Source organism: Mytilus galloprovincialis, chromosome 8 (assembly GCF_965363235.1).
Source record: "Mytilus galloprovincialis chromosome 8, xbMytGall1.hap1.1, whole genome shotgun sequence".
Taxonomy (NCBI): Eukaryota; Metazoa; Mollusca; class Bivalvia; order Mytilida; family Mytilidae; genus Mytilus; species Mytilus galloprovincialis.
The window spans coordinates 58010662-58126423 of NC_134845.1; the positions used below are offsets into that span (position 1 = coordinate 58010662).

The 115762-nt window shown below is 31.8% G+C and overlaps 4 protein-coding genes and 1 long non-coding RNA gene across 6 annotated transcripts; 3 read left to right on the top strand and 2 right to left on the bottom strand.

Annotated features, from left to right (window-relative positions):
* Positions 1-14399: 14399 nt before the first annotated feature.
* On the top strand, positions 14400-28638 carry LOC143042274 (ubiquitin carboxyl-terminal hydrolase 38-like). Of its 2 annotated transcripts, none has more exons than XM_076214536.1 (8): positions 14400-14539; positions 20504-21470; positions 21964-22065; positions 22981-23139; positions 24160-24353; positions 25196-25289; positions 25658-26863; positions 27443-28638. In XM_076214536.1, the coding sequence occupies exons 2-8, from the start codon at positions 20547-20549 to the stop codon at positions 27614-27616; spliced, it is 2853 nt and encodes a 950-aa protein (XP_076070651.1). In that variant the 5' UTR covers positions 14400-14539; positions 20504-20546; the 3' UTR covers positions 27617-28638. The 2 variants fall into 2 exon arrangements, with proteins under 2 accessions (XP_076070651.1, XP_076070650.1); XM_076214535.1 differs by lacking the exon at positions 14400-14539 and adding an exon at positions 17889-17938.
* Positions 28639-32425: 3787 nt separating this feature from the next.
* On the bottom strand, positions 32426-81943 carry LOC143042276 (mitochondrial disaggregase-like). The gene is made up of 16 exons (XM_076214537.1): positions 81647-81943; positions 79483-79534; positions 77078-77164; positions 76642-76745; positions 76140-76268; positions 74786-74883; positions 73802-73916; positions 64349-64426; positions 63390-63445; positions 62622-62666; positions 60424-60585; positions 41134-41290; positions 39534-39607; positions 37993-38112; positions 36979-37083; positions 32426-32998 (listed from the first exon to the last, which is right to left on the bottom strand). Exons 1-16 carry the CDS (start codon positions 81927-81929, stop codon positions 32756-32758), a joined length of 1908 nt encoding a protein of 635 aa, XP_076070652.1. The 5' UTR covers positions 81930-81943; the 3' UTR covers positions 32426-32755.
* On the top strand, positions 42234-45497 carry LOC143043414 (heavy metal-binding protein HIP-like). The gene is made up of 2 exons (XM_076215729.1): positions 42234-42666; positions 45043-45497. Exons 1-2 carry the CDS (start codon positions 42315-42317, stop codon positions 45444-45446), a joined length of 756 nt encoding a protein of 251 aa, XP_076071844.1. The 5' UTR covers positions 42234-42314; the 3' UTR covers positions 45447-45497.
* LOC143043415 (uncharacterized) lies at positions 53201-54534 on the bottom strand. The gene is made up of 2 exons (XR_012968373.1): positions 54219-54534; positions 53201-53367 (listed from the first exon to the last, which is right to left on the bottom strand). It is a non-coding gene; the product is annotated as an uncharacterized LOC143043415 (long non-coding RNA).
* A 3801-nt stretch (positions 81944-85744) lies between the features above and the next one.
* On the top strand, positions 85745-95830 carry LOC143042279 (glucosamine-6-phosphate deaminase 2-like). Its single transcript, XM_076214542.1, has 5 exons — positions 85745-85868; positions 87876-87977; positions 88786-88968; positions 89716-89900; positions 90853-95830. The coding sequence occupies exons 1-5, from the start codon at positions 85745-85747 to the stop codon at positions 91066-91068; spliced, it is 810 nt and encodes a 269-aa protein (XP_076070657.1). The 3' UTR covers positions 91069-95830.
* Positions 95831-115762: the final 19932 nt, after the last annotated feature.

A 115762-nucleotide genomic window follows, 5' to 3' on the forward strand; every position in this document is an offset into this window, starting at 1 on the left:
TTTTTATTTGTGTATATTCCGAAATATAATTACGTTTATCTTCAGGTTGTTGATATATTTCATTGCAGTCTTTGATTTATCGTTTGACATTGACATATCTATATATACTTTGTATGATTTGGAGATCCTGATGTAAACAGAACACTCCGTGATAGGAGGATATATATTTCCATAGTTACACTACGCAGTAGTATCTACTTTACATGGTTAATATCTTTATATTTTACAAAAATGACGTTAAACACAAAATCCACTTTTGTATTGAAATGCCATTCTGAAATGTGCTTTTCATTCCGTTACTAGTTCATTAACTGAACATGTGAATACACGTATATCACAAACTGCTTATTAAGGAGAGTCGCCTAAAAGAAGCATTGCGTTTGCGATCTGGACACATTTCAACTGATTGAATGAATGCTTGTCGGGAGGAATCTAGGTCGCCTAACATCTGCAAAGTTATACCAAGAATATTGTAGGCTTTAAAGATTGTCATTGAATCTTTAATAAAATGATTGTCTGCTATAGCCGATTGTAAAGTTTGGAGGCAATCTTGGCATTGTCTAACATTATTGAGATGATAATGGCAAAGAAAGTTGAGGAAATAAGCATACGCTAAAGACGGAAAATGGTGATACACTTTTTCTATCTCTAATTCGACTTGCAGTTCATCTGGTATCAACTCAGAGTTACTTTGAAATATAATATCATCTATAAGCAATATCTTCATAAGTTGAACAAAACTCTTCTCCTGGATTGATTTCAATTCTAAATATTGTTGATGAATATTCGACATTTTCATGAAGTAGTATAGTTTTTCAGGGGTATATTTCGATATAGAATACTTGATGATGTACAACGCTTTTTTATATTGTTTTGTCTTATAGAAAAACGAAGCTACCATCAGCCATCCTGACGCAGCGTTATGATTAATGCTCTGTAAAAGAGAACAAAGACAAGAACTATACTGTTTGAGTCGGTCTTTGTTACTACTTTGTTTACCGTTCAGTGATATAGACTGCGCATATGATGTACACTTCATAGACCTGAAATATACATAAAGGTATTTTATTGATGATTTTTTGCAGGACATTATCTCTTGTATTCCTTTGTGGTATGTGTATTTATCAGCTCTGCAACCATATGGGATATTATTTAACACATTCATTAACTCGGAGTTCAGTAGTATTTCAATTATATTCAAATCATGAAATGCATTCGGTGCAATGGGAAAATTACACATTGATATGTAAAATTTGGAAAGTTGATCTGAAAATAAGATGCACTGCCAACCGTAACTATGCAAGGCAGATAGTTTATTTCGAAGTATTTCACGAGCTCGCCCCTCTATTTTGTTCTCAAACATATTGTTCTCTGGAATAAAGTAATGCCAGCAAACTGAATACTCAACACAATAAACCAACCTGCAAAAGCATCGCATAAAACAATGTATAAGATTATCTGGTTTCCAAACAGATAGTGGTAATTCCTCTGATATCCACAAAATAATTGTTTTCAAGAAATAAGAACACAGTAAATCTTCACATTCGATGTTAATTGCTATAACATCTTTTAAAATAATTTTGAGGAGAGCATAACATAACAATTGCGTATGCGTAAATGAATTAATTAGAAGTTTTTCACCAACAGAAAAAGATATTCGCCATTCTACATTCTCCTTTGGTGACCCCTTTACTCCGATAGGTACAAAAAGTACTCCGTGTTTTATGATATTTTGTTTGACATACGCGCTTGGCCATGAGTTTCTTGATCTTGATATCCATCGACCAGCAGAAGATATCCATGTTTTACAATGTAAAGAAAAAGCAAAGTCGACGTTTCCTTCTTCATCAGTCGTACACGGCCCATGAATTTCACCATTTGCATCATTTGAAAGGTGTTGTTTACATAAAGCGCTTGAAAAGAACAGTTTTCCTTCCAGTTCTTCACACCATTTAACTACAAAATCACTATCACTTTGTTCTACTAGCAACTGAGTGAAACCAGGTTTTACATTGTCCGTTTCCATTTTACAATATGTCATATTCGGAGCTAATAGAGGTCTTGTGTCTGCATAAACCTTGATTGAATGTTCTACATGCATTACATCTAAATCACTTCCTCTCATCTCAAGCCCTTCACCGAAACTTCCACTTATTATAGCAGTGATATACTCATTGCTTTTAACAGTATCCCTGACCGTATTCATAAGTCTAATTCTTTTAACATAATTTTCTGTTCCAACAAGGTTCCGACACAAATACTGATACAGAGATAGTGATGCATGTGATGTGTCTTGTGAAACTGAATATTTTATAAAAAAAAAAAAAATTAATAAGCATTTACAAGGTACAAAAGATTCAAACTACAAGACAGTAATAAAAATTGAATGTAAATATTCAATATAAAAGATGTGTATTGTACAGAAAAATAAATAAGTTTGTGATTCAAAGGATATTATTACAACACTTAACGTGTACATATTTATTTTTATTTTTTTTAATTTGACAATGGACCACAAAAAAAACTAGATATAATCATTATTTTTATACATTTTCAATTTTTGAATCTTACAATGTGTTATGTACGTCCTTATCTTGATAAGAATATCACAACTTTCGTTTTGAACATGTTAAAGTAAACAAATATATGTATAAAAATTGACTTATGTTACTTTTTGTGTATGTGTGTGTGTGTTTTTACAAAAGATCGTAAATGTCCTCAAATTAAAGACCATTTTATAAAGATAGTGTCAAATTACTTTACCATATTTACCTGCCATCTTGTTTGGTCTGTCAAAACAGGAATTATCATTACATCGATACGCAATATTTAAAGTTATTTTAACCTACTAACGACTTTTATGTCAACATTGACATATAATTAAATTTAAACATGTTAAAGGACCCGTTGTAATATAAATCAATTTCTTATGCAGCAAAAAATACTGCAATCTAATTGGTTGACTACCCCGGTGTGAATAACACCCCACCCTTGTTCACCCAGGGATAAATAAAATTTTGCCAAAATTAAAAAGAAATAAAATTTTGCCAAAAAAAAAAAAAAAAAAAAAAAAAAAAGGAAAAACAATAAAAATTAAAAGAAGAAAATGCTTTAAAACATGATAAATAAATAAAATAAATTTTTTTAAAAATATTTTTTTGTTTGCTTTTATTTTGCAAACTCAAAACACACAAAAAATTCTGACTTTTGCCAAAAATAAGTAAAAAAGTATTTGACAGTGTGCAGCAACATGCATGGACATTGAAAAAATATTACGCTGGAAATTTTTCATTACCATTGTTACAATTTTAAATCCTGGTTTCAAAATGAGTGAAGGAACTGTTCACAAGAAATAAATTCGTTATCTTGGTGTAATCAGGGGTGTACGAAATTTAACACCGTTATTGAAAATTCTGTACACCCCTGATTACACCAAGATAACTAATAGTATATACTATTTTCTTTTTTTTAAATTTCCTGTATACAAAACTTTGAACTTTTTGAAAAACTAAGGATTTTCTTATCCCAGGCATAGATTACCTTAGCCGTATTTGGCACAACTTTTTGTAATTTTGGATCCTCAATGCTCTTCAACTTTGTACTTGTTTGGGTTTATAAATATTTTTGATTTGAGCGTCACTGATGAGTCTTATTAAGACGAAACGTGCGTATGGCGTACTAAATTATAATCCTGGTACCTTTGATAACTATTTACACCACTGGGTCGATACCACTGCTGGTGGACGTTTCGTCCCCGAGGGTATCACCAGCCCAGTAGTCAACACTTCGGTGTTGACATGAATATCAATAATGTGGTCCTTTTTTTTTTAAATTTCCTGTAAACAAAACTTTGAACTTTTTGAAAAACTAAGGATTTTCTTATCTCAGGCATAGATTACCTTAGCCGTATTTGGCACAACTTTTTGTAATTTTGGATCCTCAATGCTCTTCAACTTTGTACTTATTTGGGTTTATAAATATTTTTGATTTGAGCGTCACTGATGAGTCTTATGAAGACGAAACGTGCGTATGGCGTACTAAATTATAATCCTGGTACCTTTGGTAACTATTCACACATGGAAATAGGAACCGATCATCTGATTTTTACATAATTTAGAACAAAATACAAATCTTACATCTTAAACATTTAGACTTTAATTTGTTCTTGATAAAAAATATATAACTTACAAATATTTACAACAACACAAATATTTGTATATACCACATGAACAGAATTCCTAGTTGTGAGATTTGTACTTAACTAAATATTCACTTGTAGAAACCATGTAAAATGGATATAAAACAGGGTTCTTCCTTCCTCATTTCTCTCATACTTTAATCTTCTCCTTATTCCAGCTAGGTCCTATTATCGTATCTGCCATAACATAAAAACTAATATTTTTCATGAAAAAGTTATGAATAGGGTTGTATATGGTCATGATAAAAAACAACTTTTAAATGGTTACAACAATCAACATTTACGATAACCCCATTTAACATAATTCCTAGTTTTAAGATTTGTACTAAACAAAATATGCAGTTCTAGAAAACCCAAAATATCGATTGAATGGAAATACATATCTGTAAAATATGTTTTACAGTCTTTTACGAGTTGATCAACTGAATGCACATATATCACAACGGGCCCATAAGTGTAAGTCTCTTTACAGAAGTGGTACCTTTATTCCGGATCTATTTTAACTGACCGCATAAATGCATGTCGGGCGGATTCACTTTCTCCTAACAATTGTAAAGCTATTCCGAGAATATTGTAGTATTTAGATTGAAATATTTTATTATTTTCAATAAAATAGCTTTCATCTATAATAAGTTGTAAAGTGTTGAGTCCATTTTGACATTGTCTGACATTATTGAGGTGATAATGACATAAAATATTTAGAAAATATGCATAAACTATAGAGGAAATACGATATTCTTTATGTTCCACTTCCATTTCAAGTTCATTTGGTATTAGCCGAGAGTTTATTATAAATTTCAGATCATCTATAAGAATGATTTTCCACAATTGGACAATACTTTTTTTTCTGGATAATTGCATTTCGGTAAATCGAAAACGACTACCCGACATATCCATGAAGCGGCATACTTTTTCGGCGGTACATTTCGATACAGAATATGCGATGATTAGTAACGCATTACTATATTGTTTTAATTTATAGAAAAACGAAGCTAGCATCAGCCATCCAGAAACACTGTCATGATAAATATTTTGCAGGAGAGTACAAAGACAGGATTTGTATTGTTTGTATTGTTGTTTATTATTATTCCTAGAACTATTTAGTGGAACAAACTGCGCATATTGTCCACACGACACTGACAAGTAGTATGCATATAAGAATTTGAGTGAAGATCGGTGACAGGAAATTATCTGATGTATTCCTCTTTGGTATAAAATAGTGTTCTGTTCAATACCATTGGATTTAGTAGTATTATCAGCAAAATATAATAATGCTGAATTAATAGTTTTTGCTAACTCGATAGTATGCAATGTATGTGGTTCGATAGGACTCATCCACATTGATATCTGAAAGTTAGATAATTGATCTGAAAATAACAAGCATCGCCATCCGTAACTATGCAGCTTATAAAGTTTATCTAACAGTATTCTACGAGCGCGTCCCTCTATTTTGTTCTCAAACAAGTTGTTTTCTGGAATGAAATAATGTAAACAAATTGAATAGTCAACAGAATAAAGCAGTCTGCTTAAACATCGCATAAAACAAGGTATAAGAGTTTCTGGTTTCCATATTGATTGTGGTGATTCTTCTGATATCCAGAACATAATTGTTTTCAAGAAGTATGAACAGAGTAAACCTTCACATTCGGTGTAGGTTGATATTACATCTTTCAAAAGAATTTTCAGGAGGGCATAGCATAACAGTTGTGTATGTGTAAAAGTATTAATTAGAAATTTTTCACCGACAGAAAAAGAAATTCGCCATTGTATATTCTCTTTTGGTGATCCCTTTACTCCTACTGGTACAAAAAGTACTCCATGTTTTATAATACTTTGTTTGACGTTATATCTTGGCCATGAGTTATTTGATCTTGTTATCCAGTGTGATGCTTGTGATATCCATGTTTTACAATGTACGCATGCGGCTTTGTCAATCGTTCCTTTTTTGTCAGATATACATGGTCCATGAATTACGTTATCTGTATTACGCACGAGCTTTTGTTTAAATAATGCGCTCGAGAAATAATGTTTTCCATTATGTTCTTCAAAGTATTTACATAGACTTTGACTATAATTTTGTTTAATTTGCAACTGAGCAAAACTAGCTTTTACATCATCTGTTTTCATTGACAAATAAAAAACATTTGAATTTAAAGACGTTTGGACGTTTTCATAGACCTCCATATTTTTATTTACATACATTACATCTAAATCACTTCCTCTCATCTCAAGTCCTTCACCAAAACTTCCACTTGTTATATAGGTCATACACTTTGTTCTCGTCATATTATCCCTGACAGTATTCATCAATCTCAGATTCTTTACATGATTCTCTGATCCAACTATGTTCTGACACATATAACGATACAACGCTAATGATATTGTTTTTGTTTCTGAGTCTGAAATAAACATGTCATAAAAAAATTTAGTATATTATAAATACATTATCCCTGATACTGATGTTAACATATATCTACTAGTGATTGCAATACAATTGTTTGAACTATTTTCAAAGAGAGAAAGAAGATACCAATTTGAAAGTGATAGTCAAATATCCAAGTTGAAGATAAAAAAAAAAACATAAATGAAAACATCACAGTATTAGGAATCAAATGATTGCCGGATTTGTAATGATAGTTCGTGATACTGATCAAATGGTTAAACTGTATACAAGACGACTGGCTAATAAATCTCATTATAGGTTGCACTTTGTAAATACAGCTGTTTCTCAAACCACGCCTCTTTTGTGGAGATCTTGAATATTCATAGGAAATTAATGGTTACATACTGGTTCCCAGTTATGCTTTCTGTGTTCCATTTCACAGAGACATAACTTGGGAATGAATTACCAGTAAATAAACATATGCATATTGTTTACATTGAAATATGTGGTAACCTTTCATTCGAGGTAGGGGTAGTTAAGAAAATTAGTGTTAGTTTAAACTCTGAGAAGTTCAGGGCATATAAACGTTGAAAATATGCCGCACAGCCCTATATTTTGACCCTTGAAAAAAATTGAAGTGCATATGAACTTTCAATTCTAGGATAAGATATTTTTCAAAACTTCAAAGTATAAGTGGAAATGTTTCAGCCGTAAAAAGAGTTCCTAGGGGAAATTGCATTGTCCATAATTACAGAAATACAACCTATAAGGAGTAACATCTGTTCTCGTGTGATATATAATTCGAACATATTTTTTTAAGATAAAGGAAATAAATGAATTCACGAGAGAACGACTTCCGTTTCTCTTGAACATTAAAAAAACCTTGTAGATTTCGAAAAAGAGCAAGCTTGTGCCGCTATAAGGCAGCACTCGCACCAGTAAAGTGAAATGGATTAGTATTAGTTGTAATAACTTGTTTCCTAATTCACTATAAATAAATGTTTTTTTAAACTAACGGCTTTCTTCTGCTCGTGTCCAAGTAGTAGTATTCTATATAAATTGAGACTTCTTTTAAAATTACGTACCTGCCATTTTGTTTAAGAAATTCAGTTGAGTATTTCCATTTCGTTTTAAATCTACTTTCGTTTCTATTTTTAACCAACAATCAAATAAAAAATGTTTTCTTTTTTAATCAATAAGGCACGAAGAAAATATGAATATTTAAAAGGACAAACATATGCATATCCATTAACAGTACAGGTGTATATAAAAAGAATAAAATGTTAGAGGAGAGCCAGCTGGGTAAAAGGAAGACAGTTTCACTGTTACATGTGTTAATAGTGGAGATAATTTGTGTCATTTTGGTATTAAAATAGTTGCAATTTGATTGCTGATTGTTTGTGTTAAAGCTTATTTTCATTTGAGGACACATTCATTTTCTGCATTTTATCTTAATTTCAAAATATGAGTAATGAACGCTTTTCGTCATGTTTTTTGACAAAATTATTTTTAATTAATTCTTCTTTTTAACATTTTAGAATATTCATTTGAAAAATCGAAAAAAATCCACCTCCCTTAATTCTTACTTTAAAACTTGATATAAAAAGATGTGCCATGAGTGAGTACAGATGTCAGTTACACTGAGATATTTGCATCAGGTGTTTTAAAACTTTTGTCGTCATTTGACATGTTTGATTTAATCCCATTTCATAAAGATAACATATCATAAAGTGTTCATTTTGGCTGATTGGTAAATATGTGCTATCAAGTACTATAAGGCTGTTTTGATGACATTCTAACGAACTAGTTTTCGATCATATTTAAATTGTAGACAGAGTGTTTTACATCATAGAATATCTTCTTCAATTCAAGACAAAACACAGCAATATTAACTACAGACATAGGGGAGTATGGTTAGTATTCTCATCTATGTTGATTTCCTTCGTACCTTTAGCTCCTAATTTTTCAAAACCTCTACCCCTCCCCCCATAAAAATAACCCAACAACACAACATTATGATATTATTCTATAAAAAAAATTAAATCAAAATTTGTTCAGTCTTTTTTTCTTTTTTCTACAATTTTATAATGAATGATTTGGCTAATTATTTACAATACTTTTAGTTCTTTCACATTTAAAGTCTGTGTGTTTGTTTATAAACGCTGATGTTTGATCATTTTGCATTCTTCAATTAAGAAATAATTCATGGAAGCCATAGATTTGTTGTAAATTTACACATGGCCTGGGCCGTGATATTCGAATTTTATCCTGAGCGTTAGCGAGGGATAAAATTAACGAATATAACGGCCCAGGCCATGTGTAAATTTACAACAAATCTATGACTTCCATGAATTATTTCGATTATAATAGGACAAATAAGTTAATTTAAATACTGAAGCGAGGGTTGGTGTGTCGTGTGTGGAGCGAGCTGTTTTTTTTTTTTACTCCTTGTTAGATAAAGCTCAAATATTCTCATACATCTTTAACTTGCATTAATTATTTCGTTAATAACCGATAGAAAAAATATGTTTAATTCTCAAACCCAATATTTCCGATTTTTAATTTACATGTTTTCTCGTAAGCTACCGTCAAATCCAAAATTGACATTTCGTAAAAAAAGGAGCTGCCATGTTGACTCGCTGAAATCAAATGCAATGGAATAAAAAACCTCAGAATTCCATTTTTATACAATATTATACGAACTTCGTTGGTTTCAATTTTTTTTTAATTTTGTGATATTGACTAAAAATTGTTTTTATACTGCAACTTAAATTAGTATATTGATATTTTTTTAAATCGTAACATAAATATCAAGCTTATTTGCATCCCTTAATGAACCCCTGATTGTAGAGAAAGTGTTCCATGATGAAATTGACATTGCACAAAATATACAGTGTTACTATTTTTTAGAAATAAACAAAACTATTTGCAATACATTAATTCTTTTTATCATGCATCTGAATAAGAATAAAAGTTCTATAATGTCGTTTGTTTAATTAAAATTAGTAATACAATAAAATTGGCAAAGCGTTTGCAATGTAGGTTCAAATACATGTGGATTTACGTGGGAGGTATATTGTAACATCCATTATAATGTATATTTCTGAGTCTGCGCCAAGTATAGATATATCGAGAATTTTCACACGGTGTTGTTTACAAAGCGAAAGAAGCACGTCATATTAGAATTTTGTTTTACGTTGAAAAAAATATAGGTGCATGTTTCCTGAATTATCCCTTTATCGTCTTTTTCACTACAAAATGTTTATAGATACAATTGAATAATCAATTTAAATGGGTTCTTAAATTTCTTGTTTACACTTTTTAAATTTAAAGATTTGGTTATTATGGTGATAAAATAACAAGTATGGGGAAGTTTAAAACACAAGCAATGACACCAAAAAAAACAAGGGGGAAGAAAATGAAAGCAGTGTTAAGATGTCTGAATGTATTGGTTTTCGATCAAATTTGGATGTAGTTAAATGTAAACGGTTAATTGTCACAACATACCCAACTATTTGCTGGTAGGGACAGGTTATTCGGACTAACTGCTTCACATACGAATATGTTCGATTTTTATTTGTGAAGGTAATCCCGTCTTTCTTTTCCCAAATGTGACCTCCCAAATTAAACTTAGTTACATAAGTAAATGTATAACTATGTATAACTATGGTGGTCAAACGTAACCTACTGGAGCACCAAATACCAACTTAGTTCTTGAGGGGGTTCGTGTTGTTCATTCTAGTTTGGCTTTTGTGTGTTTTTGTTCGATGGCATTGTCATTTTTTTTTCGAAATTCGCCTCTCCTTTTCTGGAAGCAAAGATTTTCCCTCGTTAAAAGATTGTGTATCGATTAATAGACTATAAGTTTTAAAGGTATTTACTGGGAATGAACTGTTTACTAAAAGTAAAACAGCACCTACAATATAATCAAACATTTAATTACTGCCTATTAAAACATCGGCATACACTGTTTCCTCAAAACCTGAAATAAAGATATCAGCAGCTGGTTAAAGGGAGGTAACACAAAAATAAACCGAAATACAAAAAATCGTACATACATATCTCAGCTCCAGAGAGACCTTTATACTTATAAATAAAAAATAAACGGACAACATCATGGTTAGAAAAGAAAAGGTCACACAGACAACCAATGGTACACAAAACACAACATTCAAACTAAGAAACATATACCCCACCAAAAACTTGATATCAGGTGCTCCGTAAGCGTAAGCAGATCCTGCTCCACATGTAGCACCCGTCGTGTTGCTTATGTACCAACCCCGGTGAAAAGTTCGAAATACGGTAGGTCACATTCTTTAAAAGAGAATAGGGTTGTTGTTACGAACATACCCGCTATCATCTGTGAAACGGGTGGTATTTCATAACGGTCAGGCAACTCGTGATGGCGTCCGTAACAATTGCAAAGGAATGATTTCAACTTCACCGTTTTGAACTCTTGGTTTAATAGCTTCATTGTGAGCAGTAACCCTCTATCAATGACATCGATTATGATTGGAGATTTCAAACCCGGGAATATCACATCAAGTGAAAGATATCAACTCCGTATGCAGGAGCTGCTGGAATGCTGCTACATAGAAATGGAAAGTTCACAATTTGGAAGCTGAAATCATCTCTTTTGTCATTAGGTTTTATTTTCAACTTATCCTCATTGTCAATTTCTAGATGTTACTCAAGATATAATGCAGACTTCGCTCAATCTGTTGTATGCTTTATCTCATACTCAGCCAATTTTGAATTATTAAGTGAAAGAACATCACCTATTTAATGAAAAATAAAGTTGAAGGATCATGCTAACTTTTTTTCTTTCTTCTTAAAAAGTTTCTGTATGAAGTCAGCATCATAACATTAAAGGAACAAGTCGGAAAGAAGAGGGCACATATGGTTCCCATTAATGCCGATAGTTTGTTAAAAAAAAACGTCGTCTAAACGTTACAAACATGTTGACATCATCAAGCATCTTAAAACTACTCAAGTTATGTCATTTTCAGAGAATTTCATTGTTTAAATCAGAGTGATGTTTTACATAGTAGAATTTGTCTCCCCCTAAGACAAAATACGTATCCACATCTGATTCACGCAACCTCTAGAATATGCACTTTCACAATAAGTCTGATTGAATTGATTGCTGATAAAATTGATGGTAATAATTTAGAAAGAGACTTCGTGGAGCTCAGCACTTGGATAACCGAGCAATATACCATTGTTTGTAAGGACACTTATGAAGTTTAGGCTTCCAATTTAGTGATTGAAGATCCAGTTTTCATCTTTGGTTGAAATTCCAAAGGAACTTGGAGCATACATGTACCTATGAATATCCAGGATTTCTTCTTCAGTGAGTGTCACAGGGTACATGTTGAGTTTCCAAATGTTACTATATTAATCAACAGGGTCCTCAGTCATTAGTTGAGAAAGAGGACTATAATATATTTTTGAAATGTGGTCGAAACAGTAGTGTGGACAGATTACAAGATATATTATTTTTCGTTCCCTAATATTTAGATATCAAGCGAACATTAACTGATCTTTGATGACTTAAAGCATCTTTATACTGCACTGTTCTATTTAAGCAGTCAAATGCGTTGGTTGTATATGTCTTTGTCGTGTATACAGTCACTGATCGCATATCACTTGTTCTCGTGAATACCTATATAGTAGAGCCAGAACTATATTTGAATATGCATGACGACCTATTCAACCTGTCATTGCTTCTAATGTATACAACGAAGCTTGGACCGACACAAACTTAGTTCTTTTACAATTGTTGGAAAGCATATTTCACTTGTTAATACTTTTTGTTTAAAACCTATAAATAATTATGTGTTATGCTTATTATTGATATTTCAGTCCATTCTCTAACGTATTCGTTCGGCCCGAAACAGGAAATAAGCTCGACAGTACGGGGCGCCGAATGGGACTCTTGTGGTTTTGTACTCAAAATTCAATTTTGTACGGACAAAAGTGACTTTTGTTCAACAAAAATGAGTTCAGTTTAACAAAATTTGTATCATACTACAAATTTGAAATTTTGTCATACAAAATTATCTATCAGCGGACAAAAGTCACTTTTGTCATGACAAAATTCATTTTTGTTACACAGACTTGACTTTTGTTACCTAATTTGAAAATTGAGCGACAAAGGTCAATTTTGTATTTAAATTAGTTTAGTTTGGTTTCTGTGAACTAATTTGCATACAAAATCGACTTTTGTTACACAAAATTGACTTTTGTTACACAAAAATTACTTTTGTTACACAAAATTGACATTTGTTACACAAAATTGACTTTTGTTACACAAAATTGACTTTTGTTACACAAAATTGACTTTTGTGAGACAAAATTGACAAAATTGACTTTTGTCTCAACAAAATTGACAAAATTGAATTTTGTCTCAACAAAATTGACAAAATTGAATTTTGTCTCAACAAAATTAACAAAATTGAATTTTGTCTCAACAAAATTGATTTTTGTCTCACGAAAGTCAATTTTGTCTCACGAAAGTCAATTTTGTCTCATAAAAGTCAATTTTGTTGTAACTTTTTGTTATTTTTTTAATTTCCATATCAGGTAACAAAAGTCAATTTTGTATGCAAATATGTTTATATTTGCATACCTTTAAGACAAAATTGACTTTTGTCTCAACAAAATTGACAAAATTGAATTTTGTCTCAACAAAATTGACAAAATTGAATTTTGTCTCAACAAAATTAACAAAATTGAATTTTGTCTCAACAAAATTGATTTTTGTCTCACGAAAGTCAATTTTGTCTCACGAAAGTCAATTTTGTCTCATAAAAGTCAATTTTGTTGTAACTTTTTGTTATTTTTTTAATTTCCATATCAGGTAACAAAAGTCAATTTTGTATGCAAATATGTTTATATTTGCATACCTTTAAGACAAAATTGACTTTTGTCATGACAAATATGAATTTTGTCTACAAAAATGAATTTTGTCATGACAAAAATGAATTTTGTCTACACAAATGAATTTTGTCATCACAAAATTGAAGTTCTCACAAAACAAGTCTGTAGCACATAGTTTTGTAAGACAAAAATGATTTTGTTATGACAGAATTGAATTTTGTACAAAACCACAAGAGTCCCATTCGGCGCCCCGTAGACAGAGCCTCGAGATTTCCCGCTTCTATGCCTTATCCTTATATCGTTGATATGTCAAGTCAATGCACTATTATTGTCTATGTATGTCTTCAGAATGTTTACTTTTAGCTACATACATGACAAATAACTACTGGTATATCAATTCGCTGTGAAATGACCTCTAGTAAACCTCATTGTGTTTTAATTTGTGTTTTTTATTTAGTAAAACCTTTTTTTTATAGTGTGTTTTTCTATGTTGTGATGTTTCACTATTGTTTCAGAAAAGGGAGAAGATTTGGTACAATTAAAACGTTGAATCCTGATGCAAATGTTTGCACCTGTCCTCAGTCAGGAATCTGATGTACAGTGGTTGTAGTCAGTGTGTGAATTCCAAACGTGTTTCTCGTTTTCATATAGATTAGACCGTTGGTTTTCCCGTTTGAATGGTTTTACATTGGTAAAATATGTGCGCTGTTCCATTCGTTCGTCACGTTTCATGTTAAAGCTTATATATCTTCGGATTTCAAATGTTTGCATGTGGCTTTGAGCGTTTTGATGAAGCCGGATAATAAATCCAGAAAACACAAAAATGTTCATAATGGGACGAAATTCATTTGGACCGAGACGGTAATTATGTGGTATCACTGCTACGTTTAATAACACGGGAAATGCATGTGTACGGACAAGTATAAAATACATCGAAGAAGTGACGAACCAATTTTAGAATTTTTACAAACTGACAAATATATTTCCCCTGTATATATATATGCAAAGGTATCCTTCAGAAGAAAGGGAATACCATGGTGCTGTCATACAACAGCACAGTAAAGTAACATAACACTGTAAATCTGTACGTTTGTCTGATACTTTGACTGTTTATTTTTCTTTCTTTTTTTCAAATTTTTGCGATCTTTTTCAGTTTTATTTTTTTTACAATGAATTTTATAGTTCCGCAGCTAACATTAGCAAAGATGTAGGTCTTTCATTTTTGGATTCTCTAAACATGCTATAAAATATATGCAGTGCATGTTATTTTTCTACATGTAAATCTAGTGAAATGTTTCAGTCATGACAGGCTTTCATGTAGTCCAAATAAATAACGACGTCTTGAAAGGCTATTATATTTTTTCTCTCTGGCGCCTTACTTCAACCTTTGACGTCTTACGTAGAAGTCAGACGTCAAAGAAAAAAAATATAATAGCCTTTCAAGACGTCATAATTATTAGGACTAGCTTTTATGTAGTCCAAATAATTATGACGTCTTGAAAGGCTTTTCTTTTTTTTTTCTTTGACGCCTTACATCGAAGTAAGGCGTCAAAGAAAAAAATTATAATAGCCTTTCAAGACGTCATAATTATTTGGACTAGCTTTCATGTTGATCTGGCCCAAAGACGATCCAGACCATTTTGATCAGGCCCCATATACAGATATATATCATGTATATTCTAAAAGGCAATCCAGCCCAAATAAAAATATATTTAAGAAAACTTGTTACCATTGCATTTGTAAATCAAATTTTATATCAATGATATGCAAGATGAGATTGAACAAACAACAAAAAACAGTGAATAATTAACCCTTTCACCGATTGCTGCCCTGACAGAAGCTACTCTGAGACGATGGCTTCCCTGGCTACTATTACTCAAGTGGGAGATCTTCATAATAAATGTCAATAAAAACTTGTTTATTATTATTTGTGTATTTATTTCATTCACTAACACCATTTTCACAGTTTTGTTCATGTTTTGACATTTTTTTCTTCATATATTCAAATTTTCGTCATTTTCCAAGTGAAATTCTCAAAATTCAGCTTTTTCACCCCAAATCGTATTTTTTTTTAACCCATAACGGCAAAATTTTGAAAATTTTTATGAGGCTATATACATTTTTTTTTTACAAAGTTGGTTAATATACAATACATAAAAAAAAACATTTTTTATTCAAAGAAAATAATCAGAAAAAATGAATGGTGACTTTTTGTCCTGTGACTTTTTGTCCGTGACTTTTTGTCCTGTGACTTTCTGTCCTACATTCGTTTAATATTGTCTTTAAGACTTATGCTAAATAAAATTTAGGCAATTCATTATTTCTCTATTGAATAAAATATAAATATTAGAAATATTCATCACAGCAAAATTTGATAGTATTTTTATTGTCAAATGATATTTAAACATGATCCATGTTTTAGGGTTTAAGCATTTCTTTTACTTTTTTGTTCTTGGGTAAGAGCAAGGATTTGTATAGTCTTACTATACAAATCCTTGGGTAAGAGACAATATTATGAGAAGGTAAATGATTTTCAAATAGATTATAATATCTCAAAGTTGTTTTGTTAATTTACAATCAAGGAAGGAGTGGTCTTCATTCTCCAGCAAGCGGCACAGTTTACATATTCTATCCTTTCTAGGAATTTTATATTGTCCACTATTTTCTATTTCTAAATTATGACCAATAATTCTCTACCTATTGACACAATCAAGTTTACAGTTTTTAATCATAAGTTTTTATTCTTATATTTTTCTTTAAATTCATTTTTTTATCAAGGACTTTAAAAGTCTTAAATTAATGCATTCAAGTCCCTGCAATTATTAACTTTATCTAAAAGGCCTAGGTTGAGTGAAATATTCTTTGCAAATGTATACCAAGAATATGTATCATGCCAGTCCAGCACTTTTGACAATATAATACACCGAAAAAAAATATGATTTAATTAATAGACCATAAAAGTGTCACCATCTTTAGACGGCACTTTATTTTTTCTGGAGACAAATTTTGACAGAAATTAACCAAACTGAAGATAACATATTTAATAAGTTTCAAGACAATTTCTTTAAATAATTTCTTTTCATAAGATTCACTTTATTCAGATATAAGAACATTTTTCATTATGATTAGCATTTTTAATGAACATTTATCAAATTTTGATGATAACTATAGGTGGGCATTTGGAAAATAAAGCTTTTCAGTGATTGTTTGTGCACAACTCTTGTTCATGTTGTTTTGAGATTTGAAAAAAAATTAGATAAACAAAATTAGTTTTTTCCTAAACCATATAATGATACTTGTAGTTTTCCAGAATAATATTACATGTATTAGATGTTATCAAAATTTATTGTAAAAGGATTGATATTGATCATCTTATTTTGTTAAGAAACTGACTTCCTTTCTCAATTTTATTGTTTAATTACTTTCATTTTTTTTAAATGTCATTTTTGCATGATTATTATTTATTATTAATAGTAATAATTCATTTAATAATGAAAACAAACAATTGAATACAATGTACATCATGTACATTAACCTTTTACTTAAAAAACAATAATTAAAAGTCTGTTTATTTCAAATGCTTGTCAATAACTTTATTTTTGGCTTTTTGCCATTTCTACTAAAGATTCTTACCAAGAAGAAATTAAAATAATAAGAAACAAAAAAGTAATGAAAAAAAACCCATACAAAAATGAAAAAAAAAACAATTAAAAAATTAAATAAAATTAAAGACAAAGAAAAATAATAATAAATTGACAGAGTAAAACAATATTTTATTCTACAATTTCAAAAAAAGGTGAAATGTCAATTTTAAAAGATACCTTAGTTACCTGTACAGGTAAATTTTAATGAAACATACCACCTAAAAACTTCAACCCTGATTGATTTTAACAGGTAACATAATTAGATAACACATCTACCTATGTTTTATGACCCCCAATAAATGGCCAACATCTCAAGATTGAATACCCCAATAAATGTTCACCATTGGATGTTGACCATGCAAGAGGGTGGACATAACTAAGAGGATGTCACAGGTTGTACTGTAAATTCCTCACACTGATCGATGTCCATTCCACGTGTTTTGTACATAAAACAACATTTTATGTCAAAAAAGTTTACTAATTTGGCTTCAATCCTTCCATATTCTTTCAAAAAAAATGTTCCCTCATTTCAAATTCTCGTAAATTTCCTCTGATTTTGACACGATTTTCAACAAAAGGAAGCGCCATGTTTACACTCGTATCCGGGTTATTCATCAAAGAAAGATAACTCATGTTTGCACTGTTTAAGCGGGAAATATATAAGAGGTATTCCGATCCCAGTAAAACGGGACTCATCATCACCTGTCTTAAGCGTGAATCCCGGTAAACCGAGACTCGTCGGCGAAAGGGTTAAGAAATATCGAGATGATTTTTTTTTTCAGAAGTCAATAATTATGATAAAGGAAACAAGGGGTGGATCATAATTGAAATGTATGTACAATATATATATAAAAAAAGAAGATGTGGTATGATTGCCAATGAGACAACTCTCCACAATAGACCAAAATGACAAAGAAATTAACAACTATAGGTCACTGTACGGCCTTCAACAATGAGCAAAGCCCATACCTCATAGTCAGCTATAAAGGCCCTGAATTGACAATGTAAAACAAGAAAACTAACGGCCTTATTTATTTAAAAAAATGAACAAAAAATTATGTACTGTAGATACATTTATTTTCGTGGGTACCGATTTTCGTGGATGAAGGAAAAATTGCATGATCGTGGATTTTTAATTGCATTGTTTTGACAAAGTCTGCATACAAGCCTATAGAAAAATTGTTATTTGTTGAACTTTAATTTCGTTGTGCACCTGTACCCACGAAAGCCACGAAAATTGGTATCCACTGAATATTAATGAATCCACAGTATATAATTACAAAATGCAATATATTATCAATTTGATAACACCTGTCATGCCTGAAGTTCGACTTGAAATGAAATTAAAAAAAATTGTTGAATTTGATTTCTAACAACAAGAATAATGCTGTGTTGCATTTACCATGTTTATCTACAATTTGTACATGTGTCATCTTGTTTAACACAATGCACAGGAAGCATCCTTTGTCTTTTGTTATTGGTTATTCCCATGATCATAGACCAAATGTGACATTAACATGAAAAAAGTAGTTCCAAGAAAGCAGAAACTTATCCTTCAAGACTGTTATCATGGTTATCATTAAAAATATATGAAAATTGATCATGAGGTTTAATTAAATATACAAATGTAACTTCTATCCGCTATTTGTATGAAAGTTAGTATGATATTTTATTCTGTTTTTAATCATCATTGTCTTATATGCTATAAAATGCATTTTAAACATCTTAGACAGCTCATAACATAGTAAAAAAGTATGTGTCAAAGTATGGCCTTCAACACAGACCTTTGGGTTACACAGAATAGCAAGCTATAAAAGGCCCAAAAATGACTATGTGAAACAATTCAAACAGAAAAAAACAATGGTCTAATCTATATAAACAAATCCAACATGTCCAAAATCACTTTTGAACCACATAATTTTTTTGCACATCAACAAAAGGCAACCACTAAACAATGACGATGAATGACACTTTTCTCAACCTAAATAGTATGCTTTGAAAAAGATCTACATCATGTACATGTAAGCAGAATTTAACATTGTCTTTGCAAGTGTGCAATGTAATGTCATGAATGTGGTCAAGAAGAAAATATCAAAATTAAATTTAAAAATACTTAATTAGGCCAACTAAAATTAATTAGTAGATTTTCATCCAAAGTTTTGAAAAAAATGGGGCAGGTGGGAGGATTTTATTTTTTAAACTTTATTCAATTTGAAACCTTCTTGTAGCGTGAACTTCATATTTATGCAAGTGTTATAATTACAAAATTTAGCTTATACCATGTAAATGTTTAAACATGTATAAAGAATCGTACATAATTCTTGAATAAACATTTCTGATTTGCAACGCGGACTGTTCTACATGCAATTGCTACTTTAGAAACATATTTTCAGCAAACAGTAAAACCATGGAGAAATTTTCTATTCATTTGACTACCAACTCCAAATTTATTTTGCTCTCTAACTGATGGTTTGTAGTCCCCATCAACTTATGCAAATGCAATGGTATGCAGCACAAGTATTATGAATGAAATGAACACTCAAACAAGTGTTGCCAGGAATAGTAAAATTGGCGCTTTTAAGATTCTCAAGTTATGCAAGAAGTGAAGCATATATAATTACATTGTAAATGGTATTTTGTGTTTTTAAACAAAAACAATAGCCATAGGTAAATCTAAGGGTTTTCTAATACACAATGTGTATGTTTGCCGACTTTTTGAACTCTTTTTTTTCTACCAATTTGTTCCACGACTCTTGCACTTTGGAAATCATTCACAGCCCAAATTTGCTTACACAAAGTCAATGTATTATTAAATAAATCCACAATTTTCTGATGAAAGAAATTTCCAATTTGTGACATACCACGATTTCCGTTGGACACAGCGTATTTAATACTCGTAACCCGAATATTTCATGCCCTTATGATAATCTTTCCATATTCTCCGTAGATGATACTGTCATCATTGAGCAGCAGATTTTGTCAACATAATCGTTTTAAAGTACTCGAAACAAGAAATATGAAAACCGAAATTTTATAAACAGGAAGTTCGAATGAAACGAAATTATTGACGGTTACCGGTAACGGAAATGAACAAAATCCGGAAATCCTAAATTTTGCAAAATAAAAAAAATCGGGGCGGGACGATTTCAGAGGGGCGGGCGGGGATGAAAATCTATCAATTAATTTTAATTGGCCTTACATGAATCCAAGCAAAGTTCATATAAATTGGATGTAAGCAATTAAATGAAATGGTAGGGCCTTCAACAATGAAAGAAACCCATATGGTTATGATGGTTAGCTATAAAAGGCCCAAACATGAAAAATATGGAAAATTATTGATCATGTCAATATTATTGTTATACATAATTGAAAATATACTTTTAATTTCTCTTTCAGTGATGAGCATTAGCAAGAAAAGTAACATCTGCATGTAAACAACATGGATGCTTTATTGAATGGGATATTGTCCTCCAAACATCCGGATCAACTGAAGAAGCAGTTACTGCATAAAATTGCAGATAAAGGGGCACAACCACAGGCAATTAAAACAATAAAATCTGTATTTGAACTGACTATAAACTGGTACCTGGAAATTGATAATGAGCTTGCATCAAATGAAGGCTTGACTATTTTGAAATCTTGGGCTAAACACAATTTGTCAACTTTTGAACAATTTTTCGACAGAGATTATTTAGTTGGTTTACTTTTGAAAAAATGTCGCAGAGAATGCAACATACCGATCCTTGTCAAAGAATGTTTACATCTTCTTCAACGATCGGCCATATTTTATAGTCATCTAAAAGTTGTAGAAGCGATGGCTATTAATTATGTACAGCAGCATCCTTCAATGGCTTCCATAGTGAACTTCATTAGTTTGTTAAGAACTTTTAAAGAATGCATACCAAAAGGTGATTTCACGTCAAAATTTTGTGTTGCATTGATAAACGGAGTCGCATTAATAGGTCAACCAGATGGAAGGGTCTTAGAATATATTCAGGGTTCCGAATTAATTTTTAAGTTCATCAACGCGTTATGGAACCAAGCAGATTCTAGATTCATTTTGGAATCCTTAAAAGCAGTGTTCACACTTATTTCTGACGAAAGCATAGAAATGACTTTCTGTCTTGGAGCAATTGTTCAGCATATTCCAAAAGAGATGATTGATATTGTTGTTAAATATGCCGTGTTTGAAAGTAATATAGACGATGACAGTATGACGAGGGCATTGAATAGGATCATAGGTTGGATCCAGTGGCCAACAGCAGTAAACGTCAGTGTTTGGATTATTGGATTTCTGCAGAGTCTTGCAGCAGAAAAGAGATTCACTGTGTTGATATCTGTCACTGAGGACAAAATAGAACAGGTTAGAAGTCCATTTCTGTGGATTCATTATTATTTGTATGGGTACCAAATTTCAGGGTTTTCACTGGTACACATGGTACAGGTTAACCACAAATTTAAATGTACAACAAATTATAAATTTTCTTTAAGATTGTTTGCAGTCTTTGGCAAGACTACGAAATCAAGTATCCACAAAAGGAAGTTTTTCTTAATCCATGAAAATTGGAAACCAAGAAATATAAATGAATCCAAAGTATAATGAATAACTAAAACTGCTTGTCTTCTTTCCTGTTTGACATTTTTATGATTTTCTTTGTTTTCAGAAAACTTGTCTTTGTAGTCTTGTGGCAAGTGGCACCACCACAACAGGCACAAGTGTGTGAACTGTGGTTTTATTCTAAATCTAGCCATATTATAAAACGACATTCAATACATATACTTGTAATAAAAAAAACAGAATTTTTTCATAATAAAAGTGAATATATTTGTAAATAATCATAAACAAATTATTTTAGGTGTTCAAAGCAGTAGAGTTGTCACAAGTTAGGAAAGGTGCTTTAAATGTATTGACCCATATGTTACTGAGCTTCCAACACTCACCAGAGCCATTCCATAAGGTAGGTTTTGACACTATTCATGACAATGCAAATGGATATAAGAATTGAAGGAGTACCAAACACCTTGACTAAAATTGATTTGGTTTAATTTTCATAAAACTTTGAAAAAATATTTACTTTGACCCTTTGACAAAAATATAAAAATTTCAAAAACCGTGAACCACACACTTTATCAGTAAAAAATTCATTGGATTTTTTTTATAGTAGTTTGACAAACACTAATTTTGATCACTGAGAAGATTAATATTTTCTTTATAATATTAATAAAAAGTGATTAAAAAACTCGGCTGTTATTTACAGAGTTATCTCCCTTTAGTGTTATTTACCACCTTAAATGAAATTTTCAAACTAAATAAAATGAATGATTTTAAAATACATGTAGTGAATTGATAACATGTCTACAAGGTTGGTTTTGATTCCTTGTGTACAAGGTTACGATAAGCAAACTTGTCTTTATCATAGCTGCCAGTTTTATTGTTTGAGAAAGCCAGAGAACCATATCCTTCAACATGAAAACTGGCAATCCTTGCAAATATAGATAAGATTTGAACTAGTTAGTCATGTTAGTGGGTCATCAATAATAAAAAAAATATAAAAAAATGAATGTTGGGATTTGGGAAGTGTTGATAAGCATAAAATACCAAAAAAATATCTAGTTAATATTACAACCTCCATATTTAAAGGGAAAGTCAACTGAAAGTTGGAAAATATCTACATTTGGAGGTATATTGCACATGTAATACTTTCTTTATTACTGTGTTTTCCCCTGAAAAAAACTGTGAATCTAGTTACTTTACATGGACCAAAAAATTCCATAATAAATAATTACTGGTATATAGATTGGGTTCAAAGAATAATAAATGTCTATTTCCAATAATGAACTTTTAAATAAAATGCTTTTGGTAATAATTTCAGATTTTACCCAAGATTCCAAGAGTAATGTCAATTTTGACTACAGAGACTTCTGCACACAGTCAAGATTGTGCTGTTAGATTAGCTTACCTTATTCATTGCTGTATGTACCATCATGCTGGTTACCCTGATCTTTATGACCCAGTTATGGAAATTATTAAGGTAAGATCCAGATATCATGTAATGTAATGTAAATATAGATTCTAACATTAGAAGTAATGGATTAATTGAAAAACCAGGGCAAAAAATATTCCATTTTTAGACTAGGGTCACCTCTGATTAAAAATATTGAAAATTCAGAAAGTTATGAGAGAACGTTTTGAGGTTAATACATATGTTTGTGCATCTAGTCAACCATAAACTGCCTAATTTTAGAAATTATTTAATACCATAAAGATTACAATCCACAATTAGATATTACAAACTCATCCATTTTATGATGATAATATGGTATTCAGAATTAAGAATATATGGCTCATCCTAATTGGTTGATGTATGTCTGATTGTCGCAGAATTTTGTTAATACTAGACACTTCATGCACTCTGTGTTATATATATATTTTCATTTCCTAAATGGTACTTGAAAGTCTTTTCTATTCTGTGATTAGACACATGTTTTTAAGAGAAAATTGATAGGCAAGGGAGATAAGTACATTTTACATTAGGAAAAAAGGGAACCTATTTTTTTTGGACTAAAAAATACTGTTCTACTAGATTATCTTGAATTCTAGCAAGTTCTTATTAAAGAAATAAGCTTTCTAAAGTCTGTATCTCAACCGAAGCTACTACTGTTGCCTTTGAAAAATTATATTTAATTGATTTTTGCAATCTTAAAAATGTCTCCCTTGACCTCATATGATTCAATCTAGAACAACCCTTACTGCATGTACTGATTTTACAGTTAATTTTTCTAAAGAATGACACATTTATCTTAGCAAGTGCTTTTATGAAAAAAGTGATTTAATGACAAAAAGTGGTTAAATGGAGAAAAAAAAGTGCTCAAATGAAATTAGTGCATTTTAGACATTTTTTTATTTCCATGATATTACCATATCATTAATCAAAGATAAATGATGGTTTGACCGGTCAATTGCATTACAATGAAGCGTCAGATGAAGTTTTGTATGTATACATGTACAGTAAATTGGATGTTATTCAATAATGTTACTTGTTTGATTACAGGAATTCCCACAACCAGATCCAGAAGAAATCCAAAAGAAGCTGGCAGAGACTAGATGGACCAATCAGAAAGCTGGAAATAAAAATTATGTTGTCAAGGTCACACAGAGGTCAGAGACAGGAAAAACAGGGTTACATAACCTTGGCAACACATGTTTTATGAACAGCATTGTACAAGCCTTATTTATGGCTGATGGGTAAGATATCATTGTTCAGATCAGTAAAATAGAGAGAATACATGTACAAATTGAATCTTGATAAACTGACAAGGCCAAATTTAAAATAATGTCTGTTCCCCTCCCCCGGGTCTACCCTTTGTAAACAGACTAGGAAGGCAGTTTTTTTTTTTTTTTAACTGGATGTGATTGTCATAGCATGGTCACATGAATGGTTTGACTTGTCCAGTCCAGGCCACTGATCAGTTATTTGTGCTCAATTTGAGTGTATTTATTTAGATTATCAATCCTTCCTTTCCTAAAATGGAAATAAATTATTTTCAGGAAAAAAATAATTTCCATTTTTTGGTGGAAAATAATTTTTTGACCCGGTGGCTTATTTTTGACCCGAGAGGGGGAAGGGGAAACAAACATATTTTTAATTTTGGCCCAATGTTGTTTCTACATATATATAAATATATGCATATGTTTGGTTTCAACACAGTTTAATGGACAAACTGATTTATGTATAGTTTTCACAAGCATGACAAAACAATTAAATTTAAAATTAATTTTGGTGGCGATTTTTCACAGAGAGTGATTGTAAATTTGGGTGCTTCACTCTTAAATATCATGTGGTATTTTCTTGAGTTGTATCACTGCAAAGTAATGATTTAATGACCATCTTAATATTTTTTCTTCTCATTCTTATACAAAAAATTAGTTTGAAGATACCAAAGAGACATTTAAAAACCATAAGTCAAAAGAAACCCAACTACACCAGTATACACAGACAGAATTCATCTTATTATTCTAATAGTTTTAATTGTGTAAAAGTAGAAATGTTCACCTCTTTTTACAATATGATAATTTTTCTTTTGTAGATTTAGGAGAAGCATATTTTCACTGTCATCCATGGGAGATAAAAACTTGTCAACAAAGTTACAACAACTGTTTGCATTTCTAAGCTATACACAGGTTTGTTCAGTTGATTATCAACAATATTTGAAAAGAGTTGTGTCCCTTGGAAATATTGACTATATTGAAAATTGCATTGTAAATTCTCTCATGTTGTCATTTTGTCAGATTTTTATCAACATCAAAGGTTTATATCAACAATGTCTAAAGACAAATTAAAAATTGACTGCAAATCAAATATTTTCAAAGAGTTATTCCACTTGGAAATATTAATTATTTTGGAAGTTGCTTTGCATTTGCTCTCGAACAGGATGTGTAAAAACATTTAAGAAGATTTGTAGAGTATAATGTAGAAATGATTGTTTAAAAGTTTCGAATATTTTAATAATATTAAATCATTACAATTTTTTCCTTTTCCATGCTTACAGAGGCCAGCCTATGCCCCAATTAATTTTCTAGCTGCTTCAAGGCCTCCATGGTTTACAGCAGGCCACCAACAGGACTGTTCAGAGTTTCTAAAATATCTATTGGATCAAATTCATGAAGAAGAAAAAACAGCTGTAAAGAAGAAAAAACTAAGTATTAATGGCAAACAAGGCCAGGCAACTACGGAAGAAGCATCTGAAACTACAGAGGCAAATTCTGTGATTGAAGACTGTTTTGGCGGGCAAGTTAAAACTACCTATACCTGCCTCACTTGTAAGACTGAATCCTCTAGAACAGAATTATTTACAGATCTTCCTCTGGCCTTCCCTGAATATGGGACTTGTGAAAAATCATTGGTGGGGGGTGACAGTAAATGTAAAAAAAGTGGTGACTCATCTAAAGTCAATGATGAAGATAAAAAACATAGTGATACCACAGCTTCTAAAAAGTTACATTTGAACGATTTAGTGCAATTTTACTTCAAGCCTGAGAAAATGACCGGCGACAATAAATATTTCTGTGAAAAGTGTGGTGAACTACAGGATGCAGAGAGAAGTATCAAATTAAAACAAGTGCCTGACACTCTTATCTTCACACTACTTAGGTTTTCCTACGATGCAAAAAAGCAAAGACGTACTAAAATTTTCCGTGATGTAAAATACCCCAGAACTTTAGTGCTTCCAAGTGACTGTGATAGTGCTGAAACTTCAGAAAAACCAACTGACAGACGAAAATCGGTCAGAACTATGATAACCAATAAAATTGAAGAATGTGGTATAAATACAAATACTTCCAATTCCAAGGGTGAAATTTATAGTTTGTTTGGTGTCATTATTCATTCTGGAGTTTCGTCTGAAAGCGGCCATTATTATTGCTATGCAAGACATTCATTATTTACAAATCCTGAAGCTTACTGTGATAAAGTTCAAGATTGCAAAGACGAAGATGAAATAGACTTCTTGCAAAATAAGTGGTACCTCTTCAACGATAGTTCTGTATCCCATGCTCATTTTAATTCGTTTAGTAATGTTACACAGAGATTCACGAAGGATACACCATATATATTATTGTACAAGAGAATAACCCCTAGTCAGGCTGAAGGTCAAGATATTGATTTGAATAAGTCTCTTCATACATCAGAGGTGGACCCTCCAATGAGAGCTGACCTTAGAGCTCTTGTTAATAAGGACAATACATTTTTTCTGCAGGTAACAGTATTTTAATTTATTTGGTTTCAACTGAGTATGGAAATTCTAGGAGTCATCACGGTCATATTAATTTATTATTTTTTCACTTCATGTAAATTTTACATATTCAGTTATAGGGTGTGCATTTGAAAACTTTTTCTTTAAATTTTCATGGGATTATTGAAAATGACAAGAGTAAAAAAGAAATAACCTTCTTCAAGTTAAAATAAACATGACAGAGATAGAATTACGGTATGTACAAGTTGTATTTCACACTTTCAAATTTACCGGACGGTTTAAGAAATTTGTAGTGTTAACTTTTTAAAACTGAATATTGATCCTGTGCTCTTTTAAATAATTGATTTACTTATTATTGTTAAAAACAGAAAAAATAAGTTCTGTATTGTTCTATAAAGTGCAAGTTCTGTATAAAACTAATTTGTAGGTGCAACATTTATCGTACTAATTTTATGGCACCAGATTCACATTCCCACAATAAATGTCTCTTTAGTGATGCTCGAGGCCAAAAACATTGATGTGCTGATCAAATCATTGTAAACATATGCACATATTTGAACAGATATTTTTTTGTTATTTCAGGAACAAGAAACAGCAGCAAAAACAAAGTCAACAAAGAAACAGGATGCAGCCAATACTAGTTCCTGGTTCAACTGGAACAATGATGATGACAATGGTCCTCCAGGGAGCTGTGGGGGAGGAGATGGAGGCAGTGGATTTGGGGGCTTAAATGGTGCAAATAGATTTATATTCTAAAAACACTATATTTTGAAGAACAATTTTCTGTTTGGCCATTTTACTGATGGAAGAAAGATATTGTTGATTTGTACTTAAATCCTCTTTTTATAATAGCTTAAGTCAAATTTTGAAATTATCCAAAGTAAAGTGACATCTGTGATGGAAAAAAAACCAAAAATCTAATGTGTAGATGAATTGTAAAATTTTCACAAGGGCTATTTTGAGATATTTCTTGATTAATTAGTAGAGTACAAAGAAACATCCCCACACTAATGATTCATGTTGTTTAATCAAATGAAAAATATTGATGTGAATTGCACTCTTATATACTATTCTCAAAAGTTTTAAGCATTGATATATTCTGAGTGAGAAAATATGTATGTACTGTACATTGTTTTGTAGTTATTAAGGACTTATTTTTATGTATTGTTTTGTGTAACTTTTTTTTACACATTTGTAATTAAACTGAAACTAAAATGACTGTGATACAGAAATAAATACATGCAAATGTGATATGTGGTACTGATGCAACTTTTAATAATGTTTTTTTCATTCAAACTGTTTTCTTTTTGAAGTTACAAAAATTTGAAAACAAATTTTGACATGTATGTAGTTACTTTTTCTTGAAATCCAGCTTGCTTAGATTTTTTGTTTGGATTTTTTAAGCTGACTGAAAATATCAATTAAATTTTGAATATTGTGATTCACTTTTAAAATTGTGGGAGTGATTCTTAGTAGAATATTTCCATCATATTCACAGTAAAGAATGATCATGATTTTTCTTTGATAGTGGAACAAGTTATCATCCTAATAAAAGTCTTCAACTGTTTGAAATTTAACATCTTTCACAAAAGAAATTAATTAGCAAAACCTATACTACTGCATCATACATCATCCAGGGGCCATCAGCGAGAGGTCAAGAGATATTTAAAAATAAAAATCTCAATGGTATTCATTGTTTACATGTTATATAATGTACAGTGTACCGAAATATTATATTTTACAATGCACGAAAGATATTAAAAAATATAACAACACTATCTTGTGTTACTACTTCTTAATAACGTAACCTAAGACCATTTTTAGTTTGTGTATGATTTTTGTTTTGTAGGCAGTGTTATTAGAGAAGTGCATAAAGGTTATAAGTCCCCTACGCACGAAATCCAAAGGAACTTTTGGCTTGTTCTTTTAGACGGTAGATGAGCTGAAAATTCAATATATTTGTTAACTGATGGTTTATTTTCTGACGTTTCTGTCTTGTATGTCAGTTTTTAACCGGATTTTTGTGACAAAAATGTTGGTTATTGATTTAGGGATGTACTGCGGGCAGACAGCAACCAAATGTTGTACGTGCAATTACTCATGAACTGTTCAACCAAACCTTTTCTAATTTTTATATGTTGTTACTGATGACAAAATGGAGGTCAAGTTCAATAATGACGATTTTGACTTTTACCGTTCAGGAGTTGTGGTTCTTGAAAGATTGAAAAATGGCGTTTCCAGTTGTGTCCGTGCATTTACTCATGAACTGTTCAATCAAGCCTTTTCAAATTTTTATATGTTGTTTCTGATGACAAAATGGAGGTCAAGTTCAATAATGACGATTTTGACTTTTACCGTTCAGGAGTTGTGGTTCTTGAAAGATTGAAAAATGGCGTTTCCAGTTGTGTCCGTGCATTTACTCATGAACTGTTCAATCAAGCCTTTTCAAATTTTTATATGTTGTTTCTGATGACAAAATGGAGGTCAAGTTCAATAATGACGATTTTGACTTTTACCGTTCAGGAGTTGTGGTTCTTGAAAGATTGAAAAATGGCGTTTCCAGTTGTGTCCGTGCATTTTGTAAGTTCAATTTGTATTTAGAAAATGTTGAAATATTAATTGTTAGTTACTTAAATCAGTATTGTTATGGGGATTCAGTGGCCAAGTGTTTTCTCCAGCCACTATTATAGCTTTCTCCACCAATAAAACTGGCTCCAACACTCTAGCCTATAGTGCTAAAAGTGTTGTTAAACACCATACATCAATCAATAGTGTTCAAGTACTTTACCTTTGATTAATCATATATCCTTTTGAGCTATTTTCATTTCAAAACTTGACCATAATCATTTCAAATATATAGTTAAAAGATAAAATGAAGTTAAACTTTTTGCAAGGTTATGTGGTACTGTGGATTCATTTATTAGGGCCCTGCCTAAGGCGGGTCGCCCTATAGTGATCAGTCTGTCCGTCCGTAACACTTTTGTGTCCGCTCTATATCTTGAGAACCGTTATGATTTCAAAGTTTATACTTGACATCCATTTGAACCAACACCAGAGGGTGTGTCATGATGTATGTACAACTTCCTAGGTCAAAGGTCAAGGTCAAAAACTTTAGTTTCAGTTGACAACCCTGTGTCCAGTGGTGAAGACCGTGTCCGCTCTATATCTTGAGAACCTTTATGATTTCAAAGTTTATACTTGACATCCATTTGAACCAACACCAGAGGGTGTGTCATGATGTATGTACAACTTCCTAGGTCAAAGGTCAAGGTCAAAAACTTTAGTTTCAGTTGACAACCCTGTGTCCTGTGGTGAAGACAGTGTCCGCTCTATATCTTGAGAACCGTTATGATTTCAAAGTTTATACTTGCCTTCAATTTTTCCCACCATCAGAGGGTAATTTCAACTTAACATATATATTAACCAACACCAGAGAATGTGTCATAATGTATGCATCCTAGGTCAAAGGTCAGTCCATTATTGACAGGGGGGCAACGGTCAAGGTAAAACAAAATTTTGTTTCAGTTGACAACCCCGTGTCCTGTGGCGAAGATCATGTCCACTTTATCTTGAGAACCGTTATGATTTCAAAGTTTATACTTGACATCCATTTTAACCAACACCAGAGGGTGTGTCATGATGTATGTACAACTTCCTAGGACAAAGGTCTGTCTGTCTGTTGGTCTGTCCATCGCTAACAAATTTGATCCACAATATATTTTGAGAGGACAGCTGTTATTATTTCATACTTTATACCTGTCGGACTGTCCATCCGTTGTTCTTGACAAATTGTGTCCGCTCTACCTCTCGAGAACCGTTAATATTTCATACTTGACAAACATTTTCAACTTAACATATATATTAACCAACACCAGAGAATGTGTCATAATGTATGCATCCTAGGTCAAAGGTCAGTCCATTATTGACAGGGGGGCCCACAGAGATGGCTTCCATCTCAATGATATCTAGTTTTCGTAGGTACCAATTTTTATGGATTTGACAAAACTTGAGATTTCATGAACATTTAATTTCATGGTTTTGCTGAAGTTTCTATAGCAAATTTGTTATTCCTTGAACGTTTAATTTCGTGGTTCACCTATACCAATGTTATCAACAAAATTTTGTATCCAATGAATGATAATAATAAATCCACAGTATTAAAGCCAATGATACAACTTTCAACAGAAAATCAAAGGACAATGATAGGAACATTTTGCACTGGTTCATACTGTCTTCAACAAGAGAGGTGAAACATACAATAGGGATATTCATAACTGAAAAAAAATTCAACACCATGGCAAAGAAAGACCAAATATCAGAACTACAGTACACAAAACACACAACAGTAAACTAATGACTGAGCAACACGAACCCAACCAGGTGTGATTTCAGGTGCTCTGGATTGGTTAATAGATCTGGAATAATGTGACATATGAAGACATAAAACTTTGCTCAGTGCTTGGGAGCACAAAAATCATGCTAGAAACGTGAAATCCAGCAATTTGATTGGTTGATTTTTGAGTCTCGAGTACAAAAATCATGCTTGAAAGTTTTATTACCGTTAGGCCTGGCATCACGGTCATAAAACTTTTGAGCATGATTTTAGTGATCAGACTCATGAACCAACCAATGAAAATGCTACATTTCATGTTTCGAGCATGATTTTTGTGCTCCGAGGACTGAGCAAAGTTTTATGCCTTCAAGGCCTGATGTGTTGCTCATGTAAGTACAAACCAAGAGATGAGACTTATTCAGTAGGTCACTTTATGAGAAAGTGGGCAGGATTGTGGTAACAACAATTGGAACAGATCCTCATGATGGCTCATCTGTGAATCGGATATTCCATAATGAATGAAACCTACACCATATAGTTCATCAATAAATGGCTCATGGAAGACACCATATAGTTCATCAATAATTGCTCATGGAAGACACCATATAGTTCATCAATAAATGGCTCATGGAAGACACCATATAGTTCATCAATAAATAGCTCATGGAAAACACCATATAGTTCATCAATAAATGGCTCATGGAAAACACCATATAGTTCATCAATAAATGGCTCATGAAAAACACCATATAGTTCATCAATAAATGGCTCATGGAAAACACCATATAGTTCATCAATAAATGGCTCATGAAAAACACCATATAGTTCATCAATAAATGGCTCATGGAAGACACCATATAGTTCATCAATAAATGGCTCATGGAAAACACCATATAGTTCATCAATAAATGGCTCATGGAAAACACCATATAGTTTATCAAAAAATGGCTCATGGAAGACACCATATAGTTCATCAATAAATGGGTCATGGAAGACACCATATAGTTCATCAATAAATGGGTCATGGAAAACAAAAATGTAAAAAAATCTTACAAAAAACAGAAGAACAGTCGCAGGAGTATACCTAATACGTGTATTAACAAGTTTAAACAATATAAAAAGTTTATTGTGTTGCCAGCAAAACACAATTATAGACACATAAATAGTTAGTGGCTACTTAATCTATAACATTGAAATACAGAACAGGCATTCAATTATTTCTGTTTTATTTATAATACATAAAATATTCAAAAATGTTATAATTAGTAGGACAAATATTAAAGATTTAGTACCACACTATAAATAAAAAATCCCAATCGTCCACAGTCCTTAAAAATATTCAAAATCTTATTGCACATTTTTAGACATCAATAAATGCACTTGGATTTACAAAATTCACACAATAGTTAGACATTCATAACAGAACTTGTCAAAAAATCATTAACAAATTATCTTCCAATCGTAGAAATCATTTGGACATATGCATGTAACTGTCACTTTATGATCATAAACTTGACAAAATCTCTTATATTTACAAGAAGAATTTTAAAATACACATTATATCACTTGAAGCCAATATCAAATGGATTTTCTTCATTCTTGAAATTAATATCAATGTACTCCTCCTTCTTTCCTTTTTTTTGAAGTTGTAATGATATAGTAGGAACATTTTTGTCTTTATCTGATTGTTCTGTTGATTTGATCAAATCGTTAGCATGTGACGCGGCAAGTTTTATCACACAGCCTTTCTGTATTAACCCTCTCTCATGAGCCATGGCAAGCTGGGTAACAACTCTTCTCTCTACCTGTCAAAAAAATGAGAATCGCAATGAACTATACTAGTCTAGTACTGTGGATTCATTTATTTTCGTGGGTATCAATTTTAGTGGATTGATAAAAACTTGCAAGATTAATGGTTTTGCCAAAGTCTGCAAACAAGATATTGAAAATTGTTATTCGTTTTACATTTATTTTCATAGTTCACCTGTACCCACTAAATGCATGAAGTTGTTATCTAACAAATAATAATAAATCCACTGCATGCCATTTCTGGTTAATTGATCAACTAGGGCATCACCAGTCAAGCCTGGTGTCTCTGATGAGTTAACAACACATGATAGGTAGGGTTGGAAAATTCAGCCTCAGCATAAATAATATTGTCCCTTAGGAGTGGAGGCTGCAGACGTATTTTTTGCTCTTGAATCAAATGATTTCACAAAAATTGTGTACCTAATATACTGCCCCTACAACCTTGAAAGCCTCAGAGGAGGTGCAGATGAAGATTAACCAGCTGTAAGAGATTAAGGTGGCTCAGGCCTTTTCGAAATTTCTATCAGAAGTGCCGTATCTTTTGTTATTTTATTCTTTACAGAAAATAAATCAAATTGGTAAAAAAAAAAATAGGGGGTCACTGACCCTTTAAGCTCAAAATTTTAATTTTAAACAGGTATGTAAAAGGGACCATTTTTCAATGAAATGATAGGGAAAAATAGAGGTATTGACATATTATTATCGGCATATCAAAAAAAAGTTCTATGACACTTGATCCAAAACTGTAATATGAAAAGCTGAAATATAGCTTCAAAGAATGACCAAATAAAAAACATAGGTCACTGATAAGGAAAAAAAAAAAAATTTTGCCTTAAACCCCAAATTAAGGCGGGAAAATGGTGAAAATGGGTGAAATGTCATTTTGACCCTTTAAAGGGAAAATTCACGATTTTTCACTTATGGTTTAAATATGTTCATTATGACATAATATATATATTCACAAAGTTTTATTGCTATATGTGCAGTAATAAAGGAGAAATTCAATATTTAATGAAAAAATATTAACTACTTCCTGTAGGTCGTGACGTTTTCTCCTGGTTTTTGCATGCCAGGATTTAAAATACAATCATTAAAAGTCTTGGTTTTTAATCATATTTTAACGTAATCGTAAGCGCGCCGATGACTTACGCTTTATCTAAATAACCATCCGATAATAAGAAGATAAAACGCACAGACGTTCAATTGTACATATTCATGAGATAAATTTTCAATGTTAAACGTATATATTCGAATTATTTTTGTAGACAACACAAAAAGTTATAAATTTATTTTTAATTAATATATTTTCGGACTGATAAGGTGAACAAAGTAAAGTACAATAATCTGTAAAGACAATATGTTGGTGTACTCTTATTGACCTTTTACTATCTCTGCTATGACTTGGTTGATACGATGTGTGTATACACGGTTCTGTGGCAATACTCGTAGATGGCTTGTTGAAAGGTAAATTGTTATTTGCACTTCGGTATTTAACCACGCCTCTCGGGCACATCTTGCCAGGTGTGACTGTCTATTCGGATCAGTGAATTATAAGACAAGGGAGCATTCAATATACATATTTAAAATATATATTCAAGTTGGTGACAAATAAAAATTGATCGCCATGGAATTATTTAATTATGTTTGGTGCTATTATTTATTTTAATTCAAATAAGTTAATTTAGTTAAGAAATACACAATTTTCGGTTAAAGACGGGAAACTTAAATCATATGTCCGATTGAAATGATTTACACCTTTTGTCCTTGATTGATGTCTAATAAAAAGGAGAAATTATAAATAGCTTTACCAAAGTATTTTTATTTGTCTTTATTAGGCAAATAAATGAATGAGAACACTTAGATTTAGACTTTTTAAAAGCCACGTATAAATTAATAACTGGAACTCACTGAAGATAACTCTACCGAAGCGGAATATAATATGAACGAATAAAGAAAAAATATTTTTCTACTTGAGAAGTTTTTAAAAATTGACAGCAAATTTAAGGTCTTCTTGGAATGGAATCGAAAAATTACGAATAGATATTATTTATCAAGTGTGAAAAACGTCAACCAAATTTAATCAGTCTCACAACGTATAATACTAAATAACTATTTGACCAAAGATGTTTAAAAACAAAAGACAACGAATTTAATGTCATCTTTCCCTATTTTTGAATGTAATTATAAGTCTGTTCAACTGGCAAGAATACCCCTAAAGCGGACAAATATCTGAAAAGCAGTTTATTCTTTAAATTTGCTGTAATTGAATATCAAGAAAGAAAATAAATCCCGAAAATGATTAGAAACTTAATAGCTTTCCAAGAAAATATTCACATCCCTCGGGGATTATTAGTGTACGTCCAGTTGCATATGTCGGAACAATTGTGGTGATGACGAATTTCTTTCTTTATTCGAGAACAATCTAATTGATATATAAATCTGTGATTTTACTATGTTCATAACTTCGATGAACCAAAGCAAGTTATAGATCGACCTGTATTTAAATCAAATTGGTCCTCTTCTTCTTCTTCTTTTGGTATACAATAGTCTATCGAATTGGATGATTACATACTGTTAGTATACGCAAGGATTTGTATAGTTAGTATACGTGGGCTAGTCTATTTACAAAACTTTTACCCTAATTTGCACAAAATGTATGTTTCTTTCTTATGTTCAATGTATACATGTATATATTTTAAATTGCGCTGTAGTTCAGTAACTTTCTATCCGGGCGTATAAATGATACGTCGACAAGTGCGCACATTTTTTTATTCAACATTTCTGGTATGTCCTTTACTATTGACAACGAGTAAATATTACATTTTCCCAGAGACATATAACACAATTATATGTCTCTGATTTTTCCAAATTTACCCTTGGAAAAAATACGTATATTTGTATATATCTTCAATTTTTTTTAATTTTTTTTTTGTATCATTTTTTTTTTATAAATGATATTCTTTACACCAGAAATTTTATTTATAAACAAGCGTATGAGTTAATTAATGACTAGTATACTATATCACTTTCGGACACGCAAGACAGAGATGTATATTATACATGCACCTGATAGTTCATTTATAAGTTATCGGCCGTGTACACTGATCAATACCTACAGAAGTGAAACGATGCATGAACTTGCAAGCCCGACAGGAAATCGCTTGAATACCTGGACGTGTCACCTTACACCCCTCACAATACCTTTGGGAGTAATACCTTAAGCCATGCGGGTGATCAGTGGAGCGAAGATCCTAATTTATTTGAATAAAGTATATTACTTTAAAGAATTATGAACGAATTAGATTTTCGAAAACAATTTTCACGGAACACTTATTTATGATTTGAACTTTGACTTTTTAACCGATTCCAATATTAACAGTTTAAAAATAACAGACTATATGGTTATTAAAAAAATCAGAACATTGTCCGTATCAAGTAAGTTAGTCAGATAAAACAACCGTACGATTGACAAGATATCGACACGTAATTAAGACTACATCGGTTACTGTAGTTTTGTTTCTTTGTGGTTTATAGACATATCGTGATTTTTATTTGGACACGATAACAAAATGGCGGAAGGCCGAGAACTGATACTCAAAATTTAAAATCGATGGTGATCTCTTATCTAGCGGAATAAAACTTTAATATTTATAAATTTGAGCATTTTTATACAGAATGGACATAATATCAATTTTTGATTTTTTTGCGAAGTTTCCCTTTAACAAATACTGATAATATTGAAAATATTCTACAAATACGGATAATATTGAAAATATAACTACAATGATTTTACATGTCTATTCAATCAAACTATTAAAAAAAATTATGTTGAATTACGACAAATAATTTTGTAATTCATGCGTGAAATTATGCGCATTTGAATAGTCCCAAGCCACCTTAATTGATGAAAGATGTCATTCCTTTCCAAATATATCTAAGCAGCTATGAAAATATTTGTATGGAGGTTTAATCTTACCTCATATTTGATAGATCTAGCCCCATAGTGAACATCATAACCATCAGCCAAAATATCTACAACATTGTGGTCCCATACCAACTTCATATTGTGTTTCTTCTCGGCCTGAAACATTACAAATGTTTTATTAAAACATACAAGTCTATATTAAACATCTTTCACATGTTGAATATTTTGTAAAGATTTGTCATGTGTTAATTTTTTTAAGAACGAATTAATAAAAGGAGAATGTGTCCATTAGACACATATGACCACTTGCATATAACGTTGTAAAGGGACACAACTAGATAACTGTAAAAGTGAGGCCACCTTAATATGAATTTGGTCTGTGGTATTTATGTTGATAAGAATTGTATATAAGTTACATAACATTTGGTTGAGGCAAAGCAGGGGCATACTAGTGATGAAAACCAGGGATATTTAAATAGTTACTGTAAGTTATTGCTATTTTTTTTCTCAACTGGGTGATTATTGCAATATTCAAAATTTTATGTGTGCAAAGGAATTGAGTTGGGTACCGACCGTTCAGATCCAAATATTGAACACACCTGCATGCCATTATGATCAACCACCTTGTTGTTTTAACTAACAACCAGTGCTATAAAAATAATGCATGATTCTAACCAATTTTTTCTTTTCAGTGTTTTTTTCTCCATTTATTTTCTTTTTTTTTGTCAGCACGCAATAAGAGGCAACTGCCTACATGCCTCTGTGTAATTTATGGCCCTGATATCATTTATGCCAAATAACCTGAAGGCCTTCAGCAGCAGAATTTTTCAAGCTTCGACAAACTGTGGTTTGTATTGTGCATTTTTTTGTATGTCTGGCATATACAATTTTAGCCCCTGTATCTATTGTAACTTTATCTCTAGTTTTTACAGCCAAAACCTACCATATCTCAACAGATATTATTTCATTACTCCTGTGATCATATCATCAAGCTAGAAGTCTAAAATTAGTAGGCCTAGCATATCATAAACCCATGCAGGTTTTATTTGATATACTAATGCTTACCTGTTCAGACCAATGATGTAGCTCCTTCGTCACTAATTTTGAAAGTTCAGATCTTGAGAAGGGTAAAAAGTAAACAATTTCATTGATTCTTCCCAAAAATTCATCTCTTCTAAAATGTTTCTGAAAGTAAATAAATTAATTTGTGACAAATTGCAATCAACAGCAAGGTCAGCTGGTGTTTACATTTCAAAAGCCTGAAAGCACATTAAATTTTGTATTTGTCACTTAAGCCAAGGTACTTATGATAACAACCTGTCTGTCCTAAGTTAGGAACATGATGTTACGGTTGTACCTAACGCTTTCACTAAAATTAATTTGGCTCGTTTAATTTTGATAAAATTTTGACAAAGTATTTACCTTGACCCTTTAACAAAAATATAAAAATTTCAAAAATTTTGAACCAACCGTTTTGTCAGAAAAATTACACTGGTTATATAGCAGATTGACAAACACCAATTTTGATCTTTGAGAAGCTTGTACATGTAATTCCTTTTACAACACAACGTAATTAAAATGTTTAGCTGACTTTACAGAGTTATCTCCCAGTAGTGTTAGGTACCACCTTAAGTGGTTGTCGTTTGTTAACATGGTTCATAAGTGTTTCTTGCTTTTCATTGTTCTCCTTGACTTACATACATATTGGTTGGGTTTGTGTACCTTGCTTAGTCTTTAGTTGTCTATGTTGTGCCTTATGTACAAAATTTGTCTGTTTGTCTTTTTCTTTTTCAAGCCATGGTGTTGTCATTTTATTTTCGATCTATAAGTTTGACTATCCCTCTAATATCTTTAGCCCATCTTTTATATGGATTAGATCATTGGTTTTCCTATTTGAATGTTTTCCCACTAGTTATTTTTGGGGCCCTTTATAGCTTGCTGTTTGGTGTGAGCCAAGGCTCCATGTTGAAGACCGTATATACTTTGACCTATATTGGTTTACTTTTACAAATTGTGATTTAGATGGAGAGTGTTTCATTGGCACTCATACCACATCTTCTCATATCTATTTAAACACTTTACTTTAACTTACCATCACCTTGGGAAAACATTTTTTCACTAACCAAAATTGGTTAAATGGGGAAATTGGAGTCAGTCATATTTTAATAAACTCTTAATTCGTGTATATATGAACATGTTGAAACATCTTCTCCACAAAAACTAATAAACAAAAATGACACTGTATAAATTGTGTACTTTTAAGTATTTTGCTGGAATAACTTTCAACAATAACCTTCAATGGTTACGCCGATGAAAACCAGGGATGTATAAATAATTGCTGCAAATTATTGCTAGTTTTTTTTCTCAACTGGGTGAGTATTGCAATAATAAGAACTCACATTTTGATATATAATAAATGTATCTGTATGCCATATACATCATGTACATGGAATAAATTGCAAGAATTAACTTCACATTTTGTCATTTCTTCAAAAATTGTAATACCATGTAATAATTTCTCTCAGATTTTTGTCTCATTTATATATGTTCAACCCATTGTCAATCTTTTTGGATTTAGACCAATTATAGATATCTTATCCAATTACCTTCAAAATAGGTCTTACAACTTGGTCTTTGAACCTTCTGGATATAGTTATTCTTTCTGATGATTCTAAATCCTCTGTGAAATAGAAATTAAAGTAATTATATACATGTATAATTTAATTTTGGATGTAACACGTCTTCTGATTTGCTGACGTTATTTTGTTATGAGCCCATAGATATAATTTAGTGATGTGACTGTGACATCATCAACGTTTTTTCATGGTTTTCTACGGTTTAAAATGGAATTTAGAATTAAACAAGTGAAACTGCGAGCTACTGCTCACTGATGATACCCCTGCCGCAAGTGGATAATATTAATAGTGTAAAAATATGCATGAGTTCGGTAAACAGGAAGTTGTCGAGTGATGAATCTGAAAACTCATCACACGGTATAGCTGACTTATATAAATCCTGAAACCAAATTTCAGAAATCCTTGTATTGTACATGTAGTTCCTGAGAAAAATGTGACGAAAATTTTCAACTTGGCTATCATGTGTAAAATCATACAAGTGTTCGGTAAACAGGAAGTTGTCGAGTGATCAATCTGAAAACGCATCACACGAAATAGCTGACTTAGATAAACCCTGAAACCAAATTTCAGAAATCCTTGTATTGTAGTTCCTGAGAAAAATGCGACAAAAATATTCATGGGACGGACAGACTGACCGACGGAAGGACAGACAGAGGTAAAACAGTATACCCCCCTTTTTTAAAGCGGGGGTATAATTATAAGAAATGACTGTAATATTTTTTCTGTCTATTCGAAATAACATAAAAAATTTGGTGCACACTGTTAAATAACCCACTGCGCGTGTTATTCAGTGTGCACCAAATTTTTTATGTTATTTCTTCATAGACAGAAAAAATATTACAGTCATTTCTTAAATAAACAAAAGTTAAAAACAAGGAAATTAAAAGTCATAGGAAACAGATTTCTGGGTAATAATAATGTTAACAAAATTATCAAAACAATGCATGTATTAGAGCTGTTTGCTCTAATTCTATAAACTTTGACATCCTTTTTAGGACTCTTGGAGATGCAGGATGTTGGATGGCAGTCCATAATACATGTGATAATAAACATGGAAATTACTGACTCAGAATTGAGACAGTTATTACGTTGAAACCATAAAAGATTCATTTTCTATTGATCAATCATTCATTATTCGACTTCTTATTTATTTTGTAACTTTAATTCACATACAAACACCCCTGTAGCACAATTGAACATTTTCCCCTTCCAACCACCCACTAATATTGTAAAAAAACCTTCATTTTGCAGATACATTATTTTGTTTTTAGCCCTTTTTAGCCAATTTTTAAATTTACTTTATGTAGTTAATAAGGAATGATTAAAGTTTTACATATATTCACCTATTTTTTTTTAAATCGCAAAAATCGTTAAAATAAATAGCTTATGAAAATGAGTTGGTATTCAGTATAGAGTTTTACTTTCTCTATAGACACCTGTCTTTTTTTGGACTCTTAAATGCATGGTCACCTCTTAAAGTCTTTTGGTTATTTATGTTATTCATGTTGTTTGGTTGCTGTCTCATTGTTATATTACCCACTCTTTCTTTTAATTCATATGTATAACAAACCCAGTTTTCCTGTATGTTTCTGTTTATCTATTTCATCAGCTTCTTTCCTTAACTGTAGAGCATGCTCAGCTATAACCTCACTCGCTAAGTTAGAAGTCATGATAAATATAGCATCTTTACAATCCACTGTCTTCCCTTTTCCATCTGTCAATCTTCCCTGAAAAAAAATTAATTATGAAAAAATTAAAATAATGCCGAAAAGTTTATGACATCCATTATCACTGAACTAGTTTTTTTGCTGTGTAAAGGACCCTGATTAGTGGCTGTTTTTCTGAACTTTAGTTGGGTTGTTGTCTGTTAAACATATTTCCCATTTCCATTCCCAATTTATTCAAATTTTCTGTTTTGTAAAATTTAAGTCTGATTGTATTTTTCATTTGTAATATATTGGGTGTCATATTATATTTTTTTTGGCTGCTTCATAATTTCACATCAAGGATGGCACAAACATTTGATTTCATAATTAATCTTTAGTTTTCATCAAATTGAATTTCTTTTTACCACCTTATAGCAATGCCAATCAATAACAGAAATTAATTGGCTATTAATTAGAAAAAAAATAATGTTGGAATATACTCAAACTGCATTTGCAGTTAATAATATACTACAAACAAAAGATTAGAATACTTTTTTTAGTTCTGATACAAACAAAAGATTAGAATACTTTTTTTAGTTCTGATACAAAAATATGTTGAATTTGCATTGTTGCATTTTTAATCTAAAAAAAGAGAGTACAAACAGCTTATTCTTGTACATGTTATGCATCTGATCATTTCACTACAAAGTTCTTACAAGTATGTTTAAAATAAAAGACAATTCATTAGTTGTAAGCTAAACAATTCTCTCAGAGATTTTATAAACAGATAATAATTCTTTTTGATGTTTCTGAAACTATGTTTATAAAAGATTTTCCAATTCAAATTGTATCAACAGTCACAAGTTTTGATGATTTTCAAACCATTTTCATTTAAAGCTGTTCTATGTAAGTTTTACAGACGTAGTTTTTACAAACAATACAGTTCTCAAATTTTTGTTATTTACCTGAATCATTTTCCTTTGGGATCTTATAAACAATATTTTGTAAGATTGTCAAACCATTGCTGTAAAACCTGCGTAAAGGAAACATCAATTGAACAGAAATTTTGTACTGGCCAGCAACAGCAATTTTACTGGTTTCCAAGATGTTAAATGGACATACTCTTTTTCTTTTTGCTTTAATGCTGAGTAGCTTTCACTTGCGGCTTGTGAGTTCGTGTGAAAATGGCAATTGTTCAAATCCAATTGATGTTCCCTTAATTTCCAAACTGAATGCACCTCTTAAAGCAGAGCTGGACATTTCAGTTCTTACTGGACAACTGAAAGAACTGATAAAACAGGAAGTGAAGGCGTCAGTGTCAAAAACAGTGAAAGACCTTGTACGACAAAAAGTCAAACTTGCAACAACAAATATTGTGAAGAGAGTAAATACTGCTGTGGACTACTTACAGACTAATAATAGTATTACAATGTCAACCTATATACATGAACTGAAAGGTAAGAATTTTAATATATTTTTAATATTTAATTCCATTAAAAAAAATGCAAAATCTGCATGTGTCCTTGTTTAAGAGATACAAACCATTGAAAATTTTGTGGGAAGTTATTCTCTCTATATTTTTCCTGCAACTAACATTGAGGGGGGATAGGACCTTTAAAGGGACTCCAGGATCGGGTGTTTTTAAGCTCGGGATCCGGGAATTCTTTTTTCGAATTTCGGGATGTCTGTATTTAAATTAATTTAAATTCAGGACCTCAGGATTTTGTGCCAAAGCAATATAGAAGGGAATCTGAAGGTTGGTGTGTCCATCATATCAAACACAAATTTTGATCATTAAGAAGCTTAATATTTCCTTAACAATACCATGTGATAAAAACGTTAAGCTGATTTTTAGAGTTATCTCCCTGTAGTGTTTAAGGTTCTACCTTAAGGAACATTTAAATGTTGAAAATCACTGTCACATTTCATGCATTATCCTGCATGTATCTATGATGAGTTTATTTGCATCATTTATTTTCATAGATATATATAAGTTTTAAAAATAAACAGCTGACCCATAAGTGCATGATACGCCAGTCGTCTTGTGTGTGAATTTTTATGCAATAGTCATAAATTTATAGTTTCTGTCATACAGCGTGACATGTGAAAACTACTCTTTTTTTTTAAAATAAAAAAATCAATATATAACTAAGAAGTGTGTAAAATTTTAAGCAATAATCTAATAAATCGTTTTTGAGATACGGTGTAACATGAGAAAAACCCCTCTCCCTTTTTTTACAAAGTACTATAACTCAAAAATAAAATTTTGAATCATCACCAATAAGTATACAGCTAGATCTTAAGATGAAGATAAATAAGAAGTGTGTAAAGTTTTAAGCAATAATTTAATAAATCGTTTTTGAGATACTGCACGACATGTAAAAAACCCCTCCCCCTTTTTTACAAAATACTCAACAACTCAAAAATGATATTTTGAATCATCACTAAAAAGAATACAGATATTAAGATTAATATAACTAAGAAGTGTGTAAAGTTTTAAGCAATAATCAAGAATCGTTTTTGAGATACGGTGCGACATGTGAAAAAAAACACACCCCTGTTTTAGTTACAAAGTGTTGTAACTCAAAAAGTTTAAATCTTATTTTCACCAAAAAGTATACAGATCATTTGACCATCATAAGAAACAACTATATCAAGTTTCATGAAATTTAGATAAGTTGTTCACAAGTTACAGTGCTACATGTTTACATCGGACAGACGGACGGACACCGGACATTTGTATACCATAATACGGGGCGTATAAAAACACACCCATCTTTTAATTACAAAGTCCTGTTACTCAAAAAGTGTTAATCTTATTTTCATCAAAAAGTATACAGATATTGATTGTTTAACTATCATAAGAAACAACTCATTCTCAAGTTACGGTGCAACATGTTTAAGCCTGACAGACAAATGGTGAAACGGACAGACGACATTTGTATACCATAATACGTCCCGTTAAAATTTTGACAGGCGTATAACAAAAAGCAAAAAAACACACACATGCATGTTGACATACACATGCTCATAGTGATTAAAATTGCCGGATATTTGGTTTACCGGCAGTACCTGAAAAGGAGTTAACTAAGTTTCTATGAGGTCCATATATGGCCACTTTTTCAAGCAAATTTTTCAAATTTCTATTTTATTGATCAATATCACAATGCATCATATTTACATTATACAACAACTAGATAGAAAATATGTCTTTTTGTTAAAAATTTACATAATTGCATTCTAATCATGACATGATAAACCAGTGACATTCATTTGGATCTTTCATAAAAATTTTGTGAAAATGCGTACTTTTCCATTGATTTTTTGGACAGGAAACATAGAGCACATATATGTCACTGACAAAGATATTTCGTATATTAACATAATGCTTGTTGTGACTTTTTATATATCTGCCTAGAATTGATTTAGTATGTTGATACCTAACTCACTCAGCTCTCTATGTTTCATAGCCCTTCATTAATTTGGTTGAAATCCTAACAATTCTGTCAAACACCAAAATCTCTCTTTCTCTTTCATGGCTTACAGTATCTAGGATGTAAAGACCAAAACTATGGAATTAAATTTGACAAATATTGTTCTTATTAGCTTTCTTACATCTTTTTTCATCAACTATATCTTTTTAACTTGAAACAATCAATTAACATTGAACTAAATAAAAGGGTCCTGAATTATAGCCTTTAATGATCTACTCCTTTTTTTAAATTTTCACGAGGGTATGAGAAAAAGGATTTTGGATTTATTATATTTTCTTGACTGTTTATAATCATTTTTTTTGTTGTTGCTATATTTACATTACATTTTATTTGTTTCAGAGACAATGATGAAGCCTGCTTTCTCAGCATTTCTTAAGAATCAAATAAACCCATTCAGTCGAAGTGACATTCTGAAATTTGATGATGTCCGCATAAATCTTGGCGGTCACTACAACCCAAAGACTGGAAAATTTACTGCACCAAAATCTGGACTTTACCATATATCATATAATCTGATGGGATATGAAAAATCAACTGTTACATTTCAGATAAACAAAAACAATGAAGCCTTTGTATATGGCTATGCAGATGGCTCTGGATATGCTATGTCACCTTCCTCAGTGTTAATGGAACTCAACAAAGGGGACCAAGTATACATTAAACACAGAACAAACAGAAGGGAGAGAGTTATTGGGCAACTTGAGCCATCATTCTTCTCTGGATATTTCCTGCAACCTTTATGAACCACCATTATAATTTTGTTTTTTTAGTATCAATGTTACTTTTTTTTAAAAGCAAGGGACAGTTATGACTTTGTATAACGTTTAAAAGAATATTAAAATTAATTTTGCATCTTCAAAGAGTCCATTTTATTTATAGCTTATGAAACATAATTCATCTGTAACACCTCATTTAATATACAATAATACAATCAAGTAGCAATCAACTTTCCTAAAAGTGATAATTTAAAATTAAAATAAAATGGTAATTTTTGAAATCTCAAGAAGAGATTTTATATGAATTTATAGGGTTAAATATACTTACCATGAAATTACATTTATATTATATAGAATATGTTTGCTTTCACAACATGTTCTCATCGCAATTACCTAGGTGATTAAAAATTACATCCATGAGATGTACTCACCTACATCATAGTTCACCTGTGTAACATACACTAGCTTTAGTTTTAATTTGTCGTTTAATTGATTAATTTCAATTAAGTGAACAAAAAACTGAATTTATTCCAGGGGTGGTGGTGGATTGTGGTAAGTATATTTAACCCTATAAATTCATATAAAATCTCTTCTTGAGATTTCAAAAATTACCATTTTATATGAATTTGGTTAAATATACTTACCATGAAATTACATTTATATTATATAGAATATTTACTGATTAACAAGCAGTATTTCATTTGGTGGAGGATAAATTCTCTCACACACATGCAATTTCAACATATAAAAAATTATGTGAAATTTTTTTAAAAAGTAACTCCATTAAATTTTGTAAAATACGGATATTAGTAAAAACCAAAATTACTGAATTTATTATACAATGAAGCTATGCTGCATAACTATATGTATATCAATGGCAAACTTTGCAGATTGTATAAATACAAGTATGCAAAATTAATAGACTTGATGTAGAGTTGTCTCAATGGCACTCACATGTATATATATACCCCATCTTTCTATATCTGATAGATAAATAATCTGCAGGTCAGTATAGAAATAATTATATTAAAGCTCCTTCATTATGAGCTAAATGTGTTGTAATATTTATGCAACAGTAAATAAGCATTTATTTCTGAATAGGTTGTTCTTGTTGCTTGTACAAATCGACAAGAACTAATCCAACCTTAATTTCATTAATTCCACTTTGAAACTTAAGTTTATTTGGAAACATTATTACCTTTCCATTGTTTTCTCTATATTAATATAATAACATATAATATATGATTGCTGTCGTCTTTTGATAACCTGATCAATATCACATCTTTCGAAATAAATTCTTTTCTACTTAATTAAAGAATTATAATCAATTAAAATATACTTTGTAAATAGGTGATACAATCAAAGTTTATTAAAGACTCAAACCAAAGTTGTTTCAAGATTATGCTAAATCTGGATTAATCTTTAAACTTTTTTTTTTTTTTTTTAAAGTTATAGTCCCTGAGAATTTGCTTCTCTGCTAGATATACTACTTTTAATATTTTATAGATTTAGAATAAAATATTTTCATCAAGAGAAGTCTTGTACTATTGTCATATTGTATAATGACAATTCTCTAAACTGACTAAATTTTAAAAATCTGATAAAATTTCTATGAGTGATAGACCTTTGAATACAATGTCTACCATTTCAACCATGAACAATATTTTAGTTTTGTATTGGACTACTCAAGTGTAAAAATACAGAAATGGACAAATCAGTGGAAAAGTTTCAGTATAAATGTTTCCATTGATATACTACTTCCACAGAATATTTGGATGTTGAGCTGAATTAAAGCCATGATTGTTGTCCTTATAAATCCAAAAAGAATGCTAACAGATGATTTTCTCCAGCTATGAAAAATCTGTCTAAAATAAAATGTTTTGATATTTCTAATTAACATTTCACAACGGTTAACTTTCTAGAATATCTTGCCATGTACAGTTCCAAATTTAAGGAAACAAAAATTTGACATAATGAACAACTCTTGTATGTTGCTCTTGACAATTGTTAATATTAGTTTCAGAAATTATTTCGCTATCAGAAATACTAAAATGCAACTTGTCAAATATAGTTCTATAGTTGTATTTAAAGAAAAACACTTGTTTGGCAATATGGAAAACACTTGTACTAACTTGCAGTATCCTTAAGTGTTCTTAGTTATTTCAGAAATGGTTTCACTATCAAAAATGCTCATTTTATTTCTGTCTTGGTTCACCTCATCTGAATCCTATACATTCTGATATGATTCAATATATATCAACCAATATCATTTGGTTAACTTAGTCACTCAGAAGAAATTTGCATTTGTCCCCAAATTTGGCAAAAACAAAATTAATGTGATTTAAATAATCACATCTTCAAAACAATATTGAATCAAAATTCAAAGTAATTGTTTAAAATAAACACATTTCAATTTTGTGTAGCATATTCTTGTATGAGATACTAACTCTATGCTATATATCTACAATGTATATTATTCTGGCTGGTAATATGGAAATTGAAAAGTGAATAATTACCATCAATTCCGAGATTAAAATCACATGCATTCGGAAAACCTTCCTGCATGTAGATAATACACAACTTGACTTTGACCAGACTAGATTTTTGTAACTTTATGCTTATAATGAGCAAAAATAAAAATAAACAGTGACATTTTAATATTTAGGTATAATATTAAGAAAATGTCTCGCATTTGATTTGATATAATCATGGAATTATCATACTATATTTTACTTCCATGTACTATTCTTAGACTATTGAAAGCTATTTGCTAACTATTAATCAGTCTTTTGAATAAATTGCTTTTCCTATATTTTGCTGTTAGATTAACTGCTTCTACACTGGTGCTAAAATTTGAGATTAGAGAACCAATTGAAAAGTATATATATTATATGTTTATATTGGTACATCATGTGTTACTCCAAAAAAAAAACTCTTCTTTTTTACTGCATCTCGTAAAGACTGACTAAATAAAGGTTTATATAGAGAGCTGTATAATAGATAGTTTCAAATCTTGAGAACTACTTCAATTTCCTAGACCTGATGATGTCTAGCATTTTAAATAAATCCTGCATCCACAATGCTTTAAGTCTTATTTATTTATTTACCAATATTTTACTAATTTTTGTACAAGATCTAAATTAATGATAATCTTGTTTCTATAAATCAGCATATTTGAGTCATCTATACTTCAGAATTCTGAATCAATATTTAACACTAGGAAAAATAATGAGTAGCCATTGCATAAACTGTTGGGTTCTACCAATCTCACATTAAGAATAAAACAGACCCAATGAATGAATCCTTATAGCAGAAATTTGCCCATCTGTTGGCATTGCTTAGAAAACTTAAGATATAAATTAAGGCATAATTTTCTATCTTTAAAAGAGCATCCAAACTCCTTTTGCTTTCATGATTGGAAGATATATGTATAATTTGACAGTGATTCCCATATAGTGAGGGTAAGATAGTCTCTTAAGTCTTACGTTATCACCTCTTTTTTGTGTACTCAAAACAAAAACAGAATTAGTACATATTATATTATACATGTATGCATTGGCAATGTGCACTCTGAATTATGTAATCAATATACAAGCCATTACCTTGAATGAGTCTTTGTGAAATGCATCATGGCATCCCCTAAACTCTTTATTCAATAAACATTCTAATGTTTACATAAAAACATATAAAAGCCTTTGTTTCCTTACTGCTGACAAAAATAAACAATTGTTTATAGCAGTTTATACTTATAATATTCATGTTCTTCTTGCCATAAGTAAACTGACCATGAAATTTAATATTAGTAAAAAGAGTTGTCACAAGCGATCAACTGTATTTAGAATAGTGCTCCATTCTTACTGTCTCCATGTCTGTTAGAGCATTGGAGAATTATTTATCAGTAAAAAAATAATTAATATTTACAGCAATTTGCTGTTCTGGAAATTTATTTCAGGCTTCTAAGAATTACTGTCCTGATTTAAACTGGACATATTTAAAAGAAGTATGTATTGGTATGCTTAAAGTTTGAACTGCAATCACATTTGTATTGTACTAGATAACAATGTATTATTTTAGTGTCTTTAATATCTGTCTTGACTATTTCCAGACACTTGTTCAATATATTATCAATATGAGCAAATATGTTAATTGACTAAACTGTTGGTTCATCACAAAAAACAATGTGCAACCAAATATTAGCTATGCTTGTGTTGTTACATAATGTTCCCTGGTTGGAAGGATGTCTAGAAAAATCAGATAGACCTGGACTTAAATTCACTAGTCTGATTCTAATTTATTTTATTTGCAACAATCATCCACGTGCAATTCTATGCTCCATAAATATCAATGTGCAATCAATAAATAGTTATGATTTAATTTTATGTAAGATATCAAATCTGTATTTTATTAGAATGAATGAAACTTACAGATTCTAAATCATGCATGTTGTTCTAGTTCCTATGTTTCCTGTATGAAACATGTCAACATTAATCAAATAGACTTGGACAAAATCCCTATTCTATTTTTTAAATTCTATAGTGATCCATTGAGCACGTTTTATTTTCAATAAATATGGTTCATGTTCCCTGAATGGAAGGTTAACCAAATAAACATCATCAGTTGTGGGTAAAATCCCTATTCTGATTGTGATGTATTTATCAACTGTTAAAACAGTATCACTGTTGGTCCACGCTCCCTGTATGGAACGTTTTCCAAATAAACCAATCAGAAATGGGCAGATTCCCTTTTCTGATTGAAATTTATTGAACCAATTGAGGTTCTAATCACAATAGTGGTATACGCTCCCATACGGACGTTTTCCACATTAAAATAATCAGATCTGGTCAAAATACCTATTCTGATTTTAATATAGTGATATGTTTACACAGTCTCGTGTACCAGGCGTACACGTAACAGACTGCAAATTGTAAACAATCGACTGAACCAATTGAGGTTCTAGTGACAATAATGGTATACGCTCCCATACGGACGTTTTCCACATGAAAAACAATCAGATCTGGTCAAAATTCCTATTCTGATTTTAATATAGTGATATGTTTACACAGTCTCGTGTACAGACTGCAAATTGTAAACAATCGACTTTATCCAAACTTTACACTCGACCCGTTTCGTAGCATTGCTCTAATGCAGTGAAAATCCGGTCACCTGAGCGTGAAAAAAGAAATAAACATCCGTTTAAATATATATCTTTTTAAAAACGTAGCACTCACGTAACATGTCCGATTTTGACAGCTAAATTCTACCTTTCCTCAGACCCGATTTAATGTTTGAAAATGGCGGCTAAACAAAGGTCATTTTCTATGTCGTCGTATTTCCAGACTCGTAAGCTGTAAAAATGACGAAAACGTGCATATCAGAAACTTGGCAGAAGCGCTGTATTCTGATTCACATTAAATTAATCGTATACCGATATTCCAAAAACAAATAATGTCTTTATAAAACATAAGGATTTTCAACAGTAAACTGTTAAAAATCCTTGCCGACGAGAAACATGCGTTCTCTTGAACGCAAAAATTAAAACTAAAGCTAGTGTATGTTACACAGGTGAACTATGACGTAGGTGAGTACATCTCATGGATGTAATTTTTAATCACCTAGGTAATTGCGATGAGAACATGTTGTGAAAGCAAACATATTCTATATAATATAAATGTAATTTCATGGTAAGTATATTTAACCAAATTCATATAAAATTTCATAGGAAGATATTTTTAAAGTTTTACATAGATTACCTTAGCTGTATTTGGCAAAACTTTTAGGAATTTTGGTCCTCAATGCTCTTCAACTTCTTACTTTATTTGGCCCTTTTAACTTTTTTGGATTCAAGCATTACTGATGAGTCTTTTGTAGACGAAACGTGCGTCTAGCGTATATACTAAATTTAGTTCAGGTATCTATGATAAGTTTATTCTACAAGTCTACCATAAACATTCCTTTATTCTTATGTTTTTTATATAGATAAGACTGTTGGCTTTCCTGTTTAAATGGTTTTACAGTCTAGTATTTCAGGGCCCTTTATAGCTTGTTGTTCAGTGTGAGCCAAGGCTCTATGTTGAAGGCTGTACGTACCTTAACATATTATGTTTTACTTTTATAAATTGTTATTTGGAGAGGGAGTTGTCTCATTGGCACTCATACAACCATACTAATGCCGGTTTATCTGACATTGACCATATATTGCATAATCTCCTATCATCCATCTTCATAACCTAAAAATATAAAAATTATCCAACAGGATATTTAACTAAGGAGTAGGTTCAGTAAGACCCCTTTTTGGCCCCAAAATATATTAGTTTTACAAAATTGTTATAATGTAAACACTAAAACAGCTATTTATCTGAAAGTAGAATACTTCTGTTACATACATATGGGCTATTTTTGACTATACAATGCACATGTATCTGGTACTAGCATCATTAAGTCATACTAAATTATTGAAATCTTCACAATTTTAGCATTTGAGTTAAATTTTAGACGGTTTTCATCTTAAAAGAAAGTGGATTTTGTTGTCTCATTTGTCGGGGGGAAAAGCAAATGAGAAAAAACAATTCTCCCACTATAAACTATTAACATCTACCTTTATAAATATTATCTATCCTTGTACAAATGTACATGCCATGCAATAATTAGGAATCTATATATCTATACATACACCATATATAATTATTTGAATAAAGTATTTGTTTTATCTTTATTTATTTCTCACAAAGGCTACCTGTATTAATTAAGCAGTTTCAATTTTATCGTACATCAAGTCGTTCTTTATTTTATGTTAATTTCAATTACATTACTGTGGATTCATTTATTTTCGTGGGTACCAATTTTCGTGGTTTGAGGAAAACTTACATATTCGTGGATATTTAATTTCGTGGTTTTGGCAAAGTCTACACTCATTCTTTTATAAAATTTGTATTCCATTGAACATTTGAATTCGTGGTTCTCCTGTACCCACGAAATCCACGAAAATTGGTATCCAACAAATATTAATGAATCCACAGTATATGTCTGGTCGAGTTATCATATACAAATTTACCATTATTAAAGAAATATTGACTTTTTTCAGTACAATTGTTTGGATATGGAATGGGTATAAACTATCATTGTAGATATATTTCTTAAATCAGAAACATTATATTTTCTAATCAAAAGTGCATTAATCTGATAATTTAAAAAACTTGTTTTTATAATTTTATAAAATAAATATAAAATGTGCAATAATTAATTCTTGTTTATTTAGAAAAACAACCAACAGTTATCTTGTTTATTTAAGAACATTTTTCTTGTAAAATAATGTGGGACAATTAAAGCTTTTCATGTGGGACAATTAAAGCTTTTCATGTGGGAAAATCAGAACTCTAAAATTTTAAAAAGTGGAACAATTGGGAATAAACTGCCTGTGTAATATATATAATAAATATTAGTCATTCATAATTGTTTTGATTACTTTCACTTACCCTTACAGAAAAATAAGGCTTCTTGCAAATATTTGTGGCAATGTTGCTGCAAATATTCATTTTTCGTATCCAAATTAGTTTTCTTGCAAACAGTTGCTGCAACATTGCCGCAACAAATTGCAGCAATATTGCGGCAAATGTTTGCGGGAAAATCAGTAGCTGTGATTGTTGCAGCAATATTGCGGCAAGTTCATTAGCTGCAATGTTGCAGCAATATTGCAGGAAAATTAATTTCTTGCAATATTGCGGCAACATTGCAGCAAATCTTTCAACAATTCAGGTGTAAAATTTGGAATTAAAAACTAAACATTTAAAAATTTATGATTTAATAATAAAAAAAAAATGTCTCTGTCCTCTATAGGTTGAAAATGGTCTCTGTCCTCTATAGGTTGTCGTGTTACATCTGTGTAGCTTTCAGTTCTGTTTCTCTGTAAGTCTCACTGTCCTTAAAGTTGAATTTTCTGATTTCAAAAATACTGCAAAATAAAAGTTGAAGAATTTTAATTAGTAGACATAAAAAAATAACTTAAATATAAAGATACACAGATATAAGTTACTACTATATGGTTAAATTTTGGATGTAACGTGTCTTCTGATTGGCTGAAGTTATTTTGTTATCAGCCCATATACATAATTTAGTCTTGTGACCGTGATGTCATCAACGTTTTTTCATAGCGTTTTACGGTTTCAAATGGAATTTAGTATTAAATTATAAGAAATGACTGTAATATTTTTTCTGTCTATTCAAAATAACATAACAAATTTGGTGCTCACTGTTAAATGACTTGCTATGAATGAATTTGTTTCACTTAAAGGGTCAATGTCTAAAAGTGATTAAGTCCTTCTAGAAATTGCATATAACTATAGAATACATTTAACCTCATGCCAGTACTAGGTTATTATTGTTTTTTTTGAATATTTGTTTTTCATTGAACTATAACATAATTGGTCTTGTCTATTCTTTAAAATGTTAATTTTTGTGATAAGTTGTGTATATATGAAAGCTATACATTGTTGCCATTTGTTGACAAACCTCTTAATGGGACAGTTAAATCACAGATCTCTAATTTAATACCAAACTGCTTTTATTAGAAGATTCCTTGTTTCAATACAAGTAATGTTATTTCTAAAACATACAGTAATTAAAAGATTTAAAAAAATATCTCCTGTCTTACACAATTTTGATAATATTCATGTGCATAAATCTATTGTCTAATACTTTTGCCAACTCTATTAAATTAAGAAGACTCTTTATTTATCACTATTTGAACTGTTAAAGAGCATGCACTTATTCAAAATGGTGGACATTCAACTCCATTTTACTTACCAAAAGATGTTGTCCAAATTGTGTGTAAACACCAATCTTCCTGAATCCAAGAGTCATGTCAACTGAAGGCTATCATCTGCATTACCCAGTGTCAATAGAATCAATTGGATCTTTTGGATCTAACATGTCTAAATCCATTGTAAAATTCATATTACTTTGTTCCTGATAGAAGTCATCTTTGTTTGTTGTATGCATGTTCATGTCCAGTTCAAATTTTGAATATATGTTGATCAAGGTTGCTTAGGGTATTGTTTCAATGTGATCCCTTTGAAATTTGCCCATAATTATAAATATCCATTGCCTAAATCTTTGTTATTTATTATAATAAATAAATAATTATAAATACATTTTTTTTTATCTTTGGTGTTATAAGTTATAATGGAAATATAAACAAACAAGAAATGCTCTGCCCTTAATTTGGCCTCAAACTCTGTGTTCATTAATTTATGGTACTTCCTGTCTTTACCACTCCACAGATAATGAAAACCAGATGTGCATGGCACATTACATTTCTATCACCAGCTCATATTACTTATTGATTTGAGAAAGATAATTTGTGTATAAATAATTTTAAAATAATGATACTAGAAATTAAACTGCAGGTGAGGCTAAATTCATTTGATGGAAAATATTAGAATTAAAAATATTGTTTATAGAAAAATGTCACAAAAAAGTGACAAAAAGGCATAATAATACATATAGAACAAAAAGTATTATGACTCAATTATTTAGATTAAATTTGTTGAAATGAATACCAAAGTATTCTTTCCTTACAAAATATCTAAAATTGTGATAAATGTGTAGTTTAGGAATTCTTTATAAGCATTAATTGTTATTTGAAGATTATTTCAAATAAATTATTCAAATATCCAGATTTATCTGAGTAAAATAAAGTATGACCATAACAAATTTAGATAATTTGGTGTAATTCCACAACCGAATGTTCAAAGAAACCATACGTTATGTATTATTTGAACCTTAAATCTTTAAAAATGTAATATTTTAAAATGCTTCAAATATTGGTGCATTACTACATGTCTGACATTATTAAAGAAACTTTTCTTGCAAAGTTGTTGCAAATAGTCATTCCTTAAATAATAAAAGAAAAGGTTCCTGCAACTTTCTGGCAAACAAATTCTTTCTTGCAACATTGCAGCAAACTTGCTGCAATTTTCTTGCAAACAAATTGTGTTGCAGTAACATTGCGGGAATATTGCAGGTAGCTGTAACAACCTGCAACTTTCTTGCAAACAAATTTGTTTGCCGCAATATTGCTGCTATATTGTTGCAATATTGCAGCAAACTTTTCATTTCTGTAAGGGTAGGTGTCAATTTGTTATAATTCATCTATAAATCTGTATCTATGACAGATTTAATCTGTACCATTATACACATTTAATACTTAAAAACAGATGGCAAAAGGTCATAGATTATTCAAAATTTATACTCTATAGGTTTCAAAAAAGATAAACGCTTTTCCCATCGTTCTATCATAAGCAATATTTACAACAACTTTCAAGCAATTACTTTAAAACCTCTGTAAAGCATAAATTGAACAGAACATTACATACCTGCGAGTCAGAGATACGGTTTCCAAGATGGTACATGGACATAACCTTTTTCTTTTTGTTTTGATACTAAATTTTCAACTGCGTCTAGGGACTTTGTGTGAAAACGACAATTGTTTAAATGCTATTGACATTCCCTTAATAGCTACATTGAATGCACCCCTTAAAGCAGAGTTGGACATTTCAGTTCTTACTGGACAACTGAAAGAACTGATAAAACAGGAAGTACAAGCCGCAGTTTCCAAAGCAAATAAAGACCTTGTGAAAAATGTTGTTGATAAGAGAGTTGAAACTGCTGTAGACAATTTAAAGACTTATAACAATGTTACCATAGCTACCTACAAAGAAGAAATGAAAGGTAAGAATATTATTGGCATTTTACATTTATTGATATAAAAAGAAACAATTAAAAGTTGAGAATTGGAAAAAAGAGATTGATTGATTGATTTTTGGTGTTTTAACAACACTTTTAAGCACAGCATTTAGGCTATTTCATGGCGGCCAGTTTTCATTGGTGGAGGAAGCTGGAGTCCACAGAGAAAACCACAGACCTTCCGAAAACTGACAATCCTAGTCAATTAAGATTGGAGTTGAGTGCACCTGCATGAGTGAGGTTTGAACTCACAACTTCAGTGTTGACTAGCAAGTGATTACAGTAGTAACTACTTAGACCACTCGACCACCAAGCCCCCCTGGAAAATAGAGTAAAAATAGTCCCAATCATTTTCTCCTAATGGCCCAAACAGAATTGTTTTAATTGCATTTCATATTTTCAATTTGTATTTACAGATTTAAATTTAATTCAAATTTTCAAATCATTTTTTTTTTTTGTGAGGGGGAGAGTTGGATGGAAGGGGGTCTATTACAGTTATGGTCATTGCTATGGTCATTGCACTTAAGGTTGTTTTTTTTTGCATAAATTTCTTGTTTACATTTTTTGGTTATGTTTAACAAACAATTCTGAAGCTTTCAAAGTGTAGATGTATTATTTACACATTTTGTTGTTTTTCCATTGTTTTTCAAAGTTGCATGCATGTTATATTTACTTCCTGTAAAATAAGTGTCAAAATTAGAACTTTCAAAAAATTTTGACATTCCCTATTGTACTGAAAAAATAATTTACATATTTACATTATTTCTGTACAGAAATAACAAGAACTTTAGTTGATACTTTACTTCTTGTTTAGCCCGTTTTATCTCACTGCATAGCTCTTTATGCGCATGGAAGACACTTCTTTTTAGACCCAAACAACTTATTCCAAAAAAATATGTGGTCTTGAAAGGTCATTAAAAAAAAAAATCATTTCTAAAATGGCAATTTCTAAAACCATAATAATCATTTGGACTCAGACCTATGACTTTCATAATTGACCATCTAAATTTCAATGTTTAATCAAACAAGTTTTTTTTTAAATTTTTCGTTGGGTTGGATAAAGTTTATTTTTGTTTGTTTCAGAGACAACAGCTAAAACTGCATTCTTCACCTTTCTTAAGAGAAGCAAGACATTAAGTGGTAGCCAAATTCTGAAATTTGATGATGTGCAGATCAATCAAGGAAATGCTTACAACAAGAAGACTGGAAAATTTACTGCACCAAGATCAGGACTATACCATATATCATGTAGTTTGATGGGAAGTTTTGATAATGCTAGTATCAGTTTTCAGATTAATAAGAATGGTGATTTATTTCTTAACGTATATTCTCATGACTCAGGTTGGACAACTCAATCAGTTTCACTATTAATGGAACTTACGGAAGGTGACAAGATTTATGTCAAGCACAGTACCAGTAGAAATGATGTGGTAAACGGAAACAGACAGACAATAAAAGCAACACAGATAACTGAAAAATCTGCCTGGAATTTCTGGAGTGTTATTTATAACTGTAGAAAAGACCATGAAATTTTATAAAGGAGTAGGTCCAGTAAGACCCCTTTTTGGCCCCAAAATATAGCAGTTTTACAAAATTGTTAAAATGTAAACTTTTAGTTATTTATTAGACAGAAGAATGCTTCTGCTACATAAATATGGGCTGTTTTTTTACAATACAATGCACATATATCGGGTAGTATAGCACCATTAAGTCATGCTAAATGCCTGAAATATCCACAATTCTAGCATTTTATTTAAATTTTAGACGGTTTCCGTGTGAAACGGAAGTGGCCGCATTCGTGTTCATCCTTAATATTGAAATGTAATGTTATTTGATGATAATACATAACATATATAAAGGTTGTGGATGAACACGGATGTGGCAACTTTCATTTTTGACAAAAACCATCTGAAAAATGACATTTTCGGCATATTTTGTAGATTTTTCATATTTGGTCTTGAATCGGATCGTTTTTAATGACTAAATAAGTTAAAATCTTCACATAAACTAATTGAATCAAATGAAGTAGACACTTAAGTGTTTAAAAATTGGTCAAAATCTTTCGTTCGATGAACCTGAAAATTGAGGCCAAAATCGGTCATTACCGGACCTACTCCTTTCTTTACTTTCAGAATGAGAGAATTTAAAGAGTAACTCATAATAAACAAATGTATAAAAATAATTGCTTCTTGTTTTAAATGTTGCACTGAAACAGTTTAAATTGATTTTTAGACAGTTTGCACTTAATAATCAGCATGAAATTATGTATAACCAAAAAAAATAGATAGCACAGCTGGATACAACCCAAGGGTCCGGAAACGGTCATATTTGCCAGTCATGTCCTAAACTGAAACTATAATGTCCTAAACTTTTAATTGGGATTTAGGTCAAATTTTATTTTTCAACAGTAATAATTTCGGTCATTTCGTTGAGATTGACTTTCAAAATCGCCATTTTGAAAATATTTTTGTTTTGTTATCTATCGACTTCCTGTAATTAAACTGCCACTCCAATAAAGTGTTATAATCCTGAGGGCCCTCCTAATAACTATATTAATGCCTCTGGGAGCTATTGACTAATGATTGCTAATTAATCTCTTTACCTGTGTTTTTAATTCACACCTGGCAATTAATCACAAGCTCCAAACTATTATTATAAAGAAATAAAAATTCCATACCAACTGGCTTCATTATTTAATTACCCAACAGGTCAGACAATTGTCAATTATGATTTAAAATTAAATTAAAACTTGGTTTAATTTACGTAGAATTTTTTTTTTTTAACTTCTAACACACATGCTTTGTTTACTATGTAATACGCATGCTTGAAATTCTCTTCCACAGATTTAGACAATTAATCGTAAATTTAAAATAATTTCATCCTAAATAAAGCTAGTGCAACTATTTTAATTAATATTCTTGCACTATTAAAGGTAAAATATTAAAAAGCCGATGATTTCCTGTGATTTGGGTAAACAAAACTAATCCCGGAAATGAGTCCGGAATTGTTCGTTTTAGTATTGTCGCTTTACATCCGGTTTGAATTTTGACTTCAGGATCGAAAGAAACATAAGTGATAACTGAGAATATTATCGTTTTGAGTCATTAAAATAATTTTATTTTTAAACTGTTGCCTTCCCTTAATTGCTCTTGATCGATTTTTGGAAAATGGTAGGACAAATCATGAAGCAAATGCGATGCAACAGTGAAACAAGTTTGTTAATGCTACGAACATGACGATCGAGTATGAGCATACTCATAATGAGTCTCATGCAGTAATGTGATTTTGACAATCATTTTTTGAAAAGGGGCATCAACTTTTAAGTTGTATGAAAATGACCGAAATTAGATGAAAAAATTTCCGGATCCTTGATACAACCGTAGAGGTCCAACCCAGAATAGAAAGGGCAAAAGTGGACACAATATTCACACTTGTTACAGGTCTAAATTTATTTTTTGAAGAATTCATTTTCTGTTTAATTTCTGAAATCTGAAATGAGAAAAAAATGCCCCACCTCCCCAATTTGAAACTGGATAAGAGTTGCAAAATTAAGAACTCACATTTTAAATTTTGATAGCATTAATTTCATATAACACCTAACACCTTAACTCATGTAAAAAATGGTTACAGAAAAGAAATAGGTTTACATACTTTCTTAATAGTCATAATTTAAAAGTAAAAAAATTACACTGCATCACCTGCAATAGGACCCCCCTCAACTTTACAGTCAAATCTTTGTGTTTTAAAAACCTAGTTTTCTAAAAAGTAGTTTGAATACCATTATTTTGTGGATTCAGGAAAAAATCACATTTTCATAGAGATTTGATATCGTGGTTTTGGAAAGGCTTCTGTACAGACCTACAGAAAATGTGTAATTCATCGGACATTTAAATTCTTGGTTTACCTATACCCACAAAATCTATGAAAATTGGTATCCTGCAAAGAATAATGGATCCAAAACAAGAGGGTGGTGATGGGTGTACATTCATGATGAATAACGGTAAAAATTCTTGGCAAATGATGTTAACGGTAATTTTTGGTGCATGTACACTTTCTTTAAGACGATTAAAAAAAAACTGATTCTGACAAATCACGTTAAAATGACAATAACGATAATTATTTGGGACCTCTGACGAATCACAGTAAGGATATTTTGACGAACTACGGTAAAATTTCAACCAATTTAACACTAACGGTAGCCGCAAATGACCATTTGACACCTGATGACAAAAGGCATTACTATCCTCATACAAATCACTGTTACCTCATCAAATAATTGCAGCATGATTGTCAGGACGTCTGGATGTGCTTTGTCCACCTCATCAAACAGTACTACAGCCTTTGGACTCTCTGTTAATTTCTTGGTCAGTTGACCTCCCTCATCATGTCCAATATACCCTGGAGGCGATCCTATAAACTTTGCAACCTTGAAAATTAAAAAACAGAAATTATGACTGTTCAAAGCACTCTAGAAACTTGGGTGTATTTTTACTGTTTAAGAATTTCAAAAAATGGGGTCATATGTTACTCAGGGCCAGTGCTAAATTTTCAATTTCTAGCACCAATATATATAATATGTATATACAAGAAGATGTGGTATGAGTACTAATGAGACAACTCTCCATCCAAGTCACAATTTGTAAAAGTTAACCATTACAGGTCAAAGTATGGTCTTCAACACTGAGCCTTTGCTCACATTGAACATCAATAAATTGAAAATTGAAATAGGGAATGTATCAAGATATAAAGGGCCCCAACAATCATTAGTGTAAAATCCTTCAAACAGGGAAAACCAACCATCTTAGAATCTATATAAAAACCCAGAAACGATAAAAACTTATGAAACACGTCAACAAGCAACAACTTTTGAACATCAGATTCCAAGTCTGTTTTCAATTTTTTTACTTTGATTGTTTTTTTTATCCTGAACAAGATCATCCTACACAATTAAACTAATGCAAGAGTACATTTGTCTGATTTTCCCTTTATCATAAAATTCTAAAAAGGAAAAAGAAAAAATACTCAAGAAAATTTTCAACTTTATTACACAAACAAGTATTAACCTTTCAAAAAGGGCTAGTTGTTTCTTAGCTGATGAAAATGGAAAGTGTTCTCTTCAGGATTGAAGGACATAGGTTTGGATTGTCCTACTAACCAATCAATATACATTGATTATTCACATCTCGTAATATCTTCGAATCAGTTAGTTAGAAGCATTCACGCACTGACTGTCCATTGTTCAATTCTTAATATCGTCTCCTAGGAGACGATACTGACTTACATTAGTACTATTGCTATAATGCAAATTGAAGTTACCATGCACATGATTCAAGAAAATGAGAACAATGTCACATAAACCAAGTTGGAAATACATGTTCACCTTTGTTTAATTCATATACCAAATATAGTTGACCTATTGATTTAATAAAGTATCACTATACAAGAAAAATCATGAAATTTTTATATTGACCAATGAACCATGAAAATAAGAGTCAAGGTCAGATGAACCCTGCCACACAGAAATGTACTCCTTACAATTATTCCAAACACCCAGTAATAGTAGACCTATTGCATAAATATAATAGTATCTAAGAAAGAAACTCACTACCTGAAGAAAACTTAAGATTGACCAATAAACCATGAAAATGATATCTTGATATGATGATAATTACCATATATAGACACTTACACCTTACATTCATTCCATACACCAAATATAGTTGACCTCTTGCTTATTCTAGTATTAGAAAATAAACACACACAAAAAATACAACAATAAAATAACCTTGAGCATTACACTGTAAAAATCAAGTCAAAGTCAAATAAAACATGCCAGACTGACATGTACATTGTAAAATAAATATAGTTGACCTACTGCATTCAGTATTATAAAAAAACAAAAAAACACAAAAACTTAACTTAAACCACTAAACCATGAAAATTAGGTCAACCAAGCATCACATGAAACATTGCAGTTGTACACCTTACAATCATTCATTACACCAAATATAGTAAACCTATTAGTTAAATAGTATCTGAGATATGGACCTGACCACCAAAACTTATTCTTGTTCACTGATCCATGAAATGAGGTCGAGGTCAAGTGAAATATGTCTGACGGGCATAAGAACCTTGCAAGGTATGTACGTATCTAATATAGTTATCCTTTTACTCATAAGAAGAGAGATATTATGAATACTAAAACTCTTTGTTTTTCAAGCAGTCACTGAACATGCTGAACCATGAAAATGAGGCCAAGGACAATGGACATATGACAGACAGAAACTTAATAATATAAGGCTTTTTAAAAAAAAGAATGAAGAATTCATATCTTCTACCTTCCAAAATATTAAGTTTTTAAGAAGTTTGTTACACTATCCCTATGTAGAGCTTTCTTAAACAGAAGTTGCAGGCTCCATAAAAATGACATTCTTATATGCATACATTAATTATGAAACCAACCTCATGTTTTTCTTGATACTCTGACATATCCATTCTGATAAAAGCCTACAAAGAATTATAAAACATTTTACTACTGTGGAGTCATAATTTTCATTTTAAGCTTGCATTTTTGTGGATATCTTTTTTGTAGTCTTAAAAATTAATGCATTAATGCAAATTTGTAAATTGTTCATAATTTCAAATTGTGGTACTAATTATTTTTTTACACAAAAATTCTGTCTGTCATTATTCAGATGTTTACTTGTCTATCTATTTGTTTATTGCTAATTGTCTTTGTGCAGAAAGAATGTGAAAATCCTATCTCATTTAGAAAAGGGGGGAAAACAATAAATTGAAGGAAAAAAGTCAGGGGCAGTTAATCAATGGTACTTGTTAGTTTTTGTTTGTTATATTTGTTACTGTCTATTGTTTTGTCATAAATCAGGCAGACAGTTTTGTTGTTTGAAATATATGTTAGCTGATGTGGGTATTACTCAATGTTGAAGACTGTACTGCTAAGACCTAAAAGTTTTTAATTTCACTTCATTTGGTCTCTGGTGGGTTAATAAGTTAAGTCATCTGCAATCATGCCACTTCTTCTAATTATTTTAATATCCTTAATCAAAAAAGATATTTTAAGTTCTATGAACAAAATACTAATGAAAGGTTATACCCTAATATCTCCTAAACAAAAGTAATTTGAGGAATTGGTAAAAACATTATGCTTTTAAAAAAAATTATGTTTGGCCAAGATGTGAACAAGAAGTAACTTGTTTTAAAACATGTTACCTTTTTAGGATCTTTGTGTAGATATGTTGCTACCTGCTTTGCTAGTTCTGTTTTGCCTGAAAAATTCAGAAAAAAACCTTCATGTATTCACAAAAGAGGGACGAAAGATACTAGAAGGACAATCAAACTCATGTGTCATTAAAGTTCAATTGGCTAATATCTCATGATTATTCGTAAAATCAAAATGCAGTTTAATATGGTCAATGACACAAGTTAAAAAGTGTTCCAGGACCTACCAAATATGTCAACTTTATGAAATATGGTACCTGAAGAAAAAACTTTATTACAAATAAAATAGGTCAAAGAATGGTCAAAATTTATTAACTGAAAATGTGAAAATTTCTATCTTGACATGAACTATCATTGATATGGTCATAATTATAAATTAACTATTTGAATTTTTGAAATACTTAGACTTTTCTACCTCAGGAAAAGATTACCTTTGCCGTATTTGGCAATACTTTAAGGCATGTTTAATCCTATATGCTCTTCACTTGATTTTTAAGGATTTGAATTTTTGCCAAAATGGGTTAAAAATCAGGCGCTAAAATTGGTTCTACTTTGCCGCTAAGAAGACTGATTTTTTTCGTTCAAATGTCCTATCAATGTGCTAAAATGTCTTCCGCCATTGTGTTGCTTAGTCTTTAGTTTTCTATGCTGTGTTTTGTGTACTTTTATTTGTCTGTTTGTCTTCTTCCTTCTCATTTTTTAGCCTTAAAATTGTCAGTATATGTTTTCGATCTATGAGTTTGAATGTCCATTTATATTTTTCGCCCCTCTTTTAAAAAGTTCACATTATAATGAATTTGTGTCATAACATAAAAATCCAAACTAAAAAAACATAAGTTTTTTCAAATGCTTTTATGTATTTGCTATTTAAAAGGCTAAAACCTTTAACACATAAAGTATAAATTTTTTTAGTGGAAAAGTCTATGTTAAAAAAGATAAGACCAACTGACCTATACCAGAGGATCCCAGGAAAAGAAAGACAAGAGGATGGTCTTCATCATACCATCCATTCTCTTTTCTTCTAACAGCTGGAATGAAAAGTCATTGCGTTAATTTTTTACATTAGATTCACTACTGACATACACTGTTCAATGACAAACATATAATGTCACTAAAAGATCTTTTGGATACATATTTGTTTAAATTTCAGGGGTTCTAAATGTAGAGAAAAAATAATAACAAGGAACTGCTATTGATGGTATACTTCCAGAGTCCACTGTTTTCGCCTTTGTTTTTTTTTTTGTGGGAGCTTGTGTTTTCTGTAGGTTTTTTTTATATATATATTTTTGCTTTGGGCCTTAGTGGATGATTGACCTGAGTACTTCATCTATTGTATCAATAGCCTGTCAACACTTTTTATTTGGCTCTTAAAATTGATGGAGTTTGAGAGGATATTTTTTTAAATAGCCATATGCAGACTGTTACCTTCAGAGCTTAGTATGTTGGCAAGGTGACAGAATTATTCATATTTGTATTGCTTTATAGTGAAACTAAACACCTTGACTTAAAATTAATTTGGCCCGCTTAATTTTCATAAAATTTTGACAAAATATATTTTCCTGACATGTTGGACAAAAATATAAAAATTTCAGAAACCTTGAACCGCACACTTTAAAAAAAATCATTAGATATATATAGCAGTTTGACAACAATGGTTTTGATCATTGAGAAGCTTAACATTTCCTTAACTAAAGAATGTGATTAAAATGTCCAGCTGATATTTAGAGAGTTATCTCCCAGTAGTGCTATGTATGTCCTATATGGCAATATATGTCTCTTATCACACTTAACAGATTGGAATATGAATAATTGATACAACAAAATGGTTTCATTTGATTGGACTACATCCTCTAATGTTATTTATAAACATGGGTCATATCAGTTATATAATACTGTGGATTAATTTATTTTCGTGTGTATCAATTTTCATGGATTAAGGAAAGCTTGCATTTTATTGGATACATGATTTTGTGGTTTTGCCAATATCTGCATACAAAGTAAAATTGAGAATGGAAATGGGGAATGTGTCAAAGAGACAACAACCCGACCAAAATAAAAAAACACAACAGCAGAAGGTCACCAACAGGTCTTCAATGTAGTGAGAAATTCCCGCACCTGGAGGCGTCCTTCAGCTGGCCCCTAAACAAATATATACTAGTTCAGTGATAATGAACGCCATACTAATTTCCAAATTGTACACAAGAAACTAAAATTTAAATAATACAAGACTAACAAAGGCCAGAGGCTCCTGACTTGGGACAGGCGCAAAAATGCGGCGGGGTTAAACATGTTTGTGAGATCTCAACCCTCCCCCTATACCTCTAACCAGTGTAGAAAAGTAAAAGCATAACAATACGCACATTAAAATTCAGTTCAAGAGAAGTCTGAGTCTGATGTCAGAAGATGTAACCAAAGAAAATAAACAAAATGACAATAATACATAAATAACAACAGACTACTAGCAGTTAACTGACATGCCAGCTCCAGACTTCAATTAAACTGACTGAAATATTATGATTTCATCATATGAACATCAGGCACAATCCTTCCCGTAAGGGGTTTAGTATCATACCATCATAACATATATGAGAAGAACATAACCCGTGTCATGCCAACAACTGTTTTTAGAATAAATGAGTTTAGTTCCCACACAAAGACCTTATCAGTGACTCAATATTAACGCCAAAATATGCAATCTTTAATGACTTGACAACAGTATCGTAATTATATCCCTTCTTAATAAGTCTATTCAAAGGTTTTGTAAGTTTATGAGGTGAATACTGACACCTTTGTGCTTTATAAAGAATATTTCCATAAAAAATTGGATGTGAAATACCTGAACATATAAAAGTCTGCATGTTGAGCTATATTTACGAATAATGTCTTTATACCGATGATAACATTTAGTAAATGTTTTGACTAGTTTGTGATATGGAAAACCCTGGTGTAATAATTTTTCAGTAATACATAAATTTCTCTCGTTAAAATCTAAAACATTGTTACATACACGAGCGAATCGTACAAGTTGAGATATATAAACACCGTAAGATGGTGACAAGGGAACGTCACCATCTAAAAACGGATAATTAACGAAAGGAAATGAAAAATCATCCCTTTTATCATAAATTTTAGTATTCAGCTTTCCGTTAGTGATATAGATATCAAGATCGAGGAAAGGGCAGTGGTCATTGTTAGTATTAGCTTTATTTAAAGTAAGTTCACCAGGATAAATTTCATTAATATACATACTGAAGTCATCATTATTGAGAGCCAAAATATCATCCAAATATCTAAAAGTATTATTAAATTTGTTTATCAGATGTTGTTTTGATGGGTCTTTGCTTATTTTTGTCATAAATTGTAACTCGTAACAATACAAAAAGAGGTCCGCAATAAGTGGTGCACACTTAGTCCCCATTGGAATTCCGATAATCTGACGATATACGGAATCCCCAAAGCGAACAAAAATGTTATCTAGTAAAAATTCAAGGGCATATATAGTATCAAAGCATGTCCAATTAACATAGTTTTTTTGTTTATTGCTACTAAAAAATGACCTAAAAGAGTTTGAACATATATATTCACATTCTGATTTTTTGAATGCCCATTTAATTAGGTGTGTGAATTTTTTCTTAATGAGAATGTGAGGCAATGTGGTATACAGGGTAGAAAAATCAAAACTTTGAACAGATTCAAAATCACCAATATAAGCATGCAATTTATCAAGTACTTCCAACGAGTTCTTGACACTCCAAAAGTAATTTATTCCACTATTTTCGAAGGCCTTATTTGAACAATTTATTATAAGGTTTTTAATTGTACCAAGTGTGCTGGTAAGAATAATAGACAATTTAGTAGTTGAACAATGGCTTGAAGACGAAATAAATCTATATTTGTAAGGGGTTTTGTGTAGCTTCGGAAGCCAATACATAGTTGGGACTTTCATTGTATTTGGCTCTGCTTGTAAAGCGGTGGCTAAAAGTTTATGTTTGTTACAGATTTCGTTTTCTGAAAATGGAGTCAGTTGGAATGTTGGTGAATTGGTGATTTCCTTTTTCAGAACCTCAATGTAAAATTTACGTCAAACAATAATAATATTATTAGCAGCTTTATCGGCCGGGACAAAAACAAATTCCTTGGCTAGTTCTTTTAGTTTATGTTTGATACGAGAAATAGGTTTATTGTGGTTATTGTTAATAGTAAAATGTTCTTTAAAATGTTGAATACGTATATCAACTATCTTCATTACTGAATTAAAAAAAGAGTCCAAAGATTTTTTGTCAGCTTTTTCCCGTTTTATCCATTTCATACAGTAAGTATGGAGTGAGTCGTGGATGATATTACGACACTCATTCCAATTAATAATTGACGGGGGATGATATTTAGGTCCTTTACTGAGAAATGATTTTAACTCTCGGTCTTGAACGATGTTAAGATCTCCTGTTATAACATGGGAAATGGGTCCATAAATATATTCGGAATTACTGCAATTACATGAAGTAGGTGTATTTTCACTGATATTAACATCTTTACACAATTGACTATAATTAAACACAAATTTCCGGGTAGATTTCTTGTAAATATATCAAATAAGAGGTAGCTCAGTATTGTCAAAATATCCAGGAATTTGTTCTTTAACAGAATGGTCGTTAAATATACCGGCAATATTTACAAAATCAAAGCCTTTATTGACATACTTAATTTTAATCAAATGTTTTTTATGATCTTCAGGGTGATCCATTTTGGGAAATAATTTAGAATAACAATATGCCATAATAATTTGAACAATTTCATACTTAGGACTGCTATATGAAATTGTGTTGCAATCCTCCAAAATTTTATTTAACTTATTAACCGGTAACGAACAGAGTTTTGTTAACAGATAATGTCTGCCGTTGTTTTTTGAAATAGAAATTAGGTCCGAAATATTGGTATGATTGGCACGAAATTTTCTTTGATTGCGATTTGTTCTACAACCGTGAGAACGGTTTTTACGAACAGTTTTAGAAACAATATCCAAAATGTTAACGGAATTGGTTCTAGATATATTACCAATTCCCATCAGGGTTGGCAAAGTATTACCCGCCCGGGAATTCCCGGGTGGGAAAACCCGGGTTTTCCCGGGCTGGGCAATACTCCCAGAAATAGGGAATAGTGGGCATTACTGGGCAATATGATTTTTTAAGCTTATTTTAATGTAAAATAGTAAAGTCTTGGTGTAGTTTAATAGTATTACTGCTATATACACTTTTTATACAGATAACCATTGACAGTCATTTCTAAAAGAATGAAAAATTCAATTTCATTCCCTTCTATGTAGCCAGAATACAAGATTTGCACATAAGCACAAATCATTGTTTCAATAATCCATACTTTGAAAAAAAAAAATTGCAATGTTGAAGTGAATTGTTTATTTAAATGTTATACATTCATACATTTGTCATATTGCTAAATAAACACCCTAAGGGGTCATGCCATTAACACTTGAAAAACACAATAAAATTGAGGGCATAGGACATTTGAGCGAAAAAGAAAAAAGCACATAGGGTCATTTGAGCGCCGACTTCATAGGACATTTGAGCGCCGGGATATTAACCTTACCTGAGTTTTCAGACAGGACATTTGAGCGAAATTTTCCCTGATAATTTTACACGAATTAAGATTTTTTTTTAAAAGTAAGAAAAAAAAGTAAGATTTAGTTATAAATATTTTTTATTTTATTTCACACCCGAGTAATTCGACCGGTTCTGGCTGGTTTATGTAAGTGAAATCCTAAGTTGATCTCTATTTACCAATCAATTCTACTATAATTCATTGGCTATGCAAATTTTCTTTGTTCTAAAATTCTTATATATATATCTATTAAGTGAAATGTCCCTTGGCACTTGAAATCTTAATACTAATAATACATGTACGTGTTAAAATGGATATTATTTTGACCGAGACTAATAAGGGAAAAAGAAGCCTTGTTTGTGACAGTTTCCGATATAGAGTGGACAAAACACTAAAAGGAGAAGAAATATCCTGGAGATGTACAGTAAGTACCTTTTTTTACAAATTTAATGTTAATGTAAACTACTTGTTCGTCTGTTACGCTTCAACTTCCATAACTTCTTTTAATTTTGATTTATATCTATATCATTATATGTCTATCTTATACCTCCTTTAGATTAATTTTTTAACACATTTGAATATAAGCTACCACATATAGGGTTAGGTATCAAGGCTCCATGTTGAAGGTCGTACTGTAACCTATATAACATTGTTAGGTTGATTTTCTAGGCACTTTACAATATTCATACAATACACTGTAAAAATTGTGCTTAGAGCCTAAACATTTCCTAAACATGTTTAGATCTAAACATGTTTAGGAAAATGTTTAGAAGCTAAACACATAAATGTCTGTGGTGTTCCCATTCTAAACATGTTATGAATTTCAACATGTAATGCACCACATGCTTAGAGCCTAAACATGTAACCAATTGTATAACATGAAATGTGTATAGAAAAGTGTTTAGGCCCTAAACACAATTTTTACAGTGTATATATACAATATATAATTGCTTGTTTTAATTATATTGTGTCTTGGATGAGGAGTTGTCTTTTTAGGATTCATACTACATCTTATTTTTATGTCTTGCAATAGCAAATGAAAAAGCATTTAAACACTTCAATTGTATTTGTCCTTTCAATATTTTTCAGGCAAAAGGTTGCAAAGCAAGACTGAGGACGGATTGTACCGGAACCGTTATAATTCAACAGAAAAATACTCATAACCATGATACCAGTGATCGTGACAATGAACGTCACTTGCTGCGGGTACGATCAAAAAGAAAAGCGGATGATGATATTGCTCAACGTCCTTCAAAAATTATCCGTACAGAGTTACAGAACATGGATGAAGCAAATCTAAAGTCTGAAGACATTGGCAGCGTTTCAAAGGCTATATATAGAAAGAGGCGTAAATCTCACCCTGCACTTCCTAAATCTAGAGAGGAAACACACCAATCATTAAAGAAGATTAATATTCAGTCAAATAAATTTGAAAATTTTGTGCAGTTTAATGATGAACAAACTGGTATAATTATTCTTACGTGTCCAACCAATCTTGAATGTTTATGCAGTGTGCCGGAAATTTTTATGGATGGTACTTACAAATATTGCCCAAAGTTCTTTAAACAGTTATATACTATTCATGGCTATAACAAAGGAAATTATGTCCCTCTTGTATTCTGCTTACTTCCTGGAAAGTCTGAAGAAATTTACGTGAATTGCTTTTCCTCAATTGTCAAGCTATGTTCCGATCAAGGTCACACACTTCAACCGAAAGCAGTACACGTCGATTTTGAAATATGTTTTAATCTTTTTGTTGGTAAACTCCTCATTTAATGAACTATATTCGTAAGAAAATGTGGTATGATTGCCAATAAGACAATTCTCTATCCAAGACTTGTTTTCGCTCAAATGTCCTACGCTTATTCTTATTTTCGCTCAAATGTCCTAAAATTTAGGCGCTCAAATGTCCTATACTTTGGCGCTCAAACGTCCTTTTTTTTTCGCTCAAATGTCCTGTCAATGCGCTCAAATGTCCATTGCCGAAAATTGAAAGGGCTGATTATTGTTACATAAACAAATCTGCATTATAATCAGAATAATTACTTACTAATTAGTGACAGTACAGTTTTTTGCTTTATGAATGACATTTGAACAGGTTTACCTGAATCCAGACAAACAAAAAAGGTTTATATATATATCTTAAATGTATAAAATTTGTGTTTGATCACTGAATCCTCTATAAAATTCAGACTAGTATTTTATATTACCCAGTATTGCCCAGTATTACCCACTAAAACCCAGTAAAACCCGGGTTTTCCCAGTATTTCCCACTGGGCTGGGCAATACTCATAAAACCCGGGTTTTTGCCAACCCTGATTCCCATGATATTATCATTTAGACCGAGAGGGTAAACTGTCTGTAATTTTTTAATCCAATTTAATTCAATTATTTTCCGTGATCGTACAAACTTTGAATGCGATTCACCAGGCTGCTTATTTACTGCTTCTAAAGGTTGAACTGCTAAATATTTAAAAGGATGGTTGTGCTTCTTAAGGTGTTGGTAAATGATACTTTTGAATTTATTAGGTCTTTTAAAACGATACAGATGTTCTTGAGTGCCTTTTGATAAATATCTTCCAGTTTCTCCTACGTACTAAATATCACATCCCGGTTTGTTTCATGTGAGTAAATAAATAATACTGTTTGTTTTTCAAGTAATATCAGTTTCAAAATTTAAAGAAAATGTGCGACCATTAAATGTGGACCTTACCATATTATTGGTGGAAAGACGGGGACATGTAAGTCATTTTTTGGCATGACACTTATCGATAGAAGGGTAACCACGATTTTTATGGTTAAAAATGTTAGCGATGGTAGTATTTTTAGATAACCGATTTTGAAGATTTAGACGTGTAGATACCCTTTGAACAAGTTTAGTATTTAGTATTTTTCCGTTTCTTAGCTTCATAATTGTTTTGTTAGTGAATTACATAATAAAGGAGCAAAGATTGGCGTCCAGAATATGAACCAGCATACAATAATTAAGTTAAGTAAAAGTGATAAATTTGTTCGGCTGAAAATGTCAAACGCTATCAGTATTAATTACCCGAAAAAGATAGTGTATATCAGGGTAGGACTGATGGCTGACCAATTAGTAGAATGGGGCTGAATATTGAAATACTACTTTTTGATAAACATTCCTAAAGTAATGAACTAGAGCACTTCTCGCTCAGACACACACTCCATAATCTAGTATATTATAAGAGCATAAACCTGAAGCACGGGGAGGCACTCTACTGCCTCCACACGGCACTAAAGACAAACTCTGTAAAAAATAAAATTGAGAATGGAAATGGGGAATGTGTCAAAGAGACAACAACCCGACCAAAATAAAAAAAACACAACAGCAGAAGGTCACCAACAGGTCTTCAATGTAGCGAGAAATCCCCGCACCCGGAGGCGTCCTTCAGCTGGCCCCTAAACAAATATATACTAGTTCAGTGATAATGAACGCCATACTAATTTCCAAATTGTACACAAGAAACTAAAATTTAAATAATACAAGACTTAAACAAAGGCCAGAGGCTCCTGACTTGGGACAGGCGCAAAAATGCGGCGGGGTTAAACATGTTTGTGAGATCTCAACCCTCCCCCTATACCTCTAACCAGTGTAGAAAAGTAAAAGCATAACAATACGCACATTAAAATTCAGTTCAAGAGAAGTCCGAGTCTGATGTCAGAAGATGTAACCAAAGAAAATAAACAAAATGACAATAATACATAAATAACAACAGACTACTAGCAGTTAACTGACATGCCAGCTCCAGACTTCAATTAAACTGACTGAAAGATTATGATTTCATCATATGAACATCAGGCACAATCCTTCCCGTAAGGGGTTTAGTATCATACCATCATAACATATATGAGAAGAACATAACCCGTGTCATGCCAACAACTGTTTTTAGAATAAACGTGTTTAGTTCCGACGTAAAGACCTTATCAGTGACTCAATATTAACGCCAAAATATGCAATCTTTAATGACTTGACAACAGTATCATAATTATATCCCTTCTTAATAAGTCTATTCAAAGGTTTTGTAAGTTTATGAGGTGAATACTGACACCTTTGTGCTTTATAAAGAATATTTCCATAAAAAATTGGATGTGAAATACCTGAACGTATAAAAAGTCTGCATGTTGAGCTATATTTACGAATGATGTCTTTATACCGATGATAACATTTAGTAAATGTTTTGACTAGTTTGTGATATGGAAAACCCTGGTGTAATAATTTTTCAGTAATACATAAATTTCTCTCGTTAAAATCTAAAACATTGTTACATACACGAGCGAATCGTACAAGTTGAGATATATAAACACCGTAAGATGGTGACAAGGGAACGTCACCATCTAAAAACGGATAATTAACGATAGGAAATGAAAAATCATCCCTTTTATCATAAATTTTAGTATTCAGCTTTCTGTTAGTGATATAGATATAAAGCCCTTACAAAATTTATAATACATTGAACATTTAAATTTGTGGTTCTCCTGTACCCACAAAAATGAACAATATTGGTATCCAATGAAATAATACTGAATTCACCCTAAATTGTGTTTTGTGTTCCATTTTTTGTCTATTGGTGCTTTTTTTTAGGCCAGGGCATTTTCCGATTAACATATGAGTTTGAATGTTCCCTTTGATATATTTTGCCTCTTTTTTATAATTGTATATGTCAATTTGATGTATGCAACAATACTCTAAGAAAATCTGTTTCTTTGTATGTGGAATTTGGAAGTCCTATCCTCCCCCATCCATATTAATGGAATAGTCCTAATATTACCAGCAGCCACTGTATTGATTGCCCCCTCCTGACCAATAATGAACTGTTTCAGCCTCTGTTCCAAAGGAAACTTTCTCCTCTCTTCTGCTTCTTTAGCTTCTTTCACTTCATTGAACTGAAACACAAAGAAAACAATCAACACATTTAAATTCTAATGCATAAATTATATATATGGGGTAGAGGCTGAATCTTCTATGGATTTTATTCACCCTCTTTGGTTCATAAAGGGTCAGTAGTGAATGTCAGATTTGCTCTAAATGCTTTGGTTTTTGAGTTATAAGCCAAAAACTGCATTTTACCCCTATGTTCTATTTTTAGCCATGGCGGCCATCTTGGTTGGTTTGCAGGGTCACACCACACATTTTTTAAACTAGATACCCCAATGATGATTGTGGCCAAGTTTAGTTTAATTTGGCCCAGTAGTTTCAGAGGAGAAGATTTTTTGTAAACGTTAACGATGACGGACAACAGACAACGGACGCCAAGTGATGAGAAAAGCTCACTTGGCCCTTTGGGCAGGTGAGCTAAAAATGAAAGACTACAATAAATGATGTCTGACACAACTAACAGTGGAAGTGACGTCATGAATCCCTTATGGAATTTACTAACACCCTACGGATCCATAGGGAGTCACAACATGATAATTTACCTGCAGAGTGATAAGTGTCCTTAGTTGACATGATTTCCTGCTAGCAATTTAATATTTCTATGTTCAATAAATTGTGAAATAAGATTCTATAATGTTATTTGACATGTACTTTAAAAAATCCCATGTTAATGAACCTGATCAAAGTATTTTGAACAATGACTTATTTAATTATTCAAGGCCACATTCTGCAAAATTGGATCATTGAAAATTTATTTTCCAAAAATGCAACAAATAAATTCTAGGATGGAGGGTTTAAAACTAGTCAGTCTGGTTACCTCACATATTTTATTTGACCATAAGAAGATGAAAATCATTTCTTTGTTCAATGTCCTTACTTTGTTTTCTGCATTATGTAGGACTTGACTGACATTTTCACTCTTCACATAATCCACTGGTTTATGTCCATTCTTATTCTCAATGGTAGGATCTGCTCCTGTAAAAGAAGTCTATCATACTAAATGAGGGTCTAGAAGGGGGTTATTTCATTTTTGTATTCTTTAACTTTTCTGTAATTTTTTTTCTAGTTAACATATCTTTTGTCCATTATTGTCTTTTCTCTATATTTAAAACCCCCATAATTCTCTATTATTTGGCTTGTTTTGGGGTTTTTCTGCTGTATTTTGTTTTTTGATAAATATTTCAATAATATTGCACCATAATTTGATTTTCTATAAACCCCATCCAGACCCTCACAATAAAGAGGCAACAACAGTTTAAGTTCTTTTTATCTCTTCATGGAAACAGCGTAATAATGAAATCTATAGATATTTTTTGTCGAATAAAAGACTATACAAATGCCCCACTCAAGCTTTGCAATTTTAATACTCTAGAATGGTAAGTGACTCACTGACCAAATTTGAATTCTGTCTACTAGTTTTAGTTCTTAGTATAGTGTATTAGTTTAATAAAATTTTGATGAGGAAAACTTAAGTTATAGTGCAGAAACAAAAATTTGTCAAAGTCGAATGGATGATATAGGGTAACACTTAATACCCTAGTTCTTAGATGCCAACTGCTGGGGTATAAATATCTCTATACGGAAAGTCTGTAACTGTTTGAAAATTGAGTTGTTATAAGAACCATACAAAACAGACCAAAAAATCATTTCATATTTTGTTAGTGAATGTTCCTGAATTAATCCAAGTATTATACAAGTATATATAACAACGAATAGATAAACAAGTCTAAATTAAAAACTACGTTCAAACCTATGATTGCGTTGGATAAAAAACGCAATATTTATACATGTGCCTGTTTAACAAATTTTATTGTAGAAGTGTCTAAAAACAGCACAAAAAACATTTTCCAAAAGACCAAAAAAGTGAAAAAGTATATTTAAACAAAACACATTTGACTAACAGGTCGAACAACTGATGTTCTTTAACCCTGCTGACTGTCATTGGCACTTGCCAAAGAAAATTGATCACAAGATGCCACAAAATGGATCTTAATATAAATTTAATACTAAACAGAACTTGTGGCCACGATGTTATGCCACAAACATACGGTGTCAATATTTTTTTAGTACACCAGTTCCGGATTTCGACAATGAATAGATGATACATACATAAGATCAATTTCTATCTGATACGGCTCATATCTTAGAATTAGATACAAATACATCCTAGTTAGCAATTATTCCAATGTAAAAATTAATTTTCAATGGTATCTTTAAACACAGTGTATTACCTGCTTCCAACAAAGCCCTGACAATGGCAGCATCGTCAATCAACACAGCATAATGTAAAGCTGTACAGCCCTGGAAGGTTGATTGTCTGTTTAATCTATCACTGAATTCTTCTTCTCTGGCTAACATTACTGAAAAAAATAAAGATGTAAATGATTAAACTTTACTGCACTACTGACGTGATGTAAATTATACATTTTACTGCTCTACTGACATAGTGCAAATTTTACATTTTACTGCTGAATAATCACTGTTCATTTTATTTACAACTTTTTGGTTGATTTTTAGCAAGACATATTTCCTTAATTTACACTGGTCTGTCTTATAAAAAAAATAAATTGATTTGAAGAAGTCTATTGGGGTTTTTTCTGTGTTGAAAATAGTAGCTGTTTGATCATACTAATTGTAATATACATTAAATCATCTTTTTTAATTCTAAAATATATAATGAAAGATGTGTTGTCCAACTTTATTGTGTTACAACAATCCTGTATAAAATAATACCTTGTAATGCATTAAAGCCCCTTTCTCTAGCCATCATCAAATAATGAGTGTAGTCATCCCCCAAGTTAGGGTCAGCTCCATTCTTCAACAGCAATTCCACTGCTCTATAATTAGAATATGGTATTATAAACGTCTAAACATAATTTTATCTGCAATTCTCATTTTTTAAACAATTTTAGATACCCTAGTGATGATTGTGGCCAAGTTTGGTTATATTTGGCCAAGTATTTTCAGAGGAGGAGACTTTTGTAAAGGTTAACTTCAATGGACGACGGACGCCAAGTGATGAAAAAGAGCACTTGGCCCTTTGGACCAGGTGAGCTTAAAATATTGACTTGTCTGGTAGATGTATTTAAGCATTCAGAAAGTATTTTTAATCAAACACCAGCAATCAATCAATCGGGCTTTCAATTTTTCAGTGAAATAAAACTCTTACTTCAGATTTTTGTTGATTGCAGCTACTTGTAATGCTGTCCATCCTAACTGGTGTCTTTTATTTAAATCTACACCACCTTTGATCAACCTACAATGTATTATAAAACATTCAGCTATTTGTAAGGCCTAAATAATATCTGTGTTGCAGCTAGCTTGGTGGGTAGGAAGGTAGGCAGCAATTATTATAAAACAAGATTTGACTGGTTTCAATCATTGTTAATAGAGGAAACAATTTGATAGTAGGGAATTTTTGTCCATCTGATGAGTTAAGCTTTTTTCAACTGATTTTTATAGCTCGTTCTTATGTTGTACTGTTATACTACTGTCCAAGGTTAGAGGGAAGGTTGGGATCTTGCTAACATGTTTAACCCCGCCACATTATTTATGAATGTGCCTGTCCCAAGTCAGGAGCCTGTAATTCAGTGATTGTCGTTTGTTTATGTGTTACACATTTGTTTTTTGTTACATAAATAAGGCCGTTTGTTTTCTCGTCTGAATTGTTTTACATTGTCTAATCAGGGCCTTTTATACATGTTATAGCTGACTATGCAGTATGGGCTTTGCTCATTGTTGAAGGCCGTACGGTAACCAATATTTGTTAATGTCTGTGTCATTTGGGTCTTTTGTGGATAGCTGTCTCATTGGCAATCATACCGTATCTTCTTTTTTATAGGGTTGGTAGAAACAACAAGTATTTTTTTATTGTGTCTAATGATAACCTTTGAAATGGCTAATGGTTAAGACAACTGTTTACTTATATATAGGTAAATAAATGTTATTAACAATTGATAATTATGTTTTAATGGTTCCCAATGAATTCTCTTTCCGATTTTATTTAAGGTTGATGTTGATATTTTTTATCATTGTACATGTTTTTCAATTCAGAAGTCCTTTGACAGTAGTCATAGAAGTATTATCGTGCAGTCTTTTTTGGTTGCTTGGCCTATAAATTGGTATGCATGGCCTTTAAACAGACATGCTGTGTGACAAATTTTGCTCTAAGCTATATACTAGTAGATCAATTACTGTTTAACTGCTATATGCATAAGTGTTCTCCTATAACCTACATCAATCTATTCATGTGGCAGTCTAATCATTTTACCTGTTGATATCTCACAAAACATGTTTAACCCCGCAGTATTGTGTCTGTCCCTAGACAGTAACATCTAGTCTTTGTCAGTCTTGTGTGTTTATTCTAATTTTGGTTCATTTGTGTGTTTTGGAGTTTGACATTCAATGTTCATTTGTGTGTTTTAGAGTGTGACATTCAATGTTCATTTGTGTGTTTTGGAGTGTGACATTCAATGTTCATTTGTGTGTTTTGGAGTGTGACATTCAATGTTCATTTGTGTGTTTTGAAGTGTGGCATTCAATGTTCATTTGTGTGTTTTGGAGTGTGACATTCAATGTTCACTTTTGTGTTTTGGAGTGTGACATTCAATGTTCACTTATGTGTTTTGGAGTGTGACATTCAATGTTCACTTGTATGTTCTGAAGTGTGACATTCAATGTTCATTTGTGTGTTTTGGAGTGTGACATTCAATGTTCACTTGTGTGTTTTGAAGTGTGACATCTAATGTTCATTTGTGTGTTTTGGAGTGTGACATTCAATGTTCATTTATGTGTTTTGGAGTGTGGCATTCAGTGTTCATTTATGTGTTTTGGAGTGTGGCATTCAGTGTTCATTTATGCGTTTGGAGTGTGACATTCAATGTTCACTTATGTGTTTTGGAGTGTGACATTCAATGTTCACTTGTGTATTTTGGAGTGTGGCATTCAATGTTCATTGATGTTCATTTGTGTGTTTTGGAGTGTGGCATACATTATTGTTTTGGAGACAACTAAAGCCTGCTGTGTCATTGTTTGGATGCAGGATATTGTTTGTTTTGAAGTGTGACATTCAATGTTCATTTGTGTGTTTTGAAGTGTGACATCTAATGTTCATTTGTGTGTTTTGGAGTGTGACATTCAATGTTCATTTATGTGTTTTGGAGTGTGGCATTCAGTGTTCATTTATGCGTTTGGAGTGTGACATTCAATGTTCACTTATGTGTTTTGGAGTGTGACATTCAATGTTCACTTGTGTATTTTGGAGTGTGGCATTCAATGTTCATTGATGTTCATTTGTGTGTTTTGGAGTGTGGCATACATTATTGTTTTGGAGACAACTAAAGCCTGCTGTGTCATTGTTTGGATGCAGGATATTGTTTGTTGTGTTAACAATGGTTAAATTAACAGATACAGGATTTTCACACTGCCTTGAACACCCATTGGTGGTCTTGGGCTCTTCTTTGCTCTTTGGTTGGTTGTTGTCTCTATTACAAATACCCCATTTCCATTCTCTATGATACATCACATGTATTTTTCATGGTTGTGTGTGAGCTTTCACTAAAAACTAAGTCTAACCTATCTAAGGTGGTATTGTCTTTATCTTTAACTGCTTCTAAAAGCCTCAAATCTACAAATGAAAATAAAGTTGTTACTGTAATTGAATTTAAACTACATACATTTAACAATATCATTTTAAATTATCAGACTAGAATTAGAAAGACAATATTTGTATAAGACAACACCCCCTCATAAAAAAATATTCTAAAATATCTTTATAGGGCTCAGAATAGAAATAGATAGTATTGCACATATTTATGATACATCATACAGCACCCCTCTGAAATGTTTTCTAAACAATCTTTAGAAAGCCGCTACCATGGCTGCAGTACATACTTGTTTTTTTTATATTCTTAATCTGTGAAGTTTTTGTTCTGTTCTACAGACATAATAGAGTGTTGCATGTCATGACAGTGACATGTCTTCATATGTGAGTGGTGTATGTCATGTCAGTGACATGTTTCTTCATCATGATAGTGTTGCCTGTCATGTCATTGGCATGTTCCTTTATCATGTGAGTGTTGTCTGTCATGTCAGCGACAGGTTCCTTCATATGTGAGTGTTGTCTGTCATGTCTGTGACATGTTCCTTCATCATAATAGTGTTGCCTGGCATGTCATTGACATATATTCCAGCATATGTAAGTGTGGTCTGTCTTGTCAGTGACATGTTCCTTCATCAAGATAGTGTTGCATGTCATGTCATTGACATGTTCCTTCATCATGTTCATAAGTGAGTGTTGTCCGTCATGTCAGTGTCATGTGCCTTCCTTATGAGAATGTTGTCTATCATTCTATCATGTCATTGGCATGTGCCTTTAACATGTGAGTGTTGTCTGTCATGTCAGTGACAGGTTCCTTCATCTGTGAGTGTTGTCTATCATGTCAGTGACATGTTCCTTCATCATAATAGTGTTGCCTGTCATGTCATTGACATATATTCCAGCATATGTAAGTGTTGTCTGTCATGTCAGTGACATGTTCTTCATCAAGATAGTGTTGCCTGTCATGTCATTGACATGTTCCTTCATACATGAGTGTTGTCTGACATGTCAAAGATGTTTCTTCATATGTAAGTCGTGTTTGTCATGTCTGTGACATGTGTTTTTATCATGTTAGTGTTGTCTGCCATGTCAGTTACATGTGTCTTCATCATGTGAGTGTTGTATGTCATGTCAGTGATATGTTCCTTCATATTTGAGGTTTGTCTGTCATGTCAGTGTGACATGTTCCTTTACAATTGTTAGTGCTGTCTGTCATGTCAGTGACCTGTTCCCTCATATGTTAGTGTTGTCTGTCATGTCAGTGACATGTGACTTCATATGTGAGTGTTGTCTGTCATCATGGTCATGTCATTGACATGTGTCTTTATTACATGATTGTTGTCCGTCATGCCATTGACATGTGCCTTCATCATTTTCATATGTGAGAGCTGTCTGTTACTGAATTACTGAAATGTCACAAATCAGGGACCAAACAAGTTACTGTTTTCAACAGTTAAAAAAGGGGATGTACCATTGTCAGGTTATGAAGGTATTCAAAATGTAAATGGATTCTGGAAGGATAAGTATACGTCTTCTGCTAATCTTTTCTCAATAACCTTCATACATGTCATACATGTAGGGTGTAGGGAATATGACAATTTTTGGAATGTTTCTGTTAGATTCTGTTGGTCTGAAGAGTTGAATTTTTCCAGGCCTGAAAGCAATTTTGATAGTTTCTGGGCTGCTGGTCCAGTATTTATATGTGCATGTATAAAGTCCACAGCAATGAGCATAAAAATGGTTCCACAGCTACATTTGTACTGCCTATTATTCTTTGATTAATAGCTAGTCCAAATAATTATGCCGTCTAGAAAGGCTATATTTGATTTTGCTGTTATGCCTTCCTACGACAAGGAAGGCTTCCAAAATTTTTTATCAAAAAGCTGTACTAAAACGGCATAATTATTTGGACTAATTAATAGCATGCTACAATTTTTGTAGACCGATATATTGCAAACAATAAAATATGAAACCAATCAATTTAGTACATTGAAAAATATTGTTGAATATCAGTTTTCAACATGCATCTATAACAGTCTGATGCAATAATTCATATAATGGAAACCAACATTTGACAAGTACATGTGAACATGGTGAAAAAGATTATTCAATGTTCCCATTGAATGATGCATTTCTTACGATTTGCATCAAAATTCCCGGAACAATTTGCTTTGATTCCTATCAGTGCCAATGATCCTGCAAACGGCACAGCTAAGGTCTTGAATGAGAAGCCGGTATTTCGTCGTTTTAAAATGTTTAATAGTGTGTTTTCTAACTGGTTTATAACCAACGAATATCTGTAAAAAGTGTTGGAGTAGATCTGGTTTGGTGTCACTTTTGTCTGGTTTTCCTTCTGACGCACAAATGTTTGAAAAGTTGACAGAGTTCGTCTTTGAATTCGTCTGCATAGTTTTGAAAACATGCTGCCGGAAGTGAATGAAATGTGTTTGTCGTAAAATATAAAACACACTATATTCCAATTTGAAATTACTTTATTATTTATATATATTTTTTTTTTATAAATTTTGTCTCAAAACTTTTTTGAAAAAAATAAATGATAAAATTATTTAACCAAAACAAAGGTTTTACAAATTGATGTCGTAAACACAATTTGCGATAGCATCAATCAGCTGATTCAGAATCTGAACCATTGCAAGTTTACTAATTATTTCTTTATTTCACACATTTATAGCTGATTATTTAATTCAAGTCAAACAAAGAGTTGCAATTCAATCATTTGCTTTTTATTTTATCAAAGGAATGCAAGGTCATTATTTAGATTATACCTACAGTATAATATTATTATCTTGATTCACCCAATTTTTATAGGCATATACATGTACCTTATCCCTATTTGTTGGCCATTACTGGATACTACATAGGTTCTTGTCAAATTTTGATGTCATAAAACAAAATATGTGAAGGCACAATGGAAAAGTGATTGTTGTATGCGTCTAAAGTTCAAGGGGCCGGGTCAGCCGTGATTAGCAATAAGGTGTATACACCTTATCGCTATTTATCCGCCATTGCTGGATTTCACACAGGTTCCCGTAAAATGTTGACGTCATAAAACAAAATATCTGACGCCACAATGGAAAAGTGATTGTTGTTGACGTCAAAAGTTCAAGCGGCAGGGTCAGCCGGGATTAGCGTTAAGGTGTATTGTCTAGTCCAAATAATTATGACGTCTGTCTATTTAATTTTTTTTCTGGGACGCCTTCTGTCGTAGAAAGTCCCTGGGTGGGACTTTGATAAATTGTTTAGACTCAACTGTATTGTGTGAAGAGTAACAGGTGGCGATTATCATTGGCAATGCCTAGTCCAAATAATTATGATGTCTGGCAAGGCTATTTTAATTTTTTTCTGGGACACTTTCTGTAGTAGGAAGGCGTCCCAGAAAAAAATAGAATAGCCTTGCCAGACGTCATAATTATTTTGGGGAAAAAAAGACAAATGAACAACTGTACACTAAGTTCAACAAAGACAACTAAAGACTCATATAAACATATGAGCCCCTTCAGTAATGCAGCTCTAGGGTAATACCATGTTGTTAATTATCTTCAACAAATCGACAGTGCTCTCTTAATTCTTATATAAGAGCTAGTATTTAAATAAAAAATCAACAAATTATTCATACAGAATCAAAAACTTTATGTCTATATACAGACCTATTCAAACTTTTATTGAAAAAATGATATCCACTTTGGTGGATCAAGGGGGGGGTTCCGGAGGTTTGAACCCCCTTTTTTTTACCGATCAATTAATGCATTTGAATGGGGACATATAGTTGGAACACCCCCTTTGTTCTGGGTTGGGAACTTCCCCAACCCCCCTTTTTAAAATGGCTGGATCAGCCTCTGATTCAGATGCATATACATGTAATATCCTCAGATAGCAATATATTAAATATATAACAGGGTGGATTTTGGACTCATATAACAACAACCTTTTAAACCTTCTTCATATTAAATGATTAATATTCAGGAAATGTAAAAATATAGTTTTATTTTATTTTAAAATTGGAATCAGGATTTTCACAATATCAACAGCATTGCATAAAGATTATAACCAATGCTCTACATTTGTATCATCAAATATATATGTCTGTATGATGAGGCTCCTGCAGGGTAAAAAACTACCTGCGACCTCTGGGCTTTTTAGAGGCGACTTCCGACATGAGGGCCTTCTAAAAAAGACCTGCGATATGTAAAATTTGAAGAAAAAAAACCGACACCCTACCAACTTCCATCCTCTGTGTTGGGAAAAACGACCTGCGACCTGTACATTTCCCTTAAAAATTACCTCTCGACGAATTTAAAAGCGACCTTGCGACCTGAGGGGTACCCTGTGGGAGCCTCTACGATCAATGCCAATGGGTCCATACAAATGTATGACGTTTAATATATTAAATTTCATATGTCCAAAATACTGCAAATGGCTATCAATGAAATATCATTCATTTCCAAACCATATAGATATACAAATGTAGCATAATCTAAAGTAAACATAAATCCTCCATTTTTCTCAATGAAGTATCATTCAGTATTAAACCATATATAGATATAGCATAATCTAAAGTAAATATAAATTCTCCATTTTTCTCAAAAATAAACCATTTCAAAAATGGGAGTATTATGTCTGTATGTCCCAATAAAGAAAGCATGGTCAATGCGAGAAAAGATAACTCTGACCACAGGGGAATTCTCAAAAGCTTTCTTATCTTATTAATGATACATAAATTGTACAGGTAGAGAAAGATATCAAAATATGTGGTCAAGCAGGGGAGATTAATACTACGAATGTAAATACACTTATAATTTAATAATACATAGAGAAACTAAACATTAAGTAATAATGATAAACTATATAAAGAAGTGATAAGTATAATAAAATGTTTTAAAATCATCTCTACCACAATGTCGCAACTTTTAATATTTTTAGCAAAACACATCCAGTTGTTAAAATTGTGTGTTGTTTTCTTCCCCAAATAATTCTGCCAAAAGTGTGACCCAAACAATGTTGTAATCATGTACATCATTGTACATGTACATGTATAATATATGATATACATGTATATAAATGTATAAGAAAACTATCCACAAAAGACCAAAATGACACAGACATTAACAACTAAAGGTCACCGTACGACCTTCGACAATGAGCAAAGCCCATACCACAAGGCTGAAAACTCATTCTGTATATAATAATTTGTAGAGCCTTTAAATTTGTGGTCAAGTGGTCTAGCGTATCAGGCACAGCATGCACAGCAGTGCTAGGTGATTTGGTGCCAAGATAATAATGTTGATAAAAAAAAAAAAAAAAAAAAAAGATTTTGGATAAAAGTGGGAGGGCAAAAAAAAATTGTCCTGTCCTCAATAACAAAAGATTCTTAATTGTAATGCAAAATATAACATAAAGAAAATTGATTTATATTTATTAACATTGTGTGTCTTTATATCCTGTATATATATCTAATATCAACAGGATCAAGGTTAATATTTATTATATTATCTACATTCATGGATACATTGTCATATTGCCAGATGTTAACCTTGTAACATGTTCTCAACAGATAATTGATATTTCAATGATAAGCTTAATCAAAAGCAAAATTATTCTTTGGTAAAAAATGTAGGGTTCAGACTTCATGTAATATAAAACCTACATGTAGCTAGCCCTAAATATTGATGCTTGATTGAGGTTTGGGATACATTGTCATGATTGTAGGTTTTACAGAAACTTAGAGAAAAATTGAATTAACCATGCGTTAACAACAAATTAAAAAGTTTAAAGAATATAGAATAATGGTACATTTGTAGTTAAAAAAATACGATAGCACAATATTAATTACCATATGATTACAGAAATATACAATGTATATACTACAAATATAGAAAGAGAAATTAAAATAAAGTTATAAAGGGGGTCTCATTGGGGGTTCTGATCCAGGATCCCGCTTACACTATATACGTAACCAATTTTCATTTTTTTGTAATTTTCCGTGTCCCGCTAAACTTCATTTCCCGTTTTCACAGCGCAATAATTTGTCTTTCACGTGTCACGCCTACTAAAAATCAGCAATCCCGCATCACGCTTAGACCCCAATGAGACCCACTATAAAAGGCTTCCATTCTACAGTACATACATAACATAATAAAAATTCAATCAAGGTCTAATAAACAAAAGCTAAAAACATATTTTTTAAAGTAACATATATATATATTTTTCTATTTTCAGATGAGACTAGTCATTCTTGATAACTACGATTATGTCAGTGAATGGGCAGCTAAATATATCAGGCGTAGAATTAAAGATTTTAACCCTGGACCAGATAAATACTTCACATTAGGTTTACCTACAGGTAAATTTACATTTTGGCAAAATGTTTTACAAACTTACCTGAACATGTACATTTTACATTGTCCATTAAGTAAAAGTTAACATGGTGCTTTACAAAAACCTGGGAATATCTGCCTCTTTCAAATATGCACTTCATACTGTTTATAGGGGTTGCAAAGAAAATATGGCCCAGTATCTATTGTAAGATTACAAAAGAAAAAAATAATAAAAAAAGAAAGAATATGGTTAATTCAAAAATTATTGCGATGTTTTAATTATTGTGAAAAGTGTGACAGGTTTATGATTGCAATAATAAAAACTCGCATTTTGAAATTGTTTATAAGAATTGAACCGAATTGTTTACAATATCGCAAAAATTAAAAATGCATTTTAGTCTTATATTACAAAATTGAAATAATAAACATGATAAATGCACACAATTATAATTTCTGAAGCTACAGTATGTGGTATCTATTCATGACACAAGATCAATTTATCCACAGTAAAAACTTTAAAAAGCAAACATGCAAAGTCAAAGCAGGTTTTAAACATACCACATCTTCTTTTTTATATTTAATATAATGAAAAGATAACATTAAAGAAAATTGAATTAGAATATTAAAATAACAAGAATAAACAAAAACCCACACTATACAGATAAGTTTCAAAAGACATGATCTAGGGTTTGAGTAATTATCTCCCTTGACTAGGTTTCAAAAAGACATGATCTAGGGTTTGAGTAATTATCTCCCTTGACTAGGTTTCAAAAGACATAATCTAGGGTTTGAGTAATTATCTCCCTTTACTAGGTTTTAAATGACATGATCTAGGGTTGGAGTAATTATCTCCCTTGACTGAATCACTGATGGATCAACAGTTTATTTTCTTATTTGACTAATATTATAACCAAATTGAAAATTACGTACTTTTCACACAAACCTGATCAGAGAAGCTTACTAGATCAAAATTATGAATTAAGCAAGGTTAAAAGAATTCAATTTTCGGCTCTCCCTTGACACCATTTGCGAGTATGGTCTTAAGGAAACGATGATAGTCCGTCTGAAGGGGACGATAAATGGCTGACCCGTGTTAAGAGAGAGCCATATCTCTTGCACGTTAAAGACACCCTTGTAGATTTCGAAAAAGAGTAGGCTAATGCCGCTACAAGGCAGCACTCGCACCCGCAAAGTGGAAAGGGATTAATATAAGTTGCAAAACTTGTTTCCCAATCCACTCTAAATAAATATGTTTAAACTAAAAGAATTCAAATGAAAATTGCTCTGAAAAACTTTATTCTTATATCCAGTGGTCAGTATAATAAGATGAATTTGGTTGATTTATGAAGGAATTAATGCACTTACACTACCAGCATGGCGATAAAATGGAAGCTAGCTCAAGATAATTTTTAGATTGCTCAAATTGTTTAAATCATAACTTATAATTGATCAATGTAAAGATGTACATGTACATGTACATGTAAAGGCCATGACAAAATGTTACCAATTCAACAAAAAACAACAACAAAAAAATACAGTTGACTTGTTTACAAAACAATCAACTAAAAATAACTATGAACAACAACCAACAAATATCCACTAAATTACAGGTTCCAGACTTCAGTTGGCAATAATTGCATGCTCACATCCACTCCGTTTCAAATCTAGTAAATAGTTGTTTTATTGGCAATCATACCACATCTCCTTATATCATTGTACATATATGTATGTCATAAGAACAAATGCATGTATCTTAAAATGTCTAATGGTATAAATGAGGATTCATTAAAATTTGCTGGTTAACAATTTACGTAGATTTTGTGGGTATATCATTTGTACATGTATATTTGAACGCAAATTTAGATATTCAATAAAATGCAAATTTTATATAGTTTTGTATGCAGTCTTTGGCAAACACCGAAATCAAATATCAATGAAAATGCATACAATACTGTCCTCAATCCATAAAAATTGGTACCCATGAAAAAAAATGAATTCACAGTATTCTTGCATATTTATTATATTTTTTTTAGGTGGTACTCCATTAGGAACTTATAAAAAGTTAATAGAATTCATCCAACAAGGGAAGCTATCCTTCAAATATGTCAAGACTTTCAATATGGATGAGTATGTTGGTAAGTTGTTTCAAGTTATCTCCCCTTTCTGTTTGTTTTATAGAATTATAAGGGGCATACATGTGCGTCTGGATGGGGTTTACAGAGTAGATAAAAATGGCCAAAACAGACATAATGAAAGACAAAAAAAGAATATAGAAAAATAGGATAAAAAAAGATAATAAGGGCAAAAATAGACAATAGAATTGGTAAATAAAGAAATAGAAAATAATGGTCAAAATGAAAAAAAAAATGAGTAGACAAATATGGTTTAAGATATTTAGAAAATAAGAAATGAATGTCTGTTTAGACCTACATATACATCCCATAATTGGTTTCCATTAATAACTAGTTTGCATGCCGCTGCCTCAACCTAATGTTATAAATCTTATCCTCCATGCTTATTACCACAAAATGTAGATCATTAGTTCCAAATTTGGGTGGCCTCACTTTTCCTGTCTTGAGTTATGCGTCTTATGCGCCCTTTAGAATGCCCATATGGACACATTATCCATTTATTTTTTGTATATTGATTCAATTTGCATGAGTTATTCCCATTTGATATATACTGTGGATTCATTTATTTTCGTGGGTACCAATTTTCGTGGTTTGTGGAAAACTTACATATTCGTGGATATTTAATTTCGTGGTTTTGGCAAAGTCTACACTCATTCCTTTGCAAAATTTGTATTTCGTTGAACATTTGAATTTGTGGTTCTCCTGTACCCACGAAATCCACGAAAATTGGTATCCAACAAATATTAATGAATCCACAGTATGTGAAGTCATTCAACATGCATTTACTGTAAGTTAAATATTATATTTTTAGCTATACCAAGGGACCATCCTGAGAGTTATCATTCCTTTATGTGGAACAATTTCTTCAAACACATTGACATAGACCCAAAGAATGCCCACATACTGGATGGCAATGCTACAGATTTAATAAAAGAGTGTAATGATTACGAGAAAAAGATCACAGAGGCTGGCGGGATTGAACTGTTTGTTGGAGGTATGTCTATCTGTGGGTTCATTTATTTTTATGGGTATCAATATTCATGGATTGCTGAAAACTTGCATATTCGTGAATATTTAAATTATGTGGTTTTGGTAATGTCTGTCTGCATACATTCCTTTAGAAAATTCGTAATTCATTGAATCGTTTGAGTTTCATGGTTCCCCTGTACCCATAAAATCAATGAAAATTAGTAACAGACAAATATTAAGGAATCCAGAATGCCATTGCCCCTCCCTTCAACATGTCAGACAATAACTCATAAATGCTTTCACCAATTTGCATAATTTTATTATTTGATGTGCCACAAATCAAAAACTACTGGACTTTTATGTATAAAAAAAAAAGATTTACCATTTAAAACATGTTAAGAATGTTTGTTCTGTTTCAAAATAACAAGCTTTTTTTTCAAAACTGTTATGAAGTGATTGTATATATAAAATAAAGAACTAGAATACAAGAAAAACAAATGAAAATCAATGTGCTCGTTTTTTGGGGGATTTTATAAGTTTTGCAGAATGGCTTTTAAAATGAAATGAAATAAAGCTATGAATAGAGAAGGAAAAGTTTGAGGTCAAAATTTAGAATATGCCATTGTATGAGGATTCCAAGTATCTGACAAAAAAGTTAAAACAATATCAGAAAACATCTAAAAGCTTTAGTTATTTAATTTATTAAAACAGAGTTTAACAATTTACTTATTGTTTTACTTTTTAACCAGTGCATAAACTCATCTGTTTTCAGGTATCGGCCCTGATGGTCATATAGCTTTCAATGAACCGGGATCCAGTCTGGTGTCGAGAACTCGTATCAAGACACTAAATAACGATACAATTATTGCTAATGCTAGATTTTTTGGAGGAGATCTGTCTAAAGTTCCTAAACAGGCCTTGACCGTTGGTGTTCAAACTGTAATGGATGCAAGGGAGGTAATCATGATTTAAACGGAATATGTGTATCAAGATTTGTAATTTGTTATTCATTTTATATTTTGTTTATGAAGTTGCCATAAGTAATAAGATTAAAAAAAAACAGAGGGGTAATGCCATTTTACTTCAGGGTAGTTAATGAAATTAATAATGATTTATTCAAGGGAGATAATTAGTTGTGTAATGATTGACAGGTACTCAAACTTTATGTTTGCCTATAACTAATTACATCCACTTCATTTGAACTTTTGTGTACAGTCTTCTGATTGGCACTCATACGGGCCATCTCCAAAATTTTAAACAAGTTATTTTACAGTAAATCCTCAAAATTTCATTGATTTATGATTTAATTTTTCTGAAAATTCATACTTGAAAGCAAATATGAAAGTAAAATATTTTTTAACCATACTGGTCTCTACTATAACCTTTATGTGCATTCTTATATTTCTTGTACACAGAAAAGGTGTAAATTAAGGTGTCTGTTTAGCAGGCATATTTTAATATTTATAAATGCATTCAATTATAAATACATAGCCAATATGGCAAAAAAAATATTTGCCTTCCTACTAATCTAAAAAAATAATCCAGTTTGTCAAATTAAAATACAAATCCAAAAATTGGTATTTATATATTATTGCTATTGTTGATTAATGAGGATAAACATAAGATACTAGTAGCCCATTTTAATTTCAGTAAAATAATGCTTTCAAAATTTAACATGCGAGGTTTTTACTTCTTTAGCAAAATCAAACTGTTGTATTATTTCACATTATAATACAATACAATATATTTATGCTTTATTTATAAACACTCTGGCACTTTCACATGTTACACAAGAGGTAAGTACATACAAAATACAATCCCATACAATAATAAAATGAAATAAAGCAATGATGATAACTCCCTAAAAAAAATCTGTTTATAATGTATTCTATTATTTTATACACGTCAGGTAATGATACTGATCACAGGAGCCCACAAAGCATACGCAATGCACAAAGCTATAGAAGAGGGTGTCAGTCACATGTGGACCGTCTCAGCATTCCAACAACATCCGCAGACAATTTTTATCTGTGACGAAGATGCAACGTTAGAGCTGAAAGTCAAAACAGTCAAGTATTTCAAAGGCTTGATGGATCTTCATAATCAGCTGATTGAAGAGAAATGATGAATAAAGACAAAATTAGAAATAGAATTTCAGAAATTTTTGTATGGTGGGATTTTTGTCTAAAGATTGCATGACACCTTATGGTACATGTACTGACTTGATATCTCAATTTCCAAGGTTTATCAATACCTTTGAGATACACAAAATATAGTGCATAGTTCTTAAAATTCTATGCATCAAGCCATGAATTTTTCCTAAAATTAACCAATGAAATATATGCTAAGATATTCAAATCACAAAATAATGCAGGTATCCAATACTTGTTCTAAAAATATCAATGATGTCATTGTTAAAAGTCATTGTATAAAATTGGAATTATCTTCTCTTAACCAATGCATTATACAATGCAATATTTGATTTTACTTCCCATTATAGCAATCATTACCCGTCAATGCTAACAAGCGCTTTAATCTAGAGGCTAGAGGCTATCAATTTGGAAGGATTTTCTTGATGAGAAGAACCATCATTTTTTTTCTCATAAAATTTGTATGGCTGGGACATAGCCTTTTTGTGCCGATGTGGCCTAATGCAACTATCAATCAATCATAAACTTTGGAATTTGTGTTGTTTTACAAAGACCAAAAACCCATCATACACTTTTTTCTGAAAACAGCAATAACTTGGCAATCAATCAGACATTGTGCTAAATTATATTTATAGGGTACTTTATATTTATACTGATTGTAGAAATTTATCTGAATTTTAGAATTAGGTTTTTGGGGTCAAATTATGAGAAAATTGGTAACATTGATAATATAGTTGTAGTTAATATTATTCGGGTGTAGGCCAAAATAATTCAATTCTATGTTTTTCTCATGTAAAAATAGGCTAGGATTTGTAGTAAAGCTAGGCAAAGTATGATATGTTTATGCTTTTAAAAGTATCAATGATGCATTATGGGATAGTGAAAATTTGATGGCAGGATAAGTGAATGTAGCTCGCCAAAATTTGTTGGAAATAACTAAAGATTTACGAATATTAAAAAAATTGGTCAAATGTATTGAATAAATATGACAACTTTAAATAATAAACAACATGATCAAGATATGTTTAAATTATTATTAAAAAAATGGCAGCACATTTCCTGATCAGAAAAACTGTACACATGAATTCCACCATGCCTAGCCCTATAGTGAAGAAAAGCAGAGATTGGCCAGGATACCAGGCTTAATGTAAGATCTGTATACTTGTTCAATTATGTAATCTAAAAAAATGATTTATGATTTGTTAGAGGTTGTACTAAATATTTTTTGGAGAGACGTTTTTGTTTTGAATTATCGTTAATTTGTTGAATTAAGTGTAAAAGTCTCTTACATAAATTGATTATATTTTTTATATATCTGTGTATATAGATCTGCAGTGCATGTACAAATACATTTTAAAATAAGCTTTAAAAGTTTTCAGTATTGGTGAGGACTTCTACAAAAGGGCAATGAGTCTTAAAAAAAAACGAAATTATATTTTTATATTTTCTTGTTTAAAAGGCTAAATCAGTATTTATTATGTTTTCATTAAATATTGAAATCCATTGTTTTTTAACATTAACATGATTAAGTTTAACAGTTTTTGTTAATTAAGAATTAAAATAAAAGAAATTATAAATATATTATAATATTTTTAATAATTTAAATATTTTTTTTAGGGAGGGGGAGATGTAATCATGTTGAGAAGATCAAACACAAAATTCTGTAATATTTAATATTTATAAAATTGAATTATGTTTTGAATAATTTATTCAATAGAATAGAATGTACTTAACAGAATACAAAAAAGTTAAATTTAGAAACAATAGAAAATAAATGTATGTCATATTTAAACATTCACTTTAATTACATTCCATTTTACAACGTACATGTATTAGATTTACTAGATAATGGTTCTAAGAAACATTTTTTTTGTTGAAAAACCAGTTTTATATAATTGATTTTTTTCGTGCATTTTGGGGAAATTCTTGATATTATATAGTTTTAAAAGATAAAGTTTACAATTTTTCAGCTGCCCTTGCCATCAATTTATATTTTTATATCTTGAATGTATATACATTTGTGTTTGTGTACAGATCTGTATAAATGCTTGATTGTGTAAGTTTATTTATGACATCTTTTTAAAACTGGTAAACAAAATAATTATGATACTTGATTCCCAGAATGCCTTGGAAAAATCAATCAGTCATAACAAAGTGCTATAAATCATAGAACTAAAACAGAAATGACAGAAAGACAAACTTCATCATAGAAAAAAAGATCAGAGGTTCCCATTGCCTTTTGGAGGTGTAAAAAATACTATTTATTATCAGAACTTGCAGGATTCTTATGCTCAATAAAGATTATTTGATTTTTAGATCATGTAAACTGAAATCTTGAATTTACCCATGTTGAAAGCACAAGTATATTCATCTTTTTCTTCACTTATTCTTCATAGAAAAAGTAATTTTCTGTTTAGACCCTGTTTACTTTCCGGAGCCATTATATTTTGTTATCATATGTTTATTAAATATTAACTGAGGTTCAGTGGTAATGATGGAGCTCTGATATGGAAAAGTAAAAAGATGTCATAAATTCCTTTTGTCTTTATTATTTTACTGTAAATGAGTTCAGTGCACTGGTTTCTGATGGTGCTATTTGTAAAGTATTTTCATATATTCCCTTTTTATGAACACATGGTTTTATTTAGTTTTGTCTTATAATGCACTTAAAAATACCATTGAAATTTTGAAATATCAAATGGGTTGTACTCTTTGATAAAAAAGAATTCTGATCTGTGATTTATAAGTAGCTTTCAAGGGTAGTTTTGAACACAAAGTGAGTGCAAAACAATCTTTAAATTATTTTTTTTTTGTATTTTTTCTTTGAATCTCTAATTTTTTAACCCCTCCCCCTCCATAAAAGTTTTTTTTTGTTAAACAATAAACAAACCAACCAAATTTTGAAACTTTGAAACAGGAATTTATGTCTGTTTTTTTATGGTAGGGGATAAATGATTCTATTCTATCTGTTCATATGTCCCATAGAAGGATAAAGTTCTGGTCACATCCATTTTCTTTTTTTTCTTCAAAATTATATTTTTTCTTAATGTACATGTTTATCTTCTTTTTTATTTTATTTTAATTTAAATGTAAAATTTTATAACATAAATATTTTTTGAATATCAGTAGTCAATTTGGTGGTTTAATATCAATTTCAGTTCATGTTTAATCAAAATATGTAGTTTATTGGTGAATTATTACAGATTAAAAAACTACCCATTTGCTTATATTGAATGTCAGTGCAGTTTATAAATGATCTGCTGATTTCTTTGCTGAATATTTGTTAGAATGACTTTTAAGATTTTATATGTGAAATTCATTTTATTTCTTTATTCTACCTCTAACTTTAATTTTTGTATGGTTATTTTTTACATTTCTAGTCCAACATTGTTCACTTCCCAGAAATTGTCTCCCTTATTGAAAAGATTTGTCTTTCTTTGTTTATATGTAAAGATGGTACATTACACTACAGGGAGAAAACTCTGTAAATATCAGCTGAATGTTTTAATCAGGTTCTATTGTTAAGGAAATATTAAGCTTCTGAATGATAACAGTTAGTGTTTGTCAAAGTACTATACTGTGGATTAATTATTATTTGTTAGATACTAACAAATTTAGTTTACCTGGCGACGCGGAGCGGAGACAGGTAAACGGGTATTTGCGACAGTAAAACTACCGATGGACGTCCGCAAAGCTTCAAATACAATACAGTTATCTCTATTCTAATGCAAAACAAGTTCATTATTAAATTTCAATCATTATTCCAGTGTAAAATCTTCATTAAAGAAAATTCCGCGAAAAAATGTTATCTTCTTTGGTCCCTACACTAGGTGACGTCATAGTTATGCTTCCGGCGTCAAACATAAACACCGGGCGTTTTATGGCTTCTGTGCCGCTTCAAAATGTAATAAAATTTGATAAAAAGGAGATTTTTAGGCGCAACAAGTGAGTTTTTTTGTTTATTATTGTAGAAATAGCATGTCAATACATTCCGAAATTCAAAATGTCGGCTTCCCTAGTTACAGACAAGGAGATAGAGAATTTTACGCTTGCTGTCATCCAATCAGAACAATGGTTACAAAATAATTGCATTAGAATTACATTTCTTTCCATTGTGCCATATATATAAATATATATATTTAATTTTAATAAATATATTATGCTGAAGATTTTTAACACACTACTTTCTGTACAAAAAGTTGTTGTTATTTTCTAGTATTCCATTTCCTTTTTTTGTGCCATATAAATTTCAATGTATTTTTATTTTATATTAAGAGGTAGACCTTGGTTCAGGGATATAACTCTCAAATTCGGTGTTGACTTAGTTAAAGTCAAATTTCAGAAATGTATTTTAAGTATTTACCTGAAACAGATTGGACATAATCTATGTAACCTAAAAGCTTGGAATATAGTGATGAAAACGGTTGACATAAATGTACTTATGATTTTAAGAGTTATTTCACTTAACCTAGGTCTATCTCCTTAAAGATCTGAAAGATTGAAGCAAGGAAGTTACAACAGATCATACATGTTGACAATGGAAAATATTAACATATACATTTAAATTATTTCAATGCTTTTTTTCCTTGATGAGTGAATTGTTGAATTGTACTTTTTAATTAGATTGTATTTTAAAATAAATAACATGGATATGCTTTAGTAGTATTTTATAAATTAAAATGATCTAAAATGGGTAATTTATATTTCTTTATGATTTAATAAATTCCAAATCCACAATTAGTTTTGCTTTCATTTCCAACAATAAGAATGACTTGCTGTTGAAATTATTGGGAGGTTTTTATTATTGCTGAAAATGTGATAAGAGTTGTAAACACAATAATTTAAACTCACATTTTTGAAATATTTTATATGAGTTGAACATGATTTTTCTCAAAACCATAAGCATAAAATCGCAATAAAGACTTAAATAACAAATTTTCAACAATAAATGCACACAATACTTTCTGAATCTACAGTGTATGGTATTTCAGCATTGTCTGAAGACATTTAGTTTTCAGACAATGACTTGAGTATAAGTATGCAAAAATAATGAGAAGATGTATTAGGGTTGCCAATGAGACAACTCTCCAGAAGATGTCATATTACCCAAAAATTCACATCCTCAAGATAACAATGGCCTTCAACAAAGAGCAAAATGCATGCCAAGTACTCAGCTATAAAAATTCCTGTATTGACAAATGTAAAACGATTCAAATGAGTAAACTACAAGCCGAATCTTATGTACAAAATAATGAATGAAAATAAAATATGATACACAGCAACACAACATACGACCACTACTGTATTACAGGCTTCTGATGGGGTCAGGCACATATAGAATGTGGTGGGGTTAAATAAGTTAGAAGGTGTAACCCCTTCCCCTTTTTGCCCATATGTTGGGACAGTGGTGTAATAGTGCAATATCAGAACAAGCTAAAATCATTTGAAAAAGGCTAAACTCATCAGCTGAATACAAATAGAAAAAACATCTAACAAAACACAGAGATGAGGGGATTAAATAGAGGGTTGGATGCCTATTAATGTTATATGTTTAGCGCTGCAATATTCAGTATGAATGTACATGTCCCAAGTCAGGAGCCTGATATTCATTGGTTGTCATTTGTTGCTATGTTACATATTTGGTTTTCGTTCATTATTCTTTTACATACGGTAAATAAGATCTGTTAATTTGTTTTGCATTTGTCCTTTTTGGCTTTATAGCCGACTATATGGTATGGGCTTTGCTTGTTGTTGAAGGTTGTACAGTGACCTGTAGTTGTTCATTTATGTTTCATTTACTCTCATGTGAAGAGTTGTCTCATTGTCAATCATACCATATCTTTTTTTTTTTATATATATAACATGTATAAAGCACAGTTATTATACATTCCCACATTGAAAATTCACCAAGTACAGAGCTGAGAGTACTCAGTAACCGTAACACAGTTACTGACAGCTAGTTCATAGCCAATAACAACAAATTAAAAAACACTTATCAAGGATTTATAAAGTTAGCAGTATAATTTACGAACCATTGGTTTGAGCAACGGTATGATTTAGCTAACTTGGCGTCCGTTATTGACTTTTTTTAAATCGTCTCCTCTGAAACTACTGTACCAAATTTAAACATACTTGGCCACACTTGTTGTTGGGGTATGTAGTTTGAAAATTAGTCCAATGACAGGGCCCGCCAACCAAGATGACTGCAATGGCTAACAATAGAAAATAGGGGGCGGCAAAATGTAAATATGAAATTCTTAGACGAATCAGACAACCCGTAGTTGGGTTGCTGCAACTGAAGTGGTTATTTAATATTTTTTATCAGTTTTTGGTTATTATCTTGAATATTATCATAGATAAAGATGAACTGTAAACAGCAATCATGCTCAGCAAAGTAAAATATTCAATAAGTCAACGTGAACCAATTGGTCCATTGACCCCATTAAGAAGTTATTGCAGCTGTATTGTCAATTTTGAATTATTTTCGATTTAAAAAAAAAATCTTTTTCAAAAATTCTCCTCAGAAAGTACTTAGACAAATGCAACAAAACTTGGCTACAACCATTATCAGGGTATATAATTAAATAAATGTGTCTTACGCACCGCTTGCCAACCAACCTTGCCGAAATGACTAAAAAATTGTTCTTTGCTTAAATCTCTAAAACTTAAGCATTAAGAGCAAATACGACAGCATTTATAACTGGTCATCAGTCTTAGATCTATCTGTCCTGAAATTATCAGACGAATCACACAACCCGTTGTTTGGTCGTTAATATCCCTGAATTAATAATTTTGCAGTTTTTGCCCATTATCTTCAATATTATAAGCTCACCTGGCCCAAAGGACCAAGTGAGCTTTTCTCATCACTTTGCGTCCGTCGTCCGTCGTCGTCGTCTGCTAACTTTTACAAAAATATTCTCCTTTGAAACTACTTGGTCAAATTAAACAAAACTTGGCCAAAACCATCATTGGGGTATCTAGTTTGAAAAATGTTTCCGGTGACCCGGCCAACCAACCAAGATGGACGCCACGGCTTAAATAGAACATAGGGGTAAAATGCAGATATAGGCTTATAAATAACAAACCAAAGCATTAAGAGGAAATCTGACGGGATTCAATTGTTTATCAGGTTAAGATCTATCTGCCCTGAAATTTTCAGATGAATCGGACAACCCGTTGTTGGGTTGCTGCCCCTGAATTGATTATTTAAAGGAAATGTTGTTGGTTTGGGTTATTATCTCTAATATTATTATAGATAGGGATAAACCGTTAACAGCAATAATGTTCAGCAAAGTAAGATTTACAAATAAGTCAACATGACCGAAATGGTCAGTTGACCCCTTTAGGAGTTTTTGCCCTTTATTGTCAATTTTTAACCATTTTCTACTGAACTTTGTAAATCTTTACTAACATTTTTCAATGAAACTACTGGGCCAAGTTCATTATAGATAGAGATAATTGTAGGCAGCAATGATGTATAATACAAACACATCACCACTACCAAAACACGATTTTGTCATGTTACCATCTGCGCCCTTTGTTGTTTAATATTCACATAGACCAATATTAGTCATAAATTTTTGTGATTTTATGTAAATTTTTAGAAAATATTTTCCACTGTAATCACTGGGCCAAGTTCATTATCGATACAGATAATTGTAGCAACAAGAATGTCAATAAAGTAAGATCTACAAACACATCACCATCACCAAAACACAATTTTGTCATTAATTTATCTGTGTCCATTGTTTGTGACACTAGTTATAGATTCACAACAACGGGTAATAAATGAGAAACACAACTAAAAAGATTTTATCCATTTCTGTTGTCGTCATATTGGGATCGTCGTAATTCCAGTTACAATTATCAGTTTAGCACCAGTGAGTCTATACATTTTCTAAATGTTATCGAGTCATGAATAATCACATGGCACCTATTGTATAACATCCTGTTTAGACCGATCGACAGGTAAACATACACACCTCAGCAAATGTTATTTTCATAGCTACTGTATTTAAACAAAGCAATCTTAACATATTATACAATTTATTTATTAAGAAGATGTGGTATAATTTCCAATGTTACAACTCTCCACAAGATACAAACTGATGTGACAGAAATTAACAACTATAATCATATGAATATAGGTCACCGTACGGCAGCTAAGAATGAGCTTTATACCACATATATACAGCCACAAGAGGGACCTAAATGACCAATGAAAACGGTTCAAACCAAGATACTGACGGCCTAACTTAAAATGTACAGAATAAAAAGGAAAAGCAAATATGTTACACAGCAACGAACAACAACCCATGAATTACAGTTTCCTGTCTTTGAACAGGCACATGAATAATGTGGTGTATGGCAAGCCGAAGTGGACAAAAAGAGCTATTTTCTAAAATTAAAAAATGATTTTCATAATCATATTCTAATGTTAAAAAATCATTTTTTGATATAAGAAAATGATTTGTTAATATTAGAAAATAAAATAATGATTCCTTAATATTAGAAAATGAGATTTCTTATATTAGAAAATTATTTCTAATCTATACTAGCCTAAATTAATGATGAAAATAGCACAGTTACCATAAATTACTTCTGAAACATTCGAAAACATTTGAATAACATTGAAAATATTAGTCACAATTCATTTTTGAGATTATTTGATCAGCTTTTTTTATTTATATTTTAAAGTTGATGTATATAATTATGTAAGTGTTGATGAATATTATGTTGATGTTATATTATGATTGATTATTGTGAAATTTTAATTTCAATACTATATTAAATACATTTTTAATTTCAATTTGTTGTTCAAATTTCCTTCTTTTTTTTTAAAAACATTTCCTAAATTGATAAAATTCAGTTGATAGATACAAAGAATTGGTCTAGGTTGGTTAAGACTGGGTCGAGTATGGTTCAGACTAGGTCGAGCATGGTTTAGACTCGTATACAATGGTTAAGTACTGGTCGAGTACAAGTTCAGACTATTTAATATGGTTCAGACTACAGTCGAGTATTACCAAGTAAATTTCAGACCTTTTCAGACTGGTTGAGGAGATATCAGTACAGTTGAGTACATATATAGGCCATTTCAGACTGTTACTGGTTTGTAGTGGATGTCATGTTAAACTTTGGTTACTGTTAAACATATCTATCCAACCGAATTTAAAAGGAAAGATAACGGATACAAATAATTTTCAAATATTAATTAGCAGTTAGGGTTTGTGAACTAGTTAACTACACTTTAACAGCATCTATATATTCCAGTTTATACGATATTTCAGATATTCCATTATCGACGTCATTATGGTCACAGATGACTACGCATATCTTATTTATGCCTGAGACACAATCCCTTCTGTTATGTTTCGATTTTACAGCTCTAAAATTTGGTCTTGGCATGAGAAAAATGATGGATAAAACATGTGAACCATGATATGCTTACCATTTCTGAGCAATTGGGATTACTCTCTGTTTTTGGTGGGTTCGTTTTGTTAAGAATGTTTTCCTTGTTATTTTTTTTTTACTTAAGTTTGTATTTCGTCGTCCTCAGAGTTTGCTTTGCCACGGTTCTCTCGGTTTATCTTCGAATAATAATGCTTTATCTCTACATGTTGTTCAGTACGTTTACCTAAAATATTAAAACTTCCAGAAAAAACGATAACAAATCAGAACAAACCATTGACATTGTCCAGCTCAAAGTTATTGTCGCAAATTAATATAGAAAAATCCTTCGTTTTTATTTTCTTCATTCCACTTGAGAACTTTTAAGGGTTAGGCATCCGGATTTATACCTAGTAAATTGATTCTTTCCGTATTACCTTAGTAATAACAAAATCTGATCTTGATCACACCTATTTTTATTTCAGGATGTCAACCAATCCTAAAACGTGTAACATATGTGACGACAGACACATTACAAAACATGCAACTGACTGGTGTTCCGAATGCGAACAAGCTTTTTGCAACGAATGCAAGGAATATCATGCATTTTCAAGATTATCCAAAACCCATATAACAATCCCGATATCTGATTTTTTATCACTAGAGCCATCATTCACCAACTTCACAAGTATATGCGCTGAACACGGTGAGATTTACCAAATCTTTTGTCAGACACACGAGACGCTTCTTTGTCATAATTGTTTAGCAGAACATGATGGATGTAAGGGCATAGTTCCGCTTACTGAAATGATAAAAAATGTGAAATCATCAACGAATTTTCAAGAAACACAAAACGTTTTAACAGACATATATGAAAACATAACAAGGATTCAGGATGAGTTAAAATTGTCTTTAGAAGCAATTAAGGATGAAGAGAAGATTATCATGTCAGATATTGGTACGATGTGGAAGAAAATAGATGAGCATTTAGACAAACTCGAAAATGACTTAAGAAAAGACCTGTCTAAAGAAGCAACAGAATCACGCGCGGCCATCGAAGTATTGGTACAGAAACTTGATGATCGAAAATCTGAGATTGCAAAACACCTGCAGCAAATGAAAAATTTAGAGACCTATGCATCTGATTTTCAAACTTACATAAGCCTTAGGGAAAAATCAGTTGCAGTAAATTCTACGGAAACATTAATGCAGTCAGTTGCTGAAGATGGAAATTTAGAAATAGACACACTGAGTTTGAATTTTGATGAAAAGATAAATGCCATTGTTAGTAATATCCAGGTATTTGGTATTGTACAGGTACAGAAAAGGATGAACCACGTCCCTCAAATCCGACAGAAGGTTAAACAAGCACAGCTAGTCGGATTAAGCCGACCAGAAATCAATTCGATCGATGACATTAAACTTGAGTTTGTTAAAACAATTGATATATACAGTCCGCCAAAAGTTAAGCACCACCGAAATATAATTGGCAATATTTTTTTTAACTATTTCGAAAAAAATATTTATGTTTGGTGTTATGAATTACCTTTAACATACACTAAGAAAATTCATTACGACCAAAAAGATTGAACTCCAATGAAGCAGTCAAGCAACCTTTTTTTAAAGGTCATCTGTGCATTAACAAATACACTGTTTCCCCAGGTGGTCGTATTAGTGTTTGTGCATTGGTCCGTCGACTGCATAGAGGCAACCTAAGAGCCAGTCGTGGTGTATAGAGACCTGTTATTACAGGCAGGCACTCTACGGTCAGGTTTCAATGGAAAAATGACGTTCTATGCGTGAAAATAGGAAGCTGACAAAACACTCATTGGTCAGATGGGAATCAGTATCTTTTACTGTCAGTAGACCCTATAATACGAATTTCGCGGGAAAACAAAACGGCCGATGACCAAGACAATATTTGCACAAGGACTGCATTCAGTGCTGGTGTTGTTCCAGTACGGGGTTGCTTCTTATACCGTTTTAAGCTGGGTATGCATATTCTGACGGGTAACATAAACGGACAGAAAAACAGACATTTGATGCCTTACAACATCGTAGTCCCTTGTTTTAATAATCACCCACTTGCGTCAACATTGTCAAGACCCTTGTACATGGACGACAACGCTAGACCACACAGGGCACGGATTTTAACCGAGTCAAAAGAGCAACAAGCCATTTACACTATGTTTTGACCTTGAATGTCTCAATACATAAACCCTATCAAACGTGTCTGAGATGCCAATGGCGGAAATCTCAATCGCAGAGATCCACCTTCACAATATTTTGTCGATTTTAAAGTGGAATTTGTTGTTTAATGCAACAGATTCCTTAACTAAAGTTTTGAAGGCTTGTACCAAAAATGAAACGTCGTTTTATGAAACTGTACCGGAAGAGAGGTTGTTACACATGCTATTGACTCAAATATTGACAATAAATTTGCCAAACATACCAAAGATTATGTGTAGAAAATTTTATTGATATTGGGTAATCAATTGTGGTAAAAAAATAAAATCACAGTTAAACTTAAATTCTGTTTTTGAAATGTGTAATTTACACTACTTCTATGAACGAAAAACCTATAGGCATAGAACCTTCATAAATGACCAAAATCATATTTGTGGTTTGTTTATGGTATACATTAGCAAAATTGCTTTATGATTGTTTTCTTTTTTTCGAGGAATCATTGATTTTTTAAATTTGAAAAAAAATCGATGCAATAAAAATAGGTGGTGCTTAACTTTTGGCGGACTGTATAAATTGCTATGCTATAAAAGGATGTGAAACACTTTCCAATGGGCAAATGTTCTTGTGTACTTACACCGGGGCTGGCCGCGTAGTTGTTTTTGATTTTGATGGAAAGCAGTCATTTAATGTCCAAATGAAACCTAAGGGACCATGTATGGATATTACAGGTATTGGTGATAATTCTAAATTCGCTATTACAGGTGGATCCGATCATCATATACACATTGTAGATATTAGTAGATCAATATTAAAAGTGCATAAAAGCATACCAACTGAAAACTCTTGCTTCGGAATTGCATACAGTGATGGTTCATTATTTTGCTGCATATACAAAGAAGGCACACAGAAGATAAGTTTAGAAAACTACAATGTGTCGACCATGGTCAAATTTGATTTGTCTTTTGGATACATTGCTGTACTCAACAACAATCTATATTATACTGACCGCAACACTAACACTGTAACGTGCTGTAACACGGAAGGTGAGTTGTTATGGACTTTCACAGACGCCACTTATTTTACAGGCCCATGCGGTTTATCAATCGACAACAATGGATTCGTATATGTTGTAAGCTCGGAAATGAACAGAGTCATAGTATTATCACCAGATGAAGAGAATAAACGCGTGTTGGTGACAGATTCCGAAGGATTGAAATCACCTTATGCATTACAATTTGACAAACTTAGGAATCGTCTACTTGTTGCTAATAATAACTCAACAGTTTTCCTGTTTGACGTTTTAGTATAGAACAAACACATTACACGTTCATAAATGAAGTTATCAGAAACAAAAATACACATATGTAATTAACAATTGAAGTAACATGTGTTTTGATTTTTCAAATTCATAGCAATGTTCTTTAGCGGTTTAACTAACATTACATAGTTAATGTTTATACAAGACAATCAATGTATACGAAGTTTAAATAAAATATCCCATTCAACATACAACCAAATATTATTTCACATCTGTTTGAGTGAGAATAAACTATTCAAATACCACTACAAACTTTTGATATCGAGTTCCTAGATATGTGGTTTTTTTTGGTGCGTGATCATTGTTTGATGCAACTTTGTTAAAGTTTATCGCCTTTGATATAATGTCTTTGTACACGTTCATCATTGGATACAACTTCTTGGCACACGTTCATCGTTGGATACAAAGTACAACGTGGTTGTACACGTTCATAGTTGGATACAACTTCTATTTACATGTTCATTGTCGGATGTTACTACTGTGTACATGTTCATTGTTGGGAACAACATCTTTGTACATGTTCATTGTTAGATATAAAGTACAACTAATTTTACATGTTCATTTTTGTAAAACACTACTTTGTACATGTTCATTGTTAGTTACACTTTTTGTTTTACGTTCATCGTTGGATCCAATGTCCAACAACTTTGTACACTTTTATTGTTGGATAAAACTACTTTGTACATGTTTATCGCTGGTTATAACTACTTTGTACACGTTCATTGTTGGATAAAGCTATATGTACATTTTCATTAGTTGTTGGATAAAACTTCTTGTGTACCATGTGTACATTTTCATTGCTTGATATGACTACTGTGTACATTCATTGTTGAATACAACTACTTGGTTCTCGTTCATTGTTTAGTATAACTTTATCGTATCAGGTCTCCTTATACATGATTAGTTTTCAAATGATTTGATTATGATTAAGTGCCTTTGTTCATTAGAGGTTCATCAGGAAATGCTAGAACTTTGACGTTCTCTAGCAAATAAGAAACTCATTGATATAAATGAATAATTTTTGTCATTATTTGACTTGAAATTTTGTTTAAATGCGAAAAGAAAACATATCTTTTAGAAAGTATGACTGACAAATAGATATAAGGAAAAAGTAAAATCAAGAAAACAGAAAGATCCTTATCAAATGGCAAAATTAAAATATATTTAACACAGCAAACGACTGGACGACAACTGTCATATTTCTGACTTGAAACAGGCAGATTTTGATGCATAAAATGGTAGATTAAACCTAGTTTTATAGATAAGTTTAACCTCTCACTTGTATGACAGTCGTCAAAAGCCATCAAATGACAACGATTTGTGAACACATCGAAAAGACATAATAGGTAAACATGTCTTAATTAACTTATTTAAAATCTTTGAGTTGAGTTTTCGAAATTTTAATTTTATCGAAATAATTTAACCAATGCATGCACGTTTTGTTTAAATATGTATTACAAATCTATACATAAAAACAAGAATGTGTCCAAAGTACACGGATGCCCCCCTCTTGCACTATCCTTTTCCATGTTCCAATCCAAGTTGATTGGACTTCAGCTTCATCAAAAACTACCTTGACTAAAAACTTTAACCTGAACGAACGGACGCACACACGGACGAACGGACGCACAGACGAACGGTCGCACAGACGAACGAAAGGAGCCACAGACCAGAAAACATAATACCCCTCTACTATCGTAGGTAGGGCATAATAAATATCAACTTGTATTTCTAGTATTTGTATTTGTAATTGATGAGTTAAGGCTTTTTCCACTGATTTTTATAGTATTTAGCTCACCTTTCCTAAAAGGAAATGTGAGCTTTTCTCATCACTTGGCGTCCGTCGCCGTCGTCGTCGTCGTCGTCTGTCGTCGTTAACAATTTTTCAAACATCTTCTCCTCTTGAACTACTGAATGGATTAGGATGAAACTTAGCATGATTGTTCTTTAGATTATCCTGCACAAAGTTTGTGCTTCGATTTTTGATCCGTTAAAAAACATGGCCGCCGTTACTTGAGATAGAACATAGGGGTCAAATGCAGTTTTTGGCTTATATCTCAAAAACGAAAGCATTTAGAGCAAATCTGACATGGGAGTAAAAAGTGTTCATTAGGTCAAGATCTATCAGCCCTGAAATTTTCAGATGAATCAAACAACCCATTTATGGGTTGTTGCCACTTAATTGGTAATTTCAAGTAAATTTTGCAGTTTTTGGTCATTATCTTGGATATTATTATAGATAAAGATAAACTGTAAACGGCAAAAATGATCAACAAAGTAAGATCTACAAATAGGTTAATATGACCAAAATTGTCAATTGACCCCTTAAGGGGTAATTGTCCTTTAATGACAATTTTTCACAATTTGTTCATCATATTTGCTAACTTTAAAACATCTTCTTCTTTAAAACTACTCAACCAAATTCAACCAAACTTCAACTGAATGATTAGTAGGGTGTATAAAATAAAGTTTGTGTTTTATTTTCTATTTCGTCAAAAAACATGGCCGTCCTGGCTAAAAATAGAACACAGGGTAAAATGCAGTTTTTGGCTTATATCTCAAAAACTCCAGCATTTAGAGCAAATAAGACAAGAAGTTAAAGTATTTATTAGGTCAAGGACTACCTGTCCTGAAATTTTCAGCCGAATTGGGTAACTGGTTTTTCAGATATAATGCCCCTGAATTGATGATTTTAAAGAAATTTTGCAGTTTTTGGTTATTATCTTGAATATTATTAAAGATACAGATAAACTGTTTTAAAATAGCAAAAATGTTAAGCAAAGTAAGATCTACAAATAAGTCAATTTGACCAAAACTGTCAATTGACCCCTTAAGGAGTTATTGCCCTTTAAAGACTTTTTTTCACAATTTGTTCATCATGTTGACTTACTTTTAAAAATCTTCTCCTTTGAAACTGATGTATCAATTTCAGCCAAACTTAGGCTAAATGAGTTTCAGAGTATCTAGTATAAATTTTATATTTTATTTCCTTGTATGTCAAGAAACATAGCTCCTATGGCTAAAATAGAACATAGGAGAAAATGATTTTTTTTTTGCTTTTGAAGAAAATAGGACGATTCAAAGAAAATTTAAATAAATTGAAAAGCCAAATTAATCATTGATGAGAGATTTAACCAAAAAAATTAAGGTGAGCGATTCAGGCTCTTGAGAGCCTCTTGTTCTTATGTTGTACTTTTACACTACTGTCCCAAGTAAGGGGAGGGTTTGGATTGTTGGGAATATTAAACATTAGAGGATGTTTATAATGGCGAATGGGACAACTCTTCACAACAGATCAGATTAACCAGAAATTAACAACTATAGGTCACGCGACGTCAGCTAAACTAGGCCCCGAAATGTATTTTTTAAAAGAGATGATTTTCCGTTTTCTATTGTTAACTATACAGTTTTAGATGGTGATGTACCCTTGTCAACATCTTTATGGCGTTTATATATCTAAACTTGTTCGATTCGCTCGTATATGTAACAACATATTTGATTGTAAGGAAGAAAATCTGTTTATTACTGAAAAATTAAAATTGATACACCAGTGTTTTCTTTATCACAAATTTGTCAAAACATTTACAAGTATTGACGACTTCAAGTCTAAACCTCCTGATTGCACTTGTGCTAGTTCCCAATTCACATATGATCCGGCTGGCGACGTTATTACCGGTGACCAGATCATTGTTAATAACACTTCCCTACGGAATGTGTTGTCGAAAGGTTCAAAATATCGTGAGCCGAAATCCATCAATTGGAAATACAACTTTAAAATTTTAATGGATTCATTCGAGGAATCTGCCAGGCAATGGGCTAAGCGGGAGAAGGGAGAAATAGAAACTCTTTCCGAATGGATTAAGGCAGTGAGGTCGTTGATACAAATCCGAATTAAGAAACTGAAAGGGTCTATCAATGCCTAATGCTACATCAATCTTAAAAGACCCTAATGTTGCAAAACACTTATCCTACCTTCATGACAAATATGTTGTTGTCCCCGCAGATACAGTCCTAAACAACATCGTTTTTGTGTGTAAAACTCATTACATTAACTGCTTGATAAACGAATTAGGTATTGACAATTCACTTAGAAACCCAAAATATACCATTTGATTGATTGTGGCGCGGGCTGTGTTATTTTACAAAACTATGTTCCTTTGGAATTTCAACCAAAGATCATGAACTGGATCTTCCATCACTGTATTGGATACCTAAACTGCATAAGTGTCCTTACAAACAACGGTAAATTGCTGCGTCTTCCAAGTGCTTCACGAAGCCTCTTTCTAAACGATTAACATCTATTTTATCAGCAGTCAAAGACGGGCTTCAAAGTTATTGTGAAACTGCCTATTCTAGAGGTGAAGTGAATCACATGTGGATACTTAAAAAATCCAAAGATCTTTTAGAGTACATACAATCCAACTATCTTTCATCTTGTAATAGTATTAAAACATTTGACCTTTCTACACTTTATACAAGTATTCCACATTCAAAACTAAAAGACAAATTGAAAGAGTTGGTATTGCTTTGTTTCATCAAAATGAATGACCAACGAAGATATAAGTATCTTGTCTTAGGAAGGTATAACTACTTCTTTGTAAAGGATTATTCTGATTCAAACAAAAAGTTCTCTAAAACTGACATTATATAGATTAGACCGTTGGTTTTCCCGTTTGAATGGTTTTACACTAGTTATTTTGGGGCCCTTTATAGCTTGTTGTTCGGTGTGAGCCAAGGCTCCGTGTTGAAGGCCGTACTTTAACCTATAATGGTTTAATTTTTGAATTGTTGTTTGGATGGAGAATTGTCTCATTGGCACTCACACCACATCTTCCTATATCTATTATAAAGATGCTTGATTTCTTGATTGACAACATATTTGTTACGTTCGTAGGACGCGTTTTTCAACAGCATATCGGTATACCAATGGGAACGAAGTGTGCCCCCATTGTTGTCGACTTGTTTCTTTATTATTATGAGGCTGATTTCATACAGGAACTTCTTCAGTGAGCAATATCCTTTAACTCTACTTTCCGCTATATAGATGATTTCCTTTCACTTAATAATTCAAAATTTGGTGACTATGTCGAACGCATTTATCCCATTGAACAAGAAATAAAGGATAAACAGATACAGTTAAGTCGGCCTCATATCTTGACTTGCATCTAGAGATTGACAATGAGGGTCGATTGAAAACAAAACTTTACGACAAAAGAGATGATTTCATCTTTCCAATTGGGAACTTTCCATTTCTAAGTAGCAACATTCCAGCAGCACCTGCATACGGTTTATATATCTCTCAATTGATACGATATTCCCGTGCTTGCATTTCCTACCATCTGATGAGTCTCTTGTAGACGAAACGTGCGTCTGGCGTATATGCATAATTAAGTCCTGGTATCTATGATGAGTTTATTGATAGAGGGTTGTTGCTCACAAGGAAGCTATTAAATCAAGAGTTCCAAATGGTAAAAATGAAATCATCTCTTCGTAAATTTTACGGACGCCATCACGAGTTTGTTGACCGTTATGGAATTACTGTTTCATCGTTATTTAGCGATATAGAACCAAGTTTAATCCACCATTTTCTACATTTGAAAATGCCTGTACCAAGTTATGAATATGACAGTTCTTGTCCATTCGTTTTTGATGGGTTTTAAATTTTAATTTTGCCATGTCATTATGGACTTTCCGAATTGATTTTTCTCAACAAAAAAAAATATAAGTTCAGTTGTTTTGTGATTTTACTTTTTTTCACAAGTGATATCGGATATGCTCCTTACGTCGTAAGTACAATCCCCTTCCCTTTCATAAATGTGACCTACCAAATTAGACTATTTACCGGATTTTATTTATCTCATAAGCAACACAACATGTGGAGCAGGATCTGCTTACCCTTCCGGAGCACCTGAGACCATCAGTTTTGGGTGGGGTTCGTGTTGTTTATTCTTTAGTTTTCTATGTTGTGTCATGTGTACTATTGTTTGTCTATTTCTCCTTTTCATTTTTAGCCATGGCGTTAATTGTCAGTTTATTTTCGATTTATGAGTTTGACTGTCCCTCTGATATCTTCGTCCCTCCTTTACTCAATTTTATCATCGGAACAAGGATATCATTCGTAAAAGATTAGAAATGAACAAGCAAACATTTTATACGTTCAAGTACTTCACATCAATCTTTTATGTTAATATACTCTATAAAGCACAAAAGCTAACCAAACATGTAGTTTATATTGTTACAATACTGTTGTCGGGTCTTGAAAAAATGCCTTTTTTTTGGAATATATATTGATTCACTCAAAAGTCTTTGTATCGGAAATAAACACATTTATTATCAAACCTGTTGTAGGCATAATACTGGTTATGTTTTTCTCGTATAATTTATGATGGTATGATACTAAACACCTATCAGGTGGGAATGTGCTTGATTTTCATATGATGAAGACATAATCGTTCATCAGTTAAATTGAGGTGACATGTACACAACTTCTGGTATTTCTTTGTTAATTTATGTTTATCTTTGTCACGTTTCTTAGTGTGTTTCTTCTATCATCAATTCAAACATGGACTCGGACTTCTTTTAAACTGAGTTTTACTGTGCGTATTGCTGTTTGTTTGTTTTTTCTACTTTGGCTAAGAGAAGGATTGAGATCTCACAAAAAATGTTTAACCCCTCCGCATTTTTGCGCCTGTCCAAAGTCAGGAATCTCTGGACTATGTTAGTCTTATACAATAAGAAGATATGTTATGATTGCCGATGACACAACTCTCCACAAAAGACCAAATGAAATTCAGAAATAAGGAACTCTAGGCCATCGTCCGGCCTTCAACAATGAATAGTCAGCTATCAAAGGCCTCGAAATGACAAATGTTAAACTATTCAAATGAGAAAACTAACAGCCTGATTTATGTACAAAATAATGAACGAAAAACAAATATGATATACAGCAACAAACGACAAAAATATAATAACAGGCTCTTGACATATAGAATGTGGCGGGGTTTAACTTGTTTGAAAGTGCGCCAACCGTCCCTCTACGCTGTGACCTTGGTGTAACACTACAACATATAATAAACTATAACATCAGTTGAAAAGTGCTTAACTTGTCAGATCGATAAACAGCAGAAAGACAGTAATTACAGATCTAAGAGAACTCGCAGTTACTTACAGCTATTGCAGAGCCAATAACAACTAATAACCTTAGCTCATTTATATATTTCGGAGTTTAGTTTAAAATCCATGCAATTAGTACACATTTTGTTTAAGGAGCCGGCTAAGGCCCGCTTCCAGATGCATGATTTTCTTGCTGTGTTGAAATCCATTGACGGTCTAGGGCCTTGTGCTGTTTGAACGGGTTATAGTGTTGACACACTCCCCGTTTCTTTTCTCAATTATGTAGACTTCTACTCAATTAATTTATTTTTTATCTACATCCAAGGTTTGCTGTAAATAATTGTCATAAGGGCATACATTTTTTTTGACTTGTGTTATTAGGGAAATAAACTTAAAAACGTTTTCAGTATTTTTACAAATGTTATATTTAGAGTTTCTAAATAGCCTGGAAACACAACAAAGCTTCCCTGTATAACTTTAATATAATACAAGTATAATATTATTCAGAACAAAATCTACCAGAATCGAAAAATTTCAAATATACTTAGTCCAGATTAGAGGACAAATATTTATATAATGATTTCTCCTTTCCTGTTATTTTCATTTTAATCAATAACTAGGTCAAGTTTTTTTGCCGGAAGGTGAACCGTTATAATTGAAAATAGTGAGCTTTCAATAATTCGATTCTGTGATCACCCGTTATTTTCAAAACTTATAAAATAAACAAAAGGTTGGTAAGATTCCCTCTGTCCACATTTTATTCGCTTAGTTACAGAGGTTATCTTCTTGACATTGGAATCGTAGATCATAATTCTACAAAGGAGCAATAGTGTATCATTTACCAAAAGTGTGTTTTTCCACACTACATTAACTTACGACAAAACTCTCACATTAAAAAGTATATAAAGTTTTGATATGTAATGTCTTACCAAGAGCTATATAATGTAGTTATTCATAAAATTCATCAAACATTGAGATAACAGTATAAACACTACATTATTTATCGCCAGTTATTATTATATCTATGCCGGGGAATAGAAAATCCTTAGTTTTTCAAAAAATATAAAGTTTTGTTAACAGGAAATTTATAAAAATGAGCACATTATTGATATCCACTACTGGGCTGGTGATACCATCGAGGACGAAACGTCCACAAAAGCGAACCAAAATCATTTCCGTTCATACATGTCATAATATTAACATATCTCGGTTCTTGAATGATTAATAAATGAAAAATAACTCGAGTTAAATCCTCAAATAACGTACTAGGTATATCAGACCATGACATTATAATCACCGACCTGGAAACAAAAGTACACCATCAAAAAAGATTAAAGAAAATGTAACATCTACAAGAAGGCGAAATGGGACCAAATCACAACATACCTTAAACACACCATAGAAGAGGTCAAAGAAAAACATCAGCAAGGAGCTGAGGTACATCAACTTTGGGACACCTTCAAAAGTCAGCTTCAAAAAACCATGAATACAAATATTTCGAACAAAGAAATAATATCAAGAAATAACATCCCATGGATCAAACACAAACAGAGGAAAATGCTAAAGAAAAAACAGAGGCTATACAAACAAGCCAGAAAAACAAACAAATGGTCAAATTATAGGTCTTTTCAAAAGGAATGCAAGAAACAACTGAGGAAAGCAGAATATGAATATGTCAACCAAAACATCTTTGAGGGACTAAACAACAATAACACGAAGCCGTTTTGAAAATACATTAAATCCAAACGCCAGGACTCAGGAGGAATAGCACCATTAAAAAAGGTAACTACTCTTGTCAGTGACAGTAAAGGGAAATCCGAACTCCTACTAGAACAATTCAAGTCCGTATTTACAATAACATCAGATCTACCAAAAGGGACTGGAAAAATTACTTAAAAACACAAACCTAAATAAAGCATCGGACCAGACAACATCCCAAACCGCATACTCAAGGAATGTGCTGAACAACTAGCACCCATCCTACAAATCATTTTGCAATACTCGCTAGACACAGGTGAACTACCAAAAGACTGGAGAGACGCAAACATATCCAGTATCTTCAAAAAAGGAGACAAACACCTGGCAGAAAACCACAGACCTGTATCCCTAACATCTGTCATCAGCAAAATTCTAAAACATATCGTATGCAGGCATATTCTTAAACATCTGGAAAGAAACAAAATCCTAACCAACTTAAACCACGGCTTCAGGTCAGGATACTCATGTGAAACCCAACTCATAACTAACATCAACGACTTCTTACAAGAACACTACAAGGGACATCAAATCGACGTAGGCATATTACATTTTTCAAATCTTTCGACACAGTACCACACAACAAATTATTACATAAATTAGATCAGTATGGAATTAAAGGAAATACACACAAATGGCTTAAGAACTTCCTAACTGCAAGATCAATGAGAACCATCGTTGAAGGCGAATCATCTGGCGAAACAACAGTTGACTCTGGGGTCCACCAGGGCACAGTCTTAGGACCAATCCTATTTCTGTGCCACATCAATGACCTACCATACAGTGTAACATCATCAGTAAAACTATTTGCTGACGAGTGCCTACTATACAGAACAATTAAAAATAGCCAAGACCAACAAAAGCTACAAACAGATTTGGAACAACTAGAAATCTGGGCCGACAAATTGGGAATGCGTTTCAACGCCAAAAAGAGCTATGTTCTATCCATAAATAAAAAAGCAGACAATTTCTACACGTTTAATAAACACATTCTACAAGAAGTACAAGTGAACCCCTACTTAGGACTCCAAATCTCAAACGATCTGAAATGGAGCTTCCACATAAATAACATCAGCAAGAAAGCCAACGCCACCTTGGGCTTTCTTCGGAGGAACTTGAGGAACGTACCAGAAGCATGTAGGAAAGTAGCATACATATCCCTTGTAAGATCAACAATGGAATATAGCGCAACGATCTGGAACCCATATATGAAAGGGAATATTGACAAACTAGAACGAATCCAAAACAGAGGATTACGATTCATCAAGAAAAACTACAGGAGTCGAGAAACAGGATCCATAACTAATATGAGACGCCAGCTTGAAATGGAGACGCTAGAGGAAAGAACACACAGACTCCGTCTTATCCTGATTTACAAGGTGGTTGAGGGTCTGGTGCCGGCTCTACCAGCCGACAATTTTGTCATACCAGCAAGACCGAAACGAACAATAAAAGCCAAAACTTATTCAAACTGTGAAACTGACAATATCATCGAACGTCAAGTTAGCAATTACACCAGAGGACTTAAAGTACCAAATAGCAACAAACCACAGTACAAACATTCATTTTTTGTGGAAACAACTATTCACTGGAACCAACTACCAGATAAAGTTGTGCATGCAGGTTCTGTAGAGGCATTTAAGACCGCTCTACAGGAACACTGCCCATAACAACGGCGCTCTTCTCCACCGTGTATAAAAGCCTAAACAGGATTCTACACGTACCACTACAGATACAGACAGATACAGAGTATATTCTGCAAAATATAGAACATTTTATTTAAATGTTGATTCCCTTAAATAATAACAACTCTTATTACCAGAATTAAAATCGGCTTTTAAAACTAAAACAAAACTTCTGAAGACAGTTTCTCTCTATTTTTTTCCTTTGGTAAAACATGTTTTATATCAAATTATTTGTAAGAAATATTTATTTAACTTGCTTAAAAATCAAAATCCACCTTATTGCAAGACGGGCTGAATAACGCAATATTTGAACCGTTTTAACATGTTTAAAGGTCCATAAGTTCGATGTAAAGACAATAAAAATCAAAACCAAGGAGTAAACAAAGACTAAAAAAATCAAAGGACATTTACATCAACAGTTACAAATAATGAATAAAAAACAATACGAACTCCACTAAAAAGCGGGAGTGAAATCAGGTGCTCCGGAGGGTGGAAGGTTATTATGACTGAGAAAGAATTTCAGATATAAGTTTTGACACACTTTTGTCATAATGAACTATCATCTCAGCATGGCAACCGTAAACTTTCTTGAGTAATGACCTTAATTTGATTGATTCATAGCCCTGTCTTAGCAAGTTTTGAGAAAACAGTATTCCTCGTTCAACAAAATCAACGTACTTTTAGCTAGATCTAGAGTAACGTATCAATTGAGACACATATACTCCATATGCTGACCGCTGGGATTTTGCTACACAGAAATGGAAAGTTGACTATAGGAAAATTAAAATCATCGCGATTGTCATAAATTTTGGTTTTTAACCTACCATCAGTAGTCATTTCGAGAAAAAGTCTAAATATGAAGCAGATTTATCTGTGTCGGTAGTATCTTTAATTTCAATTTCACATGGATATATTAAATGTAAGTGATCACTAAATCTATTATTATTAAGAGACAGTACATCATCAATATACCGAAAGGTGAAATTAAAAGACTGGGCTAATTTCTTTTCTCCTTTCTGTATCAGCCCTTGGACAAATTCTGCATCATAGGAATACAAAAAAAAAATCTGCAAGTAGAGAAGCGCAATTGGTACCCATCACAGAGACTTGATAAGAAAGTTTTTTGCATTAGAATTATCATTCCCGCCCCTTTAAACATAAATGTAAACAAAGTGAGAAGTTTAGGTAGCTATAAAACCAAGCTTCATCCACCGTTTTCTA

What these genes read in the sequence shown, in the direction of transcription:
- LOC143042279 (XM_076214542.1), top strand. Translation starts at nt 85,745, where the DNA reads ATGAGACTAGTCATTCTTGATAACTACGATTATGTCAGTGAATGGGCA. An exon ending in CACATTAGGTTTACCTACAG is followed by an intron (nt 85,869 to 87,875) that starts GTAAATTTACAT and finishes TATTTTTTTTAG; the next exon opens with GTGGTACTCCATTAGGAACT. An exon ending in GATTGAACTGTTTGTTGGAG is followed by an intron (nt 88,969 to 89,715) that starts GTATGTCTATCT and finishes ATCTGTTTTCAG; the next exon opens with GTATCGGCCCTGATGGTCAT.
- LOC143043414 (XM_076215729.1), top strand. Translation starts at nt 42,315, where the DNA reads ATGTTAAATGGACATACTCTTTTTCTTTTTGCTTTAATGCTGAGTAGC. An exon ending in CTATATACATGAACTGAAAG is followed by an intron (nt 42,667 to 45,042) that starts GTAAGAATTTTA and finishes TATTTGTTTCAG; the next exon opens with AGACAATGATGAAGCCTGCT.
- LOC143042276 (XM_076214537.1), bottom strand. Translation starts at nt 81,929, where the DNA reads ATGTTTTCAAAACTATGCAGACGAATTCAAAGACGAACTCTGTCAACT. An exon ending in GGGCTTTAATGCATTACAAG is followed by an intron (nt 76,269 to 76,641) that starts GTATTATTTTAT and finishes TATTTTTTTCAG; the next exon opens with TAATGTTAGCCAGAGAAGAA. An exon ending in TACACAAAGATCCTAAAAAG is followed by an intron (nt 62,667 to 63,389) that starts GTAACATGTTTT and finishes AATTCTTTGTAG; the next exon opens with GCTTTTATCAGAATGGATAT.
- LOC143042274 (XM_076214536.1), top strand. Translation starts at nt 20,547, where the DNA reads ATGGATGCTTTATTGAATGGGATATTGTCCTCCAAACATCCGGATCAA. An exon ending in CTGAGGACAAAATAGAACAG is followed by an intron (nt 21,471 to 21,963) that starts GTTAGAAGTCCA and finishes AAATTATTTTAG; the next exon opens with GTGTTCAAAGCAGTAGAGTT. An exon ending in CACCAGAGCCATTCCATAAG is followed by an intron (nt 22,066 to 22,980) that starts GTAGGTTTTGAC and finishes TAATAATTTCAG; the next exon opens with ATTTTACCCAAGATTCCAAG.